At 36.6% G+C, this 128,429-nt stretch overlaps 3 protein-coding genes, 2 long non-coding RNA genes and 1 pseudogene across 6 annotated transcripts; 2 read left to right on the top strand and 4 right to left on the bottom strand.

The window, feature by feature from the left end:
- Positions 1 to 10,418: 10,418 nt before the first annotated feature.
- On the bottom strand, positions 10,419 to 17,430 carry LOC125272825 (annotated as a pseudogene).
- Positions 17,431 to 54,038: 36,608 nt separating this feature from the next.
- efnb2b (ephrin-B2b) lies at positions 54,039 to 68,787 on the bottom strand. Its single transcript, XM_048197968.1, has 5 exons — positions 68,067 to 68,787; positions 64,162 to 64,451; positions 59,623 to 59,715; positions 59,114 to 59,227; positions 54,039 to 57,355 (listed from the first exon to the last, which is right to left on the bottom strand). Exons 1-5 carry the CDS (start codon positions 68,177 to 68,179, stop codon positions 56,958 to 56,960), a joined length of 1,008 nt encoding a protein of 335 aa, XP_048053925.1. The 5' UTR covers positions 68,180 to 68,787; the 3' UTR covers positions 54,039 to 56,957.
- A 1,889-nt stretch (positions 68,788 to 70,676) lies between these two features.
- Positions 70,677 to 80,394, bottom strand: arglu1b (arginine and glutamate rich 1b). Its single transcript, XM_048197967.1, has 4 exons — positions 79,810 to 80,394; positions 77,680 to 77,905; positions 75,284 to 75,367; positions 70,677 to 71,596 (listed from the first exon to the last, which is right to left on the bottom strand). Exons 1-4 carry the CDS (start codon positions 80,142 to 80,144, stop codon positions 71,432 to 71,434), a joined length of 810 nt encoding a protein of 269 aa, XP_048053924.1. The 5' UTR covers positions 80,145 to 80,394; the 3' UTR covers positions 70,677 to 71,431.
- Positions 80,395 to 86,853: 6,459 nt separating this feature from the next.
- en1b (engrailed homeobox 1b) lies at positions 86,854 to 91,348 on the top strand. 2 transcript variants are annotated; one of them, XM_048197965.1, is made up of 2 exons: positions 86,854 to 88,096; positions 90,535 to 91,348. In XM_048197965.1, the coding sequence occupies exons 1-2, from the start codon at positions 87,592 to 87,594 to the stop codon at positions 90,864 to 90,866; spliced, it is 837 nt and encodes a 278-aa protein (XP_048053922.1). In that variant the 5' UTR covers positions 86,854 to 87,591; the 3' UTR covers positions 90,867 to 91,348. The 2 variants fall into 2 exon arrangements, with proteins under 2 accessions (XP_048053922.1, XP_048053923.1); XM_048197966.1 differs by having other exon boundaries at positions 86,859 to 88,096; positions 90,547 to 91,348.
- A 4,172-nt stretch (positions 91,349 to 95,520) lies between these two features.
- Positions 95,521 to 103,965, top strand: LOC125271479. The gene is made up of 3 exons (XR_007185639.1): positions 95,521 to 97,353; positions 102,368 to 102,573; positions 103,745 to 103,965. It is a non-coding gene; the product is annotated as an uncharacterized LOC125271479 (long non-coding RNA).
- On the bottom strand, positions 97,296 to 102,480 carry LOC125271477. The gene is made up of 3 exons (XR_007185638.1): positions 102,344 to 102,480; positions 99,935 to 100,059; positions 97,296 to 97,432 (listed from the first exon to the last, which is right to left on the bottom strand). It is a non-coding gene; the product is annotated as an uncharacterized LOC125271477 (long non-coding RNA).
- Positions 103,966 to 128,429: the final 24,464 nt, after the last annotated feature.

The following is a 128,429-nucleotide window of genomic DNA, read 5'->3' as shown; positions in this document are numbered from 1 at the left end:
TAGCAGTGTCCACACCACAGCTATAACGATAAGGGTATAGAGAAACAATATCGTTGGGATCACTTTCAGAATGTTTTTTTTTTTTCCAGCTGTTGAACGATAAATCACTGACAGCCAATCAGAATCTATTTAAGGGCTCACACATTTAAAATGGCAGACAACAATTGCGGAGAAGTTCATCGCTGAGGTCCAGAAAAAGCCAGCACTGTTTGACAAGTCAAACCGCATTTTCAAGGATACTTTAAAGAAAATGGATATATGGAAAATATATTTGGTCATACCCTCGGGATAAATGGTGAGACGTATTAATAATGAGATCATTATGTCAGACTAGCAAACAGTGTAACATAAAATTACCTCAGTATTCAGCACTAGTTTCGACAACATTGTCTTGCTTCCTTTGAAGTTGCAGTGAAAAAGACTAGGTGTAGTTTTTATTCCACTATATTGACTTCATCAGCTAAATTCACTATTAGATTAGATCGATTACACTAGCTATTCACTCCAAACATAGCATGCTGAGGACATCTACTGGTTAAAGCCGTGTAAATGCAAAAACATGTTGTACACACTTTGAAACCGCAGCGTGTCAGCATAGAATAAACAAACCGTTATCGTTTGTTGGTGTGAACGTAAATATAGTTATCTTTAGTTATCATTCTTGGTGTGAACTGGCCTTAACTCTAATAAAATTAAGGTTTAAATTGTAATACAAACAGTATTTCAATCTGCAGTATAGATTTGTATTACATCTGTTCATGTGATAATTAAATGTGTAAGTTTCATTCTCTTTAAAAAATATATCAAGTTTTTTTCTGTCCCAATTTACCATAACATGTTAGATAAAATGGGACAGTAGCATTCAGCTAATCCTATTAAATTGAAGATAATACATTGCTTAAATGGGAGAAATTGTTTTGTTTTACGGAAAATGTCACAAAGCTATTGGCAGAAAGGAAAAAAATGGAAAACATGTCAGCCACACAGAAGAGAGAGGTGCTGTATAATCAGTGGAGTGAAGAAAGAATGAAAGGGGCAATCAATGAGTGCAGGATAAGGCCAGGCAGGCCAGGAACCTAGACTTTGTTTTTTGGCCAGGTCATGGTGTGTTCCAAAATCCACCCTTGAAAAAAGAGTGAAAGGTGTTGTGAGTGGATGTAGTCGTGCCTCTGGGAGAACACCATTTTTGTCAGAGTCATCTGAGAAGGAACTGGCAAACATGTTAAAGCTTCTTGTGCAAAAAATAGCTTTTGAATATGCAAAAGCTAATATGCAAAAAAACTTATAGCGCTGTTGCGCTTCGGGTGACCTGAGTTTGAGTTCTGGCTTGTGGACCTTTCCTATTCCTGTCCCTCTCTCTCTCCCACTTTGCTTACTGTCCTATATCATAATAAAGGCAAAAACGCCAGAAAAAAAAAGCAAACAAAAAACAAAGCAGGCTATTACTGGTTCCAAAACTTTTTAAAAAAGGAACCCAGAGCTGAGCATGAAACATCATCATCATCAACACAATCCGCTATAGTGTGTCTGTTTTTATAAAGTTATTGTTTTACATTTTGAAAAATTTCTATATATGATATATGAAAATGTGCATCCCAATTTACAAAAATTGCTGTAGAATAAAAATGTATTCTTATCATTTTTGAATCTCTGTATTTTTAAAAAACACCCATATTCCTTCAAAAACCATAGTTGGAGATACAAGAGAGCATTTGTTTAAAACATTAATAGTGTAGAGAGAATAGATTTATTTGTATTTAATAGTTTAATAGTGTATTTAATATGTATTTAGTTTTTGCTGACTTACTCGTAGCAAAATATATTGCTGCTTATAGACACCAGACAGATAATGATGAAATTATGAAAAAATGCAAAAACACACAGCGAAAACAGCCTACAAACACTGAACATTATACAAACCTAGAATAATAAAATAACATGTTAAATACAAACAGTGTTACCAAATAGGCCTAAACTGCAGAATTAACAGGAGAAAATAATGAAAAAAAATTTCAGTGCATCTCGATGAATTACCGCAGAGTACACAAAAGAAACATGTCTCTAATAGACCACCATCTTCTCTTTAATTTTAGAAATATATATTATATATAGCCAGGTTACAGCCAAGTTTCTCCTTATAGAAACATACAGTCGCGTCGCCAAAGCTCATGGGCGCCATCTTGTGTACATATCACTGATCTATTTAAATGATGTCATTATAGATCGGTGGCACCTAGCCAATATAGAGCTGCTTTACTCAAGATGCCATCAAAGGAGCTACCCAAAGATTAACATAACCGTCATCTGCATATGATTAAAATATAAAGTAGTGATGGCCGCTTTCAAAATACGCTTCCTGAAGCTTCGAAACCTTTGCTAAACATGTATGGCATGCCAATCCTGGTGAAATAAGAAATAAATAAATAAATTCATAAATAAATATACAAAGAAATGTAAAAGTAAATAAATGGGTATTTATACTTTTATTTCCTTATGTATATTTGTATTTTTTCCCACATTTATTATAAATTTTTCATTTATTTATTTATACAGTCATTTATACAGTCACTATAAACTCAACAATTTGGACAATGAGTCACTGGGACCCAATATCTGAGACTGGACTATATAGGGCCTGTGATGGAATTTTTTAACTAATTATTAATGAACTAACATTTCTTTTCTTCTACAGGCCTAATAATAATCTAACTTTGAAATAGAGAAATAGTCACTAGGACTGAGTGAAAAATTCTGCTGTGCTGGCTAGACAGCATCCTTCTCAGGATAAAAAAATAGTCTTTGAGAAACTGTTTTAACCTATTGAGTAATGTGAACTGTTAACCCCGAGACATTTTTTGATGATCTTGTGATTCAGTTGTTCTAAATTTATGTGGGACAGAGGAACTGAGATGTTTTTCTTAAATCTAAACCAGTCGTATTGAGACTGATGATAATGAGTAATAGATCATGCCATACTGACTGTGAAGTGTACCTGAAATCCTATAAAACCGGTTGTATTCCTTTGTTCGGAGAGAGATTCTCTGGAATTGATGAGATCTCTCCCGGCCGTGATTAAAGCTTTGAAGGACAAAAACTGGAGTCTCTGGTTATTGCTGCGCAGCAAGTCAGGTTAGGGAACAAGGTTTAAGGGGGTCAAGACGTTAACCTGAAATATTATTGAGTGTTAATTAGGAGACGCTCTGAAAGATCATATGTTATTGAGTGTCGATTTGGAGATGCTCCCAGGTATTATTGAGTGTCGATTAGGAGACGCTCCGAAAGATCAGCACATTTATTGAGTGTCGATTAAGAGATGCTCAGGTGTTGATTAGGAGACGCCCCAGGAAGGTAACTTAAGTCAGGTTCGTCTTGGAAAATCTACCACAGTTTTGGGGAGCTTCCAGGAGCCCAAGGGATCCTCCCTCCGTCCATCGGTGGGGGCCAGATAGTTTTAAATTTGAGTAAGAGGAACTTGATTATTATTTTTCCTATTTCTGCATTCTGCCAACTTGCAATTCGCAGAAAAGAGACCCCGATCGACGGAGGGACCCATCCGAGATGGGCTGAAAGGACTTAAGGTTTGAGGTAGGACACAGACTCCAGTTCTTTTCCTTTGATTTGCTTATTATTGGGACAAACAAGATGCAATTTTGCAATTTCTAAAGTTTTGAACTTGAAATTCTGTCTGATGTTGGATGTTGTTTGTTTTGTTTATGTTCTTTGTTTGAATGTTGTGTTGTGTTGAGCTGTGAGTAAATAAGAGAAACACTGGCTAGGCCCTGTTTTAAAAGGTGTATCCCATTAGCCTATAGGGATGATGAAATTCGACTGAATTCGCTACAGCAGTATCCTTTCAATTTAACAAGATATACTTATGTAAGACATTGTGTAGGAGTGAGACTGAGTGGCCAAATTGAACAAATATTTGAGCAAGATTTTGCAGTTTTGGGGACTGGTTACACTAAAGCATGGTATTATGATTACAATCCAGACCCATATTTAATGATAGGTCAAACATACTTGTATTTGCTTACTAGACCTAATCTAAGACCATATATAGATAGAAGCACAGGAGAATTGGGATTGAATCTTGTTACTCCTATTCCAGGGTATCCCATGATTTGGGCCTGGAGATATAGCTCAGATATTTATCCAGTAAATTGAATTCATAAGATTGTTTTTTTCCTTTTTCTCTCCTAGCAACGAAGAATTTGCTTATTCTGTCTGCCTTATTTTTGCTATTGCTATTGCTCTCATTGAAATAAGAGAAGAAATATAAGAAATATATCTAGCTTTTGCTATTGTTTCTGCAAAGAAGTACTTGCTTGCTTAATTAACAATGGGGAATTGCTGCAGTAAAATAAAAACTGGAAAAAAACAGATCCAGGGTCCTTTCCGAGAATTGGTTAGAAAGTGGAATTTGCAAAAAGAGCAAATTGCTCAAATTCAGTTGTGGTCAAAGTTCACAAAAGGACAATTTGAGAAAAACTGTGGTACTTTGATTGTGTCAGTTTTAGGAGAATCAAGGAGTATCTTGGATAATCTATCCCCAAAGAAGCGGAGACGGATTGACTGGACGCTGTTCAACAAATGGGAGCGAGAAGCGAAGGCTCGATACGAGAGGCAGAGAAAGGGTGAGGAGGAAAAGGTTGCTCTTATTGCCTTACAGACCAAGAAGCAGAAGCAAGAGCTCGATGATATGCAGGCGGTGAGTGGATGCAGGGGGTCTCTGCCATACAATGCTGCAGGAGAAGAGGAAGTTGGACAAGTGCCAGTGGCTGGGAGCTCTGCAGAACCATGCTCCAGAAAAGGGGAAGTTAAGACAGAGGGTGAGAGCTCAGATGATGATGAGGATGAGAGGGATGCAGGAGTTTATCAGGAAGTTTGAAGACTCTTGTATGAGGCAATGACACCTGAGTTGCGTGAGCCCTCAGCCGTGTATTTAAGGGGGTGAAAAGAAAAGCTGGAAAACCACCTCTCACACACCCAGTGAAAACCCGGTCGGTCTCTGTGATTGGGAAAAAGACTGAGAAAACTTGTAATTTGCCTATGCTTCAGTTTTCAGGTGCGGAAGGGCCAGTGTGGGTGGAGAGACCTTGGGATTTGGAAGAACTTCGAAATATGACAGCTGCACTCCCAGATCCAGAAAAAGGGGTACAGCGGTTCATAAGTGCAATTACAAATGTTGATGTGACTTATAAACCCACAGGCTGAGACTGGTCAGCAATACTCAGTGCGAGACTGGGATTGAAGTGGACAGAAGTGCGTGGAGCAGGCGAAGGCGCTTTCAACCCCGCCCTGCAGCGTCTGGATGAAGGAGGGCCTGTAGCTCAGGAGTGGAGAGTCCAATGAACAGCAATGCTTGAGAGACTGAGACTGGCTTACCCACTATGGCCAGATTGGGCAGCAATTGCCAACATAAAGCAGTTGAAAGGTGAGACTGTCACTGCTTATCTTGCAAGACTAAAGACTGTTGTTGATGAATGTGCAGGTCTTCCAGAAGGAACCGACAACATGGGGGTTCTGAAACACCATTTGGTAAATGGCCTGCTTCCAAACATACAGAAAGCTGTCAAATTGACCTGCATTGGATGGGAAGCTCAGAATCTGGAAGTGGTGATGCAACATGCCAAGCATGCTGAACAGAATGACGAAAAGAGGAACACAGAGAAACAGCAGAAGTTGGAAAATGCTTAGTATATGTTTTACCAGTCCCAGTCCAGCAACCAAATGCCAAGAGATGACAACTATCAAGAGGCAAGAAGAGGAAGAGGAAGAGGCAGAGGTCATGGCAGGTGGAATGCTCAGAATGGCAGGGTTGGGGACAGAGACAGGTGTAGAATCTGCGGGCAGAGAGGTCATTGGGCTAGGGAGTGTCCGGACAATCCGAACAACTTCCCCCAACAGCAGCAGTACCAAAATAACTTCCGACAGCAGCCACAGCAGAGCAATCCGCCACAGAGGCAGAACTACAGAGAGCAACAACACACTTCTTCTTTTCCTCCCCCTCTGCCACCACCAAGCTCCACAGCATAGGATGAGGAGGGAGACACTTAAACCCGGACAACAACTCAGCTTATTCAACTGACTAAAGACCCGAGCTTGAATCCAATGATGACAATACTTGTACAAGGACTTCCAATCTCCATGTTATTAAACACTGGGGCCACAAGATCAACACTTACAGTAGAGACTGCATCTAAATTTGATAAATTGCCACTTTCTGACCAAACTTGTATTATTTATGGTATATCAGGGTTAGCACAAATTGATAAAGTGTCAATGCCATTAGCAGTAGTTAATGGGGAGAAAAAGTGTACACATTCATTTCTGATTTCTCAAACATGCCCTTTGAATTTGTTAGGCAGGATTTAATTTCTAAATTAGGATCAACAATTGATGTTTCCTTGAAAGGAGTTGAAGTGACAACTATGAGTGCTAATTTTGCTCAGATATTACCAAATTGGTATTATAATTGGGCTATAACTTCTTCATTTGACCCATATTCAGAATATAGTTTTATACCAGCTGATTATGAAAAACCATCTCATTTCCATTGCACTTCATGGTTTGTGGGTCATGAGAGAAACAGCGAGTATGAAGAAAGTTGGTTAAATTAATTTCTGGGTGAGACATTAAATCTTGAGTATCTATTAATATCGCAGCATTTCTCAGCATTCACTGTAAAACTAACACCATCTCAATCTACTCTTTTCCAACAGATGCAAGTCCAGCCTCATGTCTCTGTGGGGAAGAGAGGAAGCTCCTGGGCGGAAGTAGGAGTGTGGCTCACAGAGCAAGTAGAGAAGGGGGGCTGGACTTGACATGATGATGGGTATTATACAAATGAAGCAGGGGTAAGAGCATAACCAACAATGCAGACAGTGATGGTTCACAGGTTGTGCAGTGAAGAGAGAAATAATATTTCTAGTACTCCAATTGAAAATGATTTTGATTTATCAGGGATTCCAGAGACTCTTTGGGCAAAAGATAAATTTGATATTGGTCGGATAAAGAATGCAACGCCTCTTGTAATCATGCCTAAAACTCAGCACAGGACATATTGGCCTCAATATCCTCTCAGCAAAGAAGCTGTAGAGGGAATTTCTAAAGTTCATGCAGCGCTCGGAAAGGGGACTATTGTGCCTTGTCCAGATTCACCCATTAATTCACTGATACTCCCTGTGAGGAAGGCATCAGGTGAATGGCGTTTTGTGCAGGATTTGCGATTGGTGAATGCAGCTGTTCAGCCTCGTTCTCCAATCGTACCCAATCCTTCTATAATTCTATCTGAAATTCCAAATAATGCCACTTACTTCTCAGTGGTCGATTTGGCAAATGCATTTTTCTCAATCCCAGTCCACCCAGAGAGTAGATTCTGGTTCTCATTCCAATTCCAGAATAAGCGCTGGACTTGGACTGTAATGCCGCAGGGATATACAGAATCTCCCACTGTGTTTACCAAAGAACTTTCCAGGAATTTAGAAAGTTTCATCCCACCAAAAGGTAGTATATTAATTCAGTATGTGGATGATTTGTTGATTTGCTCTCCAGACAAAGCCTCCTGTGAAGCTGACACACATGCATTGTTGAATTTCTTAGCAGAAAATTGACATAAGGTGTCCAAAAATAAGTTGCAGGAAGTAAGGTATCTTGGCCATCTTATCTCAGCAAATGGCCGAGCTTTAGGCCTAGATCGAATTGAAGCGATCCGGAATTTCCAAAATTCTGAAACCAATTACAAAATCGCAGATGATGACATTTCTAGGGGTGACGGGATACTGTAGACCATGGATCCAAGATTATGCTGAGATCTCAAATCCCCTTCTCATGGCAGCTCATGAGGTGAAGAAATTGACAGATCTAATCACTTGGACAGACGAACGCCAAATTGCATTTGAGAAGTTGAAATTATCATTGACCACTGCACCCAGCTTAGGGCTACCACAGGCCTTAAAAAAGTTTATTAAGAATGAGAATCTAGAAGGATATTAAGATATCTTGAATACTTTTAGAGTTACAGGCATGCAAACTTTGGAAAAAGAATATTTATGGCACTCAGACAGGTATGTTATGCAATTGAGCTGAAAGAAAAAAACGAGAAACATTTCCAGTTTTAACATTATTTGTTCTTTAGATATTTCTCTTAATAAAGTATTAGCTGTATGCTTAGTGGCTCACATTTGGTTTTTGACCACTGAAAATGTGTACAATTTACCAATTTACTCATGGAGCAACAATACCATGTCCATATCTCTGGGATTGAATGATTGAGGGCCTTTAAAATGAAGATTCCCAAAGGAAAGTTTCTTAAGAACCAAAATCTAAAAGAATATTAAGATATCTTTAATACTTCTTGAGTTAGGCATGCAAACTTGAGGCAAAAACACAAAAAAGTGCTTTTTGAACCATTACATTTTTGAACCATTACTGTTGCATATAATGAAACAAAGATTTTACTAATAGATCTACCAATCTCTGTGTAAAAATAAAATAATAATGCTGCCATCTTTCTGAAGCCATTTTTACACCCCTGTAAATTGGCTCCAAATCTCAGGTGAACATTGTCTTTTTGACCCCCCTCTACAAAATAGTGGATTACTCAGTAAATATCTGTGACTTAATATTTTGGCTTTCATCAATTTTTACAGAAAAAAATATTATTGGTTGAGTTGACACGGAATGACCCATTTGCTTATAGCTTAGTTGTTCTCCAGAGAAGGAATGTAGAGGTCCAGTCATTTAGGATTTCAAGAAAGAAGACTAGTTTGTAATGTCACTAATAAATGAGACGGTTTGATTTTGTGAATCTGAAGAGCTTTTTTTCCCTGTTGTAATCAGAATTACCTTTAGTTCACCCAAAAATGAAACTTCAGAGTGTCTTCAAAGCCATGCCTCCTCCAAAACAAATGAAGGCACACACCATAAACTGTTAAAACACAGCTGCTCTAGGCCAAGCATCATAAGAGACCGTGTTAAACTATCTCATGTCTCAAAGCACATAACATTACAATAATAATGAACATAAACAACTTAGCTTGTACCTGACTGCTGCAGATTCATTTCGGTGTTGACATGGAAATGCATAATTCAGAGTCGGAGGACGTGAACAGCTTCGGTTATAACGTCACGGGTTGCTAACTCTTAAAGTCCTCCTGAAATCAAAATGTGTTTTTTTTTTAGCTTTTAGTTTGAATATGTTAGCCTTAAGGTTATGAATAAGCTGGCATGTTCCAAAACAATGACAAAATTCTCAATTACGAGATATAAGCATTCAAGATTTACAGTCTCTCGTTTCTGCTAAAATGGATCACGGATTTTCATGACATCACAGCGGACTTCAGCTTCTCATCAAATTTTCTGTCCAATCAAATGCTCTCTAGAATCTGAAGTCCCGCCCCCTCCTACATTATAAACAGACAATACTATCAACAGACACTGAAGCTGCGGCTGAAATCGGTCACTTGTTCACAAATTCACCAGTTTCTATATGGTGAATGGCACATAATGCACTATATAGAGGACAGGGAATGATTCAGTGCAAATAAGCTTTCCATTGATGTGAATGAAGTCTGTTTTTACGTTAGTGTCACGTGAACCGCTGCAGCGTGAGCGCCGTCTGCTCCAGACACAGAAGAGCGGATCATACGCGCAAGTCAGCTATCAGCTGCTCCACAAAACGTTCGGACACATTTGAATTCTACAAACAAAGCTATATTTCAAAGCAGAGAGATTATGAGGAAAATTGGGTTTTACGAGCTCAATGGCTTTGGCCGAGCTGTGATCTAGGTGAAACGCTATTTAAAAAAGGGGAGGAGCTTCTAGATATATCCCACCTTGTCTTCCTGTTTCATTGGAAATAAAGCACTTCAAGGTACTTCAGTGTGCCTTTAAATACAGACTGACATCTGCATAGCATGAAACACGAACAGGGTGCGCGAGGGTATGTATAAACATACGTTAGCTGTGTCCCAATTCAAGGGCTGCGTCCTCTAGAGGTTGCATTTGATGGCTGCATACATCATCGAGGCGGGCTCATTTAAGAAAAGTAACTGTTAGATTGCAAAGTAATAAAGAATTTACAGTATTTTACACCTCATGAAGAATAACAGTCGATTTCATTACGGTTACTTTTCTTAAATAAGACATCCTTGGTGACAATGTATGCAGTCTTCAAATGCGACGAATTGGGACACAGCAGGCAGGTAGGACATCGTATTATTTCATTCGGACCGAATATAATAATTGGATGAATATTTTATGGTCCTATGCCTTCCACAGATGATATATAACATAATCATATTGATAAAAAATACATTGCTGAATGCTATCAGGATATGAGGAGACTTTCAACCAGTATATAAAAAAAAAGGTTTCTGTAGCCTATTGTACTTTTAAGACTCATTATTACTAGAAGCTTTTTCAGCACATAAATCAATCGTTTATTTATTGAGCTTATTTAAACACAACTGAGGTAGACCAAATTGCTTTACAATGGATAAAAGAATCACAATCAATTAAAAGAAAACAAAATAGAGAAATAAAAGCAAAATAAAAAACAACACTATACTGTACTAGAGAGACCCAAAATAATGTAAATAAGGAATGTTAAATGCCAGGGAGAAAAAAAAAATGTCTTATATGATTTAAAAGCAGTGATAGATGGGGTATACCTAATGTAAAGATGAAGGCTATTCTAAAGTTTCGTTCCAGTGGTAGAGAAAGCACGATAACCATGTTTTTTAAGTTTAACTCTAGGCCAATATAACATTATGTTCCTCCTGAGCAAATACGGTGTCCAGAAATCAACAATTAATTTATCGACATAGAACTCGTTTAATGTGATAATTTCATTCTATAATACAATATATTGCAAGTCCTGAGATTCTTCATTTTAGTGAATAAACACATAGATCCGATATAATTGTTTGTGAGTTCTAATAGTCTGGCGGTAGAACTTTTGTTAAGCGTGTCGGAGGTTCTGGATTGTAATCCGCCCTTGTATATATGTGTCCCACCCGTAAATTATGCCTCTGGGTATATGGGAGCAATATATTAGTTAAGTATTGACGTGCCAGGTTATTGAGGGCTTTGTAGACAAAAAAATAAGAAGAGTTAAAATCAATCTGATACTTGACAGGGAGCCGTTGGGGCGAAGTTGATAAAAAACATGACCTGTTTGTCAAACCTTAAGCTACAGTCAAATAGGATGCCCAAAATTCCTGGAACACTGCATATTATATGAGGTGAGTGTGCATGATTTAATGATTAAATGTAATGTAAATGTAATATGTCAAGCAATAACCTCATTAGCATATGATTTTGTTGCATTAAAACTGTTGCAATCAACTATATGAAGTGAATTCTAATAGGTAACCAAGAGGCTGCGTGCTTTCATCAGACGTTTCTGACGACTCAGTAAGCTCTCCCGCTTTTGGCCAATGTCAAAGTCTTCTTTAAGTAGGAAGTCAACACCGTCTTTATCTTGCAGCAACTGCAACATGTTCCTTTGCAGCTCCAAAGCAGCTTCCTGGAGCAGCAGATAGCGGATCACCATTGGGATCTGGTCAGATAGACGTTTACTTGCAATCTGGTAAGGTAGATAAGACAGCATATAAGATTTACATCACAATTTGAGCTTCCTCTGATGGCACAGAAAGCTTTAGTTGCAAACTTACCGTGTAGTAGGACTCAAGATGCAACCTCATCTCACGCAAGGTGGCATTATTGTCTGTGCTAATGCCTACGGTCATGCAATTAACCCTTTTTTTAGTGTCTTTATCATCTTCATCCTCTTCCAGCTTATTCTTTGCATGTTGCAGGCTCTGGCTGTACGTGCCATCTTGACTGTAAACAATGAGCTCCATCTTGAATTGGGTCCTCAGCATGGACTCTGCCAAGGATTCTTTATCCTGCTTGATGGCTTCGATCTTAGTCTAAGAAAGTATAAAAATATATATATATATATATAATTTATATAAAAATATAAAAAAAAACAATTTGGCAAAATGTCAACTTAACAGCTCAAGAAAGCCATCTGAAAGTAGTTCGATACGAATATTTTGAATTTGTGTATTGCCAGAAACAATGGCATTCAAACAAAAGAAAAGTACCTTTGCTATTTTCAGAAGATTAGGGTATCCAGCAAAGCTGTACTGGGCCAGTTGGATAAACTTCCTTCTAACCACATCTATGTTAGCAGAAACACACTGTTAGTACAGCTTCTTTACCAAACGATCAGCTTGCAAGCTTGAATGTCCAGTGAATCCAGCTTGATCATACAGGTGTCAGAAAAAACTGCACTATACTAAGCCACCTTTATCAAAAAAGGTCCCCCTGTGGTGAAAATCAAGTTTGTATGTTGTTTATATGTCTATGTGGTGTTTTTAAGACAGTCCTTGTGCAAATTCAAGTCAACACCATTGCTAAGTATTTTCTTTGAGCCAAAGACAGTCTCAAAAATGCTGTTTGAAATCGCCCTTGTTCTCTATGTCACAAAAATGTAACCAATCCCGTCAACGTGTGGGCGGGGCTTTAGCATATCATTAATTATGCTGCAAAGCAGGGGAGTCTCAAGAGAAGCCAGGTTATCCTGGTATATTTTTCTGTTGTTATCAAAAATCAGGTACATTTAGCGAGTGAATTATGTATATGATGTATATTACGATGTTATGATGAACTATATGCTTTTTTTGTTGGATGCTGGTTCCTGATTTTCAGAAGACAGCTGTCTGACTCTGAGATGGTGAACAGGAACATGGTTTGTATAACATTAGCAACACATTATTATGTTGAGTTAATGGGTTGCCTTTCAATGTGATCTTTGATATTTATCAACTAGGAAGCAAAACTCATTGTCAACAAATGAAACAATCAACAAATTGACTGGATAAACTGGAAAGTTCAGAGATGGTTAAAATGGATTTAGATTTCCTGGTTTGTGATTTTCTTGACAATCCTAAGATTCCACCAGGTTGACACAGGGCCTGTGCACAAAGCGAAATTAAAATTAAAAACACAAAGCAGGATTTAAAATATACAACACAAACCAGAGATGGTCTTCAGTGTCTTTAAGGCAGGTTCCTCCAACATCTTGATCTGTTCCCTAACAAGCCCCTCAAAGGTCTTGTAATTGATGAATCCTGGAAGCTCTCTTCCCCGATACTTGGCTTCATAGTTATCAACTTCTTTCTCAATCTTCCTGTTGACTGCAAAGGATTTATGAATAATGTCAGAAGGCATTCTTACATTTACAAAGATTTTTTTTTTGATAAAACATAAATCAGTTTTTCATACATTAAAGAAATGAAAGTTGTCAAATAATCCAGACATGACTATTTTTGTCATTTAAGAATCAAAAATGTTACAGAGTTTGATAATTTACTGATTGAAACTATGATAAAGGGGGATACAGCAGACGTGAATATGGTTAAAGTAGCCTATTTTTAAACAACAACAAGAAAAAAGCAGCAGTACATATCGGAGGTACCAAGTAAATGCTTCACTTACATAAATATCCTGATTGATCCAAGAAGCCATTCCATTTTGCAAATTCGTTACGAAGTTCTGGAAAAATCAATAGATCTGATCCACATTTAACCTCTTCCCCAGTGGTCAGATTTAGGGTATCTTGTATGAAAGATGTAACTTTCTAAATTCAGTGATAAAATGTGAAAGAATTTAGTTACTCACTGATATTAATATGACTAAATATTCACACTTTGGTATAGAAGCTGTGTAGATTTTATGGCTGTACTCACATCAATGAAAAAGCTCAGTCTTTCTGCAGCGTCTGATGGGGGTCCGTTGCCATACGCCTCCAGTTCCTTCTGTGTTTCAGCGAGCTTCGCCTCGATTTGCTCTTCTAACCGAGGCAGTGATTTCTACATATAGCAAATATATAAATGAGCTATGTTTATTATGATTTTAAAAAATTCTGTAGACCCCTTTTTTATTTTGTTTGTTAGTTTATTTTGTAAAAAAATAAATATTATTTCACCTGAATGTGATGAACCAACTCAATTGTTAGTTTCTCAGCCAACTTAGGAATAGAAGCAAAACCTTCTTCATAGAGTTTGCTGGGAGAGGATTAAAAAAAAAAAAAAAAAATATTCACAAATGCATCAAATGACCTGTAACTGTACACAACAGCCCTGATTTATGGTACTAATCTACATGTACTTGAAAAGATCAGCTCAAATCTCAATAAATAACTAAATGTTGTTATCCACCTGAATTGAGGATGGTCTTTGAAGAAGGCGTTCTCTGTTTCTGTGGCCTCATTAAGAGTGACCTGATCTATAATCTCTTTTTGTCCCCTGCACCTTACAATCATGTAGCCTTTAGTAAGGTGAATGACCTCATTGTGCACAATGTCTACCACTGTCCCTTCAGTGCCCTTGTCCACCAGGTCCGGCTTTGTTAAGATGCCTGTAGTGGACAAACAACGGTTATACAGAGTCTGATTCAGTTTGATTTATAGCATTGAAATGCAATGAGTAAAGCACACCTAAAGTCCTTTCGCCCTCAGGGTCCTCCGCCTGAGCCATCTGCAATGCTTCTGTGGTTGCGATGTCAACGTTGCATGGCACCACAACCAGGTTAATGGTTTCTTGCTTTGTAACAAACTTCCTGATCAGTCTCTTAATCTAGAAGAAATGCATGTCCTGTGTCAGACCATGACAGCACAATGGTCTTTCCAACAAAATGTCATTTGAAAAATGGAGTAGATATAAAGTTTACCTGATCTCCAATATTCTCAGGTTGACCCTTGACTGCCACTCGAGCGATCCCGGGGAGGTCGATGAGAGTGAGGTCAGGAACATTGGCAGAGGTGATCTGTAGACTGATGAGTTCATCACTAATACCAACACCTGCTCCAGCCATCTCATCCTGGGCTACAAACATTTAGACAACCATTAGATGTTATTAAACTTGTCTTAGAGAGACCTCTGGATACATTATAAGAGTTTTCTACCTTCACGAATCTTTTTCTCCACTTCTGCTGGGTCATCAATGTCTTCCTCATGGTTTTGGTAACTGATTTTTGCATGCCATTTCTCTTCACCCTTGGTTCGTATCATCTTGAGCTCAAGAGGGCATCGTGTAACAATTCCTGCAAAAAAAGGGTGGAGGACATACCATGGATGTTCTTTGAAGAGCCTTACAGTACCATGTAAACTACATGGTATAGCCTATAAATATGATATGTTAATTCATTATATCAGTACCACCACTGTGCCATATTATTATAGCCTATATTTCAGTTTTATTTTTATGTACAGTATCTCACTTTTCATGTGACAACACTGAAGAAATGACACTTGTTACAAAATAACAACACAGCCATTAATGTCTAAACCGCTGGCCACAAAAGTGAGTACACCCCTAAGTGAAAATGTCCAAATTGGGCCCAAAGTGTCAATGTTTTGTGTGGCCACCATTATTTTCCAGCACTACCTTAACGCTCTTGGGCACTGGAGTCCTCTTCCACTCCTCCATGACGATATCACAGAGCTGGTGGATGTTAGAGACCTTGCGCTCCTTCACCTTCTGTTTGAGGATGCCCACAGATGCTCAATAGGGTTTAGGTCTGGATACATTCTGTAGCAAGGCAGTGGTCGTCTTGGAGGTGTGTTTGGGGTCATTATCATGTTGGAATACTGCCCTGCGACCCAGTCTCCGAGGGGAGGGGATCAAGCTCTGCTCATTCATGGTTCCCTCAATGAACTGTAGCTCCCCAGTGCCGGCAGCACTCATGCAGACCCAGAGAATGACACTCCCACCACCATGCTTGACTGTAGGCAAGACAAACTTGTCTTTGTACTCCTCACCTGGTTGCCACCACACACGCTTGACACCATCTGAACCAAATAAGTTTATCTTGGTCTCATCAGACCACAGGACATGGTTTCAGTAATCCATGTCTTTAGTCTGCTTGTCTTCAGCAAAGTGTTTGCAGGCTTTCTGGTGCATCATCTTTAGAAGAGGCTTCCTTCTGGGATGACAGCCATGCAGACCAATTTGATGCAGTGTGCGGCGTATGGTCTGACCCCCCATCCCTTCAACCTCTTCAGCAATGCTGGCAGCACTCATATGTCTACTTCCCAAACACAGCCTCTGGATATGATGCTAAGCACATGCACTCAACTTCTTTGGTCGAAGTTGTTCTGAGTGGAACCTGTCCTGTTAAACCGCTGTGTGATCTTGGCCACCGTGCTGCTGCTCAGTTTCAGGGTCTTGCCAATCTTCTCATAGCCTCTTTATGTAGAGCAACAATTCTTTTTTTCAGATCCTCAGAGGGTTCTTTGCCATGAGGTGCCATGTTGAACTTCCAGTGACCAGTATGAGAGAGTGAGAGCGATAACACCAAATGTAACACACCTGCTCCCCATTCACACCTGAGACCTTGTAACACTAATGAGTCACATGACACTGGGGAGAGAAAATGGCTAACTGGGCCCAATTTGGACATTTTCACTTAGGGGTGTACTCACTTTTGTGGCCAGCGGTTTAGACATTAATGGCTGTGTGTTGAGTTATTTTGAAGGGACAGCAAATTTACACTGTTATACAAGCTGAGTGTACAGCTTTACATTGTAGCAAAGTGTCATTTCTTCATTGTCACATGAAAAGATAAAATATTTACAAAAAAAATTTCTCATTACTCTCAAAGTGTTTGATTGCAGAATATATATATATATATATGTTTGTATTGAACATTGATGGAGAAACAGATTTTGTGTGAAAATAATTAATAAAAGTGGTCAATTTTGTTTAAAAATCGTATGAGGTGGGAGTGGGGTAAAATACACAGTATTCATACAAATACTTTAGCTACAATAATACATTTTAACATACATGTCTAGGTTAATACTAGTTCAAAAGAATCACTTTAGCACTATTTTCTGTTTATTTTTATAAATAAAAGAATTCATTTTTGTTCAAGAAATATACTGTCATTAAAATATGTTGATATAAAAATATATTTTATACAGAAACAAAATTATTTTAAAAAGTAAAGATAAAATCAATGGCGCCTTTTGCCCCAATAATTGTCCTTACCACTACCCCTGGGTAACGCTACTCCCGACAGCGCCTCCAGAACAGAACTCTTTCCTGAGCTTTGGTCTCCAATGACGGCGATGGCAGGCAACGCCAGGTCCTTTTCCACTCCCAAAGACCGTAAATTGTCGATAGTGTCGATGCAAGGGCGGATTTTTTCCTCATAGTGCTGACTGAACGTGTAACTCATTTTCTCCATCCTTAAACAACGTCGGAAATGTCAAAATAACAAACAGAAATACTTCACGTCGATTTGTCAAGCGCGGTCTGTTCGTGCACTCCTCGATAGAACTGTGTCAGAGTGATGCTGTTTCTAAACCGGTAAAGTGAATCCTAAAGCGTTTATGTACTATGCTAAGTTTCATTTCCTAGATATCATAATAGTTTCGTTTCGCCCATTTATTGCTCAATACATGACAAAATATTCATTCATTTATATTATTTATCATTAATATTAATTACTTCATTAATTGATGACTATTATTCTTGGGCTATGGTTCAAACTTTAGAGACGTCTATTAAATTTTCACTGACAGCCCAAATTTTGCCATGTTTTAGCCAAGACTTCTTTTAAGCGCAAAATTACTTGCTGGGACTCACTTGCAAGTTTAGCATGTTTGTTTACAGGCATAAGTGCAAAACGTTGAACTCGACCCAGCATTAACAATAAGAAACAGTGCTACAAACAAACTCATGTGACACCAGGTGCACATAATAAGTTTGCAGTGTGCATTATTTCCGTGCCCATGTAAACAGGTTAGACGAGCATTCACACTGCATACGGATGCGGTTCGGGAATTCATAACCTAATTAAACTCTAGCCTAGCCTACTGTTTCACAGCCAACATATGGATTTTTGTCTAAGGTAAAGCAAGGAAATGTACACCTACATCACATTTAAAAATGTATTAATCTTAGTTAATATGAATTTAATTAACTAGCCTAACAGTAAATTAATTTATTATTAAAATCCAATGTTGTAGGCCTATATGTTAATGCACTGTGAACTAATATAAACAAACAATAAACAGTTGGATTTTTATTACATTAACAAAGAATAAATACTGTAACAAATGTATTGCTCATTGTTAGTTCATGTAATGCTAGTTAACAAATGAGACTTTATTGTAAAGTGTTACCCGTTTTAATCTCTGAAATACCCTGTAGAGGGCGGTGTTTATCCATAATCCGAATACAGAGATGATGAGGTAAACAGAGCAGCACTGTCTGCTGATTAGCAGTTCTTCTGACCATGATAATAAAAGCCGGAACAAGTCATCTCTAAGTTTAAAACCTTACATGCTGTATCCTATTAGGTATGTATCATTCCTTATGAAAAAAAGAAAATGCATTCATTTAAAAGTTAAACTACCTGATTATTTCTACCATAGCAAGCCCTAGAACAGCTGAAATTAATCCATGAACAGCTCTTGGCAAGTGCATTTTGTACATTTTTAACACTGTAAACTGGTGTAAAAGGACAGGAATTCTTCTGTCAACATATTGTATTCTGCATAATTTCAAAATATGATGTTTTTGTAAATTGTTACTGAAAATGCACAGCAGTTGTTTATACTGTCTGTTTACCAAAACTGCTTCAAAGTATTGTTTTAATTCATTTTGTGCTTTCTTTTGGACCATTTTACTTCTCAAAACCAACAATGCACAAGTTCAAAGTAATGCTCAGCTCAATGCCTCAGAGGACTGTTAGTATCCCTGGCTGTTTGACCAGTGTTTATTGACCAGAACACATTTTCAGGGACATTGAAAGATGTTGTAAATATTGTTATAAATGAGCTTTTAAAATATTTATTCTGTGTCAGATATTTCCCATTACATCGTGAGTGTTGAAGAAGCATTATTGTGACCTCATTTGATCGTGTGACTTTATACATTAGCTGGTTCTCAAAGCCCACCCAAACCTCAATATTAGGCATTGCATGTGTTGCTATCAGCATGATTGTATGAAAGTCAGGCAGCTGAAACAAGACCTCCTGAAGTTTTTGGAAACTGAGCTCCAGTTTTTAAGTCAGCCAACTAGTTTGAAGGAAGTAGTAAAAGATCTGTAAAGAGATGTCACCCTCATGTCGATCCAAACCTGTAGACTTTCGTTAATCTGCAGAACACAAACAAAGAACTTTTTAATTAAATCTGAGAGATTTCTGTCCTTCCATTGACAGCTACGCAACTACCACTTTGACACTTTAAAAAGTTCATAAAGAAATCGTAACATTAATCCATATGAATTGAGCGATTTAGTCCACATTTTCTTAAGAGACTTGATCGCTTTATATGACGAACAGATTGAATTTAGGCTTCTAAATTAAGAAAATCTCTCCAATTTCATTAAAATGATCTCAACATTCTGGATAAAAAAAAAGTACTTTTTCCTTGTTTTTTTGTTTTTTGTTTTTTTCTGGATTAATGTTGTCCTCACACCTCTCTTGGCTGTCAGATTACTCTGGAAATTCATATTTTCTGCAACAAAGCTGTTAAGATGTTTTTATCCCAAAAAAAATTGTTTTTACAATTCATGTCAATCTTATTCAGTATTTTATACTCCCATTGAAACTCATAAAATTATGTAAACTGAAAAAGTGAATCTTTGGAGTCAGACCTCCATTAATCAGTTCTGTGCTTCTATTATAATATGGACCCTCACTTTCACAGCAATCGAAAAATCAATAAACATATCAGGAGTTTCTATGATTATTATGCCAGGATATTTTCTGGCAATAATAAACAATTAGGGATGTCATTAAAAAGTTAAAGGGATAGTTCACCCAATAATGAAAATTCTTTTATCATTGACTCACTTTCGTGTTTTTCCAAACCTGTATGACTTTCTGTCTACTCTGGAACACAAAAGATGACATTTTGAAGAATGATGGTAACCAAACAGTTTTGGTTCCCATTCACTCCCATTGTTTTGTTTTGTTTTTTTACAATGGAAATCAATGGAAACTTAAACTGTTTGGTTACCAACGTTCCAATTCTGGAATTGGATACTTGTTATGAAATTACAATTTGATTCCTCTTATCAATTCCTTTGTGTGCATTTTAATATGACTTTAAACCATTTAAGTGACTGTTTTCTGTGTTGCGCACACATCCAAAACGAGCACACAAGTCGCCTCTCATACTGTATACTGTGCGATACTGAACTGAGATCTCTTCCGCGTCTTTTTGCACTTGAATGGACAAATACACACAACAATGTCAAAATATCCTTGTAAACACAGTAGGTTTTAAGTGAACATAAATAGTTGACAAAGAAAACACATATATATGGGTCCGTGCAGCTCTTAAAGTGACAGCAGCCTAATATTCCTGTCTCTATAATAATGTTAATCAAACAACAAAAGACAAAGAGAAAATTCACTCGCTGCTCCTGACTAAACAGAGCCCCGCACATGACATTCAGGAAAAAAAAGTAAATCGTGCAGACAATTTACTACTTCATTCCCTTCGATTTGCTAAATTGTGCTCACGATTTACTATTTCGTTCCATCGATTTGCTAAATTGTGCTCACGATTTACTATTTTGTTCTCTCGATTTGCTAAATTGTGCTCACGATTTACTATTTCGTTCTCTCGATTTGCCAAATCGTGTGCACGATTTACTATTTTGTAACCTCGATTTGCCAAATCGTGTGCACGATTTACTATTTTGTTACCTCGATTTGCCAAATCGTGCGCACGATTTACTATTTTGTTACCTCGATTTGCCAAATCGTGTGCACGATTTACTATTTTGTTACCTCGATTTGCCAAATCATGTGCACGATTTACTATTTTGTTCCCTCAATTTGCTAAATTGCGCTCACGATTTACTATTTTGTTCCCTTGATTTGCTAAATTGTGCTCACGATTTTTACTATTTTGTTCCCTCGATTTGCTAAATTGTGTGCACGATTTACTATTTTGTTACCTCGATTTGCCAAATCATGTGCACGATTTACTATTTGTTCCCTCAATTTGCTAAATTGCGCTCACGATTTACTATTTTGTTCCCTTGATTTGCTAAATTGTGCTCACGATTTTTACTATTTTGTTCCCTCGATTTGCTAAATTGTGTGCACGATTTACTATTTTGTTACCTCGATTTGCCAAATCATGTGCACGATTTACTATTTTGTTCCCTCAATTTGCTAAATTGCGCTCACGATTTACTATTTTGTTACCTCGATTTGCCAAATCGTGCTCACGATTTACTATTTTGTTACCTCGATTTGCCAAATCATGTGCACGATTTACTATTTTGTTCCCTCAATTTGCTAAATTGCGCTCACGATTTACTATTTTGTTCCCTTGATTTGCTAAATTGTGCTCACGATTTACTATTTCGTTCCCTCGATTTGCTAAATTGTGTGCACGATTTACTATTTTGTTACCTCGATTTGCCAAATCGTGCTCACGATTTACTATTTCGTTCCCTCGATTTGCTAAATTGTGTGCACGATTTACTATTTTGTTCCCTCGATTCGCTAAATTGTGCTCAAGATTTACTATTTTGTTCCCTCGATTTGCTAAATTGCGCTCACAATTTACTATTTCGTTCCCTCGATTTGCTAAATTGTGTGCACGATTTACTATTTTGTTACCTCGATTTGCCAAATCGTGTGCACGATTTACTATTTTGTTCCCTCAATTTGCTAAATTGTGCTCACCATTTACTATTTTGTTCCCTCGATTTGCTAAATTGCGCTCACGATTTACTATTTTGTTCCCTCGATTTGCTAAATTGTGTGCACGATTTACTATTTTGTTACCTCGATTTGCCAAATCGTGTGCACGATTTACTATTTTGTTACCTCGATTTGCTAAATTGTGTGCACGATTTACTATTTCGTTCCCTTGATTTGCTAAATTGCGCGCACGATTTACTATTTCGTTCTCTCGATTTGCCAAATCATGTGCACAATTTACTACTTCGTTCCCTCGATTTGCTAAATTGCACTCACGATTTACTATTTCGTTCCCTCGATTTGCTAAATTGCGCGCACGATTTACTATTTCGTTCTCTCGATTTGCCAAATCGTGCTTACGATTTACTATTTCGTTCCCTCAATTTGCTAAATTGTGCTCACGATTTACTATTTCGTTCTCTAGATTTGCCAAATCGTGTGCACGATTTACTATTTTGTTCCCTTGATTTGCCAAATCGTGTGCACAATTTACTACTTCGTTCCCTCGATTTGCCAAATCGTGCTTACGATTTACTATTTCGTTCTCTAGATTTGCCAAATCGTGTGCACGATTTACTATTTCGTTCTCTCGATTTGCCAAATCGTGTGCACAATTTACTACTTCGTTCCCTCGATTTGCTAAATTGTGCTCACGATTTACTATTTCGTTCTCTAGATTTGCCAAATCGTGTGCACGATTTGCTATTTCGTTCTCTCGATTTGCCAAATCGTGTGCACAATTTACTACTTCGTTCCATCGATTTGCCAAATCGTGCTTACGATTTACTATTTCGTTCCCTCAATTTGCTAAATTGTGCTCACGATTTACTATTTCGTTCTCTAGATTTGCCAAATCGTGTGCACGATTTACTATTTCGTTCCCTCAATTTGCCAAATCGTGTGCACGATTTACTATTTTGTTCCCTTGATTTGCTAAATTGTGCTCACGATTTACTATTTTGTTCCCTCGATTTGCTAAATTGCACTCACGATTTACTATTTCGTTACCTTGATTTGCCAAATCGTGCTCACGATTTACTATTTCGTTCCCTCAATTTGCCAAATCGTGTGCACGATTTACTATTTTGTTCCCTTGATTTGCTAAATTGTGCTCACGATTTACTATTTCTTTCCCTTGATTTATAAATCGTGCGCATCATTTAGAAAATCGAGGGAACGAATTAGTAAATCATGCGCACGATTCAGCTTACTATTTTTTTCCTGCATGTCATGTGTGGGGCTCCGTCCTTATGTAACTACTGTATATTTGTAGTGTATATTTTATTTATAAAGTGCAGTGTTCTTTTATATTTCATTTATATTTTTATAAAACTGTCTTTGTTCAGTTGTACGTATTTGTGTGATTGCTAAATTGTTCATTTGTTCTTTTTTAATTAGCCTACTGAGTGTTTACTTGTCTTTAATAATGCTTGAAATGTATATTAGTTAGGCTAGTTGTTTTTACTATGGTATTTTTAAACCATAGGCAATAGTTTGTGTAAGGGTTCCTGAGCCTGTTGATTTTTGTTAATAGGTATTCAGCTACAATGATATGTTTTGCAATAGCCTACGACTTAGAAATAAATGTGAATGATATCTAAGGTTTTTTTTTACCTTATTGGAATCTAAATAAGGAATCGATAAGAATCGGAATCAATAAGCAGAATCAGTGTAAAAGTATAAAAGTTTGCAACACCAAACTTTTTGTGCACAGATGTTATTTTTTTAAGCAGACTGGACCATATGTGTTTGAGGATTCTGCAATGTCCAGTCTGTTATTACTTGAATCCTTTCCCATGCAAATGAAACACACACACACACACACACACACACACACACACACACACACACACACACACACACACACACACACACACACACACACACACACACACACACACACACACATCTTCCCCTCATTGAGACATGCTTCCTTCCTTTTCCCAGATGCTTTTGTATGGAGAGCCACCCAGTTATTTAAAAAGTCCATTAGGCACATGTTTAGAGAGCCTGAGATTAAAAATAACAAGAAACAGGCACACAGTTCAACATGCCAGCATCACATGTTGTGTTCTGATGTTTGGGCATTTGCACAGAATTTGAAATAAATAAATAACATGAATTAAAAACTATTCACAAAGACATTTCCAATGCCCAGTTCAAAGTTATTATCTAAAAAAAAAGGTCCAATCGACTTTGACAATGGAAAGAAGACTGGTCTAAGCATATGGCCCTCCTCAAGGGACATTTTTATCGTCAAGGATGTCAGTTTAATCAGAGCTGAATTTGACAAACACCAGGAGTGTTGTTTTTTTCTTCGCTGTTTAATTTTCTTTTACCAACAGCCCAAAAGAAATATATAATGACATTCTTTTTATAACCTTTGTCACCGACAACATTTAAGAAAATGCATCAGTTTTGTCTCTTCGTGCGTGTATGTACGAGTTCGGCTTTTAAAAACAACAGTCTGCGCATGTTTTTATTTTTCCATTTTTGTTGTTTTAGCTTAACTGTATTTGATGTTACTCTAAAAAAATCTTGGGTTATTTTTTCTACCCAAGTCCTGGGTTGAGCCTTTTGGGTAATTTTTTTGGGTTATTTTGGATAGTTTTTGTGTTACCCAGATCCTGGGTCAGACATGATGTCATAAACCAGGGGTTGAGTTATTTATCGCGGGATTTTTGAGAGAGGAGAGAGCAGTGCAGCTCCGTCAAATTGGTGCATGTCTTCGGTAAAATACAGGTTTGTGTACGTTTTATTTTATCTAAAAATTCGTTATTGTTCCGTATAGGCTATCGTTTAACTTTATGCAAAGCAACATACAGGGGCACGATGTAAGTCACCTAAACTAGTGTCGCGTCGGTCTTTTTGCGTGATGGAAACGGCATAAAATTGTATGATTTTATATGAAAAGATACAGAATATAAATACTTAGGATGTTAAAATATGTTCTCAGAATTGTACACTGATTATTTGTGGACAGGTTATGGAGTCAGTCACAGCATTTTTCAGCTACAAATGAAACAGATGACGGCGGACTAAAGTTAGCAGTTCACCCGCCGAAAGCGAGCCATCTCCGGCACGAGATCCAGCGCCATTACGGTGGAAAAAGGAAAACAGAAACTGGTCGATTACACTTGAATTACTTCTAAATGTTTAATTTTTACTTGTAATATTTGTTAAACGAGCTGAAATGTAGACAAACGATATAAAATATGCTTTACTATAAATATGATGAAAATAAAGGAATTACCATGCAAACCAGTGTTTGTTTGGAGTATTTAAATAAAATTAGAGGATTTAAGTTAATCCGTAAACATTCATGTATGAAGTAATAAAAAAAAAGCTAGTATTATAGTAAAAATGAATCATTGCATTAGACTAAATAAACAACCCAATTTGCTGGATAAAATTAACCCAACATGTGATCTGACCTATATAGTCTTTTGTTTTAACCCAGTGTTTTTAGAGTTTACAGCTTCCTAACCAATGTTAGTGATTTGTGCATGCATACTTTCCCACAATCACCCTAACAGTTCATTGTTGCACATCTCACACACTTTTTTTTACACTGTTGTCGCCCTCCACACTGAGTGAAGGTCCCTCAGTTCCCTGGGATCAGAGATGCTGGCAGGCTGAAAATGTGAGGCATGACATAGTCCAAGAAGCATGAAACAGTCTCACCCACGCGCTCCTGCCTGATGTAGCCCACGGAGACCATGTTCTCCTTCATATTGAGACTTGTAGCTATCCCTCTTAAGCGAATGTCTTCCTCTATTTGTGCATTCGTTTGGTCACTTTGTCAAAACCGTCTGAGTGAGATCAGCTTTTACTCCTGAACAGGCTGTATTTTTTAATGTCTTTTATGCTTTTGTTAACCACAAGCTGTTGGTTTTCTTTCTGTTAGAACATGAAACACCTAATTCAGTTGGCTTTCGTTATGTGCGCAGGACTATTTTGTTGTGATTTATGCGATGAATATGTAAAGCCATGCATTAAAAGAATTCTCTCCTGATTAATCACTGTTATACTGTCATAACTCATTTGCAATAACAACTGCCAGTTTGCTTACGTTGCTGTCTGTGCTGTAATATAGAACGGTCTCATATTGCATGGCAAAGAACAGATGTGTTCCCCTTTGCCGAAAACATTATACAACAACGTCTTTCAAATGAAAACGTCTGAAAGAGACACTGCAAATGCTGAAATTTTAAGAAAGGCACTCGCTTAGATATTTTTGGACATTTTTCAAATAATGGTACTTGAATGGCACTTCTATTATGGTACTTCTGTTACACTTTTCGAATATAAAGGTATACCTTTCATGCAGCGTGTATAACTGTTTAGTGTTGTCATGATACTGAAATTTCCAACTTCGATTCCTTACCTTGAAAAATATCGATATTCGATACCATTTTCGATATCACACTGAAAACTGACATATATACTGCCATACAGATTTGTAATTTTTTGATAATTCGGGTAATTTTGTAATAGCTTACACACAGAACAGGGACATTTAATTTGAATCAATGACCTACATTTACAAAAAAAGACAAGTAAACAGTCAGCAATAAAATGAGAACAAATAAACAAATTGCACATGACAGCCCAAATGAATACATTAGAATAAAGAGGCGAATGAAATCAACATGTCTGTAAGTTTTTCAGATAGGTCTAACAGTAGTATTCAGGTAAGAAATACTACAGAAATGAAAGTGATCAAATGTAAAATTACACTGGATAGTCTTCATTGTAAAAACAAAATACAGATTAATGCTAACAATTAAAGTTATTCAGTCAAGAGCAGAGAGTGATTTTCTGTTTTGTTCTTTGATTAACATGACAGACAGCAGCAGGTTTATTAGGCTGCTGTCACTTTAAGAGCTGATGCACGGATCCAATATACTGTTACACAACATGTGTTTTCAACTGTTTATGTTCCAAAACTGACTGTATTTACCTGAATACTCAGCAAGACAGGCATTTTAACATAATTTTGAACACTAGAGAAGACTGTATCGGTATATAGATACTGCAGAAAATGAGTATTGGAACCATTTCAGATATTTCAGTATCGAAATATATATTTTTATTGACAACACTAAATGTAAAATGTCTGCAAATTTTTAAAGATCAAAGTGCACGACAGACAAAAATTGTCTCCTGAAACGAGTCGGCAGCAATTCCAGTCTCACTACTTACACATCAATGTAATGTAACAAATTTGCATACTGGCAGCTGAAGGTCTTCACTGGCTGCCCATGAATAACGTCTGCTTTGCCCCGTTCCTCAAACACTGTAGTTGTATCTGAAACTGGAAGAGTTTGGTTCGTGTTGTCGACATGTCGAGAAGATGTTTTCAGCGCTGTGAATCTACTTTGCATGGAATTGGACTGGAATTGATACGGTAAAATCAATGCCATTGTTACATTGTTCATATCACTGTGTATCAAGCACTGAGGAAGCCTCCGGAAGCTGAAATTAAGATATGGTAATGGGCATTACGTTCCCAACACGTGCTGTAAGAGACAGACGGGGTCATCTGACCAATCAGAGCAGTGCAGGCTCTCAGAAAGGTGGGGTTTAGAAAGACTGAATCTGTGAACGAACCGTTTTCAGACTCTTTGAGAATATATGAGAAAATGTGTGTTATTTGACCTTGGATGCATGTTAAATATATTCTAAGAGACCTCCAAAACAAAATTAGGAACCTTTCAAATAGCACTTTAATGAAAATTGAATGCAAATGCAACTTTGTGTTGAATTTCATATTTGTCACCAGCTGATCTATGAATACTGTGTGCTAATTAACTGGCTTTACTGGAAAAAAAAGTCATTTTAGCACTTTTATAATCAAGTTTACCTAATGTGCTCTTCTAATGTAAACGTTACCAACTTGCCATCACAGGCACCAATTTTTGCACCATTTTTTGAATACTTTTATTCAGCAAGGTTGCATTAAATTGATCAAAAGTAACAGTAAAAACTAATCACTTTTACATTTTTATGATATATTTAAACTAAATGCTGTTCTTTTGAGCTTTCTATTCATCAGAGAATCCTGAAAAATTTATCACAGTTTCCATAAAAATATGAAGCAGCACAAAATTTTCAATGTTTTCAAAATTGATAAGAAAGCAGCAAATCAGCATATAAGAATGTTTTCTGAAGGATCATGTGACACTGAAGTAATGGCTAATGAAAACAGTTATTTTAAATTTTAATAATATTCTACAGTATTAGTGTTTTTAGTGTTTTTAATCAAATAAACTTAGTGAGCATTAAAGACTTCTTTAAAAACATTACTTTTGAATGGTAGTGTACATACTAATACTTAAAATTGAATACACAAATACACATGGAAAAAAATGTTCGTTTGCATGATGCATTTTTAATGTATCAGCATGACTGACAAAATAGAAAAATATATATATAGTTTTTAACCTTTTCCCAAATAAACAGAAAATGTTTGAGTTCTCTTTCAGTAAAGCAACTTTACATTAAACAGTAAGCAAAACAAACAATGTGCTGATTGCATGCAAACTCATTAGCCTAAATAATGAAGACAAGGCTTTTCCGCATTTAATGTGCACAATTGTCTACATGTTTACACCACATTCGTTTCCCCAATCAAAGTTTATAAATGGTACTAAATCATAAACGTCTGTCATGCCATGGGTATTTGGTGCATATGGCAATCACCTGTTTACAGAGTATTGTTCGAACCCATTACAGCAGTGTTTTTGTGTTTTTGAGACCTGTACAACACGATGAAGAAAAATGGCTTGTTTTTTTTCTCTCACATGAGAGACCCTCTAAAGGTTTGGCACGATGCCGGCAGCTTGATTTGTGTACCGTGTTGCAGCCCACAGCTAGATTGACAAATTCCCTCTCCCCGTCCTGGCTCTGTATTAAACACAATACATTACGGGGCAGGACTTCCCCTATTGTCTGAGCCCGGGTGTGGACCAGAGCTTTCTGTCGCCACATTGTGCCTCTTTTCCTCTCCTCCCACTCTGCCTTGAGCAGAAGCAGGAGTAAGTGACTACACCAGAAAAAGACTTCTGGTCCCTTCACTTCTTATCTATGGACAATATTTGTTGTTGAGTTAATTAAAGAACTCGGAAGTGATAAGGAGCTACAAACTGGTGGCTCTTTCCGGCCAAGAGATTTGCTTCTGTGGTTATTCCTCAAACATGCAAAACGTATAAAGTTATTTAAATCTCTCATTGAAAATATCACGGTCACATTACCATAAACCCTGACCCAATATGTTACAATACAATACACATTAGTTTCTGTGAAGAGGGAATATTTTTGGTGAATAATGATTTGATTTTCTGTGTTCCTCACCAAAAGCTATTGTATGATTTCTGAAGAAATGATCTGAAGTGTGTGTTGCTATGAGATTGTGTTGTGCATGTGTACCTTTGTCTTTCATCGATCTAAATATATACAGTTGAGCTCAAAAGTTTACATATTCCTTGCAGAATATGCAAAAATGTTAATCATTTTCATGAAAAATTCCTTCTGATGCTCCAGAAGGAAACACGATGCATTAAGAGTCGGAGGTGAAAACTTTTGAACAAGAAGATGATGTGCAAGTTTTTCTAATTTTGTTTAAAGATCATATTTTTCATTTAGTACTGCCCTTTGGAAGCTACAAAAGATAATTGCATGTTTCCCAGAAGACAAAAAAAGTACAATTTATCCTGTTAATCACAAAACTAACAACCAGCCGTAGATCATCCAGGTAACCACACACAGTATTAAGAATCAAGGTAAACTTTTGAGCAGGGTCATTTTTATAAATTCAGCTATTTTTTTTTTTTTGTCTTGTGGACTTTAAACATCTGTTATGTGAAATAACTTATTCAGTACAGTACTAAATAAAAAACAACATGCAATTTTTATGATCCTTCTTATTTTGCAGATTCTGCAAGGGGTATGTAAACTGTTGAGCTCTGTATATCTAAGGCAGAGAGTTTTAGAAAGAAAAAGGAGAGAAGGAGAGGGGAAAAGTAATAAAAAATAAAATTTAAAAGAAATAATAATAATATATAAGAATTTTCTATTTTGTCTGAATGCAAAGTTATTTTCTCTTCTAATCTTTAGATAGCTTGTTAATTTTTGTATTCTATATTAGAGTTCAACGCACATGACATGCAGGAAAAAATAGTAGGCAGTGCGCACGATTTACTAATTCATTCCCTCGATTTACTAAACGGTGTGGGATTTAGCAAATCAAGGGAACGAATTAGTATTAGTATAGTCTTTTATGCTCACCAGGCTGTATTTATCTGATTAAAAAACTGTTAAAGCAGTAATATTACAAAATATAGCTGCAAGCAGCAATTACGGGGCCAAGCACAAAAACGGCACAAGAAGCCAGCCAACATGGCTGGGAGCATCAGACTAACTGTAACAGTGAGTAATTAAAGACCTATTAAGATCATTTTAGGCAAAAGAGCTAAAAAATTATAAAAAATGAGGATTTACTGGTTCATCACTTTCGACCAATAGGTGGCGCTGTGACCAAATCAATGTGGTATAGTCAGAGTGAGGTGACAATGACACTTGCAAAGTTTGGTGTCAATATGTCAAAGCATTGCATAGATACAGCTTCAAGAGTGGGTTTTGCATCATGCCTCAAATTCATTGCTCCAGTATACGAAAACAATTTGACGTATCGACTTGAAATCCATAACATTTTGTCGGCATGGTCTGAAGATGATACGGGTCGATTTTTAAATAAAAACAATATGGCGGACAGGAAGTTCAGCGGACTATGGAAAACTTGATATCTATGCTCTCAGCATGACCCAAGGAATCTACTGAGACCAGTTTCATTACAATCGGTTAATATAGTCAAAAGTTATTAGCATTTTTGTAAATTTTGTTATAACTTTTGACCACAAGGTGGCGCTGGTCCGAAACCTCTCAGGCTCCTTCAGGGCATTGTCCTGATGACCCATACCGAGTTTCGTATCGATATGCTAATGCGTTTGTAAATTACAGCGTTTTAGCACAAAATTTCAAAATGGCTGACGGCCAAAATGGCTGACGGCCAAAATGGCCGATATGGGAAAATTGGATCATTATAGGGGATCACTCGACTCGACATGATGCCCAGAATCTAACGAGACCAAATTTATGATTTTTGGTCAAACCCATCAGAAGTTATAAGCAAAAATAGCCATTTTTCATATCTCCGCACCAGTAGGTGGCGCTGCGCCGAAGCACTGCATGATGCCTCAGGTCATGCTTGTGATGACAGGTACCAAGTTTGGTCTGAATACGATAAAGCGTTGCGGAGATACAGCCTTATGTCTATCTTTGCAAGCACTACGTCCAATTCGTTCGAGTGTTTTACGAAAACGGTTTGAGGAATTGACTTGAATTCCATAACTTTTTTTCGGCATGGTCTGAAGATGATCTGGTTCAATTTTCATGAAAATCGGAGTAACGGCCTAGGAGGAGTTCGAAAAAGTAAGTTTTTCAGAAAATTCAAAATGGCGGAAAAATTTTCATGACGGAAAATGACGTCATATGGTGCATTCGAATCGTCCTGACCAAAGGAATCAGAGGAAAAAGAATTTTGTTTCTAGCCCTTACGGTTCAAAAGTATTAGCATAAACATAAGTGCAAATTTGGACAGCTGGTGGCGCTAGAGGGATTGAGTTAGAGACTCCAAATTTGCTATGGACATAGATCAGACTGTCCTCTAACTGTGTGCCAAATTTCACAACTTTCCCGCAAGCGGTTCTATGGGCTGCCATAGACTTCAAGAGTGGAAGAAGAAGAAGAAGAAGAAGAAGAAGAAGAAGAAGAAAAAGAAATCTAACGATTACAATAGGTGCCTAAGCACCTTTGGTGCTTAGCCCCTAAATATATGTATTCCTGTAATTTATTCCCTTACAGTCTTCAGTGTCACATGATCTTCCAGAAATCATTCTAATATGCTGATTTCGTGCTCAAGAAACATTTATGATTATTATCAATCTTGATTATTATCAACAGTTGTGCTGCTTAATATTTTTTTGCAACCTGTGATACTTTTTCAGGATTCATTGATGAATAAAAAGTTAAAAGGAACAGCATTTATTCAAAATAGAAATCTTTTCTAACAATATAAATCTTTATTAGCACTTTTTTAATCAATTTAACACATCCTTGCTGAACAGAAATATTAATTTCTTTCAAAAAATGAAGAACAAAAATTGCCGAAACCGAACTTTTGAACAGTAGTGTACTACAAAAGATTTCTATTTAAAATAAATGCTGTTCTTTTTTAACTTTTTATCATCAATGAATCCTGAAAAAAGTGTCATAGGTTATAAAAAAACATCAATCAGCTCATCTGTTTCCAACATTGATAAAAAAAATCATCATATTAGAATGATTTCTGAAGGATCATGTGACACTGAAGACTGGAGTAATGATGCTGACAATTCAGCTTTGATCACAGAAATAAATTATATTTTATAGTACAGTATATTAGTTTTTTTTTTCTGCATTTTTGATCAAATAAATGCAGGCTTGATAAGAGACTTCTTTCAAAAACATTAAAAATAGTAATGTTCCCAAACTTTTGACCAAGTCCAGGTTTATTTCATCAACATCCTTACATCATATGTGAATCTGTGTTTCTGCCCCTGTATATGTACTCAGTATTTGTTTGCATGTGCACACTATTTATGTACAGTCACTGCACATCAACATTGTAATCTGTATTCAAATTTAGGGTCAAAGGGACGCTGATGCTTCAGGGCAACAGCTCTTTCAAACTGCTGAGTTATAGTCCTGCTCCATTAGCAGAATCTGGCTAATGCAGTCTTGAAATAATACAGCGAGTCTCCTCTGGGGCAAAATCATTTTTCCTGCTCCACACACACACACACACACACACACACACACACATCAATGCCACTCAGGCTTGTGCGACTTTCAGCGGGCAAACGGAAACTGTAGCGAGCGCAACTGTGCCACATACTCAGTCAGACCCTAAAGTGCTCACCTGACAAAAATGTACAGTATCTCCACAGATGTTCTGACACAGAATCACACGCAATCTGACGGGGGCTAAAAAGCCAAAACGGAGAGGATCTCACAGCCACATTGTCAAATCTGTCATGAAGGAACAGGGTTGAAATAAACCATCAGGACCCGAGGCAAACACACCGCACTGTAATTTATGGCCGCTGAGGCGAATGCTGACTGCCTAGTCAAAGTATAGCGGGAAGGCAAAACACAAGCTGTGAAAAGCATTTATTAACTTTCACTCCCTAGACGCTCGGAGCCTGCGCTTGTGACAGTGAAATGTTTTGTTAACCCCTTTTTGCAAACGAAACAGTCTGAAACGATTTTTGCGACTTATAATTATACATTTTAACAGATATACACCAGCAATTTTTCTCTGACATGTTGAGAATGTCCCCCATACAAAATATACATTCTGTGAGATTAAATTGGAACCTTCTGGACTATGAAACGGTCCCCTCACGGCAGGCCTGGAAATCCATTTACGTACACAGCTCACTATGTACAATTGCCACACAAGTGGAAAAAAGGTATTTAATTGCAACTGCAATGCACAGAGAGAGAGAGAAAGTGAAGAAAAATAAGACAAAAACGACAAACTAAAGACTGTTCGGAATGCAAAACTAGAGTGCTGCCCGGTGGAGGAACTGTATCCTATACTATTTATTTTTAAACACTATGTGAAGTAGTATAAAATATGTAACGTTAAAGGTTTCTACATTATTGCCACCTTACCTCATTACTGTTTCATTCAGTGAGTGGCATTTAGTGCAGTCAAATTTTTTTTTTTGCATTTTTAATCCAGGTTTATGTAAAATGTCTTGCCTGATTAAAAATGAATTTAAAAATTTTGAAGTCAAGCCCAATGCATCATGTATTCCATAAAGTGTGCGTTCCATAGGCTACAGTTTGCGCTCCATTATACAAATCCGATTCCAAAAAAGTTGGGACACTGTACAAATTGTGAATAAAAACAGAATGCAATGATGTGGAAGTTTCAAATTTCAATATTTTATTCAGAATACAACATAGATGACATATCAAATGTTTAAACTGAGAAAATGTATCATTTTAAGGGAAACATAAGTTGATTTTAAATTTCACCATCAACACATCTCAAAAAAGTTGGGACAAGGCCGTGTTTACCACCGTGTGGCATCCCCTCTTCTTTTTATAACAGTCTGCAAACGTCTGGGGACTGAGGAGACAAGTTGCTCAAGTTTAGGAATAGGAATGTTGTCCCATTCTTGTCTAATACAGGCTTCTAGTTGCTCAACTGTCTGAAGTCTTCTTTGTCGCATCTTCCTCTTTATGATGCACCAAATGTTTTCTATGGGTGAAAGATCTGGACTGCAGGCTGGCCATTTCAGTACCTGGATCCTTCTTCTGCGCAGCCATGATGTTGTAATTGATGCAGTATGTGGTCTGGCATTGTCATGTTGGAAAATGCAAGGTCTTCCCTGAAAGAGACAACGTCTGGATGGGAGCATAATGTTGTTCTAGAACTTGGATATACCTTTCAGCATTGATGGTGCCTTTCCAGATGTGTAAGCTGCCCATGCCACACGCACTCATGAAACCCCATACCATCAGAGATGCAGGCTTCTGAACTGAGCGCTGATAACAACTTGGGTTGTCCTTGTCCTCTTTAGTCCGGATGACATGGTGTACCAGTTTTCCAAAAAGAACTTCAAATTTTGATTCGTCTGACCACAGAACAGTTTTCCACTTATTCAACTGGCGCCGCGTTCGTTCCGTAACTTGAATAGGGAAGGCGTAGGACATTCAGCGTAAGCGTTATGAAGAATGCGGAAGCGGAAAGTACGTTCAAGGTGATGTGTTGTTTATAAAGCATAAACGGTTGTATTTTCTTCGAAAATGACCGATCGATTCACTAGATAAGACCCTTATTACTCATCTGGTATCGTTTAAAGCCCTTGAAGCTGCACTGAAACTGTAATTTTGACCTTCAACCTGTTGGTAGCCATTGAAATCCACTGTAAGGAGAATAATCATGGAATGTTTTCCTCAAAAACCTTCATTTCTTTTCGACTGACGAAAGAAAGACATGAACATCTTGTATGACATGGGGGTGAATAAATTTATCAGGAAAAGTGTATTTAAAAGTGGACTAATCCTTTAACGATCATTCTGGTAGCACGTGAAGACAGCATCAGTGAAAACACACAGACAATGGTGGCTTTAGCAACATTAGCCTTACAGAGTGCCAAGAAGCTCTTTCAGAAAGGCAATTTGGAAAACAAACGCATGATACTTACTTCTTCTGGAGGTGTAGCTGGCACTGCTCCATCCTTAGGGAGCAACTTTTATGCAAAACCTGACCCTTGTTCACAAAGAAGTCCGGTGTAAAACGCAGACATAAACGAATTTCGGTAGAGTTGAGGGAGCATTTTCTTCGAAAACTAAATTAATCCACCTCATCTTCAGCTGTTCCGATTTCGGGAGTAAATGGAGAGAGCTATGTGGATTAATCCATCCAGCTAGAGAACACCTTGGGAGACGTTCTCGTCAGTGCAGTAATGGTGGACTGTGTACAACTGGCTGTGAACTCACTCAGGGCGGTTCTATGTTAAAACGCCAGTGTCTGTCAACATTTGTGGGCGGGGCCTGTGGTTAATGTGATGTCACATTAGCACCATGGCTGAAAACAGGTCACTGCTTATTTAAAAAAAAGGAGTGGTTGGATTTTTATCACTATAGGGTGGTTGTGTACACACACTGCCAACACACATTTATGTCCAATTTTGCATAATACGTCGCCTTTACACAAGGATTTGTCTGTATTTTCAATGTATACAGCAGTGTTATTTTACATTTGATTGCTTTATTCAATTTCTGTTGTAGGCTATTATTTATCTGAATACCACTGTTAGTAAATCCTCCTGTAAACCCTAAAAAGAACATCATCTTGCAGCTCAACCTGGCAAAGACTGAGCTTCTCGTCTTCCCTGCCAATCCGACTCTAAAACATGATTTCAGCATCCAGCTAGGTACATCCTCAATTACCCCATCAAATTCAGCCAGAAATCTTGGAGTGATCCTTGATGACCAACTGACCTTCAAAGACCACATTGCAAAGACAGCTCTGTCATGCAGATTTGCACTACACAACATCAGGAAAATCAGGCCCTTTCTAACAGAACATGCAACACAACTTCTGGTCCAGGCCCTGGTCATTTCTAGGCTTGATTACTGCAATGCTCTTCTGGCTGGACTGCCATTATGCACAATCAAACCTCTACAAATGTTTCAGAACGCTGCAGCACGTCTCGTCTTCAATGAGCCCAAAAGAGCCCACGTCACACCTCTCTTCATCTCTCTGCACTGGCTCGCATCAAGTTCAAGGAGTTGACACTTGCTTACAGATCTACCACAGGCTCAGCACCCTCCTACTTCCACTCACTCTTACGAGTCTACACTCCTACCAGAAGCCTACGCTCATTAAAGGAGCAAAGGCTTGTGGTACCATCACAGAGAGCCACAAAATCACTCTCCAGGGCATTCTCGTTCACTGTTCCTTGCTGGTTGAACAATTTTCCTGCCTTCATCCGGAATGCAGAAAATAATCCCTGGCAACATTCAAAAGACAGCTGAAAACACATCTTTTTCATGGGCACTTAACCTCATCCTAAAAAACAAAAAACAAACAAAAAAACCCCTATCCTTTCATTGCCTATCCTTTCACTTCCTTTAATCCCTCTCTATTGTAGCTTATGATACTCTGAGCAATGTCTAAAACTTGTATTGTTTGCCTCGTCATGACGACTCACTTGTTGTATTCCTCACTTGTAAAACACTGTTTAATTTGTATTTTTGTTCCGTTTTATTTATTTGCCGGTTTTGCTTGTAATTAGTTTCTTTGTTCTTATTACTGACAGTTTACTTGTCTTCTGTTTTGGGGACATTTTACTTTAGTTAAACTAGTCTTAGCTTTTGCTGAAGTATCGATAATTGTGAAATTTCAGTAATATTTAAAATTACTCATTTCGTGAAACAAGACTTTGATCATATCGCCCACCAGTAATCGTGATTTCAATATTGACCAAAATAATCGTGATTATGATTTTTGCCATAATCAAGCAGCAGTAGTATTCATAAAAATTTAACAGACCAACTGACAATTGACACCGTTTTCATATTTTACTCGCGCTTGGCGAGTGTTAATTTTGGGCCTTGTATATGTACAGTACACAGCTACAGTGCCCTCCACAATTATTGGCACCCTTAGTAATTATGAGCAAAAGCAGCTGTGAAAATAAATCTGCATTGTTTATCCTTTTGATCTTTCATTCAAAAAATTCACACAATTATAACCTTTCATTTAAGGAAAATAATTGAAAGTGGGGGGAAACTCACATTATGAAATAAATGTTTTTCTCCAAAACACGTTGGCCACAATTATTGGCACCCTTTTATTCAAAACTTTTTTGCCAAGATAACAGCTCTGAGTCTTCACCTATAATGCCTGATGAGTTTGGAGAACACTTGACAAGAGATCAGAGGCCATTCCTTCATGCAGAATCTCTCCAGATCCTTCATATTCCCAGCTCCATGTTAGTGCTTCTTCTCTTCAGTTCACTCCACTCATTTTCTTTAGGTTCAGGTCAGGGGACTGGGAAGACCATGGCAGAAGCTTCATTTTGTGTTCAGTGATCCATTTTTGTGTTGATTTTGATGTTTGTTTTGGATCATTGTCCTGATGGAAGATCCAACCATGGCCCATTATTGGATTTCTAGGAGAAGCAGTCAGGTTTTGATTTTTTATCTGTTGGTATTTGATAGAATCCATGATACCATGTATCTGAACAAGATGTCCAGGACCTCCAGCAGAAAAATAGGCCCACAACATTAAAGATCCAGCAGTATATTTAACCGTGGACATGGGGTACTTTTTATCCATGTGTGCACCAAACCCATCTGGTGGCTTTGCTGCCAAAAAGCTCTTTTTTTTAGTTTCATCTGACCATAGAAGCCGGTCCAATTTGAAGTTCCAGTCGTGTCTGACAACTGACTATGCTGTAGATTGTTTCTGGATGAGCGAGGAGGATTTTTCATGAAACCCTCCTGAACAACTTGTGGGGATGCAGGTGCTGTTTGATAATTTTTTAGGCTTTCTGAGACTCAAGACTCAACTAATCTCTGCAATTCTCCAGCTGTGATCCTTGGAGAGTCTTTGGCCCCTCAAACATTCCTCCTCACCACACATTAGGATGATTTAGACACACGTCCTCTTCCAGGCAGATTTGTAACATCTTTAGTTGATTGGAACTTCTTAATCATTGCCCTGATAGTGGAAATGGGGATTTTCAATGCTTTGGCTATTTTCTTATAGCCACTTTCTATTTTGTGAAGCTCAACAATCTTTTGCTGCACATCAGAACTATATTCTTTGGTTTTACTCATTGTGATGAATGATTAAGGGAATTTGGCCTTTGTGTTTCCTCATGTTTATTCTCCTGTGGAACAGGAAGTCATGGCTGGACAATTTCATGTTCATGATCACCCTGGTGTGCTAAAAAATGTAAATATGAATGGGAATATACTTCAGAGATATTTTACTCATAAGAATTTCTAGGGGTGCCAATAATTGTGGCCAACATGTATTGGAGAAAAACATTTATTTCATAATGTGAGTTTCCCCCCACTTTCAACTGTTTTCCTTCAATGAAAGGTTAGAATTTTTTGAATGAAAGATCAAAAGGATAAACAATGCAGATTTATTTTCACAGCCGCCTTTGCTCATAATTACTAAGGGTGCCAATAATTGTGGAGGGCACTGTATATATACAAAGTTCAGTCATGAAACTCTAACCGAGCGCTGTTTGGTCCTTTCTATGCCATGGCATCAGCCAATCGGAAGTAATTCCATATCCACGCAACCATATATATCGTACCCTAGCCTGCGATCGACAAGCTGTGCATGTGAAGCGCTGTTATCCCTCCTCCTCCCCAGCGCCACCTGTAGAGATCTGCTACGGGGGTTCTACCATTCTTGCAGCAGCCTTTTCCTTGTTGTTTTATTTGACTAAGCTGAACAATTTGTATTTGCTCAGCAGCAACAGCAGCAGCAGCAGCGAAGCAGATCTCGTACGGCAAAATCAAGCCATGTATACTTCATACCCCATGCCAATAAATGCTGGTTGAATTTAATCCACTCCGAGAGTTGTCATGATTGAAATAATTCTACCTTCAATATAGTTTGTGCTAGCAGGTTGTTTATTTCTACTTTTTTTTTCAAAATGTAAAACTTTAAATTATGAGTATAAGCTACAGTTTCGAAGGGACTTCTCAACACTGATTGCATGCTGGTGAGTTATAGTGCCGTGGCATGATGTCAGCCTTGGTACGACGACTCCTCCCTTCCCCCGCCTTGGAAAAGCCAGTCACAGGAAATTATGTTTTTTTACACAGAATATTTTCCAGGCTGTTTCTCTTTGTTTCTTTTTCTCTGTCTGTCTTTTTCCCTTTCTCATTTTCTCTTTCTCTAATTTCACTCTCGCTGTCTCGCGTTCATTCACAAATTACTTTTTGCTGTCATTGCGTGTTTGTTGCAGGTATTCGCGGGGTGCATGTGTTTAGCCCATATATTTTTAGCTTTCTGCCGCTGGCTATAGCTTGGCCAGTTCTGTTGATTTAAAGCCTCTCCAGTACCAAAACTACTGCTGGGTCTCCAAATATTAACTGTGTGTTTTGCTGCCTCAGGCGATTCTAACAGGGGATCTTGGAGCAGCAGTGGGCCCAAAAATGCACCCATGCAATTCCACTGTTGCGTGGACACACCCTGCCAGCAATCGACCTTTGCCCCACTGCCTTCTGGGTAAGTCAAGAAGACAAAGGAAATTGGAGCACACACACATACTGAGAAAAAAAACAACAAATTTTGGGTGATCCAGTAGCACTTGTGGAAAGCCTCAGTTTGGAGAATCCTAAGATTTGGTGGATTAAGCAAGAAAAATGCCCAAAAGAAGCATGCAACATTACTGATGTTATACAGCAAGGTGGAAGAAAATATGCATTTGTGCTGTAGTAAACTTGTGTTTAATGTATATAGCCATGATAATTAGTAATTATAGATACATGAGTATCGCAGTAACTGGTGCAGGATGTGCATGTAAAGTGGGCTATATGTGGCATGGCTGTGGTTTTCTGTGATTCATGGGTTTCTTAGACACAACAGTAGTGGTCTCTTTTTCAAAACAAACACAGAAGTTAAACAAAGTAAAGATGGTGGTTGTGGCTAAGTTAGGAAAAATACTGTGGCTTTAAATGTTTTCCCAAGCTTGGGCAACAAGATGATGGATCGAAAGAGAAGAGGAATATTGACACGGCCAATAGCTATTTATTGCCTTTTTTAACATTTTTTAAAATAATGACTTTAATAATAATTGTGAGACAAAAAATAAAACTTAAAAAAGCTGTGGAGGGGGAAAAAAGCTTTTTAAAAGCCTTAACAGACAGTTTGATTTACTGCGGCCAACATATTTGATTTACTTTTTCTGCATTAAATCAAAATTGACTCTATTTACTTTCTTAGTACACATTACTGGTCTTACTGTGAATGATTCATCAGCACAAGTTATTCCAGAGAAAAAATGTTTGTCTTTGCAATCCTTCATCCTCCAACCATCTGTCATATAGGGTCAACTTTTCACCATTTAATCAATTCCCTAGAAGAAAAAAATCCTTTTTTTCTTGGTGAATTTGCTCTTTTACTTGGAAGTGTGTCATATTACCATAAAAATGGGCTGCTAATGTCATTTCATGGTGACTTTAATAATTATCTTGAAATTTTAATGTGGCCTAATGTACCAATATAGTACAAAATTTGTTCACTAAAATGTATCGGACTTGAAAAACTATGAAGACTGAGATGAACTGAAACAACCGAATGAATCAGACTTAGCAGTGCGACATAAGAAAGAGAGAGAGCTGACAGCATGGTTGTTTACTTCCGTTCACTGGAGAGTAAGGTAATAAAAATTTAACATTACAAACTTCTGTTGCACTACACCACTAACTGTTGAGTTTTTCTCAAAGCTACTGAAGTTATATTTGTGGTTGGAGTGTCACTGTCATGGTGGTACGAGTTGGATAGTAAAAAGAACCCCATATGCTGCTTCTTTTACGTTGGCTTAAAGTCAGCAATAGTCTTTTCTTCCTATGTGATATATATCCAAGTGAATCAGCTTCTTGAACGAAGAAAAAATGTAAGGCGGGACTTGATTTTGTCCAATGGGGAATTGATTGGTTGGTTGTGGTTTGCTGTTGGTCAAACTCATGTGAGTGACAGGGTTGCCCCGCCCTCATGTCAGTAAACACTTCATCAGAGAAAAGTTGATGCTGCAAGAGGGAGGGGAAGTTATTTTGACTAAAGATTATGAGGGCATGAATAAATCATTTATAATACCACAAAATTCCATAATAAACACAAGAAATGTCAATTTTGGCTTCATGGCGACTTTAATTTATTTGAGATCATCTGTAGAAACTGCAAAGAAACAGAAGATTTGTTGCTGTGAAAGAAAATGAATCACTCTGAAAGTGAGATCAAAACAAAAAATCTAATTATCTGCGTGTATCTGCAACAGCGTTGCATGCTGCATGTGTAAAAATAGTGGTTGCAACTGATGAATACATAACGTTATATGTATTTTCAGCAATGCACTTTACAAATTCTGTATACACAACAGTAAGATTATTTGGCAGTTTCGTTTTGTTTCCAGACCAATAGTAGGTTAGTGAGGAGTCTGTTGAAAATGAACACAAGACTCAGAACATGACACAGTATTGACTCAAGAGGTAATAATAATTTCTGTTTCACACAATTCATCTCATCCCTGGATGTGACACTCATTAAAAATGCTTTTCATTCTATTTAAATACGCATCTTTTTGTGGGAATTGAAGTAAAAAAAAAAAAAAATAGTGCTGTCAAATCGATTAATTGCATCTAACAAAAAAGTTTGTGTTTATATTAGTGATGTCAAAATTAGTGCGTTAAATTTTTTTACTTTAACACGTTAAAAATATTTAAAGGTGCCCTAGAATCTAAAATTGAATTTACCTTGGCCTAGTTGAATAACAAGAGTTCAGTACATGGAAAAGACATACATTGAGTTTCAATCTCCATTGCTTTCTCCTTATGTAAATCTCATTTGTTTAAAAGACCTCCGAAAAACAGGCGAATCTCAACATAACACCAACTGTTACGTAACAGTCGGGATCATTAATATGTACACCCCCAATATTTGCATATGCCAGCCCATTTTCAAGGCATTACACAAGGGCAGCCAGTATTAACGTCTGGATGTGCACAGCTGAATCATCAGACTAGGTAAGCAAACAAGAACAATAGCGAAAAATGGCAGATGGAGCAATAATAACAGGGAGCGAGAGATTTAAATGGGCCGCAGCCTGAATCAGTGCATAGTTAATGATGCCCCAAAATAGGCAGTTAAAAAAATTAATTAAAAAAAATCTATGGGGTATTTTGAGCTGAAACTTCACAGACACATTCAGGGGACACCTTAGACTTATATTACATTCATAAAAATATGCTATTAAACAAATATTTAAAATATACTATATTTAAGTTGTTTCTACATTAATTTGGAAAGTAGCTGTGAAATTATTGCAATATAAAAATATTAAAAACTCCAATGTTTTTAATTGTGATTAATTACAGAAAAATGTGCGACAGATTAATGTGTGTGTGTTTGTGTGGCATATTTTTTTAAATATTTGACTTCACTTTTGAATGAAAAGGTAATGATGGGTCAGGTCAACTTCATTCATGGTTCATATCAGTAACAAATATTTTACCTTGAAAAATGTGTTGGAAACTGCTTTTGATAATAACGACTGAAGTAGTGTACACACATGTATTCAAGTTGGAAAGATTGTCTTATACGGTTACATCACTTGACATTTTTCATTAAATCACCATGAATTTAAAGGTTACATAAAAACAGTAGAATGTCAAAAGATCCTCATTCCAGCTTTAACAACCTACAATAGATTTATTCTCCCTTTGAATGCCAAAGCTGCTTTTATTAATTTATTTTTATCATTTTATAAAGCTAAATATTAAAACTGTAATCCAGCCTAGCTAAATCCTGAAATCCGTCATATTCCGCTGAAACCTTGTAATCCCTCCGCGCAGTCCATCCTCACCGACTCGGGATGGATTTTGTCATTTGTTTAAATTATTCATCGTCGTGTCTTGCCGTTCTGAATCTCTGGAGATGGTAGGAGCTGGAATGATCACTCTGGTGTCAAGCAAATGTGGAACGGATGCTCTGATGTTTCCTGGAAGCCGCGTGTTTACCGTAGCGTTAACACGCTCTCCTCTCTTCTCCAGCCCGCTTCCCAGGGTGCATACATAGACTTCGTCAGACTGTAGCGTGTGGCAGATTGGGTGGACTAATTCAGGATTAATTGCATGCTTGTTACAACAGGGCGCCCATATGGCCTCAAGCTCACTGGAGTGGCACTTTTGTGTCAAATCACACATTTGCTTGAGGAAAGGGAGGATGGGGAGGTTGCTGGTGGACTGAGTTGCGTCTCACGATTCTGTCGAATCGGCAGAAACATCTAAAATCCTGCTGGCATGTTACACGGATCTTCCTGAATTGCCAGCAGCAGTTCCGCAAGATTGAAAAGGACGTGATTGAACATTATTCTCAGGCAAAGAATTGCTCACAATGGAGAGTGATAGGTTATATCATGCATTCAATCAGAAATCGAAGACGTTCAAGATGAGGGAATTCATGAGTATATGTGAAAGGCATTTAAGCCTGTTTAGAGTCAATGTCACACAGATGTTCGGGATGGGATCCGTTCCTCGGCAGTAGAAAGCTATTAGAATCAAAAGCTCTCTGGAAGCTTGTTAACTAGGCAGGCATAAGTCCATGATCCGGTTCAAATTTTAAGGAACAATGCCGTCATGATCTTTATTTCGCTCAAGAGGCCACTTTTGTATCAAAACGCTTCAGAGATGACAAAATGAGAAAATGTACCCTCGTGATTGCTATTCCATTGCAGTTCCTCAACCCGTATTCAGCATTTTGTAATTGCCTGCAAATTATCTGAGTTTCATTTTACTCATTGTTTTGACAACTCTATATTTATTTTTTGGTCATTGAATATTGGATGTGACATTTAACCTTGTTGGTTAAAGGCACTTGCAATGGAGGCCCTGTTTCCACCTGGTATTAAGATGCATTTTCATCACAAGTGGACGACGATAAATACAGGTGTAAACGGGATCTAAAACGTTTTGCGCTTGTCCATTTTCGACCACTTCCAGAGGTAGTCGAAAACAAATTTGACCGGATTGCTTTCTACAGAGCCCCGCACATGACATGCAGGAAAAAAATAGAACGCTAAATCATGCACACTATTTAGCAAATCAAGGAAATGAAATAGTAAATCGTGCGCACAATTTAGCAAATCTAGGGAACTAAGTAGTAAATAATGCCCACAGTTTAGCGAATCGAGGGAACAAAATAGTAAATCATGCCCACAGTTTAGCGAATCAAGGGAACGAAATAGTAAATCATGCCCAAAATTTAGCAAATCGAGGGAATGAAATAGTAAATCATGCCCACAGTTTAGCGAATCGAGGGAACAAAATAGTAAATCATGCCCAAAATTTAGCAAATCGAGGGAATGAAATAGTAAATCATGCCCAAAATTTAGCAAATCGAGGGAACGAAATAGTAAATCATGCCCACAGTTTAACAAATCGAGGGAATGAAATAGTAAATCATGCCCAAAATTTAGCAAATCGAGGGAATGAAATAGTAAATCATGCCCACAGTTTAGCGAATCGAGGGAACAAAATAGTAAATCATGCCCAAAATTTAGCAAATCGAGGGAATGAAATAGTAAATCATGCCCAAAATTTAGCAAATCGAGGGAACGAAATAGTAAATCATGCCCACAGTTTAACAAATCGAGGGAATGAAATAGTAAATCATGCCCAAAATTTAGCAAATCGAGGGAACGAAATAGTAAATCATGCCCAAAATTTAGCAAATCGAGGGAACGAAATAGTAAATCATGCCCAAAATTTAGCAAATCGAGGGAATGAAATAGTAAATCGTGCGCACGATTTAGCGTATCGAGGGAATGAAATAGTAAATCTTGATTTACTAAATCGTGTGCATGATTTACTTTTGCACAGGCTCCGTAGCTTTCATAGTGTAGACGTTCATGTGGTCGAATGTGTTCAAACAGCCACAAAAGATGCCTACTGACCTAATGCGTAAACAGTATGGAAAGCGCACTAGCCAGATGGGATTTAAACTTTGTCGGCTGAAGACCCAAGTCTGGTTTGAAGATGAAAAATGTACCAGGCACCATGCCTGATTTCTAACGCACACTCACAGCGTTCGGCGTGGTCTTACGGCTGTCAGAGCAGAAATGACAGGTGATGCTCTCCGTGTGTTTATTGTCATTTTTGGTATGTTCATATGTACATTGCGCAAGCTTATTTTGTCCATTAGATCGAAAGATCTGAAAAAAACACACATTTACCCACCCACAGACCCTGCCCTCGAATAAATCAGGATAGAAGTTGTCGAAAGTGGACGAAAGAGACAGATTAAAACACTAGGTGTAAACGGGAATGTGTCTCCCTCATCTACTTCGATCAAAACGCATCTTAATACTAGGTGTAAACAGGGCCAGAGACAATAAAGTCATTACTTTGCAATGACATATATAAGAGGAAAAACCTTTCCATTCTTTCCCCTTTTACCTGTCACAACAAAGAAACCTCAACTCAGAACGGAAACTGGTAAAATACTCACATGAGAAAAAAAACTGGTGATCATTTGCAACAGATGTTTGCATAGCAGATTCCATCTGCTAGCTTTTTCATCAAAACATACGGGACAACCTTAGCAGGCTCTCTAATTCAATTACAAAGTGGCAAACAAAAGGTTTGCAGTGTTGTAAGAACAAATGCTCGAAGGTGTCATCTTCTTTTGTGATCCACACACTACCAATTAGAGCTGCTTCTCTCTAGGTGTGAAATCTACTAGCAAGAGCGATTTACCGAGCAAGTGACAGCAGACAAACCAGTTGGCTGTGAGGACAGAAATGAAGGTGGCAGGCGGACTGTTTGTGGTGTGCCGTAAGGCTCTCACAGCGGGTTTGGCTCTCACCTGTTTCCCTGCAAACATTTCACACTTCTCTACAAAGCTAGTCCCTCTACTGAGGTTTGATCTAGGGGCTTTGTTCCTTCTGTCTTAGCTGATTATATTTGATCAAGGTTTTTTTTAATTTTCTGAAGAGTGTAAGTTCTCTGAAGTGTGAAAAGTTCTAAAAAAGAGGAAGAAGAGTTCTGAAGAGTGTAAATTCTAAAGAAAAATCGTTTGGGTCGCTTTTTCAACCCAGACTCTTTAGAAAAATAAAAAAGTTCAATGTCTGCAAAATGATATTATGTTGCTTCTTGTACATTTCACTTTCAAAGTGAAATGTCAAGTGAGTGGCGCTAAACGTTCAGTTTTATCCAAAACAGATTAACAATGTTTTATTACGTTGCTTATTGAACATTTCATGACAGTTCGGAAATGAAATATGGCTCTAAAAGATTAATACTCATGTTTTAAAATAACGTAAACCCTACCCTAAACCTAACCGATAGTCTTAACAAAACCAAACGCAAAGATTAAAATGCATTTGATGAAGCAAAATTGACGTTTTACCTTGCTTACCTGAGCCAGGTGAGCTACCAAGCAAATTTACTGTCAGAGAAGTCGTACATATGGAAATTATGAAAACTTTACAATGTATAAGTTTACAAATCATGCAGTATGGTAAAAAAAAAAAAAAAAAATTGAGATCATGGTGTTTTGCAAGGAACTGCACAGAAATAAGTCTATTAATCAATAATCTGCTCCTGTAAATCATAATTTGTGTGGAAATTAAGGAATAAAAGTTGCTGGTGCCAACTTTTATGCCACTAGTGTTCAATTCATCTGGAAACTGCAGTGAATTGTATGTGTGGGTACTAGGGTTATAACTTTCTGATTATTTTACAAATAAAAGTTTTTCTGTATCATAAACCAATGAAATTTTGCTTAAAAACAATGAAAAATGCCCTAATTCCTCCAAGTTCAAAAAATAAATTGGAACAACCATATAACAAACGTTACTGCTTATAAATAAGTAGAACTTCCTAAAACTTTCTAGAACTGTTTAGAACTTTCTGGAATTTTCTAGAACAATCCAAATCTTGGTATACATAGGAGAGTGGGAGCTTTGAGCAAAAATAACTTGATAGGTACTTTTTGATATTTGTTTCAGTAGCAATATATAATGTGGCACAAGATAAGTGACTCTACCTTACAGAAGAACAAGTCAATCTGGACCAAAATTTAGTGAGATTTCAGCAGTCACATAAAAGAAATGGAAGTGTGCATTTAGAAAAATCTTCACTAGAAGAAAAGTGCAGAATGCAAATTATTGAATGGTACCAGTTTCTTGGAGCAGAAATCAAAGGAAAAAAGGAGCGAAAGTGGAAATTTCCAAAGAAGACAAATTTGGAAATTTTGGACAAGTTTGGAAAATTCGATTTATTCTTCCATAATTTTGTGACTTATTTGGAAGTTTCCACTAGATTTGGATTGTTCTAGAAAAACAATTCTAGAAAATTTTAGGAAGTGCTACTTATAAGCAGAAACGTTTGTTATGGTTGTTCCAATTTTTATCTGCGGTGACCTTTTTTAACGGAGGAATTAGGGCCTTTTTCATTGTTTTTAAGCAAAAGTTCATCTATTTATGATACAGGAAATATTTTATTTAAAAAACAGTCAACAAGTTATAACCCTAGTGGGTATGTTTTACAGCAAACATGTAGGTAGACTCATGTTTTGTAATCAGCCTATGTTGAGTTTTTTTGTCTTATAAATTACAATTAAGAAGAGTACTCCAAAAAGGTGCAAAATTTGAGATTCATGTGAGGCACAAATAACCAAGTATCGGAATATACACAGCAAGTTTTGTGGAGAAAATATAAAGTAATATTGTTGCTCATCTTTGCAAGAACAGAAGAATGGAGGATAGATAGATAGATAGATAGATAGATAGATAGATAGATAGATAGATAGATAGATAGATAGATAGATAGATAGATAGATAGATAGATAGATAGAGGAACAAATGTTCGATTGTTGGCGATCTAATTAAATATTCATCCCCTCCTGCCTCTCATTCTCCATAATGATCTGTAACAAAATGCAATCAGATGGCTTTCTAATCCGCGTTTTGTGAAAGGCCCGTGCGGGTTACGAGGTCAAGGTTCAGCTACGAGGGGTTGAACTCCACTAATTGTTTCCCTAGAATGAGGGCTACATCTCTTTCAAACTGCTTTCATTGAGTCACGTTTTGAATTCGGTGCTTTGACAAAGACTAAATTACAGACACCGTGAATGAAAGCGGCAGATACTTAAAATGTAAAAAAGGCCTCCAGACAGGGATGTCACATCACAGATTTAACAGAAGGGGAACTCCACACCCTTGGGCCAAAGTCTTTCTAGTGCCAAATAAACGACAGACAGCACATCTGGCTGTCAATGTGCATTCCTTTCAGCTGAATGTGGGTTTTCTTTTACTGGGTGGTGGAACAAATGTAGAAGCATTTGCAATTTTAACACTGGTTGCAGTGCTATTGCATGCTGCATTATAACCTGCATACGCAAGTCTCCTTGAAAGAAGACCAATTTTTTGACCTTGAATCCACTGGCGTGACATGCCGGAAAAGCGACCAGATTTAATCGAGCTATTAACCCCGTGCCCTGCGCATTAAGTGTAGCTGAGGTAGAAAATGGACGTGTTTTTTAAATGTTTTCACACACTTTATTAAAACTCCATGCTGCGGGATGCACCGAGCCGTGGCAGCAATGACACTAGGCACTAAAAAGTGAGAAATGAGATGAAGGCACAATCAAAAAGGTGATGCTGGGGCTCTGTGGGACTGTTAGTCATCTGCTTGGGTGAGGATGGTGGGGGTGACAGACAGAGGAGGCGTTCTGCTTTTTTCTTCTCCATTACTTTAATTGTTTCCAAACCATTTGGCCTTGAACGTGCGCTAGTCTATACTCAGCACACATGCTTCAACCACACTTAACATTCCTCGGTGCGCAAGCCCTTAATCTTTCCTCCACTTTCCCTGTCACTTGAACGTAAGGAGGGTGATATATGGCGTTGAGAGACACACTGAAATTTCGGGTAGCTTTGAAGGCTTCATCCGCAGGCATTTTGTCTGCAGGTCTGTGTGATTGCTTTTTGTCTTTTGAGTTCGTCATTTATTCACGGCTTATTGCTTCCAATGTAATATCGGAATATTGCATCTTGCGTGGCACTTCATATATATATATATATAAAGAGTCTGGATATTTTTCAGCATACGTAATGCAAAAAGAAATACATGGCCATGAATTAAGAATTCGTTCCCGTGGCTACTTAATTCATGCCATGTGTTATTAATTCGTTCCCTCGTTTTAGGTCAATTTGTGGCCACTTTGTACAAATTTGTCCCCTTTGTTGGTCACCACTGAACTAAATAAAAATGAGGAAACTAAGCAGTACAACGTGGCCGTGATTTACCTAAAACAAATTAACAAATTGTGGGAAAAAATTCTTAATTCATCGCCATAATATCTTACTGTTTTTTTCTCCTTGCTTGTCCTGTGCAGGGCTCCGTATCGTCGCTATCAGTCAGCGTTTATCTCCAATAAGGCTACTAACACTATAGGAAACAGAAAAAAATCCATATTTATATGTGGTTAGACACTAACATGTGCAAAATTATTTATTAACATTTTAACAAAATTAACCTCAAATGGAGTTACGAGAAGAAAATCTCTTTTTTGACAGCCGCATCTGAGGCGGTTAGACCATCATGCGTTTTCATCAACTTGCATGTTATAAGGTTTACTGTGCGTTTTTCTACCATTTGGTCTAAAATGTTGTGTTACGCGTTCAAGGTATGTCGGAAAGAACGCACATGAATGCCACAACAATGTCATTAATATATAAGTGGGAAGCGCGGGATTTTAAGCCCCAAAGTTAGGGGCGTGTCAGTGAGAAACATGGCGGAATACAACAATACAAAGGTATTTAGCAGAGATATTATCAGGCTTTTCTTTTTACAACAAAGAAAGCTCATTGTCTGCATAAAATATGATAGCATTGTAATATAACAATATACTATGTAACGATAAAGTTTACAGTGGCTTCATAATTTAATTACAAACATAAAAAAGCAAAACTGGAGTACATTCTTTGTTCTTTATTGTACATTCTTTTATATGCTGTATTTTGTGTGTAGTTAATTAAAAAAAGGCACTCTGTCATCATACTCTGACGAAAATGACCTAAACTCACCTAATAGCCTACAAACTTCCCAGGAGGACTTGAATGCACCATTTAAGACAATATTGGCTATGAATCGACAACAAATGCTAGACTAAGACATGCTTGTCAGCTCCTCAAATACATAAAACATTAGTCTTTATGTATAGTGTTTCTTGAGTAAAACGCTGTACTTATTAAAACATTCAGTTCTTTATTTACCATTGCATTGCAAACAAGCAGCGAACGGTCCAAACTGCGTACGGGACTTCCTTCCCGATAGAGGCGGGGCGGAGTTATGAGGTCTGACTGACAGTTCGAGGAGCCAATGGAGTTTCGAGGTTTAGTCACAAGCTCTTTTTAATACTTTTCATTGTTTAAATATTTGTAAAACCCTCAGACAGACTTAAAGGATTAGTTCACTTTCAAATTAAAATTTCCTGATAATTTACTCACCCCCATGTCATCCAAGATGTTCATGTCTTTCTTTCTTCAGTAAAAAAGAAATTAAGGTTTTTGATGAAAACATTCCAGATTTGTTCTCCATATAGTGGACTTCAATAGAGCCCAAATGGTTGAAGGTCAAAATTAGATTAATTGAAGCTTCAAAACATTCTACATGATCCCAGACGAGGAATAAGAGTCTTATCTAGAGAAACCATCACTCATTTTCTAAAAAAAATAAAAATTAGATACGTTTTAACAATAAATGCTCATCTTGAACTAGCTCTCTTCTTCTTCTCTATTAGAATTCCAGCAGTGTAGACACTGCTAAGTGTATTACTGCCCTCCACAGGTTAAAGTTTGAACTAATTGTTATATACTTGCACTAGCATATTGTATATGCCAATTTAGTTCACACTTTGACCTGTGGAGGGCAGTAATAAACTTAGTAGTGCCTACTCTGCCAGAATTCTAATAGAGAATCAGAAGAGAGCTAGTTCAAGATGAGCATTTATGGTTAAAACGTATAAAATTTTTAATTTTCTTTTTTTAGAAAATGAGTGATGGTTTCTCTAGATAAGACCATTATTTCTCGTCTGGGATCGCTGTAAACTGTAATTTTAACCTTCAACCGTTTGGGCTCCATTGAAGTCCACTATGTGGAGAAAAATCCTGGAAAGTTTTCATCAGAAACCTTAATTTAATTTTGACTGAAGAAAGAAAGACATGAACATCTTGGATGACATGGGGGTGAGTAAATTATCAGGAAATTTTAATTTGAAAGTGAATTATCATTTTAATAGAATAAAGATACCACCCTTCATTTATGAATTAGTGATATCTTCTGATAATAAAAATACTATAAACATGTTTTCTTGCCCAATTATATAACAGAGGCCTGCTAGATGTTTTGTGGAGTCTAAGTGAGCACCTCGATTTAGTCTAATACAGGTTAAGCGACCTCATGTCGTTTAAGGAATTCAAACTTGTGTACAGTAGTGTTTTCACACAGAGCCTTTGTGACAGGTCTCAAATGATCTATGGCTCTCCTTCAGAGTAAAAACATACTTGAGGCCTTTTCCTCCCTTTTCTTTTCTCACCCTGCATGACAGATGTGTCTCCCTTCCCCCACTACCTCCCTCTCCAGCACCCCCATTTTTCCTCACTGGTCCTTTATTTCATCCTACGCGCTTTGGTGGGGAGGAAATGTGCCTGCCACATGATGATATCTTGATTTTCCCAAAAAGTTTCCAATTTCCTGTGAGTTCTGACTCACAGACATTAACAAAAAGGCGCACAATCAACCACGTCTCCAAAACTTATTCAATATGGCATAAGGCATTGTGGTCTCTGAGTAATTGTCCCTGATTTTTAACCAGCTGTAAATGTTTGGGGCAACTAGAAAAGGTCTTTTGTCATTTCTAGTCCAGATGTGTGCTTTCTTCCGGATATGCGACTTCAGCTGTTCTCTCTGATTTAGTGAAGCATTGTGTGTTGCGGATGATGTATTTCAGTCATTGTAAGTAGTTTTTAGGCAAAGAGAGTGGAATTAATACTCTCAAGTCAGCCATACTTTGCAGAATATTGGATCTTTTCAAACGACTAGGTTTAATTTTCTCACAGCAGATTCTTCAGAATAAAGTCAAGAAACATTGCTACAAATTTTTGCTTGATTGATATGGGTTATAAAAGTGAGAGTTCACCCAAAAGTGACAATTCTGTCATTATTTACTCACCCTTATGTTGTTCCAAAACTCATAAGACTTTCATTCAACTTCGGACCACAAATGAAGATCTTTTTAATGAAACCTGAGAGATTTCTGTCCCTCCATTGACAGCTACGCAACTACCACTTTGACGCTTCAAAAAGTTCATAAAGACATCGTAAAACTAATCCATATGAATTGAACGGTTTAGACCACATTTTTAGAAGAGACTCGATCGCTTTATATGATGAACAGATTTAATTTAGGCTTTTATTCACATATAAACATTGATCAGCGAACATAAACCGAACCTGCTTGACGCGCGAAAATGAACCTTATTGGTTCTTGCGGAAGCTCAAACGTGATGTGTAACATGAGAATGAACCTCATTGGTTCATGTATCGATCATGTATCTTCAGAAGATGCGCAAATTCATATGGATTTCTTTTATCAGCTCTTTCTGAAGTGCCAAAATTTTGGGCGAAGTTTTTCTTTCAGGTTTTTTTGAGATATCTTCATCTGTGTTTTGAAGATTAATAAATGTCTAATGGGCTTGGAATGACATGAAAGTAAGCAAATGATGAAAGAATTTTCATTTTGGGGTAAACTAAACCTTTAAATGGCAAATAATACAACTCAATGATGGAAAATATGTATACAGATTCTGGTTTACACAATATTTGAAATATGAACATTTTGAAAATGACTAACAAACCAAGCTGTATCAGATGATACTGATTTTCTCAAATTGAAAAATTGACCTCCAGACCTCATCAGCATTTCATATTCCTGAACATCAGAAATCAAGGTTCGGTGATTGTTTCAATGCTTGTGGAGATGAGAAAAGCATTTTTACTTTTGCAAAAAAACATCATAAATGAGTACATTCCAGGATGCAGGTTTTTATAAAATGACAGAAGTGTTTCTTTTGGCCGTCTGTGACAGGCAGCTGGCTTGACTTGTAGATTTACCACCCCATTGTTCTGTACGTCCATAACAAAAACACACTGTTTCCTGTTCTGTTCTACCCATGCTTAGTATTCAGGGTGGAATATTGTTTGTAACGTAAGAGGGGAGAGGAAGGGCCACAGATAATGTGCTGTGGAAGGTTAGAGGTCCTTATCTGAGTCTGTAAGAAAAAGCGCAAACGCAGTGTGAGAACATATGTGTGTAGTCGGGATTGTGTGAGGCAGTAAAGTGTGTCTGAGGTCATGAGGTGTGAGTGCTTCTTTTGAAATGCATCACACACTACACTCCCCACCGTGGGAGAGCTCTGAGTGTCCTGTGACCCAATGCGTCATCTGGAAATCAAGCCAAATGGTATGTGCTTCCTAAGTGGTCGCCAGGGACAACGTTCGGACAGTCTTGTTTCTGATTTGTTTTTGATTTTTGCCCTGAAGTTGGTTGAATATCAGTCAAACTTGGTACACTGTAAAAAAAATATTTTCATGACTTATCACAACCTTGTTTCTTTTGTCAAATCAACTTAGGTGATTAATGTGGTTCAGATAATATAATATTTTGAGTTTCTTCAAAGTCCCTTTAAGACAAGTCATTTCACTCGGCGGCCATCTTTGAAACGCCTCTCGGGCATCCTGGGCATCATGCCCTATCTCTTTGAATGGGGAAACATCAAATTGTCCAAAACTGTTCGCCAACCGTACGATTACATTTCATATTTGAAATCACCAATGAAATCTGACAACAGCTGTCTTATAAATGTTTTATCCAAACGCTCGAATCATGACAAAAAACTGTATTTTTTAGGCTGGATGTAAGTTACAACCATGTAACTTACTTTTTAAACATTTCTTTTTTACAGTGTAGGTAAGTTATTGATGCATACGACGGCACATCTCAATAAGTCATAAATTATACAAATCATGTTTCAAAATCAAAAGAAAAAACCCAACATGTTGCATAAAATAATGCGAATAATATCAGTGAAATTATCAAAAATAGATCTATCTCAGTTTTTCTCAATTCGTGGGTCACCATTGGACAATCTTGTTTCTGATTTTTGCTTGAATATCAGTAAAACTTGGTAGGTATTGATGCATATGAGGGCAGATCTCAGTAAGTCATAAATTATACAAATCACATTTTACCCCAAAATCAAAAGAAAAAAGATGTTGCATCATAAATGTGAATAATATAAGTGAAATTATTGAAAATATCTCTATCTCAGTGTTTCTCAACTGGTGGGTCAGTCAAAGAAACAACAACAAAACGTAATTCTATGTTTTTCTGATGCGAGACTTTTATTTTAAAAGACGTGCATGAAAGTTTTATTCTGGATTATAACCCAGAACCTTGCTGACATGCTTAAAAGATCTACCAGCAGACCATTAAGTCAGATGAGCATTTTATGTGATTCTATGTATTTATTCACTGACATGAAATTCACCCTTTGCCGGGAGTTTGATTGACAGATGATCTGACCAATCATGACGCCAAGATTGTCCGTCAAACAAACCATACAGGAGAGTTAATAAATTAACGTCAGTGGACATGAACTTAAAAAATGGTAGGAGATGATTGGTTCATGTGCCGCTTGAACTGAAACGCAGCGATCTGTCATGACACATTAATGAGCGACAAAAGGTACAACAAATTCCAAAATTTGAAAGCTGAGATTTAATTTGTTTCATACCAAAATTAACCTGTACTGTCTTTTCTGTTGATGTGTTGTCAGTCCTCTTTGCTCTGTGATGTTTTTCATTCTGTGAGAACATGATGTGTGGTGTGAGAGCGCCATGTGTGTTGCCAATTGCTTTCAGTTGGAAGTGGCTAAAACCGGTCTTTATATGACGCTAGATATTGTCATACTGGCGAGTCCACTTACCTATTTTAATATTAAAGTAGATCAGTGGGCGAGTCATGGAATCTAGATAAGGTTTGTCCAAGAAGTTGCTAAATTAGGCTTTTGAAAAAAATCTTAAAAGGGGCAGGGAAGTCGCTAAATCTAGCAACAAAATCGCTAAATTGGCACTGCTTGTCCAACAAAGCAACAGTAACTAAAAGGGGGCGGGTCTATGCAAAAGGTCAATTTCGTGACTAACAATATATTGTATTATAGTAGATGTAAGTTACGTTAAACATTAATTTATGTTGATAAATTAACCCCCCACTTCTGTCCCGCCCACTTTTTAAAACAAAGTTATGCAACGCCACTGGTTGTCCTGATACTCTATCTGCGGTCAGATGAGATGTGGCATTATTCTAACATTATTTTCGTAACTTGTTATGAAAAAAATTCTCAGAAAAAGCGAATTTTCCGGTCCTGTCAGCTGTAGAGCGCTCTCTCTTCAATGGCACGCGCAAATGTGGCGATGCACGCTGTTTATCACATCATTAAAAATAAAGCTCAAAAGAAATTACAAGCATGCAGCGTCTTAGTTACGTTGTCGATTGGTCATGAATTAACCCAAAAGTACCAATAAACTACGTAAATGGTGTTAGCTGGGAAGGATTTGCAGTTAATGATTATTTAGTAATGATTTTCTAACAGTTCAGATATTGAGTCGAGATTTGTTTTGAGTAAGAGGCCACTTTTTTTTATTTGAACAATAGAAAACATTTTGTGAACTTTTCATTCATTCATTCATTCAAGCAAAAAAGGAAAGAGAGCGAGAGAGAGCAGCACAAGCGACTATGGCGAATCATTTCGTTCAACCTTGTCAGCCATCTGGAATGTGAAATTTCCTCAACACACTATTGGCTAGAACCAACAAACAAGTTTAACAAATGCAAGATTTTAAAAAATAAGCAAATCCATTATATCCAACATGTCGCTTCTTTGCTGCAGTAAACCCCTGAAGTATTTTAACAAAATGGCTTGAACATTCAATGATGAAACGTAATGGACGAGCAATGTTCAGATTCATAGAAAACATAACTTGGAGCATAATTTCAATGCTCTGCTATTGTATTTACATCACCAAGTCAACAAAGAATCTTTCTGTATGTTGATCTTTAGTTTTGTTTGTTTGCTGTTTGAATAAATGTTTGAAAAGTTATAAGCAAATGGGGATAAAAGAACCACATGCGTTTTGGACCACACCGGCTCACACATCAACAGCATAAGGGCCACAAATGTCTGAACTGATATGTAATATGCATCCATCAGGCCAGCTTTGGGATGCAGACATCCTAAATCACATCGGATGGACTCGACAGACATCGAAAAACTGCAAAGTACAGGAATCAAGGCCTCTTCTCGTGCATTAAAAAGTTCGATTTTCAAGATCTGGGAGTTGAGAAACATAAAAACAATCAAAAAGCAATAAATAAAAAAAACAGTCTTGTATTTTCCTAAGTATTCTTCACATGAGATGTTTATTCAGCATGATTTTGCAGCTCATGATTTGTTCTGCGCTTTGAAAAGTCATCAGTTTCCCATGTCAAGGTATAAACAGAAGAGCGAATTCCCATGTGCACCAGCATCTAATCCAGAATCAGACCTCAAGACCAACAACAAATGAGTTCTTCTGAACTAGACGGCACTTCAGCCCTTCTAGCATCCAGCCAACAGGGCTAAATAATGGCAATGGCACCAAAACACTGACGTCCATCATCAAAAACAACGCCGGTCGGCTCTCCAGCGTCCGTAGCTTTTCCATGCTCTGTCAAACCTTGTAGTAAATGTTTGCAGGATTTTGTGGTGGCATTTCTTGGACGATGTAGACTGGGTGTCCGTAGTCACCACTAACCTTCTCGTAGTGCGGACAGTACATGCTTCCCGAGGTCCGGAGTGGAAAGATGATGTCACTGGGCTCGGAGCCATTATTGTTGCTACCGCCACTGGCGGCACTTCCGCGTTTGGGCAGCGTGTTTAACGGCAGCTGGGCGGAGCACTGCGCCGAGTGTTTCTGATGACGCCGATGCAGCAGTGCTACAAGAGCGATGATGATGATGATGAAGATGACTCCACCAGATGCAACACCAGCGAACAGGGCTACTTCAGATCCAGCGGATCCTACAGACTCGCCGCTCTTCCCACCGGCCTCACCATTCTGTGTGGAGTCTGGAGAACGAGAATGAGTTTATGATCAGATGTAGTTTATTCTTAAACAAAATGATAGCCAAAGTGAAGTATCCAGATCATTTAACATCATAAGTTAGGACGTGCAAGTCCACACTAAATTGGCAGTGCTTCATTTATTTTATTTTTACATAAATCAGCACCTGATACATACACAAAAAGTGTAATTATTTTACATCCAAAAGGTTTTACTTAGTCTTTTGTCATTTTTTGAATATCCGTAATCCATTGTCATACAAAAAAAGGGCTGAAAATGGTCAGACACCCTCCAAATTTACTCTTTGTTGTTTAAAATTGAAGAAACATTTGACATCTGAGATGTATTAACATTTGGCATACTGTGTATCTGGGTCAAACCAAAATCAAAAGAAAGATTTAATTTTAGGACTAATTTTTTTAAAGACTTTTTGCATTGTGTCATTAATCCTCATTATTTATATTACATTTATTTGTATTTTATTTAGTGCTGTCAATTGATTAAAACAATTTACTAATTAATCGCACATTTTTCTGTTAATAATTTCTAAACATTAAATATTTTAATACATTTTTATATTGTAATAATTTCACATTTAATCTCCAAATTAATGTAGAAACGACATAAAGACAGTAGCCTATATTTCACAAATGTTTAATGGCATATTTTTATGAAAGAAGCCATTGCCGATACCAATACTGCTACTGATGTCTCTATGAAATTTCAATTTTAACCATTAAATATAACCATTTAGCATTACATTTGTTTGAAAGCTATACATTTTAACATTTATTAGGTTTTAAAATATATAACAACTTTTAATTTAAGAGAACTTAAAACAATTTTCACATAAAAACATTATAATAAATCTCACATTTACCTATGCTCATATATCAGGGCTTGATTTTTTCTATTGGCCCAGTCAGACCAATTCTGATATTACTTGCCCTGTCAAAATGCACAAAAAAATGATTGTTTTCATTGTTTTTGATCCATATAACCTTATAAACAGCGCTTTAAGATTGTTAGGTAGGTCTAACAGGTAGAATAAAGGTTGAATAAAGTTTTAAACACTTCACAGTCTTCACTGCATAAATAATAAATTAAATATAGAATAATCCTTATTAAAGCTACAAAAGTTATTCAGTCAAGAGCAGTGAGTGATTTTCTCTTTGTCTTTTGTTCTTTTATCAACATTAACGACAGACAGCAGCAGTTTATTAGGCTGCTGTCACTTTAAGACCTGACACACATGACGCGGATCTGCTAAACATTTTCTCTTTACGTCAATTTAAGACATCATTTAACTGTGCTTGCGAGCATACTCAACAAAACGAGCATTTTGGCATAATTTTGTGTGTTTTTGTCCATTCAAGCGCTATCTGAAGCGGCTTTCTTTTGGCATGAGTCGTGTGTGTCTGTCACACAGACGGGAGATTCACAGACAGCGCTCCAGTACAGATTTTACTTTTTTGTGTTTTATCACACTTGAATGAATGACAACGTGATCATATAATGTAACGCTAGCCAAAGGATGACGGGAAAAACAGATGCTGCGGTAAATATTTTTAACGCGTTAAACTGAAAAAATTAATTGCATGAGTTAACACGTTCATTTTGACAGCCCTAATTTTACTATATATTAAGTATAACATTTAATTATTTTATTATGTATATTTTTTCTTTTGATTTTGGGGTGAAATATGAATTGCATAATTTATGATTTAGTGATATTTCCCCTCGTATACATCAATAACACCTACCAGTTTTGCTGACAACATCGTTCTCTTTGCTGAAGGTGCTTTGGTCCTTATTGTCAGGGTATTTCGGAGGATATCTTGTGGGATGATTTTTTGCTGAGAATGAATCTGTAGGACCTAAAAACAAAATAGAAAATTAAATATTTATAGCCAGCAACTAAAATCACTAGTGGAGCCAAAGCAGTACGAAATGTTCATCGAACTGAAAAACTGATCTGAACATAATATCGGACCACCCTTACATCTTTTTGGCTTCCAGGCATTATGCCCCAGGTTTTGAGAGAGAATTTAATGAATTGGCGTAAAGCTGCAAGCATCTCCCCACAAGCCCAAAGAAGGGACAGCTGGCATAGCCATAGGAAACAAGCTCACATGACATTTCAATTACACGCTGAGGCACACTAGCATGGACACCCACTACAAGACCGGTGACATGAAAGACTGTTCTGGAAGCAGTGATCTTCATCGTTGCAGGTGCAGGTATGGAGAGAAAGATTGCGGGTGGTACTCACTCTGTCCAACTCTCAGAACCAGCTTCATGGATTTGGTCTTACAAACACCGCCATCATGGTTGTCCAAACCTTCAAACGTGCTGTTGGATGTGGCTGAAAGAGAGGAGGAAAATATGAATTAGCCATTGTTATAATTTTATTCAAAACAAAACCCGTCAAGAACATGGATAATATTTGGATGAGACATTTTTGCATTAAGCACATTCAATTGTAATTATAATGCATCAATAATAATAATATATTCAGTATTAGAGCTGTATGATTAATCGTTAAAAGATCTCAATCTAGATTCAAACACCCACACAATCTTATTAAACTGAGCCAAAGAGAGCCGTTGTCATATATAGGTATATCTTATTATATCATTATCTCTGTATTACATTAATTAAAATTATCACAAAAGTATTGGGATAAAAGTTTAAATTTCAGATATAAACACTGATGTCTACGGTAGCGATCAAAATAGAGCAAATCACCTTTTGAAAGTAATGCGAAACTTCAAATAAAGATTGTATCATTACATCGATACACCAGTAGGTGGCGACAAGTGATTTTTAAAAAATTGACTTGTCATTGAATCATTCATTCAAAAGATCCGTTCAAAAATGCTGATTCATCCAGTAATGAAGCAAGTGAAGTCTTTAAGAGTGAGACATTGAATCGTTAAATTCAATTCACATTTATTTGTATAGCGCTTTTCACGATATATATCGTTTCAAAGCAGCTTTACAGAGAATGCATGTCAACATTACAATTTAAAGAATGCAGTTAGCAAATAATGTAATAATTTAGGCAATTAATTTACAATGACTGTTAGCATTCAAGAGATTCATTCTAAAACACTGATTCATCCACTAATGAAACAAGAGAGCGATTCAAAAGCATAAGGAGTCGTATACTCTCCAATCACTCTCGCGGTACTTTGATGTTATATGACGACCGCAGCGCAGTGCCGATGCATCTCGAATAAGCCTTTTATGAGTGAGTCATTGAATCATTCGTTCAAGAGATTTGTTAAAAAACGCTGATTCATCCAGTAATGAAGTCTTTATGAGTGAGTCATTGAATCATTCGTTCAAGAGATTTGTTAAAAAACGCTGATTCATCCAGTAATGAAGTCTTTATGAGTGAGTCATTGAATCATTCGTTCAAGAGATTTGTTAAAAAACGCTGATTCATCCAGTAATTAAGTCTTTATGAGTGAGTCATTGAATCATTCATTCAAACAGATAAAAAATAAATAAATAAATAAATAAAGTTAAACATTTTAAATAGACTGCTGCAATTAATATTTTGTCAGAACCTATAGTAAATTACATGTTATTTTGTCTATTCAGAATCGGATGAGAATCGTGATCTCTATTTGACAAAAAAAAAAAAAAAAAAAAACATGATTCTCAATCGTGCAGCTCTATTTGGTGTGTAATTATATTTGTATTTACACATTAGTTTCTGTGTTGATGTTGAGATACAGTAATAAAATGTTTTATTATTGCTGATTATAATATGGATCTACTAAGAATCAACATTAAGAATAATGAGAATAACAAAAAAGTGAGACATCTGCATGAATTACAGTGATGACAATATGGGTGTTAAAATAGTAACATTTTGTTTAAATTTTCTAATGGAATAGAAATTCTAGGATTCTTTTTTCCCCCTTTTTTGTGAAAGTCACCCATTCAACATTTATTAGCTTACATTTCTGATGCTGAATATTTAAAAGCCCATCATCCATCTTAAAAACTCTTCCACGCCACCAAATGATTCTTTCCCCTCGAGGCCCATTTCTCTTACAGTCTTCTGGATGAATTTGGCCATATAAGGTTTAGTGGCACTAAGTGAGCTAGTTTATGACCGGGTCAACTTTCCACATGTGTACTCTCGCAGGTGCTTTAAAACCTTTAAAGTGTTCCTTGCGGACATTTGAGTCACATGTTCATCAGTCAATGTGTACATGCATGCAGAAGGTGAAGGTTTAGCTTGCCGCACACAAAGAGAAAAATCACAGTTTTGCAGCACGGCAAAGCTTCTTAAAAGCTTGCATTTGTTTGCTGCTGGTAAATCCTTACGAAAAGCATTAAGAGGGGCGCGCACGCACTCACGTGCACGCTAATTTAGACAACCCTCATGCTGTGAGTAATAAACCCAATGTAATCAAACAGGTTTGAACTTTACAGAAACTAAGCATATTACCAAAGCCTTTTCACATCATTATCACAGAATATCAAGGATTTGCTTTGCCCGTCAATCCTCGGCTAGTGGAGTGGCTTGGTCGAACGATTTAAACGCTATTGTGCCTGGGCACCCATGCTGGGTCCTCTGATAGCAGAGCTAAAGAATTCCATTGGGCCGTAATCTCTCTTTCACTGCGAGGATTAAGACCAATCCCACATGAACAAATGGACTTCCCCTCCAAACTGCTTAGGGCACAGAAAGAACTGAGTGACCAGCAAGTGAAAGGGCAAGAGAGTGGGGAGGGTGGGCAGAGAAAGCAAACGAGAGGGAAAAAACAGAGGGGGAAGAGAGAGAGCGAGCGAGCGAGCTTTTACCCAACATGTCCCAGTTCCCTACAACCATTCCCACATTCATCTGCAGCGGCCGCTCTAGATGTGACCCGACTCTTCGGCTTGAATGAAGCCCGCTCATTTCCTAACCACAACAAGCACATTCAGAGCCTCGGGCCAGCGCAGCTCAAGCCAGCGACGGAGTAACAAAGTGGAGGTGGAAAACTGAAGTTGTGCGCACACAATAAAACAAGTGTGTCCAAGCAGATGTTATGAGGGTTTTTTTAGCTTTTAGCAAACATTAAGAAATCCAACTATCATAGAGATCATATTTTAACCACATATCCGCAGTGAACCATATGCTGTCTGACTGTATGTCTAGAGGAAATGCTAATTATTTGTTGTAAGTTGCACTGATTGCGCAAATATTCAGTGGTTGCGCCAAATTTCTTACATTTTTATTGGCTGATACATTGATATACAACATATAAATGCAATTTAACCTATTTTTAAGTCTCCAGTTAAATCTACACTGTAAATATGTATGACATAGAAATTCATAATGTAGACAGCTTGTTTCAGTCATATAAAATATTATTTAAGCCTTATGAGCACATGTCCTTGTTTACCAATTACTTCCACATGTAGTAAATTTACATTTCTTAACTTACTGTACCAAAAGTCAATTAATTAAATGAAATATTCATTATTATGAAACCTTAAAGTCTCTCCAGAAACTAAAATTGATAGGAAACTAATATCTAGTACCAAATATAAACTGCAGAACAATTATTTAATGTTTTCAAAGATCTTATGTTCACCAAAGCTGCAGTTATTTGAGCAAAAATACGGTAAAATAGTACTATTGTTAAATATTATTATAGCCTACAATTTTTCTATTTTCAAATATTTAAAATGTAATTTATTCCTGTGATGCTTCAGCATCATCAGTGTCACATGATCCTTAAGAAAGAATTCTAATACACTGATTTAAAAAACATTTCTTCTTATTATTATTGATGTTAATGTATAAATGTATAAATTTTTTCAGGATTCTTCGATGACTAGAAAGTTCAGAAGAACAGCATTTATTTAAAACACAAATCTTTTGTAACATTATAAATGTCTTTACTGTCATTTTTGATTAATTTAATGCATCCTTGCTGAATAAAACTATTATTTTCTTTAAAAAAGGTTAGTGCATGTCAAGACTTTCCAAAATGCCTTTAAAAAAGTTTTTAAAAAAATGTTCTCTTCGACTCTTTTTGTCAACTCTCACACACATCACAGTTACATGCACATGTTCTGACATTTGCGCACACGCACACACACACACACACACACACACACACTCAGACACAGAGGTAAGTCTCTTTAGAATCATTTAGGTCAGATATCCGTGTCCCTCGGGCTGCAGGCCAAGCTGCCTTAAAAAATCACATCAAACCGATCCGTCTCATACTGGCAAGGGCTTGAGGGATTTAGAGCGTGTAAATCTTAAAATCACATAAACGGCCATTAAGGAATGTGCCATCTGAAAAGGGGCTGAGATCAACACGCTAAACTGAACGATAACCCCTTTCCGAAGTGGTTGAATGATACTAATAACATCCATCAACAAGACTTGCTTCACAGAGAACATCTCAGACTTGAGACATTTTCCTCTCCACAGGGAAAAATAGGCCTGGGGAAAAACTAAAATAAGCAAGCTAAACAATATAATGATTAATGAACATAAATATCTTTATCTTTGTGGTGAATACACTTGCCAACGGATTTAACACATTTCCATTAACTCTAAACTTGATTTGTTCATTGTTTTTGGAGGGTTACACTAGTCAGTCGCCTTCCCAGACGAAAAGACGGAAAAGATATCTTGGGAGACAATGCCGGAGGCTGAAATTCCCACGGGTGGGATCAGTTCTACATTTGGCTCCTTCTACACAGTCTCCCAGCTGGCAACAGAGGTGAAAACCGATCATGAATCAGCACCTGAGGTGAATTCTTGAGTAAGCATTGGAAATAAACTTACAGATGATGTGATAGTCCTTCCCTTTGAAGAACTCCAGGCCCCACAGGTTGGGGCTGAACTCTTGAAATTTGAAGGTGAACTTCACGTCCTGGTCCGGCTTGTCACAGTTGAGCAGTAACATGTCGCCTTTAGTAACACTACAGGTCTCCAATTGTTCTTTGGGAACAAGATAGACCCGGAAGTATTCAATGTTCATCTGCTCAGTGGAGCCTGGCTTGATTCTTGGACACACAATGTCCATTTTGTCTCCGATCTGAGGGTATAGTACTACACCTCTTCCTGGAACAAACCTGTAGGGAACAAGGGGATGTTAATTATCTTATAGAGTTACAGAAATAGGGGGAAAAAGCTTAATGATTAGCATGCTTAGTAATGAATTATTAATCAATTAAGCATGAGAACTTTGAAGTTAATGTAAAATATATCATGTTTGGATGTCTAATAAATTTATCCTCAAAGCAAAAGCATCTGTATCTGGTGGTTTCTTTGGGTAATTCAATTAAAGGGTTAGTTCACCCAAAAATGAAAATTCTGTCATTAATTACTCACCCTCATGTTGTTCGTTCATCATTTTTTTCATCTCCGGAACACAAATTTAGATATTTTTAATTCAATCTGAGTGATTTCTGTCCCTCCATTGACAGCTACACAACTACCACTTTGATGCTTCAAAAAGTTCATAAAGAGATCATAAAACTAATCCATATGAATTGAGCGGTTTAGTCCAAATTTTCTAATATGAACAGACTGAATTTAGGCTTTTATTCACATATAAACAATGATCGGCAAACATAAACAGAAGCTCAACCGAACCTGCTTGATGCATGAGAACAAACCTAATTGGTTCTTGCGGAAGCTCAAACGCGATGCATAACATGAGAATGAACCTCATTGGTTCTCGTACGTCAAGCGAACATGCTTGAGCTTCCGTTTACCACAGCTGATGATGTTGATGAGTGTTTATATGTGAATAAAAGCCTAAATTACATCTGTTCATCATATAAAGTGATCGAATTTGGACTAAATCACTCAATTCATATGGATTAGTTTCACGATCTCTTTATGAACTTTTTGAAGCGTCAAAGTAGTAGTTGCGTAGCTGTCAATGGACGTACAGTGATCTCTCAGATTTAATTAAAAACATCTTCATTTGTGTTCTGAAGATGAACGAAGGTCTTACAGGTTTGGAACGACATGAGGGAGAGTAAATAATGACAGAATTTTCATTTTTGGGTGAACTAACTCTTTAACCAAAGGGTCACTGGCTTCAATAGTGTATTTTAAGTATCAATTCTACTAGATTGGGATAGTTCAAGTATTCCAAAACAACATTGGACCCCACTGACTTTCACTGTATGGCATACAAAAGAGACATTTTTCTAAATATCTTTGGTTAAATTACACAAATTTGTCTGCCTCCTCCATTTATTGTTAAACAAGCAACTGACTGAAATGGATTGAGACAAGCAATTTCCTTTGGCTAATTTTCAGACTTCTTTCTTGAAGCAGAATGCAAATGAATCTAAAGCATTTGGGACCTTGGCTTACTTACACTTTTTTTTTTTTTTTTGACTAATGTCTGCAACTTTGTAGTCTTCCTTATTTTTTCCCCTCCTTTACATACTTCTCTATTCTGTAATGCATTTGCACAATTAACAATCGCTCACTCCTGACCGCTCACTGGAAGTCCTTTCTCTGCCCTCAGTGTTTATTACAACCCTACTACAGCTCCTATTACAATGTTCACTTGTTGTAAAAGCGTTTCTTTCAATTATTTGCAGATTCTCAGATTAACTTGGTTTCTCATTAAACACGCAATTTCTATTGCAAACAGACTTGGGTGTATCCCTTTATATTTTAAATCTACCATAACAAAGTTAGACATGCTCTCACTCTCACTTCCCCTAAAAACACCATAAGGCAGAATAAAAGAGTCCCTTCCATCCTCATAAAGTCATTAAGAAAGGGACCCTCGAGGTTCTGCTGGGGGTCCTGAGAAGACAGGAAGCTTTAGTGCCCCTCCTCCGCCCCCTGCCGTACCAACTTCTGTGTGGAGAACAAACCAGGACGGGGGTGAACAGTGCCTTCATCCCAGCGCACCTTTTGTCTCCAAAGCTCTGTGACAAAGATGACCCACAGAGCTACTGGAACTCATGAAAACCGATTACAACCCGCGGCAAAGCTCTGCCGCACCACAGCTTAGCATCTTAAAAGAACGTTATCCTGCATCTAAACAAAACTGATCTATTTGAATACAGGTTCACCACTGTGAAGAAACAGCCACGAAGCTCCCAAGGCAACTAGATTCACTTGAGCGATCAGATGGTGGAATAAAAATGCATAAAAACTAATGTAAATTCTAAGTGCATGTTTGGTGAAATGTTTTCAGGTAAGTTGACCAATTGGCAAGACCTCCCAATGGCAGGAAGAGAGTATATAGACTACTTTGGCAGCTGAGAAAACACCTCAGAAAGTGGTAGCTACTCTAGTTAAATGCATTTCCATGTCTTTTAACAAACTGAGACTATTTGTCCTGACGCACAATGGCGTGCTGAGGAACAGATGCACAATTATCATAAGACTTTGGAGACATGCTTCACAGTGCTCAAGCAACAGATCTCTCCGTGGCAATCAGCGAGAGGCTGTAATCCACTCTTCATTTTAACATTTCTCAGCTTATAATCAGTCCTAAATTTAGACTGTGGCTCAGCACTCTTGCACGATATTAACCATGATGTAAGGTCTCCACAAGTTTGATTGCTCTCAGCTTTTCCTCAGCAAATACCAGGGTACAATCTCACCATATCATTTATGCAAAACATTGCATTTACCTACAATTTTTGATAGGGCGCGCATAGGCCAACTGCTTAAATGACACTTAAATTAACACTTACAAATAGTAACATCTACAAAGCTGTAAAGGATAGCCCAACAAGTTTATACAGTGATTTCCATTCAGCCTGATTCTGCAAATGAAAGTACTTGCATCTCAATGTTACTGCCAATAAAGCATCATTGTAACTAATACCCTGCAGTCTGGAAAGGTGGGTGGTCCTCCAACAAAATGCCATGGATTACGAATATGTTTAGTGGGCTGTCTTGTGTTTAAATGACTATGACATGGTAATAAAAATCAATGGAGAAATCAACAAATTACAACTGTGTAATCACAGATACACTTTTAAAATGAAAGGTTCTTCACTACACCTTCAAGTACCCTTTTTAGCTGAATATTTTGCATTAACTTTGGAGATTAATTATGTTACATTATAGGTTCTTTCCTACCAATCAGCATATTGATTATTTAAAGTTCCAGTACATATTTTAGTCTTTGAATTATATGGGGAAATGTGTTCAACTGGTAACTATTCATTGAGTACTAGAACTTATTTCTGTCATATTCTTGTTGTACTACTTGTTTATTAATAGACATAAGCATGTATTCCATTTTCTACTATTAACACTTTTAATCTTGCTATTATGGCGAATAACTAGCATGAAAACACTACTGCAACTAGAAAGATAACAATTGTAACTAGTCGGACTAGACACTATTGTCAGAAATGGTAGTTACTCTGAAACCCAGAACCCCATATAATTCGAAGTCAAATCAATTTGCAATTTGCAATTTGTTAGGCTACTAGTTATAATGGAATCGCGTTATGTGTCACTATTGATACAGTAAAGTACTAGTATCAAATGGAGAATTACAAGTGGTTGATTTAATAGATAGCAGTCACGTTGGCATTTATACCCACTATATAGAATTGTAAGCTATATTCACAATTAGGTTACGTACAAATATTAATAATAATAATCACGCGTAACAAAATAGATTTAGTTTGTGTAGAAGAATAAATGTTAAAGCTGCTTGCCATGCAGCCTTTATTTATAAGTGTACTTACTTGGTGTTCGAAGTATTCCAATATATTGATTCTAAAACTGTTGATCGAGCCAGTCTTACTCGACAAGCAACCACGAAAAGACCAAATATATAACTCCACATAGTTATATCCATTGCGATGTAAAAAGAGTTCACCAGTCCAAATCTGATTATAACAAGTGGGAGATCCACAGGCACTAATGCGAGAAGAATCCGATGTTGTTGGGCGCTCTCTTCTGATGAAAACGGGTTTTATTTGGAAACGACAATTTATTTGATAAGACCTCCAAAAATAACAGCTCCTTCGCAACTAGCACTCTATAGAACAAATTTAACAAAATAGCCGGACAGCGGTTGATAATCCATGCAATCGGGTTCTTTAGACATTAAAATGTCTTAATATGCATCCTTTGAGAAGCAGTGTCTACACTTCTTATGAATGTAGAGAAAACAGTAAAGTACTGCAGGTTCCGTGGAATATCAGCATAGCTCTAAAATTCGGATGTTACTGAGCTCAAATCTAAAGGCAGCATCAGTGCTTCTCCTGTTCTTCGTCTTTGCATTCAACTCTGCCAGTCTTGGAGTGGCCTCAAGACGTGCTTAGAGACTTCTTAGGACAACCCAATGTTGCCGTTAGACCCCGCCCACGTCACTCTCGATTGGATGACGCGAAATGAGTGACACCTAGTCGAATTGAAGGAGACTAAACAGAAGTCTGGAAACTGTAGCCTACTGCTATATTAATCATTAGGCTGAGGTGCAAAACGGCAACCAAATGATCGAAATACAACTGTTTTCAGCCGGGAGGCCGCGACCCACTAGAGGGCCTCAGTGAACTTCATTTAAAAAATATATAGGCTACGTTAAATTAAAAATAATTTAACAATTCGTCCTATCAATGACTGTTAGCAGACTGAGGCACATCTTTATCCTTAGAGATATTCGAGCATGTTATGTTGACTTTAAAGCCATAAGATAACTGAGCATTAAGGTAAGTTTTATGGGGAAAAATACGTATTTTCATGAATAGGATAGAGTGGGTGAAAACGCCCCCTTGGGGTAAAACGACCCCCTACTGTTACTGATACATTTTTGTTGCAAATATGGACTACATAGACAAGAGTGATGTAGAAGTATTTACAGTGAAGCTTACACTGGTGATATACCTGTAAGAAAACGGTTTCATTGTAAAATATCTAATTTTCAGCAGTAAGAAAAAAAGTGTTTTAAAGCTATAGTTTGGTAGAACACCATGAGATTATTAAAGCCTGTAGATAGGGAGTAAGTGTTATTTATGAAAAATCTAACTATATTTTCTGAATGACCTTTTTTTCCCAAACAGTCTGTGAGGTAAAACGCCCCCTTCCCACTAAAATAATTACTGTAGTTATTCTGGTCTGAACATCAAATCCTTTGTTTTTCAACCAAATGTAATCGAACTAGTTGGCTCAATAGAAATATTTGGACTTTATATTTAAAAATTACCTCAAGTTAGCACCAGGCAGCAAGTTAACTAGCCAGTTAGCATCAGCTAACAATATTTTTCAAATTTATTTTTTTGTTAAAAATCTAATAACATGAAAACCCTGGACATTTTTTGAACTTGGTTTATAATTAATGTAACTGTCACTAAAACTATGATAGCTATTCTGGCTTGTTTCACGGAAAGAAAGAAAAATGACAGTCCTTAAGGGGGGGGGGGGGGGCGTGTATCTGTGTATATTTTATATATATATATATATATATATATATATATATATATATATATATATATATACATATATATATATATATATACATATATATATATATATATATATATATATATATATATATATACATACACCCCTGCACACACAAACAAGATGCAGAAATACACTGAAAATAGGCTTAGTGTAAACGCGCGAATGTGGCGTTGTGTCCGAGATGAAATGATTCATCTTTTTTTTTTATGCTTAATCTTTTATTTTAATTTAAACTTGTACTAAAGGCATTTCCCACGAACCTAATCCTCTTAGTCACGTAGCTAAACCTCAGTCTTTAAAATCTGTATTACTCACAGGAGTGTCAGCTATTCATCATCCGTTTAATGTTAAAAAGAAAAAAAAAAGCTGCCTTGCTGAAATTGCGCACTGTACCTTAAATACTACCTGAGAGAAGTCAAGAGAGTTCGACGGCTCGGGCAACTTTTGTTTATTGTCCTTTGAGTGTTTGGACAATAACCAAAAGGAAAAAATAACAGGTAAGAGATAATTGGATGTCGAGTGGTGTTAAAGTGAGATTCGTTTGCACTTCCATCGTCTGGCCTGCGCTCGAGCGCGAATCAATTGTGTATTTGCGTTTGTGCCGAAATAACAGAGGTGTCAAACAAACTATTAATTAGGCTGTGGATTGAAAGCATTAGGTGATGCCGACATCCTGACGTAAAAAAAAAAAAAAAAAAAAGTTAACCCACTTGTATTGTTGATCCCGTGGCTTCCAGATTCTCCCAGCTTTTGTGTCAGGAAAAAATATCTCGAATGCACTTTTTTTTTATTTTTGCAATTTGATTTTAGATGCATTTTTTTTTTTAATGAAGACCTTTGGTATTGTTTAATCCTGATAAACTACACAATACAAATATGCAAATAAATATCAGAAACACGACACATTCATGGATTTATTGGAGATTCTTGACATATCCTTGATAACTGGGTCAAATATTTAACCAGACCACAAACACAAATTCTGGCCAATCAGCAACCTTTCACTCAATCACCTCTAAAAGCATCTCATCACTAACATATACACTGACATGCAACGACCAGGTACCCTTTATTACAGCATCACTTTACCTCTTGAATGTACAATTATTAAAGTATAAGTAAAAATGATAAAAGGAGGATACTCGTGTTTTACGATGCTTCTTGGTTCAAATCATAGTGGTCTGTGCCATTCAAAATAGAGGGATGGATTTCCAGTTCAAGCTATTTCCCTGCCAATCTTGCTTTCTAATTACTTTATACTATGAATAAACTATTAAAAAAATAAAAATACTTCAATCGAATCAGCCAGGAAAATCTGTTGAGGTCTTGAATTAGTGAAACCGGATGAGAAAGCAGGTCAGGCCGGCCCTTTTTGAACCCTACCTGTGCAATGCACCAAATGTGTTTGCAGATACTACACGGAGGACAAGTGGAGGTTATCTATACAAGAGTCAGCAATACAAAACAGACAGGGGGGAAAAAAACTGAAGGAAATTTGACAAACTGTTTGTTCCCGTTGTTCTGAGAATTTGAAACACACCACACGAGACCTATGAAGAAGAACTTGTGCTGCAGCACAAACGCCTCACACGGAGAGGTGGTCTGGAGAAAGTCTGGAGAAATCCTGGCCATATTGTTTTCATCACTCAGAGGCCTTGAAAGAGAAAGACAGTTTCGGCCTCGACTTTCCTTTCCCCAAAATGATCTTCTGTTCTTCTTTCTGCTGTTTCTGTCGCTCTTGCTCCAACTTCATTCGCTCCTCGTGTATTTTTCTCTGCTCTTCAACTATTCGTAGTTGTTCCTCTGCCTGTAGGACAGAAAAATAGGAGCTTATTAGGAGCTAAACATTAACATGTGAATAAGGGGTGTCGTGTGCTGGGTACTAACTGATTACATGTAATCTGGATTATGTAATCAGATTCCAAAAAGTAAGTTCGTGTAATTAGATTACATTATGTTTTAAAATACTCGGAATCAGACTGCAGTTACTTTTATATTGATAACATGTTATTCTCACAATGGCAGTAAATTATTCATCATTTATTGATTATCCCTACTAATACTTTTTAAATGTTCCTTTAGCCTTATTTCTTTATATTTATGATTCAATTAATAGCTTTTCATTAAACTCAGGTTCCTTCACAAACCCCAGTTTGGGAAACCCTGACATAATACAATATTTAATGCACTTTATGTTGTTGATATGGAATACATTTTCTTTCTCTTTGTATTTTTATAGCAGTATTATTAAGATAATAAATAATTATAATAAATAAAATAATTAATATAATCTGTGTGAAGTCATCATATCAATTCACAGAATGAAGTTATTTCAAAATGGTTGCCATTGAGTGTAATTGTTCCTTTTGTATGCAATGGTGTGATTCTTCTTCAATAAATAAATAAAAAGATGAATTTTGAAATGAAAAATCTGATGTCATGACAGCCCCAATGCGAAAATAACACTTGCTGATCCACCAACAGCATCGCTATATCTTGGAATGGTGACCATCTTGGGCTATGGTTCATGCAATATACTTTTTGCGCAATTCTATTTAATAAAATATAGCTGCGAGCAGCGATTATCGGGGTTCAAGCACTTTAAGGCCTTTAAGCATATGCGTAAAAGTAAGTTTTAATTAGCAAGCCTTAATCTCGCTCATAGATGGAAAAGTCCATTTACAGCCAACAGAGGCAATTTACCAAAGGAAATATATGGTTTATAAAGCTTTTTAACAGTTATCGAAGTCGAGCCAAAAACCTAGTACTAGTTCAAGAAAGTAGGTTTTTGAAAAAATCTCCAATATTTACAGAATGATTTGATTGACAGTGGCAGTCCTAAAAGCAAATTTGCTCAAAATTGAGGAGTTCTAGCATGTGGTATCAATGTCATGGGAGAGTGCGAAAAGATTGTGATATACAATCCATTATACACGTGAAAAATGCAAAGCACCCCCCGGTGGCTGTTTTCTTTTGAATTTCTCACAGGCCTCTATGGCCATGAGTCAAACGTACCCAGCAAGCTTCGTTCCGATCAGCATCCATTTACCTTGTCTGATAGCTGCTCAAACTTCATTGGCCGCCGCCGGCAAATTTTCAAGTCAATCAGACTTAGGGTTGTGTAGTTATAGCCATTTTTTAGACAATTTTTTCTCCATGTTATAGCGACACCAAGTGGCCAGTTGCCGCATCCTTTTTCACACGACCACAGAATGAGCTCTTACATATGTGTGCCAAGTTTGGTGAAATTATTTAGTAAAAGTGGTTCCGCTCATTTCAAACGTCTTGGCGGCCCTTAGAGACCGTGAATCAAAATGTCAACTTTTTTTGATAATTATTGAAATCAAACTCAAGAGAACCTTGCTGCACTGGTTTGGTTCCGACTGGGCCAAAAACCTAGGACTAGTTCGCAAAAGTAGGTTTTTTAAAAAAAAATCCAAAATACCCGAAATTTCCTAATGACCATATTGAGCCAAGGATTACAATGATATAAGACACGTGAGCCTACGCATAATGGTTTCGGAGTTATGAGCGATTTTGTACTTTTCATTGCTGTAGCGCCCCCGTCAGGCCGATGAAGGCAAGCCTTGGTGACATTGTAGACGGTGTGAGTACTACCAGCCCTCAAAGTTTCAAGTCTCTATGACTTACGGTTTATTCTGCCTGATCACTTTTTGGGGAGAACGCTGATCCTTGGAAATTTTAACAATTACAATAGGGCTTCAGCGATACGCGCTTGAACCCCTAAAAAAAATATAAATAAAATACAAAACATTCAAGACTATTAATGCATGAGTAAGCATGAATTGGCACAATTCATTAAGAAATACATGTATAATCCCTAGTCCCACGCTTTAATTAAAAGCTTCAAGCAATCAGCCTGTGCTCTGTGACATTCAATATAATGTCTGTTTAATCTCGAATCATCATTTGCAATATGTAGGACAGTCATTTATATGACAAACCAAATTTTGTGAAAACTGTTTAGAAGGGACAGTTGCAAGATCGCATCTGTCAGTTCACTTTTAAGTGTTGACAGGTGCATCTTGACCTTTATGGCCTGAAACTGAGAGGATCGCTCATACAAGCTCTGTTTAGTAACTACATTCATCAGGACCAGAAGTGTGGTTTCCTTTTTTCTTAAAGACTTCTCTATTGAGAAAGAGAACTCCACAATACAAAACATGTCAAGCAGTGCTTATGCAACATTAATGTTCCACATGGCTACACAGTGTAGGGGACATTCGCTCTATATGAGAAGACAGCCAGGCCAATAGAGTGCTGGTTAGATAAGGATTCTAGGTGCTTGACATTAAGAACAGAGTTTATTGCTTTATCTGAAAATTCTGAACATGACTAGGATTGGGAATCGAAAAGCGATTAAAAAGAAGAGTATGCGCACCCCAGATTTTGCATACTTTTACGCACAGGTCGCACATGCGCATTTAAAAAATTTTTTTTGCAGTAAATAGTTTATCCACAAAGTGGCAATCATAGTTGAGGAAAAACTGCATAAACAGAACAGACCGGAACACATGCAAGCTACAGCGACAATGGAAGCCTACACAGACGAGAGAAGAGCGAAGAGGTTAGAAAGTACCCTCATTTGTACAACTTTAGCATGAAAAAAAAGTATACCCAGGGCTAAGGTCAAGAATCTGATACTTGTTAAAATTAAAATTTCGATTCCTCTTATTGATTTCTTTGTGTGCATTTTAATTAGACTTTAAACCATTGAAGCATGTGTAGTTTTCTGTGCTGCGCACACATCCAAAACGAGTGCACAGAACGCCACCTCTCATACTGAATAGTGCACGATACTGAACTGAGTTCTCTTCCGCATATTTTTGCACTTGAACGGACAAATAGACACAAAAATGTGTCAAAATATCCTCATAAACACAGTCAGTTATGTGTTAAGTGAACAAACAGTTGACAAAGAAAAAGCATATATATGGATCCGTGCAGCCTAATATTCCTGCTGCCATCTCTATGATAGCATTAAATCAAACAACATTTCTTGATTGAATAACTTTTGTAACTACATTTGTAATGTAATTTTTTTTTTAATAAAGTGCAATGTTATTTTAAATCTGATTAGTTTCTATACCTGAAAATCTTAAAACACTATTTCAGTCATATCTTTGTTCAGTTGTATTTATTTGTGTGACTGCCAAGTTGTTTAATTTTGGTGTCAGTAAGATTTTCAAAAATGTTTTTGAAAGAAATGTCTTCTGCTCACCAGGGCTGCATTTATTTGATCAAAAATAGTGAAGACAGTAATATTGTGAAAAAATATTTTATATTTTCTATGTGAATTTGTTTTAAAATGTGATTTTCAGCATCATTACTCCAGTCTTCAGTGTCACATGATCCTTCAGAAACCATTCTAATATGCATTTTATTCGTTCTCAACTAATTGTTCCATCGTTTCAAATATGCAACTCAACTTCAAATTTTTAAATGAAATGAAACATGACGAAACAACACATACCAGTTTAGCTTGAGCATCGGCTATCTTGCGGTTGTTCTCCACCAGAATTTTCTCCAGTTCTTCACGCTTTGATTTCTCTTCCTCCTGCAAAGTCAAACCGCTTTAATGTGAGTCATAGTGACCAAAATCATAAAAATTAGTGGCACAACTTGAGCAAACACGTAAATGAGTAGATAATAAAGATACATTCAGCTCACCAGACATGGATAAACCTACAGTAAACTTGTCCTTCACTCACGAATAAAGTTCCTAGAGGAGTCAGGGTCATATTGGGAATACGTTCTTTGTTTTTAATAGTATAATGTACCACCAATCAGCAAGGGAGGTTCTTTCAAACCACTGACCTGTGTTCTCGGTACTTCTCTACTTACATCTCACTCTCAGAAAAAAGGCCACACAGTGAAGTGCCGTCTGAGGAGCAGTCAGCTCAAATGGTGTATAGGAGCAACAGAAGCGTGAACAACTTTCATCACTTCTATTCATAAACAACTGAGAGGGATAGTGAAGTTCAGGCGAATAGCAACAAAAGCTCATGGAACTTGTGCATGAGCCGTTTTGTTCAAGAAAACTGTGAAACATGAATGGTAGAACGATCATACTCAGTGCTACTGTGATGTGTGAGAGATAAGAGCTACAATTTGAAAACAATTCAATCTCACTTTTCATTTTTGAGAGGAATTAGGCCCTGACATACTTCAAGCGAAATCGAACTGAACGTCATTTTGAACAAAATCAGGCCAAAACGAAGCTTTAAAAAGCGAACTTTCACTCCAGCTGGTAAACACCTTCAACTACCATTGATCCGTGGTGATGTAATAGGAAGGTGTGGCTCTGAAGCTCCGCCTTCTCTGATGTGGAAAATTGAGGTCAGACGTTTGCAAGTAAAAACATGAACACACATAGAGAGCCTCTTTAGAGAAGAAACTGAAGTTGTACTTCAAATTGAAAGCGACACTGACACCGTTTTTCATGTTTGATACTGTAAAGCTGCTAACGGTATATTGCTCCAAACTTCTTTTTACTGCTAAACGAAGAATGAAAGGGAACTTCGCTGTGAGTATATCAGAGCCTTAAGGCCTGTTTTACGCCACACACTCATACAGTCCACAAGGAAAGCAACAGAAGGCTTGTGTTGTGCTTTCCAACAAATAAACTGCAGCTACAAACTGAAAATAATGTAATTTCTGGGTTACTATATTGAATATTTCCTTTATCCTACTGAACAGTATTCTGAATGCCTAAATATTAGGGGTGTGAAACTTTCTCAAGATTCAATTAAAAATTGATTCTTAAATTTCGATTCAATATTTGCATAGATTTGATTCTAGACTTGTTTTTGAATTTTAATTTATCGCTCTTTAAACCCCCCTTCTTATATATAAGAAAGCCTGCGCAAACAATTGATTGATATTAAATACGACTCATAATTAAACATAAATAAAGTTATTATTTTACAAGTTCCTGTTAATGTTTTACTTCATAAATCATTTTATAATATCTGGATATTTTATATTGAACTATTTTATTCATAATAAATTACATTTCCTGCCTTTTAATTTTTTTTTTGGATATTGGTAATACCATATTGTTTCCATTTGTTCCCTGGTACAGTTTTGCCATGTCTGTTTATTATATTGCGTTTCATTTTTGGGTCACACTTGGTACCTTTGCAGTCAAAAATTAGACAGAAGTTGTTGTTTGTTTTTTTTCAGGAAAAGCAATGTAATATTTTTGTTCAATAAGATTTTTTGATTATTATTTTATGATGCTATGCAATATTTATTAAAATTAATACAGATTTTTTTATTGAATTATTTTTCAATAAATGCAATATTTCAGATTAAAAGCATGCAACAAAAGTCACCAAGTGTCATCCCGTTCCAATGAAGCAAAAAAAAAAAAAAAAAGTCAGTTCTGACTGAAGAGGGCCAGAGGGTTATCACTCTTTTTGTAATATCTGGCAAAAAAAATATTATATTTTTTGAATATCTAGAAAAGTACAAAAAAATCCTGATGTGTGTCGGTAATTAAACATTATTTAAGGTTATTTTCTATTCAATAAAATATTGATATAGTGCCTGTTGTTGTCAAGTAAGCTTTATTTGTCCCCGTTGCAAGCATGTGCGCTCTCTAAACTGTCCAGGTGCTGCACTGTTTTTCATCATGTTTTTCATCATGTTATTAACAGATGTTTAGAACACTGATTTTTGAAATTTATGAATTGATTAGAATATGTGAATAGCTTTTTTTCCCCTCCACTCCTACTAAATATGTTGCTTTCATGTGTGTGTGGTGTGAAACAGGCCCAATTCCAACAAAACTACAGGAACCTAACCCAATTAATCAGCATTAATAAGCACATAGATTCTGTGCCGCCTGTTCACATTCACAGTTACCTCCCGAGCTTTCTGAGCAGCCAGCTCCGCATGTCTCTGTCTCTCCAGCTCCTCCAGCAACTGCTTCTCCATGATGCGCTTGGCCTCCTCCACCCGTCGCAACACTTCTCTTTCAATCTCGTCCTTTCGCTTTTCCAGTTCCTCTTCCACACGTTTGGCCACGAGTTCCTCTACGCGCCGCGCCGTCTCCTCCTCAATCAGCCGCTCCTCTATCTCCTGCTGTCGACTAAGGAAGAAGGGATTATAAACATATACCTAATTATTAAATGAAGCAGGACAGGTAAATAACAAGAAACACAGTGCATGTGCTATCTGTCATTGTGCATGGAAAAATCAACAACTTCCAAGTGTCAACTTATAAGTAGTGGTCTACTTGTATAGGCTTTTTTAAAGTCCAAAATTGACATTGCGATCAATGCTGAATGGTAATTTTTGGATTGAGGATACATTTCTTTATGTATACTAACTACACATCTCATTTATCTCTTAATTACTATGGTGACTGCTCATTGTTTTTATGATAGTGATAATAAAGATGTTATTATTATCATGGTCAATGACGTGACGGGTTGTTTTTTTGTGCAAAGGCCTTAATAATAATAAAAAACAAAGTTATGACATTCAAAGTATGTAAGGTAGTACAACTAGATCTCTTTTATTGAATCCAAAAGGCTTTAATTATATTTTGCTACATATAAAGGATTTTAAAGATTTTGAAGTGTCAAAAGGTCATTCGGTTTAACCGTCCAAAGTGCAATACAGCCATTTCATTTGTGATTAAAATATCTTAAAATGTAATAAATGTATATATTTTTTATTCTGGCATGATTTTATAACATCATATATCAACAGAGTGCAAAATGGCTTTAAAATTATGTGCAGAAGTCGTTGCTTTGTTATGAGAAATAATATCCGAAAAAATGAATTTAATTGATGTCATGCGGAGTAACCGATATAAAGGGACAATTTTGGATCAAGTCAGTATCATGTGACAGGATGTGACATCATTCAGACACCTGCAAAGGGTCACATGGTCATGAAGCAAAGTAACTAACTCTTTTAACTATTAGAAAAATTAATTTTTCTCACTTGCTCATATGCATGTCCCGAAACATCAGATCATTCGGTGCAACCGCTATAAAACATGGAAATGTTGTAATATTTAAAAATTTTTTATTAAATATAAAATGTTTGATTGTCCTTTTGCTAGCCAGATAGATATCAGCCTGTTAGCATTGATTGAAAATATCTTCATTTGGTAAAACCAAAATTGTCATTCGGTAAAACCGAAATTTTGTTTAAAACAAATGACTTTTTTTCTTGACAAATTTGGTCCATCTTGTAAAAAATGACAAAAGCAGTGTTAATTGATTATAAAAACCACATAATCTCATTGTTAACACTTAATAAAACTTCAAAATTAATTATATCTCCATTATGCTTTTTTACACTTTTAAAAACCTTGACCCATCAAAATTCAAATATTTATTTGGTTATTATTTGGCCTATTGTTGTCAAAAGTACCGACTTCGATACCAAGTCGGTACTTAAATTAAAAAATGTGACGCTTGAGCGCTGTTGAGCGGAAACACCTCTGATTGGCCATTGCGTAACATATACATCTGTGACTTTTGACAACACTAATATGGCCAAAATTTCTAGAATTCCAGATTCATTTAATTAACCCGCCTGGCAGATTTATTGGTGCATAATTACATACAGCAAAAAAAAATACTATTTTGTTAACCCACTCACTCCAAACCCCCAAAATACATTGTATTATGGTTATATTTTGGACAAGGTTCAATAGTAGAGTCATTGTTTTAGACATGCACCTCAGTTTCACTTTGCATAAGCTTGTAAACATCATTCAAATAATGTAATATATATGGCAGTATCTGATGGTACTTTGAATTGTGGACTGAAAACCCACATACTGATATTGCACGGTCCTCCAAAACACGATGACATATGTACGAAAAAAAAAAAACAACATGGTAGCTTTCTTCTCGTCATGGTACCGCGACAGTATTTCTGTATGGGTCCTCATGTGGCTCACAGTATTCAGGTGATGTCTAACTACTTGCAACATCCGTGACAGCTTTCGTTTTGGAAAGTGTGCGTACTCACATTCTCCTCTGTCTTTCCATTTCGGCTCTCTTCTCTTCTTCCTCTTTCTTCTGCTTCTCGTCCACAGCACTCCTCTTACTTATCGCCCTGCCGAAAATATCAATTCTCTCAGGCGGCGAGGCGGCTCTCTCCCTGTCCCGGCGAGACGTGGCCGTGTTCGACTTGGATCGAGAGCGCGACTCTCTCTTCCGACTCCTTTTGGACTCTCGGGATTTCGAGCGCCTCTTCCTCTCTTTGTCCCGGGACCTCGATCGCGAGCGGCTTCGCTTTTTACTGTGCTTACTGTTTTTGGAGTGCTTGGAGCGGGAAGAGCTGCGGCTCCGCGAACGACCCATTTCAAACGCCGTCAGAGTTCAGTAGCAGTATCCTGAACACCTCTAAAACATCGGAGTAAAAGCACCTGATCGCTTTCAAACAAGACCCAAATTACACACTTAAGGAATCAGTCGCGACTGCATGACAATAATCGTGAACACGAAAGTCTTATTTGGAAATAAAGTGTTTAATAACAACGTGATTGTTTTAACTGCACGGTACCATTTATGTTGTATGGTTAAAAAGCAAGATGGAGGATGGCTGTTCTCAGATCCCAGAATGCAATGTTGTGACGATCGACACTTGGTTACTTCGATTACTGCCACCAACCGGCGTGGAGCGAAAATGAGAGGCCAGTTTCATTGTAGGGAGTCGTTTGGACGGTTCGTTCACTGAACCGATTCACAACCGAGTCATCACTCCTTTCTATTTTTTATTTTTGTTGTAAAGTTGTTGCTTGTCAGTGTGTTTTCACTCTTATGTTACATACAGATTTTAAAATAAGTAAATAAATGAATATAACTATATATACATACCAGTAAAAAGTTTGGAAACATTACTATTTTTAATAGTCTCTTATGCTCATTAAGGCTGCATTTATTTAATAATAAATACAGAAAAAAAACAATAATATTATTACAACTTAAAATTATGATTTTCTATTTTAATATACTTTAAAATCTTATTTATTTCTGTGATGCAAAGCTGAATTTTCAGCATCATTACTCCAGTCTTCAGTGTCACATGATCCTTCAGAAATCATTCCAATATGCTGATTTGATACTCAGTTATTATCATTGTTCAAAACAGTTGTGCTGCTTAATATTTTTTTGGAACCTGTGATACTTTTTTCAGGATTCATTGATGAATAAAAAGTTAAAAAGAACAGCATTTATTCAAAATATAACTATTTTCTAACAATATAAATCTTTACTATCACGTTTATCAATTTAACACATCCTTGCTGAAAAAAAATATTAATTTCTTTCAAAAAAAAAAAAGAAAGAAAAAAAAATTACTCACCCCAAACTTTTGAACGGCACTGTATATTGTTATTAAAGATTTCTATTTGAAATAAATGTTGATTTTTTTTTTTTTTTTTTTTTTATTCATCACAGAATCCTGAAAAAGTATCACAGGTTATAAAATAATATTAAGCAGCACAACTGTTTCCAACATTGATAATTGATCATCATATTAGAATGATTTCTGAAGGATCATGTGACACTGAAGACTGGAGTAATGATGCTGACAATTCAGCTTTTCATCACAGAAATAAATTATATTTTCAAGTATATTAAAATAGAAACACATAATTTTAAATTGTAATAATATTTCACAATATTGTTTTTTTTTAATGTATTTATTATGAAATAAATGCAGCCTTAATGAGCATAAGGGACTTCGTTCAAAAACTTTAAAAATAGTAATGTTTCCACACTTTTGACTGGTAGTGTAACTATAATAACTAAAAAGTATGGATTTATACTGGCTGTGTTTAGGTGCATTACTGATGCTATAATTAACCATATCAGTTTTATTATAAGACATCATAATTAAATGATATGCATTCTAAAATATTTCACAAACTACACTTATAATAACATTAGGATAAGAGCTAGGCTTTGTTTTTACTGATAAGAAACCTAGCCTACAGCGCAATCTTGATGCAATCTGATATAGCTTTGTCTGCATTCGACATATCCATTAATTATGAATGAAAACAACAGAATATTTAATTAATCTACTCAAGTGCCAAAATTAAAAGGTTGAAGTAACATTTGCAGCATGCAGATGGAGAATTGTAAGATATCCTTTAATCATAAACATTAATATAATAACAGAAGACATTATTATTTTTGGGAAGTTTACACGCATAAGGTGCTAAAACTGCAACTAAATTCATGACAAAGGCATTTTTCAAATAGTATCATAACTCTTATAAGCCTATACATGCAGACTTTTTGAACTCAAATTAATAATAATAGTATAAAAAACTCATATTTGTTCTTAGACATTTCAAAAATGAATTAGTGAAGATAAATGTGTTAAAACTAAAATCATCATTTCATTATTTCTAGAGATGCACCGATATATCGGCCAATAATCTGTATCGGCCGACAGTGTAAAAACAGCCAATAGTCAGGGCCGATATATCCTGTCAATCAAAAGAGGAAAATGCACCGAATTTGTGCTTTGTGTAAAGAAAATGCTAAGAAACAGTTTGATGTTCAATATTAAAAGTAATGATATGAATAAATAACATAAATAAACAATGATTAATTATTAATTATAATGAAATTATCATTGATTTAAAAGAAGGTATAAAAGGCAGAACCCCCAAACTACTGTTATCGGTATTGGCATATATCATTCTGAATAATCGGTATCAGTGGAGAAATTTAGTATCGGTGCATCTCTAATTATTTCCCTTCTTACTTTTTTCCCTATCGCTGCCTATTCATCATATTATGCTGACAAAGCTTGATGTTTGTAGAAGATTTTCTTGGACTTGTTACATGAACTATCTTCATATTGCTTTTATGAAGATCAGTCAGTATAAACCGTTTTAATGAATTATTTTAACATAAAAGGATTTCATAAATCTTCCCTAACATAAGCTTGGTCTTTATCAAAAACATAAAACTTCCCTGACGCCTGCTGGTCAAATAAAGCTACTGCAAGATGCGTCTTGATGCTACTACGTCAGAGAGTTTCGGAGCCCAGCAATCAAGTATGAGATACATGGAGCAACAGCGAAACCCAAACGTTAAAATTAAGTGTAAATACTACTAGAAGGTAAGCTATGTTCATTTAAGAGAATATGTCTTAAGGAAACTGTTTAAAATAAATATTTATATAAAAATGTTTATATAACTTGTCAATATAAATTGTATTTAACGCAATGTTGAATAAAGTACACACAAATATATAGGCTATATATTATGCTTATATTTGCTTATTGGATTTCATATATTAGTAGGCTCTGATATTAATAGGCCTATTCATTTTCTTTAGTTGCTGTTTCTTGAATATTGGCATGAAGTGTGTTTACAAGAAACATATATTTACACCATTTTGTAACCTTATTTTTCGACGCGGAAGTAATGTGTTTGAATGTACAAGACTTCCGATTTATTAGCTGCTATGGGGAAATAACGAGAAGAATATCAAAGTGCACTAAACTGCAAAATTGTTTGGCTACAAACCAGCATGTTTATGGACAATACATTAGAATAATATGATAAGAAATAGTTAATATCAAGAGAGCTGTTTTGTAGCTGGAAGCAAATGACATCGGAAGCCAGACGTATTAAATGTACAAATGGCCGCGCCCGCTTTTACCTGAAAAAATAAAGTGGATAGGCTAATGTCAGCGAGGACTGGCGGGACTCTTCATGTGGACTTTACTCCTGTGACCACAAGATGGCAGCCAAAGCTCGCCAACTGGCATTGTTGAACGACGATGTATTACGGCTTCTCGGACTCGGACATAAAGGTTCGGAAATTGACTTATGTTTATTTTTCTTTTTGTGTCCCAGTCAACCTTCTTCTCCTACCCCGATACATTCGTCGCAGTGGACCGTTTATAGCTAAACGTCGGAGGCGTCGACTTAAAAAGGTCCAATCTTTAATTAATTATATTACATTTGGAAGGCTACATGTCATTAAAAATAGATAAATAAACTACAAAAATTAGCAGCGCAAAGAACTTGTTGCTGTTCTTTAGCCTACGTTTTATTCGTTCTACTTATAGACTAAAGTCTTCAACTGCCTTGTGCCTTGATCATGTCTTTTTTGTTTGACTTCTTCAACAGATCTCCCTGTTGTACAAAGAACATCCACTGGGAGGCGTTCACGTAATTGCAAAACATAAAACGACTTGATGGAAAAAAAAAAACGAAAAAAAAACGACACCTTTCGGCTCACATTCAGCTGGCCCTCATTTGTTCAGTGGATTACCTCTGTTTTTATACATAGTCATACATAGTAAGCTATAGGCCTAGATTCAAATGAATTTATTAGCATGCGAAATGGAAAATAATAATAATAATAATAATAAAATAAAATGAAATAAAAATATGGAATGCAATCATGTAGGCTGTAAAGACAATGCCGATCATTGAACTCTGGCTTTTAGACAATAGACTTCACTTTTATTCAGATCGCTGATTAAGCCAATATCAATCTAATAGCTATTTAAATTATTCTAGATTAATTAAAATAATAAAGGTATGTTCACCTACACCAGATTGCAACGTCATGTAGCCTAAACCCCGTAATCAACATTATAATAATAGCGGCAGATTTGCTGATGTGATCTCAAAAATCAAAATGCCGCTTAAATTTATTTCGTTTTACTAAACTGCACATCTTGAAACTTTGCCTTTTACTTTTATGACGAAGTAAACTTCAAACAACCTGTTTTGCAAAACTTAAGTTAAACAATGAAAATAACTGAATGTCCGATACAGTAAAATCATTGGCAATGCAAATGTTATGTTATGCAAAGATTAATGATGAAGCAGAACGAATAACAAAAGATGATGAAGCATCACGTCTTTCTTCAAGAAACTCTCACCTTGTAAGCTATTTCGTCGGTGAACGTCCTATCGTGTTCATCCTATCGTGATCAAACCTACATTCAATAGGAAGATTCAGAATTATTTAAGATATTTTATATAATCAACATCTTAAAAGACAACTTTAGACATTTGGCCCCCCAGCCTTTTGCTGTGAGGAAATTAATAGGACGTGGTCTTGTTATCTAGCCTTTATTTATTTATTTAGCCATTTTCTTTGATTTGACGACAGGTGTAAAAGTTGCTTGTTACCTTCTGGTTAAATGACTACTGGCTACAACAAAAAGTTGAATAAAGTGAAAATCCGAAAGCTTAATTCTGCTCACATTTTCTTTGCGGAAAACATGTCCCATTAAGTAAAACATCCCTCTTAGCGGTTTCTACGTGTTAATTTGAAATGCGACTGGCATTGTTTCACATTGATTTATTTTGCAAGACAAGGCGTAGTTATTCTTGTAGGCAGCGGTTGATTTTTCATACTTTAATCAAGGCAATTATGCTGTTAGCTAATTGGCTGAAACAGTTCTGAAAAGCACAACTAAAGCAAATATTAAAATGGGTTAAAATTCACTGGCGATTTGTGTACCTGAGCAAAATATTTAAATGCCTGATCAGAATTGGTAACCATTGGTGTCGCGCGTGTTCCCAGTTTTTTTTTTTTTTTTTAAACCCCGAATACCCTATTGTGTTGTCAAGTTCTCGCTATATGAGCGCCTATTTAATGTAGAGTAATTAAATATCCCGTGCAACAGAGCTATTCAAGACCGGACAATATTTCAACCTGTCCATAATGAAATTAAAATAGTTACAACTTCGATTTCTACATGATTTTCGAGACATTTAGAGAAGGGCGTGTGTATTACATTCAATAATACGAGGTGCGGCCCGTTGCCACATTCATCATCCCATTACTGTACCCAATCCAGGTCCGATACGTGAAGGGTAAAATGAATTACCGACGTTAAGTCGTCAATAAAGTCATTTCAGTAAATGGTGTCTCAGATGACTCCGGCATTATTCAACGGGCTTTATCAGCACTGGGGAAATTACGTCGCCTCTACACCTCATGTAATACGGCCCTGCTTACCTTGATAAAGCGCCCTGCCAGCGGCTAGTGACAGTGCTTTTGACCGGCTTTTATTCACTCGCTAGTGATGAACACCAAGCTGATCAGGCGGAATGGGCGCTAATTAAAACCTATAAATTATCTTTTGCAGCCCCTCTCAAGACGTCGCATGCAGCCGAGATAAGAGCTGGAGTGCTAATTTACCGCCTGAAAAGGAGCGTGCCTCACAATGGCTACTTGGCTCAAATAGCATATTGATAGTGTCCTAATTAGAAATTTATTAAGTACCCACTCGAGCTTTTCGAATAAAGATTTCAACCCAACCTGTTTTATATGAATAAATGCTGCATGTAGTAAAATTCCATGTTTGCACTAATTGTTATTCTAAATGTTTCTATGTGCGTTCCTGCTTCATTCTTTGACGTATAGCATCTAGGTTTATTATTTTGCATAATTGCAACGGAGTTTGAACATTTGCTTACATTTTTTAAACCATTTAGCCTTGTTGTGATTTATTCTTTTTCCTTTTTAACTATGCTGCCACATTTTCTTGATCCATTTGTGAATCATTTTTTTAGGGATAAATTTGTAATTTCATGCGAACGGCTTGTTAAAACAGTAAACTGTCTATTGTTTTATACACTGCAAAAATACAACCCAAATGTGTTTCATTCATCTAAATTAACACGCTTATATTCAAGCCAAAATGTTATTTAATATGGCTGGATCAACATGATAAGGTTACACCAGCAAAAGTGTGTTTAATTATGGGTAAGGCCAGGTAGAAATAATCCTTAAGGAAGGCTAACAATTGCAATTGAATTACCACTTTTGACAGTGTATACTCTGGTTAAAACGTTTCGAATGCAGAATATTAGTAGACTTACTAATACTGTTGCTTTATGATTATTAGGTAAATTATATAGGCTACCTTATATGACATTATATATAAAGTACACCTATAATATTTTGAATATTTAATATAGGCCCTATAGCCTACATTACGGCATTTAGGCTACTACAATAATTGCGAACTTTAATAGAAATTATTATTATTTATCTAATTATATGGTCATTTCTGTTTCTTACAACCTTAATTTCTTTCCTTTCTAACCTTGTCTCAAAGAATAATAATCTTGCTCCAAATTTTGAAGGCTCACCCCTGTTTTCTTGCACTAGCTCCGTCTATCGCCTAACGATCTCAGAAAATAGCTATTCGCGATGTTATTAGTGTCTAGTTTTGACAAAAAAAAAATACAACGAGCAACTAAAATAATGAATTATCTGGCTGCAGTGTCAGATCTTTTCTGTCAAAAGCCAATGCCGATCCAGAAACATCCAGTCCTCATTAGAGTGGATTTCCCGTTCGCCAGCTTATTTGGTCTTGGAAATCCATCCATTTGCATAAGATTGTAAAATTCTATTGGACATTCTCTTCTTGTGACACCAAGGATGTTGGTACCCCATTGGTCCACTGCACGTGTGTCTCGCTCACGTGCTTCCGGTTAAGGAAAAAAGTATGTGAGGGGCACAGTGATTTTAGAAAGAGTTTGTTAAGCGCGAGCTGTCACACGGGGCAGCGAGTCGGGGACTGCGGAGCATCGCGCGATGTATTGTCTGACATGAATAACGGGTGTGTTTTGACACTTGAAACGCCTCGATCGCGGAAAGCATTCCGATGCTATGACAGTCGCTTCTCTTAAGGTATTTCGTATACCTTTATTTTAACACTATAGACTGCATTCTTGTTTGTTCTTATCCGGATACCGCTCTTTGCAACAAGTGGAATTTTGGAGTGCAGACCGCGATCCAGCTGTCATGGAGGAGCAAAAGGATCAAAATAGTCGTGATTCGACTGAATCTGAGAGCGTCTCGCTCTCACCCAATATACCATCTCCTCCGATTTTACCTCACCAGGCTGCGCAGCAAGCCCACAGAACCACGAACTTTTTCATCGACAATATTCTAAGGCCAGATTTCGGCTGCAAGAAAGATCTTGGGAGTAGGGACCGGGCGCAAACCTCGGGTAGGGAGAATGTTAACCCTATGGTAATAAGGCCGTCGCATAATAGCAGCCTTTGCCAGGATTCAAACTGCAGTAGTGACAGCACTTCTTCGTCCTCGTCGTCTTCGCCATCCTCAAAGCAGACCTCGGCAAAGCTTGTTGAAGGAAATGGAACTACCACAGCAAGGTACGGGGAGAATACGACGCCGATAATGGTGGTGAACGCTAACGGGGGAACTCCGCCAGTTAAAGAATCGCAGCCTTTACTATGGCCTGCGTGGGTGTACTGCACCAGGTACTCGGACAGACCTTCATCTGGTAAGGCGCTAGTTTCTTAATTGCACTGTATAATTCACAAACAGCGACTGAGTTGCACGCGAAAAACTTTTTTTTTTTAGTTGAGTTCGATTTTTTTTTTTAGTGCCTTTCAATTTCACTCGTTTTACGCAGCGTGTGAAGCTGTCACTAATAGCATTCAGCAGTCTTGATTTGTTTTGAGGCATGAGCGAACAATTGTCACTTAGGCCGCAAACCAAACTATACATTTTGTTCACTCAAGTCCTTTCTGGAGAAAAAGAAAATATGCAAAGTGCGTTCATTATGTAGTTCAAAACATCACAATTATAATTCTCATCGCGCTTTAAATTTCTAGGAGTTTTCTATACAAAATAACTGTAGCCTGCTATAAAAACCATCTACAACCATTGACAATAAGGGGAATAGTAGGCTACGTTACTGTGGTAATGTTAAGTAGCCGATAGATAATGTGGAATAGATAATATGTATCGTTTAATATTAAGATAATAGTAATCTGTTTGAAATTATTCTGTCTTCCCAGCACGTTGATATTCATAATAACAACAATAACAAGCATATCCTTTCACAGTAACATTTAACGTAGGTGTTAATTTGAAAGTAGGCCTATGTCAGTACAAACAGCTCTATCTTAATGAAGGAAAGATAAGAGGAGGAAAGTGCCGAAATTTAATCAACCATTATTTGTGGCGTTCTTTAAATCCACGATGACTTTGTGCTGCTGGCTATATTTGTAATGAATTTATGATATCGATATTCAATAGATATTTGCATTTGCATTGAATTGCTATTTGTATTAGTTAAGGGTCAGTTGAATGGATGTTTTTTTTGTTTTGTTTTTTTTTCTGTTATGAATCGCCTTACGTTAATCACACCGTAAAATGTGTTCAGTTCTAGACCTGCCCTTAAACCTAGTGTAATCCCATTTCAGAGATTTTAAATCATTTGTTTTACTTCAATAAAGCCAGTTTGTTTAGATGATACCACACGAAGTACATTTTTATGTAACGAAATATTTTTACACTGCATACCTGACACAAAGTCAGCTGGGCTGTTGGAAAAGATGCTTTGATTGACTTCACTGATTGACTTACTGATTGAGCTATCAGGCACTGGACTTTCACAGACGGCAAGCAGAATTTCGATCATCTGAGTGCAGTTTCCTGAAGGAGAGGCTTTGGGTTCTGTTTAGTTGTTGATCGGTAATGCAGAAAATTGTTTTCTTGACGTGCGTGTAATACCACACATGCGTGGTGATATTTGCTTTGCATAATATGCTGTTAGTAGGTCTTTAGCTTTTCTTTTTTTATTATTATTATTTTTTAAATTGCACATACTGTGCATGAATGGGTTTGGATATGAGCTGCATTATTCATGTATATATAAAAGGTAAAAAAAAATTGTAGAACAATAACAAGACAGTTGATGCAACGGAGCAAAACGTACAAATGTAATATTAAAATATAATTTCGGCTCCTATTCAGGACAGTACAGTTATCTTTAGCAATTAACACAGCTCGTCTGCAGAGGTTACAGTGTAATAGTTTTTTATGTGCATGGTCTTAACTTGCATTTAAAAAAGGTTTCATTCGTTTGAAATTTAGTGTTTACATCAAAAATATAGTTTATAATATGCCTGTTTTATAGAGAGGCCACAGAACAACAAAAACTGATTAATCTATCGATTTTCTTTTTGTGTGACTGACAATAACGAGGTGATTTCAAACTTAACTCGATATGCTATTGTTGTGGAAAACAGGGCGAATATGCTGATGTGTCGACACGTCATTTTTTTTCTAATATGCTGGTAGTAATAATACTATACTATAATATAATATAGGCCTACATTTAATTTAAAAAAAAAAAAAAAAAAACTGAATAATGAATAATCGCTTTTGTTATAATTAGCTGACTCGCGCAAAGGCTCGTCCGGATTTCCCGCCATGTTCGCTGGGTGTAAATTCAAGTGACAATCGAGGACTGAGGCCTACATGAAAGCTTTCATTGCACGTTTACATATGAATTGGTTATAATTAAATATCTTATTAATTAAACTGTACATATAAAGGCTACAGCTATTATAGTTTGTGGTTTAGAAATATAACTGACTAAACTATTATTTCGGCAGCATTTTCTCGGCCTTTTGGCAATTACGCATGTCTACATGTCAGCTGAGGTCATTTGTTTTACCCAAACACTCATTGCAAACAGCTATTGTTTATTCAGCAATGGAAGAGAAAGGGCTGCGTGGTATGAATTCTTTATCGACGTTTCTAAATAGAGCGCAGCTGAAATAGCTTGTCCAATACGGAAGTGTCAGGTAGGCCCTCATGTTAACACCGCATCAATCGGTTCACTCACCTGCCAAGGCATTCTCTGTCAGGTGTGGGTATGTAGTGTTTATACTGCTTTATGATATTTATTTCTTCGTTTTATTGTTGTTTCTACACTAGGCCCAAGGACACGAAAATTGAAAAAGAAGAAAAGCGAGAAGGAAGACAAGCGACCAAGAACCGCTTTCACGGCTGAACAGCTGCAGAGACTTAAAGCCGAGTTTCAGGCGAATCGGTACATTACGGAGCAGCGGAGACAGTCGCTGGCCCAGGAACTCAACCTCAATGAGTCACAAATAAAAATCTGGTTCCAGAATAAGAGAGCCAAAATAAAAAAGGCCTCTGGCTATAAAAACGGCCTCGCTCTTCAGCTTATGGCTCAAGGACTCTACAACCATTCCACAACCACAGTTCAAGATGAAAAAGAAGATAGCGAATAAAATGGCCCGGCATCCCTCCTATAAAAGGCCATGGACGCTGACCCCAACAAAAGTGATTTTTCATATTTTTTATGAATCAAATGAAAAGGAAATGTCTTCGAGTTCTGCGAAGAAACGAAGATACGATATTTAAACAAATTTCTGTTTATCATACAGTATATGGACATGCATCTAAATACGAACACTATGAAAATTTATATATAGCCAAAACTGTAAGATGTGTATATTTAATTCCAGGTAAGGGGATGTCTATATTGCTCCTTACTTGCTGAATATTTCTAACGTTTCTTCTCCTTTCCCAATGTGGTTGCTCACCGTTTCAGTAGGCCTAAATGTCAGGCTTGTTAGAGTTTTTGTGATAGCCCTGTCTCTTAAATCCCTTATCTCACAGTTCTTCAAATGCGTGACTGAACCAACGCTTCAAGCCAAAGATTTTAATATGTTCAGATGATGTTGTCTGAAATAAAAAAAGGTAGAATGTGCCATTGCTTTTTTTTCTTTCTTTTTTTTTTTTTTCTAGTTTACAAACCCCTAACATAATTACACGATCTGTAGCTATTTAAACGCTACGATGACTTGTCGTTCTCCCAAACCCCTGAGAGATTTTTGTTTAATAAATGTATCACAAAACGATGCTTTTCTACGCTACTGTAATTTGTTTGAATGAGGCAGTGTGGATACACTAAAGTAAGGTGTTTTACGGATAATGTATTGCAATTTTTATGATGGCAGAAATTATAACATAGAAAGAATTTTCAGTCAAAAAGTCAGCTAGTTTGAGACAGAAATAACATCTACATTTTCTCATTACTACTTTTGATTATTCTATATAAATGTAATTTGTATGTGCCATTTTGATACATAACATGGAAACAAAATTTAAGAGCAGCTATACGATATATAACGATATACTATTTGATCCTGGCTGATTATGTAGATCCCCTACACAAATAAATAAAAATATAGGCTACTAAAAAAAAAACTATACTAGTTTTCCAAATGAAAGTATATCTTGGAACGCATTTTAATTTAGGCAAGATAATTGGACTGCATTCAATCTTTATGACGCCAACAATCCAACTATTGACTTAAAGAAAAATTCTGCGCATGTCAGTGGTAGACTATTGTACACATGTCAAAATAATTGTGCTCTGCGAATCTTCCAGAATTAATTAAATGTAAGAAGAGGCTATATCTGATTGATCTTCCATCCTATGGAACAGCATCAGACATGTAGCCTACAGATTTTTTCATGTAAAGGCCTACTATTGCATGCGTTAATCTCGGTATGCTGGATTCGATTTTAGGAGGCTATCAGAATTTGCATCAACGTTGGCCTATCTCATGTGTTTGACCGCAAGTTATTTTAACGAACTGTTTGAATGTCGATTACCAACCATAAAAATTGTTTTCTCATGTTGCCGTCACACATCTGACTCCTTGCGATGACAACAGCAGTGCAGAAAGCGCTCGGCGTTTGGCTGCGGATTGAAGTGTCTTTGCGAGGCAGTGTGCAGGAGTCTGTGTTCTAGGGATCAAAGAACAGATTCAGCAAACTCTCCCAACGAGGTTAAAAGGTCAAGCTGAGCAGTCAAAACAAAATCATGGATGTTTAAAAACACTACATTCTCTGAACAGTCCGTGTATTATCTTAAACCAAAGCGCATTGAGCATTGCGTTTCAAAGTAGGCCTATAATAAACGTTTTGAGGGCAATAAAGAATCTGTCGTGAAATTTTACTTTAATAAAGGTAGCTGGCGATATGTAAGCCGTAAATATTATTATAAAATTATTTGGGTGAATAATAAATTTGTTTTTACGTGAAACGTATAGCCTAGGCCCAATGATCAATTTTTTTACAATTTATAATAATTTTAACCAGTGCAAATAACATAAATTATATTTGTAAGACTCGCATATAACTTCTCTTATTTTTGTAGATATAATGCATTACGTTCAATGTACGTGCATATTTTCACACACAAGTTTGACAAGTGAATCATGACTAAAACAATACAAGAGGGGACAAGAAATCAGTCTTAGCTAATGTAAAATGCTCTGTCAGGTAATGTTTGGGACGAGACATCATATAGGCCTATTTAATTATGGTTCATTCCCACAGTTACTTCTGAAAGCTTACTCAATACTAAAATATATTATAAACAAGACTCGACATCAACAACGATAATAATCAACCGTCAATGTTTACAGACACTCCGGATTTATGGCAACAACAAAATATTTTTCTCTTTGTCAGCAGGCCTCGCCTTTCTAGAATGTTTCGACTTAGCGATGTCTACAAACAGAGCGAGTTCACATCAGAAGTTTATCATCATTTATTGGTTAAAATAAATTGTTTTGGAATATTCTATGTTGTCAGTAGTTTGTGAAAAAAAAGGAATTACAGCTATTTTGTCTCCATGTTAAGAGACTGTTGCCTATATAAGATTACGGGACTGGTGTTGTGCTGGTGCTGTTTGTTCTTATTTTTTGGACTATTGTTACAAAAGTACTGCCACAAATCGTTTCTTGTCGAATTCCCTATTTTCTTTATAATATTGCTTGACAATTGTTATTACACGACAATAAGATTACCAATTTTTATCCTTTCAGTTTATGAGGCATTTATTTTGGGACGTGATCTGAGATATGGAAGCTAAGAGCTTGGTTATTGTCATTAATGTGTTATGGCGACAACGGTGACAATATGAGAATGAAAATGATTTATTACAATATTTTAGAGTTCTAAAATTTTACGAAAAATTACAGAAAAACAGGGAGTTCAATTACTAAATGAAATCTACCTTTTACAGTCTGGACAAGAATAATTCCTGCTATTCTTTAACGTCAAAAAAATCGTTGAATTAATAAATATTTTGCCTTCCCCGTGGAGTGTTTTGCCATGACTGGAGCCCGCAGGCGGCTTTTATTTTTAATTATTCTGCTACTAATAGAACTGCTGCGCATAATATTCAGTGGATTTAATTAACACACTCACATATAGCACAGAGAACCATTTCAAAAACACCTGTACATTAAATATTAATTGCCATAAACCGACTGACATTACTTATTTAAACAAGTTAGAGCGATTATTAATTTGCTTTCGTATGGACGAACAAATCTCCTGTGTTTTTCTGTTAATTTGAAGGGGCGTATATTTTAAGTTGTACAATAAAGAGCAAATGAAGTCCATGTCTTTCAGCTTATAGTGACCTTGCAAATGAAATGATAACAACGAGATATTCATTGTGAAATCTGCATTTTATTCACCGACCATCCAAAAATAAATCTTCGCAAGGCCCGGTTACATAGACGGGAAGTATTAATAGGCAACAATATAGATTCCCTCATTAATTTGTTTAAATTATACCTACAGTCTGGTGTTTTTAACAAATCCTATTTTATATACAATCGTTTGGGGGAAAGCCTTAATGCGGAGTAAGCTGTTCACACATCATTAAAATAGTAAAATATCCTTCAGTCGTTCAAATAATAAGCTTGTATCTATAGTTTTTTTTGTGTCACCATTTTGAGGCTCAAAATCAAGAGTAAAGTGCATATCAACCTTAATATAATTAAGGATGGGGAACTAGCTAGCCTAAGTATAAGACTGCGACAAACTATTTTTCATTGTTAGGTTAATTATATATTTACGCATACGTTTGTCAAGTTCTATACTGTTTATAGCCAAAAATGTTCATTTATTCTTGCTCGTGTTTATTTTTATCAATAGCTGTATGCTGTGGGCCAAATAAATGTTCAATCCACATATCTACTGCGAGGACAATAATTACTGACATTACCTTGTTAAAATATATATCACTCATTTAAAAACGGTACAATACCGCCTTGCTTCTTCGTTCAGCAGGTGCTTCGCTAAAACAAAAGCTAACTGAGATCGGCGCGTGCTCGCTACCCTCTGCCCTACAGCTAACATACAATGTAGGCTATTTAATATATATGCAAATTAAAGCAATAAAAGACGAAACTATGGAGATTATTTAGCAGGGTAGCTGCAAACGAAACACTAGAAACTTAGAACTTCAGACAAAGGTAAGAGAACGTTAGCCTATTTTCAATGAAAAATAGGAGGGAGAGGCGGACATTATGTTTTGCAAAGTGGTGGACTTCAGAGAGAGCAAGAGAAAAGGCGAAGGCCATTGCACTGTGGGGTTGAGGACAGGAAAAACTTGCTGCATCGCCGGCACAAATTTCACAGCTTCTCTTTGGTTTGTGCCCTCGTTGACCAGAGGCGAACGTGCACCATTGATCAAAGAACAGCGGAAGAGCTAGGCCAGTGACCCTGAATAGGACTAAAGGATGCAAATATAGGAGCTAAGTGATTGGTAATCCTATTAGAAAACACCGTGGGTGGGGGCCAGCGGTTCAGGGGCTATTCGCGTCACAACACTACCAGCCCTCGATGCTCTTGTACACATACAGCTAACATGTGTTTCTGTTGTGCGCACGCGCGCACGCATGCACAGGCATCATCGCTTCGATCACAAACCAGCACAGCCCCACTGCTTAACTCAAATATAATCCCCCATGGAATTAGCCTAGCTACTGAGCAGAATGTGTGGTAAAAGGATCAAATCTGTGAGACTTGCATTGGAAAGAGGATGTCTTTCTGTCACAAACTTCTAAAATAAAGCACCATTGGTGATTAAGTTAATTCACACATTCACTGACAAATCTAAACATGCATTTTAATCACAAAACTATTTCACCTTTAGTTTAAAAGGTGCTCTGAGGTCAAACGTCTGTTCTCTCTTGTTTTCAGACGCCTTTGCACAAATGCACTGTCCTGTTCTAATCCTGTCCCACCTTCCTTCAAGGTCCACATCACTTCAGTTTTGCTGTTGAAATGTGTGACAAATGTATACAGAGGCAATACTGGTGGGGTGATTCAACAAAGGGTGGCATTGAATGTTAACCTCCCAATGCGCCAGTGTAGGCATTAGGACCACTGGGAGAGCAGCCACAAATGTGGGAGCAGATAAATGAACATTACATGGTGGATACAAGTACCTTCATTCCCCTCCACCCACCCCAAACTGGTCAGCTGCACAGGGCCAGACACAAACACACTGCTGCAAAGGCTTTGTAAAAGAAGAGTATGGTGAGATCTACACATATATCAAGTGGGGAAAAAAAAAAAAAAAAAACATCTGCACAACATTGTATATGTTGCTGGCTGACTTTAGCTCTATCTTTAGCTATATCCAAACACAATTTGTTATTTTATTTCACACATTATTTAGGCCTACATATAAGAGAAAATAATATCACAGTTGTATATATTTTAAACACAAATTATTTAAATATGTTAACTTATTATTGAAGCAGAGTCTGAAAATTTACTTTGTTTTCTGTTTATTTGTTGTCAGTAATTAGTACATTCATTATATAAATACAAAATATCTGACACATGCATAAATGTCATATGAATTATTTTAAAAAATTATAGTTATTTTTTCAAATGTAGCTATGTGCAAAAGTAGCCTATGTGTCTTATACCACAGTTTAGTCAACCGGTTTGGATTGGGCTGTATGGCTATATTTAGGATGTGTTTATGAACTACTCTGGGTTTTCAGTGATCCACAACAGCCTATCAACAACTCCATTCCCATTCCTGAAAGGCCCGGTTGTCCGGTAAAAACACAATTTTTTCGTTTCGTCGCAACTCTAAGTGATGTGGGTCAGTGACAAATATGAACGTCAGAGAAGACAAAAACGTTAAAGTTTTTTTTAATCTATTTTTAAAACAATTTTCCTGTATGGGGCTAATCCATCAAAATGTGATTACAAAAACCCGTAATATGACCTTGACGCAATCTTGAGGGTCTTATGGGGTCACATGACAACAAAATACCTTAGGCCTGTTTTTAATAATATTGAAAAAAAATTACAAAATAGAAAGATTTTTACGCAAAAAAATTCAGACACAAATCTCGATAGGCTACTCCAAAAACGTGCGTTTTGAGCCGTTTTTCGTATTGAATTGCATTTTAATGTTGTTAAATAACTTAATAGATTCGGACAAAAATAGTGTCACGTCATTGACCCATATATGAAAGGAAGAAGAGTTGACAAGAATTCTAATTACAAACAGAAGGGGTCCTATCATGGGACAGCGGTGGGTGTTCACCCCGTTCACAATGGCATCTGCTCTGCAGATTTTTCAGAGCCCATCCTGTCAGGGCGCTTTTTTATATAATGAAGGTACACGCACAAAGAGAACAAAGCGCGGGACACCTGGTATCATAATATGCGATGGGTGGTCAAGAGGCTCTTCACTCCGCGTGCCTCGCACATGTGGTATTACTTTACCGTCTCCAGACAGACAGTCTTCCACGATGCGCGCTAGCATTAGCGGCTATATGTTTTCACCGTCGGCCTTGCACTTCAAAAGGCGGGTAAATCGCGCAGTCTCCTCCTCGGTCTCTCATCGCTGGCTCTGCAGTCCCGAGGTGGCGAGAGGTGAGCCGGAGAACAGTTCGTCATATTCAATTAGCACACGGCTGTCACAGAGGCTCTTAGCGGGCCGTGATGTCATTCCCTGCGAGAGAATATGAACGATTGTCCCACCTTTGAGAAGACATGAGCTGAGAAACAAACACTTCCACAGAGCATCAGTAGCCTACATTAAAAACAGGATATTAGAACAATAATAAGCCTCTGAATGGGCGATTCTTCAATCAGGGGAGTTAGTCTGTCCCCTGGAATAATTTTTAACATAAAATACAACCATTCTTAACACTCTGTCAGTCAAAATGACCTTTTTTGTATTATTTCAATGAAATGATTGTATACTATGTTTTAGTTCAATAATGTTTTTTTATTATTATTTAATAATTTGTATTTTTAGGGTACTATTATAGGCTATTTATGCAGTAGGTATAGTTATAATCCATTTATTCACTTTTTGAGCATGGACCTGAAAATGAAATTGAATGCTTTGAAATGCATAAATCTTGAATGCTTTGGAGCACAGACTTAAGTGATTTAACATAACTTAAGAGATTTAACATCTCTTTTTAAAGATGGCAAATTATTGACGTGAAAAAAGGGTCCCACTTTATATTAAATGGCCTTAACTACTAAGTACTTACATCAACAAATAAGTACAATGTACTTATTGTTCATTTTGTATTTCAAAACACTTTTGCTGCTATTGAGGTGGATATGGATAAGGTTGGGGACAGTTTTGGTGGTATGGGTAGGTTTAAAGGTGTGTGTGTGATGGATGGGTCAACAGTGTAATTATAAGTGTAACTGCATAAATTAATTACAAATGTAATTACATGCAGGTATTTTTTTTTAATATAAGTACAATGTAAAACATGTATGTACACAATAAGTGCACTGTATCACTGAACACAATGATTAATTGTAATGATTAATTTAAATGTAAGTACTTAGTAGTTAAGGCCACCTAATATAAAGTGGGACCAAAAAAAGTTTTAAAAAGTTAACTTTAAAAATTTTACATTTATTGTTATAAAAAATGCACAAAAATACCATCTTCAATTTTCTTTATATTTTTTCCAAAAACATTTTACTATAAAATTGTAAGAAAATCAAAGCCATAAATCAAAACAAATGTGTTCTAAATTTGAGGTTGATATCTCAAAAAATGAGCTTTGTTTGTGTGCAGTACCAAACATTTCCAGTAGATGAAATTCGTCTCCCACTCATTTGCAATGGAACAATACAAGTATGACTATTTTTTTCAGGACCATTTAACCTTTTCGAATCATGTCCATGATTTTTTTTTTTTTTTTTTTTTCACACAGCAAGTGCCAAAACCTTTACCAAGTTTCGTACCATTTTGATGAAGCAAACAATTCTAAATAAATAAATAAAAAAAAATAAAAAATAAATAAATGTTTTTTTGTCAAATATGACCCAACAGCACCAGAGGGTTAAAGCACAGATTATTATAGCTTTGATTATGAAAAAATGTTTAATTAATTTTCAATTTAAGACTATTTTGGCCTTGTTCCCATAGACTAACCCAAACTTTAACTTCCCCTCTATGAAAAAGCGTTAGAGTATTGTTTTTTTCTCTCCAATAAGAGTCACGTGTCATCACTGAAAGCTGATCAAGCTCTTGATGACACAGATGAAACATAGATGTTAAAATCTGATTTGAAGTAGTTAAAAGTTAGTTTAACTGAAGAATCGCAAATACTTGTCAGATGACATGCACATGGTTTAAGCATGATACAAGCATATGCATTTCAATAACTAGCCACCTGCAACAATAAAAAATGCAACAATATACTGTCAAAAGTTAGCTATGTCTTTCTGGTCCAACCTTTAAATGGACTTTTATTGGTGCCCAGCTGTAATGTATTCATTCAGGTTGGTTCAATCATAATAAATTATTATACATTTTTGTTTTGAATAAAGCCAATTTATTTAGATGTTACCACAAAGCACATTTTTGTTACTTGACATTTTATTGTTTTGCAATGTGGTTTGCTATCTCAATTTATCTGAGCAACAAGAGCAAAACCACAAGATTTCCCCCCTTCTCTTCATATAGGGCTATGGAATTTTTAAGATTCCCAAAGGCCATCTAATTTCAACCAAGTCTAAATCTCTCTTATAGCTACAACTTAGCCACTTTTATATCCCAAGTGTATTTAATTCCTATTCAAATACAACAAGGGTCAAGGGTTAAATTTTCAACAAAGAGAAACACATTATAAAAATTGCTTGCGACTTCAAAGTGTATTTGTGTGTGTGTGTGTGTGGTTTTTATCCATTACTGCATTTTGTTAAATTCTCAAAACTGATTTAAAGTGGTCAGTCCTCTTATATATGTTGTGTAGGTGTCAGTGCTGAAACACGCCTGTCAACGCATCTACATAAGCCTGTATCATTACCCAAATAAGGTCCTGTTCAGGGACTACTTTAACCTCACCTAAAATCCATATTATAATCTGTTATGGCACCAGCCCGCTCCACAGCTCCATGATTTACGGTTTTGCGTCAGCCCCTAGCCCTTCTGCACAGCAAAGTTAAATGACCCGAAAATAACATTAATATGTACCAGAGTCTGATGGAGTGCTGTACAGGAGGGGTGGTCTGCGGCGTCGGCTTTCACCCGCAGGAATATAAACTCCAGGGTCGGTATGGGTCAAGGGGTGGCATCAACGATACAGCTGAAGTGCAAAGCTGACAGAAGAGAAGAGGAGAAGGAAAGTTATCTTCAGGCTAACGATCATTTCATTTGAAGTTAACAAAAGATTTATGTTGAATGAAATATCTGATGATCATAAAATAATGTCTTTTGGGCGCTTTTGCTTTATTAACAGAGAGGCTTCATTTCTTGGCAAAATTATTCATGTAAATATTTTATAAATTAAAGAACATGATAACAGGCATAAGCTTGTTTTCCTTTCTGAAAGTATTTCAATAGTTTTGGATGGGAGTCACAGATATAAACTAACAGTAGAGGCAATGAAGTGAAAGTGAGACAAAGATAAAAATAAAAGGCAAAATATAATTGAAAAATAATTGAGAAATAAATCAACTAAAACAATCCCCATTTTCTTTTTCTTTGTAGCCCACACTGTTTGTTAACGCACAAGTAACATTCAAAGTTTGGGTTTTGTAAGTTTTTTCTTTATTATTATTATTATTCAACAAGGATGCATTAAATAAGGATAAGTATATAAGTGTTTAGTATCTGCTTATATAAGAAGCAGTCATTTAGTAGATTTTTCTTGCTCATTTGTTCACCTTTAGTAACCTGGAATCTTGCTTAAAGGCATTTTCTCAAACCAGTTATGAACCCTAAGAGACCTGATCGCTTTATATGATTTAATTTAAGCTTTTATTCACAAACATTAATCAACGCACACATCAGTTATGGTAAACCGAAGCTAAAGCATTTTCTCTTGACGTGCGAAAACCAATAAGGTTCATTCTCGCGTTACGCATCACATTTGAGCTTCCACAAGAACCAATGAGGTTCATTCGAGTGTTACGCATCACATTTGAGCTTTCACAAGAACCAATGAGGTTCATTCTAGTGTTACGCATCACATTTGAGCTTTCACAAGAACCAATGAGGTTCATTCTAGTGTTATGCATCACATTTGAGCTTTCACAAGAACCAATGAGGTTCATTCTCATGTTACGCATCACGTTTGAGCTTCCGCAAGAACCAATGAGGTTCATTCTCATGTTACGCATCACGTTTGAGCTTTCACAAGAACCAATGAGGTTCATTCTAGTGTTATGCATCACATTTGAGCTTTCACAAGAACCAATGAGGTTCATTCTCATGTTACGCATCACGTTTGAGCTTCTGCAAGAACCAATGAGGTTCATTCTCGTGTTACGCATCACGTTTGAGCTTTCACAAGAACCAATGAGATTCATTCTCGTGTTACGCATCACGTTTGAGCTTTCACAAGAACCAATGAGATTCATTCTCGTGTTACGCATCACATTTAAGCTTTCACAAGAACCAATGAGGTTCATTCTTGTGTTACGCATCACGTTTGAGCTTCCGCAAGAACCAATGAGGTTCATTCTCGTGTTACGCATCACGTTTGAGCTTCCGCAAGAACCAGTGAGGTTCATTCTCGTGTTACGCATCACGTTTGAGCTTTCACAAGAACCAATGAGATTCATTCTCGTGTTACGCATCACGTTTGAGCTTTCACAAGAACCAATGAGATTCATTCTCGTGTTACGCATCACATTTGAGCTTCCGCAAGAACCAGTGAGGTTCATTCTCGTGTTACGCATCATGTTTGAGCTTTCACAAGAACCAATGAGGTTCATTCTCGTGTTACGCATCATGTTTGAGCTTTCACAAGAACCAATGAGGTTCATTCTAGTGTTACGCATCACATTTGAGCTTTCACAAGAACCAGTGAGGTTCATTCTAGTGTTACGCATCACATTTGAGCTTTCACAAGAACCAAAGAGGTTAATTCTCATGTTAGGCATCACGTTTGAGCTTCCGCAAGAACCAATGAGGTTCATTCTCGTGTTACGCATCACGTTTGAGCTTCCGCAAGAACCAATGAGTTTTATTCTCGCACGTCAAGAAGGTTCAGTTGAGCTTCTGTTTATGTTCCCTGATCAATATGTATATGTGAATAAAAGCCATCATATAAAGCAATCGAGTCTCTTCAGAAAATTTGGACTAAACTGTTCAATTCATATGGATTAGTTTGATGATCTCTTTATGAAATTTTTGAAGTGTCAAAGTGGTAGTTGCGTAGTTGTCAATGGAGGGACAGAAATCTCTCAGATTTCATTTAAAAAGATCTTCATTTTTGTTCCAAAGATGAACAAAAGTCTTATGGGTTTGGAACAACATGAAGCTGAGTAATTAATGTACTTAATTAATGTAATGTAAGTAAATAATGTATTTTCATTTTTGGGTGAACTATCCCTTAACCAATACACCACATCACCCCCACTTGACTCCTTCACTCACTCACTAACTCGCTCGCCCTTTGAGATGACAGAACCAGCTCAAGACTCTGAGTGATTTCTGGGGCAGCCGCACAGCACTAAGCATGAAGAAGTCCTTTTACACAGCCTGCGAGATGTGTGGTCCGAAGGGTGCTATCCCATTCCTCTCTCTTTGTCTTGTGTGTGTGAGCTCACTGTGTGTCTGTCCAGACAAGAAAAAACACACACGCATTACAGCAACAACTGTTCCATGTGAGTAAATCATTTTATGGATGTTCAGGAAGTTTGTGTTGGGATCACGGTGGGATGGCTGGGCTGTAGCGTAAAGACGGTAATACGCTGGAATGCATCAGGGTTTATCGGAATTGCAGGCTGATCTGTCCCATGACAACAGGTGCCGTGTCCAAGACACCTGTAGTTCTGACACAAATTTTTACTCTCAGAAAAAAAGGTACAAATGCTGTCACTGGGGTGGTACCTTTTTTTCTTTCTTTTTAAAAAAAAATGTAAATATGTACAATTTAGGTACTAATATGCACACTTTAGTGGTAAATAAGGTACAATGCAAAGGGTAATGCCCCAGTGACAGCTTTTGTACCTTTTTTTCTGAGCTGTTTCTGCAATTTTGGGTAGCACTTTATTTTACAGTCCTGTTCCCCATGTACTTACTATGTACTTGTAATAACTGGGTAATAACTAGGTACTATGCCTGAACCTACCCCTCAACCTAACCTTAACCCATGTACTTACCTTATACTTTCTTGGGTAAGTATACTGTAAGTACATGTAAGTGCATGTACTGTAAAATAAAGTGCAACCCAATTTTGTCTTTTGAAAGAGGCCAGATCACTAATACTGCTTACAAACAACTTTAGGTAGCACTTTATTTTACAGTCCTGTTCTCCATGTTCATACTATGTACTAATTAATTACAATAACTGGGTAATAACTAGGTACTAGCCCTGAACTTACCCCTAAACCTAACCTTAACCCATGTAGCCACCTTATAATAACCAGTACTTTCTTACTTGCAACCCAATTTTCAGGCATAAAGCGATTAAAAATAATAAAAGACTACCCAAATATTAATATTTTGTCCTGAAATACAGAATTTAGTGACGCACTTGTGGTGAGGAATCACACAAAATCTACTGCGGCGTGTTTAAGAAGCCGAGACGACTGGTTAAAAACACGTTTCCATCGAGCAGTCGCAGATGTCTATGAAAAAAAGAGATCCTGACACACACAGCTGCTGGCCAAATCTGCCTTGAATCAACGGACGAACTGTGTCACACACTTCGCACATTCCTTTCAAAGTCACTTTTATGCATGTAAACACTGTTTGATCTGAACAAAATTACCATTAAGTACATAACTGATTATAAGAAAATACATAAATATATTTTATTTATGTTTTATACAGCGTTGTAGGACACGAGCATGGAAATAGTTATGGAGGAGGCCCGGATGTCAGTTCCCCTTCATGCCCTCGACAGAATGGACCTCCAAGCAGCGTGACATTACTCCATCAATCTGTGTTTAAAGAGCAGTGTGTGTCCGCAGTGCAGCATGTTAACAGGCATCTCTCTCTTTCTCTTCACGTTCATGTTCAGGCACACTCAAAATCCCACATATGCTTGTATGCTCATCTATTTATGTTTCCATTGCCCTTATACATACAAACACACATTGGGTTTTCATGTTTTATGGGGACATTCCATAATTATTTTGATACTGTACAATATGTATATTAGATCCCCTAAACCTACCCATCACAGAAAACTGCATTTTTAGGTTTTCAAAAACAAAACATCACTTAGCATTAAGCTGATTTCTTCATGGGGACTAAAATATGTCCCCAAAAGGACAAGGATTTCAGATATTGCCAACTTAAGGTTTACCAGAACAACACACACTCATGTACATCTTTGTCAGGACATTCATTGATGCAATCAAGCCTAATGAAAACAAGAGCACTTGTCAGCCATCACCATATCAAACCAAACATGTGGCTGCTGTCCCTCTATTTATCTATCAGTTTCAATTATATCTACTTGTAGCTTTTGTATAACATCTCCATTCTACATCTGTTTTCAAGGTCACTGGGGTTGGAGCCATGACATAGTAATGCACATTTAATGGGATGCAACTCCAAATTCGGCCTGTGTCATTCCCTAATCCCTTTCCTGACTCTACTTTCCAATATATATATGCAAGACGAGCATTTGTGGTTAAAAAGTATATCATTTTTAATTTTTTTTTTTTAGAAAATGACAGATCGTTTCTCTAGATTCCTCGTCTGGGATCATGTAGAGCTCTTTGAAGCTGCACTGAAACTGACATTTGGACCTTCAACCCGTTGAACCCCAGTGAAGTCCACTATATGGAGAAAAATCCTGGAATATTTTCCTCAAAGACCTTAATTTCTTTTTGACTGAAGAAAGAAAGACATGAACATCTTGGATGACATGGGGGTGAGTAAATTATCAGGAAAGTTTAATTCTGAAGTGAACTAATCCTTTAATTAGCATCAATAGAGTTTGAGAATATAAATTACTCAATATTGTAGTAGATAACAAAATACCAAACCAAGTGCCTTTAATTTTGATAGCACATGTGCACTTTTTTGACCTAAAAAGAAGTTTTTATGGTATTCTGTTCAAAATTAAGAGATTTTTGGACACATTTTGTTTGTGATACTTTGAGAGACATGTCCGTAAGTAATATAAATGATACTTGTATGTATATAAATACAAGTGTAACATATACAAGACAAACATTTTTTTCATGCACTCTTTCATTCTTCACAAACTCAATATTTCTAAAAAGATCATTTAGCAGTTTATTCCCTATTCCTCGGGTAATGAGCTGATCATATTAGGCTACTCTTATTTATAAGCTCTAAATGCTTTAATGGTGTTGGCTGACCGACTGGTTTTCCATTAGTGTAAACATTAGGCAACAGGTCGATCCTCCACTCATTAGCCATTACCCTCAAGTCATTAACTCCAACAGTCGATCACAATGGAGCAGAGTTCAAGCAAACACAGACCATCTCGTACTGGAGAATCTTAATTAGTGAACACTTACAACACACTAACAAGACAGATATATTCTATATTATTTTGACTATATAATCTTATGAAAGTTACCACTACGGAGCACAAAACGTTATTAGTTCCTAAACACTGAAACATTATAGAAACTTTTTAATATACCTTTGACAAAGTCAGTGGGCGCACACTTAGGGAAATAATGATTAAATGCCTGTCTATCCAGTGTATTTTTCATGTAACAGTTGCTAACATGCGAAATGCCTGAACGCTTCAGCACATTTTACAATACAAAAAAACAAACAAACACATAAATAGATTAAATACAATCTTCCATACTCCAGGGATCGTCCTGAGAGATGCTGGAAAGCTGCAGACCTGCTTGAGAATATTTGCAAAGGTAAACCCAGAGGAATAAGAGAGCCAACATGGGAGACGCTAGAAAAAAAAAGCAACGTGAAGCAAAAAACAATGTGGGGTCTGGAAACACAGATGTTCAGAGACACTTATACAGACTCGGGGGGGTGAGCAGAAACTCCCTGCCAGATGTGGATGCACACCACGTAATTTCACAAAAACTAACTCTACCCAGTCAACGTGAACCGATGAGTAGCCGTTCACTCAAGTGCTTCAAACTACATAATATTCCCAAACAGTGAAAACAAATGTAGGGTTAATGTCAGCACTTACAGTACTGTCAGAAGTTGGTGACAGCGCTGAAGAAAAAAAAAGGCTCCTAGTTCTTGTCAAAACTGCTTTCGTTCATGCATGGTTTCTCTAAATTGTTTTGAAAACTTACAGCAAAGATTCTTTTACTAGCAAATGGTCTTACAAGTGTGTAATGGTGTATGCGTAACGCTTCAAATTCAATTCAGTGCCCATCAACTGATAAAGAGGTTGAAGAGTTCAACCAGAAGTGGAAATTCAGTTATCATCTACTCACTCATGTCGTTCTATATGACTTTCTTTTTTTTTTTTTTTTTGGAATGTTTTTGTCCATATAATGAAAGTCAATGGGGTCCAAAACAACACTGGACACAAGACATTTTTAAAAAAGTCATGCACGTCTGGAGGATGTGTAAATGGGTGAACTATCCCTTTAAAAGGGATATATGTAAGTATTTTCATGTATTACTTGCTTTTTTTTTATTGCCAATGGGTGAACAGCTTCCCACATGAAAAAAATACTATAGTTATAGTCAATTTTATAGTGTATAATAAAGTACTTGAATTAATTTGTTGTGGCAATTCTACAGTTTTTGTGGTAATATAACAACTATAGTAATATAAACACATTACTTTACCCAATACTGTACTAAGTTTTCTATAGCTATAGGGTACTACAATGAATACACTACAGTTTACTGTAGTACAAACTAAAGTATACTACAGTATTTATTACAGTTGATCAGTATGCTGTAACATTCATTAACAAAGTGTTGTAAATACTATAATATACAGTATACAACAATTTACTATAGTTTACTATAGTAAATACTATAGTATTTTTTCATGTGGGTTGCAATGAAATTTAAAGGATTAGTTCACTTTTAAATAAAATGTTCCTGATAATTTACTCACCTCCATGTCATCCAAGATGTCTATGTCCTTCTTTCTTCAGTCGAAAAGAAATTCCAGGATTTTTCTCCATATAGTGGACTTCAATGGACACCAAATGGTTGAAGGTCAAAATTACAGTTTCAGTGCAGCTTCAAAGCGTTCTACATGATCCCAGACGAGGAATAAGGGTCTTATCTAGAGAAATCATCGCTCATTTTCTAAAAAAATAAAATAAAAATGTATACATTTTAACCATAAATGCTCATCTTGAACTAGCTCTCTTCTTCTTCTCTATTTGAGTTAAGTGTTTTACTGCCCTCCACAGGTCAAAGTTTGAATTAATTGTTATTTACTACTTGCACTAGCATATTGTATATGACAATTTAGTTCACACTTTGACTGAGGAGGGCAGTAATACACTTAGCAGTGTCTACACTGCTGGAATTTAAATAGAGAAGAAGAAGAGAGCTAGTTCAAGATGAGCATTTATGGTTAAAATGTATACAATTTTATTTATTTTTTTTAGAAAATGAGCGATGGTAAGATAAGACCATTAGACCAAGCTAGATAAGACCATTATTTCTCGTCTGGGATCGTGTAGAACAATTTGAAGCTGCAATGAAACTAATTTTGACCTTCAGCTGTTTGGTGTCCAGTGAAGTCCACAATATGGAGAATAATCCTGGAATGTTTTCCTCAAAAACCTTCATTTCTTTTCGACTGAAGAAAGAAAGACATGAACATCTTGGATGACATGGGGGTGAGTAAATTATCAGGAAAAGTGTATTTAAAAGTCGACTAATCCTTTAAAAAACAAGACCTCCCCACTTCCTGGGTTGTCTACGAAAGCCTGTATACTGATTTGTTTTTTTTTTTTTTTTTTTTAAGGACTCGGGACGTTTTTGCCGGGAAAATCAAAAGGATATGACTGTCTTAAACAGTTGTGGCTAGAAGGGATACAGCTACGGCCAGAAGTGACACAAAATCTCGCCCTAAAATAACAATAAATTAATTTTATTAATGTCTACACCCCAACCCTACTCTTACAATAGTGCAAATACAGTAATGAACTGTTCATTTAAAATGTGTAACAAAAATGATGCAATATTCCCTTCTAGCCCTACTCCTGAGAGCCTCTCTTCTGTTCAATGACACGTGAAAACATTGCTTATAAATACAATGTTCATGATAAGATCTATTCTGTACTGTAATGTCAATGTGTCATGCAAAAAAGGAGAATTATTTCAAACTATATACTAATCTCACATAGCCAGATCTATTTAGTCTATATTCTAAAATAGGCCTACTTTATAATCAAATTATCATATAGTATAATTTTAATTACCTCCTCAGTCGACATGTTGCGAATTGTAAAGCTTGTGCAAACATATCAACATCACCATGATCAGATTCGTTCTTCTCACCGCTGTCATTTCTGTTGTGTTTATTTTTTTCACTTGGCGGCCATATTTGCAACGCAGCTATTTTGGGCATCCAAGACCAAGTCTTATCCTTTTGAATGGGGGAATCCTGAAATCTCAAAAACTGCTTGGCGAACTCACAATTAAATAATATATTTCAAATCAGCAACCAAATCTGACATGGACATGTTGTTTCTTATGCTTAAATAGTTCAAAATTCTTATTTTTCAGGCTAGATGAGCCAATGCGCATGTGCAGTCCTAAGCGAGGAACCGGATCTTCTAACTGCAGCTGCAGTGACGCAATGACTTTATCAATCAGCAATTGGCTCTTTTACTAGGAAGGCAGGACGTATAGAGTACCTCAGGGATGACGTTTTTGTAGGCCAACCCGGAAGTTAGCGGCACGCGGGTTCCCTCAATCGAAAGCCTATTCATTTTTCCCATTGACTTGGAAAATCGAAAAAATAAGCTCTGTTTTTAACAAAGGGTTATGACACACACGTTTTATCTATCAAGATCACCTTTACAAGTTAACACAACATTTATACATTTTGAAGCCTAAATAAAGTGGTCAGATATAAAGGTTAACAGTAGGCTATAAACGGACTACAGCACACCATAGTCGCGGATCAATGTCACCACCACCAAACTTCCTCAAACTTTATTTAAAAAACAACTTTATTTAAAAACATGCTCGCTGATTATGATCTGTGCTGTTATGCATACTTATCCACTTTTTCATGAGAGATGCTGTCCAAATGTCCCGTTTTTAATGATGACGTCTAAAGTCCCCGCCAAAGGAAGTAGTCCCTTTTAGCAACTTGTTAGCAACCGCCGTTTTTAGGACACAATAAAGGTTTAAAAAAATCACAAGCGGGTTATAACTGGTGTGTTTTATGTCATAGATCAAAACGTGAAAATATTTAGAGGCTTTGTTAACCACAGACCTTATTTCAGGCGATTTAGCAAAAACCCATTCAAAAAACCCATTGACTTCAGGGCGATGGAACCGGAAGTCCTAAAATGCTAACTCGCTTCCGGGTTTTGCCTACAAAAACACGTCATCCCTGAGGTACTCTATATCGCCATTTTGAGCGTTGCAGTTTCTAATAGGAGTGAATTTCTTTCTATACCTATAGTCTTTGGCTATATCTATATCGCTGAATGAAAAAGAACATCACCGTGAGTACTATAGGGACCTTAAATCATGTACGTTAAGTCACATGTGTGAGCACGAGCAAATTAGTTGCTGGCTGCAGTTCACTTAACGTCCACCGGTGTCGCTAATAACAAAGGTTTCAAGTGACAAACTAAATATCAATAATATTTTTAAATGGAAAATGGCTGTCCATAGGCCTGGGTCCTTTATTGATGACAATGTAAAATAAATATTTTCTTTGATCCTGATGAGATTATTGAGCGCCCCCCCCAAAAAAGCAAGAAGTGTAATTATTTATTTGATGTGAACACATTTGTTTGATGCCAAGCAATTGCGCACTGTTTTCATGTTTAAAGCCTGACTAAGTAAATAGATCACTTGATTGGATTGCAAAGGATTTGAATAGGACGGAAAATCAGTATTGATTTTTTCCCTAAAACAATCAGTGAAGAAGCTCAATGAAAATAGTCTAATTAAAACTAATAAATAAAACATTTGATCATTTAGGGAGGAAGTTTGTTGAATCTGACTGAAATAGAACGATGCTTCACATGTGATGTCTGGGACATGTCTGAAGTCTGGGAGAAAGTGTGTGAATATCAGTTTGCCGCACAATGAGTGTGTGTGTCTGTGTGGCATTAAGATACATCTGCATCAGTTTAACCCATTGGGAGCATTTCTCAGCAAGTAGCTGTGCTTTCAGCCCTGGGTCGGCATGCACAAATCATCTGGACAGCCCAGAGCGTGAAATCTCTCCAGGCCTCTTTTCCAACACTCTCTGCCCTCTGCAGGCCTAGATAAACGTCTCTCCTCTGGAGTCTGCTGCCTGATCTGCCCAGTATCCAGTCTTAGGTGGCCGCTCATTATTGATGTTGTTGTAATGGCCTCTCTCGCAAGCATATCTGATCAGAAAGCTGTTCCTGTCATCTGGCCTAAAAGCTCCAGAGGACTGAGGATTCAGCACCTGATGCAGATCTGAGTTTGTACTGATATTCATCAAGTTGATCATTCTGTAATGCATATACAATGTGGTTCGCCTTCATATGCTTAAATATGGAAACTTGTGTTGAAAAAAAACAAAAAAACATTAAAATGGGTTCCATAACCAAATAAATATAAATGTGTATCTACAAAAATCTGCTGATTAAGTATATATTTTTTAAAACATGTATTAGACTTTTATTTTAAATTAATAATGTTAATAAATAAATAAATGTGTATCTAAAAAATATAACTTTGCTGATTAATTATATATTTTTAAAACATGTATTAAACATTTATTTTAAATTAATAATTGTAATAAATAAATAAAACAAGTAATTTAAAATATAATAAACATATCGTTTTGCTTATTTTTATATTTTTATGAGTTAAACAAACAAGCAAAAACAAAAAATATAATCTAGATGATGAATATATTTTATTTATTAAAACTCTTTTATATTTAAACAAACAACATAAGTAGTTTAGTATATAATAGTTTATAATATAATATATCGTTTTATTAAAAACTTGTATTAATAAAATCATTTTAATGTTATGAATAAATAAAATATAAACAATACAAAATAAATAAATAAATATATCAGTTTCTAAGATAATATATGATTTTTATGTGAAATATATAATAAATAAACAAATCTAAAAGATAATATCTTATTTATATTTTTTATTTAAAATAAATAATTTTTAATGATTTAAACAAACAAAATATAAACAAGTTACAAGATAATAAATATATATTTTTTGAAAATATTTACATAAACAAGTAAACAAAATATAAACAATGCAGAAGATAAATACATTTTATTTAATAAAAACTCATTTAAAATAAATATTTTGAATACAAACAAACAAACAAAAATATAAACAATAAGTTTAGAAGATAATCAATATATTATTTTACTAAAAGCTGTAATTAAGAAAATAATTTAATGTTTTAAATAATAATAATTAAAAAAAAAATTAAAGTCATGTTTCTAGATTTATTAAATAAATAAATAAACCTAGAAGATAATCTACACTTGTGCCCTACTCCCAAAAGACCTCCATAGTCCTATCAAACTCTGACACCTTGAGCTACAAGGAGCGAAAGCAGTCAATTACATCCAAGCATTTAATCCTCTCATAATCCATGGTGTTAGTGTGGTATTAGTTCCCACAGTGGCGACTAGACATCCCTGCTCCCCAGAGTCTCTTTCCATTGACAGCATCTACTTCAACTTCCCTGAAAACCTCACCGGAGACCACTGCGAGACCCGTCTTTGGGTCAGTGGGTCAGAGGTTAAGCAGGAGGACATACGAAGGCAAACTGATTTTGACTGACAGCACTTGGAAACCATATCGCCTCAGTGCTGTGAAACTGCAGGAAAGGGTCTTTAAGGGCCATTCTACAGAATTGGTGCAAACTGCTGTCCCACAAAAAAAAAAAAAAAAAAAAAAAAAACACATTTAAAAAGCATTTAAGAATTCAAATTTTAGATATTTACTAAGATCCTTCTATTATCTATTGAATCCCACAATAATATTTAAAATATAAGTACTTAATATATATGAAATCATCTTTCATTCACTTTCAATTGGGAGGTGGCTGTCCCGAACCCTAAATTTCAACTTGTAAAAATTATATTGAAATAATTTTTGCAATTTTTTTCCATTGTTGTTTTTAAAAATATATTTTTGATTTTTTTTAAAAAAGTGAAGTTAAAAAAATATATTTATTTTACATTTTATTTTTAAATCATGAAACTTTATGTTAAAAAAATGTATCCCTCATTTCACTACCGAAAAAGTGTGTGTTTTAGTCCATTGGCTGAGACTGATTTTAACACACTTCTACATTTTTGATCAAGAAATACTCCTGTGTCCCTCTCTTTCACAGTAGATAGGTCCATCATTTTAAGTAAAATGTGTTCAAAAGTCTGAAAATCTGTGTGGAACTTTAAGGAATGTCACTACCGAACACCTTTTTTCTACAATTAAGCAAACTTTTTTGGGTGTTGTTCCATAAAATTTAGTTTTTATGTGTGTACAATTGTTCAGAACTGTGCTAGCTAACCATGTGCTGATTAGCATCTTTGAGATAGGGTCAAAAGTACCTAAAATTGTCACTACCGAAACTTCAACACATATTTTGGTTGTGACTGTTTCGGTAGTGACATCATTGTTTTTTGGGGGTTATTTGATAAAATTTAGTTTTTATGTGTGTACAACTGTTCAGAACTGTGCAAGCTAACCACGTGCTAAAAGTATCTAAAATTGTCACTACCAAAACTTCACCATATTTCAGTCGTGAATGTTTCGGTAGTGACATCATTGTTTTGGAATTAACAAAAGAGAACACATAATCCTTTATTTGGAGGAAATAAACAAAATTTTAGTACAGTTATGCAAATCATTAGCAGTTTAGTATGTTTTATTATGCAAATCATTAATGGAACACTCCACTTTTTTAAAAAATAGGCTCATTTTCCAACTCTTCTAGAGTTAAACAGTTGAGTTTTACCGTTTTTGAATCCATTCAGCCGATCTCCAGGTCTGGCGGTACCACTTTTAGCATAGCTTAGCATACTTCATTGAATCTGATTAGACTGTTAGCACCTCGCTCAAAAATTACCAAAGAGTTTCAATATTTTTCCTCTTGACTCTTTTGTGGTCAATACCAACACATTACTGTCATAACCAAAAATGTGCAGTCACGACCAAAACATGGGATGATTTGTCAAGAATAAAGTATATTGAATTATCAACTAAGATGTTATTATAGTGTTTGGTTCAAACTAATGAATCCTTAACTTTGAAAGATTTAAAGGGGCCGCGCGCTGAATCAGTGCATAGTTAATGATGCCCCAAAATAGGCAGTTAAAAAAATTAATTTAAAAAAGATCTACGTGGTATTTTGAGCTGAAACTTCACAGACACATTCAGCGGACACCTTAGACTTATATTACATCTTGTAAAAACTGGTTCTAGGGCACCTTTAAATTATTTATTATTGTGTTTCGGTAGTGACAAATTTGGGGAGAGGAAAAATATTCCAAAATTCTATGAAAATACAACATGAGAATTAACTGCACAATTACTAGAAATGTTTACCTTGGATATTATACAATTTGCATACATACCAAATTTGTAGAAAAAGACTTTTATCAAGACGTTTCCAACTCTGACTTTGAACCAATTCTGTAGAATGGCTCTTAAAGGGTGTTATTTCTGAGCATTTTCCCATTGAGCTCTACAGAATATGCACCAAAATAAAGCCACTGAGAAGAATCAAGTCAAGAGGCTGAAGGCCAAAATATGGTGACAATATGGTGCTGCTCCTGAAGCGGAGATATGTTTTTTTCTTCATGGACCGTCTGCAACATGACCCTCCCTTCAACCAGAACTTCATATGTTTACTCACAGGGAAGCTCTGCAGCTACCAGTGTTCCCACTGATTGAGATAGTGCTATCTTTGGCTATTGGGATGGATGGCTTGATGTCCTAATAGAACGCAGGTGTGTGTTTGTGTTAGTGTTCGGGCCCCACTGAGAAGAGAAGGGTGAAAAGTTGAACCACATGGGCCGAGCTGATAATGAGGAGACTGTATGGGTTTGGCTCGTAGAAGAACAGAAACGTACAATGTACAACTACTTTGTCATTTTGTCATTATAATTTGTGTAAGGAGACAGTAAAATGAAGAGCATGCCATTTTTATGTCATTTTAAATTTGTAATGAGCTCAGGAACGGTGATGTGCATGCTAAACTGATGTTACGTTCTCATTATAATTCAACTGTTAGCACATAAAATCAGCTGGATGTACAGTGTTTTATTGTTATTTTCTGGATTACATGCACAATGTTGGACGGATTATGCTTAATAACCTGACAACATGTAAACACTGTGTTCCATTGTCAGGGAAAGGTCATAAAGTTTAAGAAAAATCTGATCAGCATACTTCACCAGTTTGATTGCAAACAAGATTTATTCAGTGTTTGCATGTTTTTTTGCACAAGTTTGTTTACATGTTTAAGTTATGTAAATTGTATATAAACTTCTATTCTGTTGTCAAATGTTTTTAAAACTGTAATAAATAAATAAACAAGTAATCAAAAAGATAATATATTATTTTATTGATTAAATCCCTTTATTTAAAACAAATAATTTCAATAATTTAAATAAACAAATAAAAACAAGTAATCTAGAAGATAATCAATTTATTTTATTTAAAAACATTTATTTATTTAAATAAGTAAACAAATAAAAACAAGTAATCTAGAAGATAAATATTTTATTTAAAAACATTTATATCAAATAAAATGTTTTAATGATTTAAACAAACAAAAATACTACATAAACCAAGTAATGAAGAAGAAAATAAATATATTTTATTTATTAAAACTTTTTTTAAAAAAATATTACATTATCATTATTCTGTTGTCAGGTTTTTAAAATAAGCATCATTTTTCATAATTCAGTTTCATAGTTTATCATCAGCTATGAAACAAGTTCTCATAATTATTGTCGTGTAATGTCTTTCATATTTTAAAAGTGAAAAATAAAACAAACAAACAAATAAATAGGCATCAAGTTGAGACATTAACATATTTATTGCAAAATATGAATATAAATATAAAACATTTTGGTCAGTGATCTTGTTTAATGTTTTAGCACATTTTCACATTTGTCAGAAGATCATCTGTAAACAAACAGGCCCGAGCGTCACGCCCTGGCCAAATTCACAATCAACCCAGTGACATTCCTGGCTTGTTAACCAATCTGTCACAAATCGGTTAAAATAGCAGAACAGACATGACCATTTTACAGAGGCTTATACTATGAAATTTGGACAGGACGATGATGATGTCATAAGTTACCACATGCATGCACATGCACAAACGCGTAATGACATATACAGTAGATGCATACACACCAAATCATCAATGATCTTTAAAAAAATTATGTTTGCATTGGGTAATTGCAATTTACTGCATTGTTTTTCTCAGTTTGCGGGTTATTAAGTTTTTGTCTGCAGTGCTAGACACTTTATTTTGTTTTAGCTTAATGATTTGTAAATTATTATTATAAAATAAATTAATAAATAAAATCTCCGGTACTCAAAAGAGAGCGCACTGGTTGTTGTTCCCTCCACTGTTTGTCTCTCTCAGGCGGGAAGCCCTAAGACAGAGGAACTGTGAAGGGCATTACCACACTGCATTCATCAGGCCAACTTACCAGTCCACACACACACACTGCTAATGAACTGGTGAGCGATGTTTATGAGGAATCACTTACCAGCCAGGCAGATCAGTAACAGATGCCTGCTGGCATACGAGCCAGTGATGGAGCCACTGCTCTGATTCCTGTATATGAAAGACTGGAATGTCAAAGTGTTCCCTGATCTCTTAGCCAGACAATCTCTACGCTACACCTTACAAATGTACCTTAAAGGGACAGTTCACCTAAAATAAACACGTGGAAGTGTTGCCTTATTTCTGTAAATGCTTTCAATATTTTTGTGCATCTTGGTACAAGATAAAATTGTAACTAACGGTACATTTACACAACATCAGTGTACTAAAAATGGAAATGTTTTTCCTTTGTGTTTTTTTGCGTACAGACAACAACATTGCCAAAACAATCCCATTCACACCATAGACTGTAAAAAATATGAACAACGCATTTATATGTTTTATAGTATCAAATACCTAACTAAACCCAAACTTAATTAAAAAATGAACACTTGAACTTACATCAGCGTGATTAAAACTACATAAAATGACAGAAACCGTCTCTGAAAAAAAATTATTTGAAGTGTAATTTAATTGTTTAGTTTGTCTCACGTCCCATTACATTAAATGGAGAGGGCGGGGTTTATGACCTATACTGGGACCAACCACCTGGGGGTGATAAAAACGATTTGGCTTCACTTTTCAGGACTTGTGCTGCACGCTTTGTTCACACTGATCAACGAAAACGACTAAAAACGCTGTATTCTTCTGCCAGGCCAGTAGATGGCGATGTCAATTTGTAAAAAAAATTACACGCCTGTTGACTGAACATGTAATTTGCATGTGCATCATGACATTTTCACAAATTTGCATTTTTGTAGTTTACACAGAGATGATAACGGTATCGGTATAACGGTATTTCAAAAACTTGCACTTTAAAACCCGTTTTCCAAAGTTCACCTAAAATAAACACATGAAAGTGTTGCTTTATTTCTGTAATTGCTTTCTATATTTTTATGCATCTTGGTACAAGATAAAATTGTAACTAACGGTATGTTTACAAGACAATGATGCACTAAAAATGGAAGTTTTTCCTTAGTGTTTTTTTGCGTACAGACGACAACATTGTCAAAACGATCCCGTTCACACCATAGACTGTAAAAAAAAAATGGACGACGCACCTTCACTCTCTTCCATTGTAGAAAAGTGAAGGAGCAGATATCCCAGTATGGCACTCCTGAAAATCCTGAAAAAAGTATGTTGGTGTCTCAGTGACTACTTTGCTCAGAGAAGCTGTCAATCAAAGCTGTCAATCATGACCTCAGAACCTCATTTTTATAGCATCAAAAAAAAAAAAAAAAAAAAAAAAACTTAACACTTGAACTTAAATCAGTGTAATAAAAATTACATGAAATGACAGAAACCATCTTTGGAAAAAAAATATTTGAAGTGTAATTTAATTGTTTAGATTATCTCAAGTCCCATTAAATTACATGGAGAGGGCAGTGTTTATGACCTATACTGGGACCAACCACCTGGGGGCGATCCAGGCGCTTTGGCTTCACTTTTCAGGACTTGTGCAATGCCTAAAACGACTAAAAACACTGTATTCTGCTGCCAGGCCAGTAGATGGCGATATCACATTGTAAAGAATCTACGCGCCTGTAGACTGAACACGTAATTCACATACGCATGATGTTTTTTTACAAATTCACGTGTTTGTAACTTACACAGAGACAATAACGGTATCAGTAATACCGATACCGATAATGGCATTTCAAAAACTTGCACTTTAAAACACGCTTTCAAAAGTGGGCCACCAAAACGCAGCTGTCGTGTAAATGAATGGCCAAAACGCATAAAAAGTTTTCAGTTTTTAGTTGAAAACAGTGAGGTGTAACCAGCCCCTATATTGTAACTTAATTGTAACAATTTAACTTTAATAAAAAATACATTTTTGGGGTAGGATTATCTGTTTTGTGGTCATTATTTATTTACTTACTTATCATGGCAGATAGGGAAATGTATTATTTATTAACAATTAAATACAATTATTTATTATAAATGAATGGCAGATAAGGGAAAGTGCTCAGGAAACCTGTTTGGAAACAGTGATAAATTTTGCACTTTTGTGATCCAGAATTGAAAGAAAATAATTTTGACAAAGTGTTGACTTTAAAAAAAGGCTGTTGTTTTAAAGTCAGCAATTCCGTATACAAATATAATGATCATGTTTGTTTGCATGTGGCCTCCTTATGCCTGTGTTTAGAATAACTTCAGGGATCGAAGATGAGCATGAAAGGAAATTATGATGAGCTCAATACCCCAAACGTCAGAATCTGCTTCAAATTACACTGGGAGCAATAGCAGTCCACGCATTGCCTCTCCCTGGGCTGGGTTCACGACTTCCTTCCAAAACACGGCCAAGAGCGGGCAGAAATCATTAAATGCTCTTTTCTGACGTATGGGACATGGCAGTTTTATGCTAATTCACAGTCCTCTGGCAGCCTCTTTTGCCTCTTCGAGGAATGTTTGGTTTACGGCTTGATGGGAATCTAATGGGTGATTGTGGGACAAAATTAAGTTGTTCAATAGGAAGTTGTTATTTGGGTTTGATTTTTGGACAGTAAGCTAGAGAATTAAAATCTAAACACTGTTCAAAAGTTTGAGGTCAGTAGGTTTTTGAAACAAGTCTTTTATGTTCACCAAGGCTGCATTTATTTGATCAAAACTACAGTAAAATTCTGAAATATTATTGTGATTTAAAATAAGTGTTTTCTATTTTCATACATGTTAAAATGTAATTTATTCCTGTGATCAAATCTGAATTTTCAGCATCATTACTCCAGTCTTCAGCGTCACACTATGAACGCCTCAGGACAAAATGAATTTCTCTGGTTTTGATAATAATATCAGTAAGTAAGAGAAACATATACTTGAGGATTATTAGGTGCAATGAAAGTTGCTTCACCCTTTAGAACCCATGGAAAATTAATGTTGCCTCATAAAATAAGACAGGAAGCATCTTTGCAACACATGCAGAAAACGTGTGAATAGACAGATTCAGATCACTGTCTAATCCTAATTCATTTGTCAGGACTCGACTGATGTAAATATTATTGAATCCCTCCACTCCATCTCTCTGTCTCTTGTGCACTCGGCCTCAATTTCTACATCCCATATTCACATATACTATCCACATGCTCCATATTTAGGATTGGCAGGCTCAATTGCATGCACATGCTTAAGAGTCAACTTTGCTTAATTTGAGGACTCCTGAGTGTCAAGCTTTGGTACAGGATCATGATCCCAAATCAGAGTTGGTAAATGTCTTCATCCTCTTCCTCAAGACAAACAAATTGTCTATGTAGAAACCAAAAAGCACTTCAGAGGCACATCTGCTCAGAGAGCCACTCGATTGCGGAGTGCAACTTTTAATAAAAAAAAAATATAAAAAAGCCCTGCAAAAGACAATAATAAGTGTGGTGGAATTTGTGTCAGGCCGGCTCAGGAAAATAAGATATCATGTCTTTCTGTCGGCCTTCTGTCAGCCCTGCAGATTCAAACCCAAATGCCTCATCTTCACGAAACCTCCTCAAGGAGTCTGCCAGAGTCAGAGTTCAGCCAGAGTTCAGATGTCTACAAGCACTAAACTGCTCTCGCTTTCTCACTTTCCTCATCTATCTATCTATCTATGTATCTATCTATGTATCTATCTATGTATCTATCTATCTATCTATCTATCTATCTACTTTCTCACTTCCCCATCCATCCATCCATCCATCCATCCATCAATCTCTCTCACTTCCCCTATTCATCCATCCATCCTTCCATCGCTTTCTTACTTTCCCTATCCATCCATCTATCCATCGCTTTCTTACTTTCTCTATCCATCCATCTATCAATCTCTCTCACTTCCCCTATCCATCCATCCATCCATCCATCCATCGCTTTCTCACTTCCCCTATACATCCATCCATCCATCCATCTATCGCTTTCTCACTTTCTCCATCCATCCATCCATCCATCCATCCATCGCTTTCTCACTTCCCCTATCCATCCATCCATCCATCGCTTTCTCACTTCCCCTTTCCATCAATGCATCCATCCATCTATCACTTTCTCTTTCCCATCCATCCATCCATCCATCCATCCATCCATCCATTCATCACTTTCTCACTTTCCCCATCCCTCCATCTATCCATCCATCACTTTCTTACTTTCCCCATCCATCCATCCATCCATCCATCCATCGCTTTCTCACTTCCCCTATACATCCATCCATCCATCCATCTATCGCTTTCTCACTTTCTCCATCCATCCATCCATCCATCCATCGCTTTCTCACTTCCCCTATCCATCCATCCATCCATCCATCCATCGCTTTCTCACTTCCCCTTTCCATCAATGCATCCATCCATCTATCACTTTCTCTTTCCCATCCATCCATCCATCCATCCATCCATCCATCCATCCATCCATCACTTTCTTACTTTCCCCATCCATCCATCCATCCATCCATCCATCGCTTTCTCACTTCCCCTATACATCCATACATCCATCGCTTTCTCACTTTCTCCATCCATCCATCCATCCATCCATCCATCGCTTTCTCACTTCCCCTATCCATCCATCCATCCATCCATCACTTTCTTACTTTCCCTTTCCATCAATGCATCCATCTATCACTTTCTCTTTCCCATCCATCCATCCATCCATCCATCCATCCATCCATTCATCACTTTCCCCATCCCTCCATCTATCCATCCATCACTTTCTTACTTTCCCCATCCATCCATCCATCGCTTTCTCACTTCCCCTATCCATCCATCCATCCATCACTTTCTTACTTTCCCTATCCATCAATGCATCCATCCCTCCATCCATCGCTTTTATTTTATCTCTCCTTCTAGCATCTATCTCTTTCTCACTTCCCCATCCATCCATCGCTTTCTTACTTTCCCTTTCCATCAATGCATCCATCCATCCATCACTTTCTCACTTTCCCCATCCATCCATCCATCCATCCATCCATCCATCCATCCATCTCTGTCTGACAATTTGATCTAAAACAATTCTACAGTGATCAAAACAGATTCTAAATATCAACACCATAAAATTTGCACCACATTTTTACTTTTATGAATGTTTTGATCATATATCAATGCTTGGCTGCATTTTGAAGCCCTTGGGGTATATTGAAGCATTCTGGGAAAATAATTTTAATTTTTTAAATTTTTTAATTGAAATATTATATAAACGCAAATAAACATATACACACAAACACATCACAAATATAGACATTACATGCATTTATATCTAATCAAATTATGCATTTCTCAAAACCATTAAACAGTGCCTATAATAAGCATCTATCCTCAGACAACTATATAGAGCTGCTACATCTTAAAATGAACAGGAAAGCAAAACAGTATGAGATCCTGGACACTCTTTACCATGGTAACAGGAAGGGATTGCTCATATAGTGACGCTTGTGTTAGATTCAATCTCAAGTCATTGTTTTACAGTGCAAACCCACTACTGAGAGAGCTGCATGCCTGGATTCCTGTTGCTCAATCCCTCGAACATGCTTTCAATTTTCTTAAATCAAATACGTCATTAAAAGCAACATATCAATGTCCATATTGATACTATTAAAGAGCAGAGACAAGAATGACTTTAATATATGCAGCTGAGGTCTGTCTAAGGATAGATCAGGTCACTTTCTCCTCTCTGCTATACATTACTAAGATAGATACGCTATGTTCGATGTCAGATCAAATAGGCCATGGTAATACCTTACAATGCAGTATCCCAACATCTGCACAGTCCATAGTCAGAAATGTTTGTTCAAAGCTAGTTTGTTCAAAGTTGAAGCTGAATTCCACAGCAGAGCTGGTTTTTATAGAAAGCGTGTTCATTTCTCTCAGGGCAAGTAGCAGTGTGTATTTAAGGGACTAAAACAGTCAAATACAATCAATGTGCTTCTCATGACTTCCTATCATCCAATTCATATGCAATCTGATTGTGCAGATCATTTGTCAATTATCAAACAAAACTTGGTGATTGAAGTGAATTTTGAGTTTCTATGGCTCTTTTTTTTGGTGCAGTCTGTATTGTGCTGCTGATGGCACGGTTAGCCACAGCAGGAACAATCTAAATGGGACAGTTCACTCCAAAGATTAAAAAAATCTGTCATTTACTCACCCTCGAGGTGTTATAAAGCTTACAGACTTTCTGCATTTTTATCAGAGTTTTGATGGAGGGAAGACTTCCAGTAAATGACTGAATGCCATTTGTTTCCCACAATTATTATATATGGCTACAGAAAATTTGAAATATATAGCACACAAGTCAAAGGGAAACTTTTACGATTCTTTTAATATGTTTTTGGTCAATTCACACATTTTAATGTTCATTCTGCATATAATACCTACATATAACAAGACATTTTGGAGAGAAAAAAAAAATCAAATGAACTCTTTCATCTGCATTAATCCTGCCCCAAAATTAATGTTGCAGTGTTAAAGGGATATTTCACCCAAAAATGAATCAAAATGATCATTTACTCACCCTCAAGTTGTTCCAAACCAGTGTGAGTTTCTTTCTTCTGCTGAACACAAAAGAAGATATTTTGGGGGGGAAAATACTAGGACATCAATGGGGTCCATTAACGGGATAGTTCACCCAAAAATGAAAATTATCCCATGATTTACTCACCCTCAAGCCATAGGTGTATATGATGTTCTTCTTTCAGACAAACACAATTGGAGTTATATTTAAAAATATCCTGGCTCTTTTAAGCTTTATAATGGTAGTAATTGGTGCTCATGATTTTGAAGCCCAAAAAAGTGCATCCATCCATCATAAAAGTAACCCATACGAATCCAGTGGGTTAATATATGTCTTCTAAAATGAAGTCATGGGATTTTGTAAGAAAAATATCCATATTTAAAACTTTATAAACTATAATATCTGGCTTCTGGCAACGTAGGTGTATAGCGTAAGCTTATGTGAGAGTAGACGCCTCTCGCGATTCAAACAAATTCAAGCTTCTCATATTGAAATCCTCCGACATTTCTCTTTTAAAATTCTCATTTTAGACTTCGAATTTGTGACCAGTGTTTTGTTTTGTTTTGCTCTATCCTCTGCACTTCTATGTTCATCAATACATCATTTGTCGTGTCAGAGGTCACTCTTCCGCCGGAACTCAACCCATTGCTTCACTTCAGAAGGCCTTTATTAACCCCTGGAGCCGTATGGATTACTTTTATGATGGATGGATGGATGCACTTTTTTATAAAGCTTGGAAGAGCCAGGAAATCTGACTGTGTTCGTCTAAAAATCATATACACCTAGGATGGCTTGAGAGCGAGTAAATCATGGGATCATTTTCATTTCTGGGTGATCTATCCCTTTAACCATTTGATTACCAACATTCTTCAAAATATCTTCTTTTGTGTTCATCAGAAGAAAGAAATTCAGACAGGTTTGGAACAACTTGAGGGTGAGTAAAGGACATAATTTTCATTTTTGGGGTAAACTATCCCTTTAAGCTGAGCCAAACAAATGTTTTAAAGTCTTGAGAGCCTGACCAGACAGACTGACCAACTATGATCTCATGGAAAATATTGCTAATTTACAAGGTTTTATTCTAGACAACTACATGTCAACTAACTGTCGCCAGGTTATGGTTCGGGTTAACAGAATAAGTTGCAGGAGTTGTCTGTTGAGGAGCATCAGAATAAATTGTTAACAGATATTCTACTAATACTCTAATGACTGCAGGTTGACATGTAGTTGCAAAGTTACTTGTAGTTAGTAGAATTCCCATTCATCATGCTGTATTGAGTGTTATAGACTGTATGGATGAAGGTTTTTCCCCACACGTACCTCTTGTATTTTTATCTGTCTGCTTGGCTTTGTTTTCTTAGGGACTGCAAGTCAGGAAAAAGAAGTCTACTCTTTCAATCCCAAAGCTTATATCTTCTGACTCATACAGCACAATGAGGAAGATCTGGCTTCTATAAAGACATTGTATAAGATTACGGCTAAATCAGTCTTGTGGCTTTTCCTGGGAAAAACTTATGAAGTCCTAAAACTCTCTCAGTTATGAGTGGGCACAGCAGGTTCGGGGGCAGAGAAACACAGAGTGAAACATAATACAAGTATCAACCATCCTCCAAATAATAATGTACTGTCAGCAAAGAATGATAACATGATAACTCAAGGAGGCTTCACTACAGCTTCCTGAGGAGCATGACCCGAGCGGTGCCCAGAAATCATTCGGACAAATACGCAAGACTTTAATTCGCCGGCTGCACGTCATTTAATAATGAAACTTTGGGTACACAGTTGCACATCTGGTTTAGAATCGGTCAGACTCTGCTGTTCGGAGCATTCTTTTGTATTATACGGAAGATGGAAAGAATTATTGAACGTTTCATGTAATGAAGAACTTTGCTGCCACTGTTGGTTTAAGTGAAATCAATTTTGCAGCTAGCGGGGTTCCAATTGGATGTAAGTTCCATCAATCACATGCTGCCACCAGATTTTCATTAAATCGAGTTTCACAACAAAGAACTGGTGCGAATTCAGTGCATGAACTTAAACGAGGGAGATGCATATATTTAGTCTAGCACTCGAGGCCTTTCAAAAACAGGATCAAAAGCCAGACAAAGGAGCCAAAATCAACAATTAAGTATCTTCTTGATCAGTTTGTCATTTCTGTGAATTGAGTTTGGGTGTCAGCCTTGGGTCAGAGCGAATCTGGCATGGCACTGAACGCGTAGATTTGTTGAAAAGGTATCGAGGGTGGCCTGCGCGCAATATGCGGCCGTCTTCTGAAGTGTGGAAAGTTGAGGAAGAAAAGATATACAAGCAATCGCCGCTCCTGTGATTTGTTTGGCTTCAAATTTACACCATGGTTCGATCGGACCACTTGACCAGTAGCAGTGTTTTCTCTTTGGATTAACTTCCCTAAACCAAAACTCAGAAATACTGAGCATTCCAGTGGTTATTTGACAATAAATAAAAATTCAATATATGAGTGCAATTAATGTAATAGGTAAATCCTTGTTGTTTATATTCTGCAGTTAATCCAGCACGTATCTCGTTATGGTTATGCTTCGGCTCTGCGTGACTGTACAGGTGAATATGGTTCTTTCTCATAACTAAAAAAAAGAGAGAGACATTTTCCTACTGCTCATAAAATATTCACTAGGCTTAAAGGGGTAGTTCACCCAAAAATTTTGTCATCATTTACTCACCCTCAAATTGTTCCAAACCTGTATTAATTTCTTTGTTCTGCTGAACACAAAAGAAGATATTTGGGAGAATGTTTGTAATCAAGCAGATCTCGTCCCCAATTTACTTTTTCCCTACTATGGTAGTCAATGGGGGTTGAGATCTTCCAAATATCTTCCTTTGTGTACAACAGAACAAAGAAATTCATACAGGTTTGGAACAAAACTTTTTTAGGTGAACTATCCCTTTAAGAGATAACCAGTTCGAATGGAAAGGATCTCAAGCTGACTAACTGAAGACGTTACTGTAGCTTTACCCATTAATAGACACTGTATTTCCTTGAAAATACATTCCAGCACAGTGCTACAACTATAATGAAAGGCAATTTATCTGTTGATTAAAATACTTTACTCACTCATGACCTGTTAAGTAATAAAATGCCATCTCCACGTCGCTTTTACATTTCAAATACCTCAGTTCTCGCCATCTCCAAAAACCTGAGACAATGTTGATTCTTGTTTTGTTACGAGTTCTGTATTTTTGTCTTTTTGCCAGCAGACTCTCCTCTGTTTGGGGTTTGTTTAAAACGATTGATTCCCCAGAGGTTGGAGATTTAGCAGCTCAATATCAACCTTTCTCGCTTGTTGTGACAACTAACCTCTGCCACTCCCACACCATATGCGCTTCAAAGTAAGTAGCCGAGAATTGCTTGATTTCACAACCTATAGCTTCAGTTATATACTAGTATAAGAACCATGTAATCTAAAAGACATTAATGGTCATTATAACGCATTTTAAACGATATATATCATAACGTGATTTTGCAGGAATTATAATCAGACGCTAAAAATACTACCCATTAAAAGGCGTTGAACCAATGGAATCACTCGGGGTCCTAAAGGAGATTCGATTCCTGGGGGGACTCCAGTTCTCACCACACCGGAGCAACTTTTCGCTGTTTACGGATATGATGAGACACGCATGGGCGAGTGACGCATGTACGCATTTTAGGCGAAAACCAGTCTAAAATATAAACGCTTATAATAGGCTTATCATAGTGAATCAGGGTAACGCTGCATTCACACGGGGCGTCGGCATCAATGCTTGACAGAGGGCGTGTCTGAAGCTTGTGTTGATGCGACCGTTATAGTGATAACAGCCAATCACATTACTTTCCGGTATTGCACAAACGCAATTGGCTAGCAACTGCTCTAGGGTATTTGCATAGGGCGATCTGATTGGATGACGCCTGAGTTGGCGCTTGAAAAGTTGAGAAATCTTCAACTTCTGGCACTTGCAACGTGAGTGAAGTGACGCGACGGAACCCACAATTCAGTTCGGCAATGCATGACGTCATCCATTCAAAGTAAATGAGAAGCGTTAACGCCGGCGCCCCGTGTAAATGCAGCGTAAGACAAGTTTTGGAAGAAGGATTGATGATGTATTGACTCATAATTATTTGTTATGGCTGGCTGGCTAAATAAATCAATCAAATGCAATGATTTAAAGGTAATATTTTGCAAACTATAAACCCCTTTTGGATTGCAATACCCTTCATAATACCCTTTATTTTTGCAAAAATAGTGTGAATGTATAACTGCATGACTTGTATTATCTTAAAACTGTATATTTCTGCACATATGGACATTACTTGGACAGTCAACAAATTACTCTAAATTGTATAAGTAGAAACATGCATTTTCTGCTTTGAAACGATATGCATTGTGAAAAGCACTACAAATAAATGTAAATTGAATTCTCATACACATACACCAAAAACCTGAAAACACTCAAGCACCTCTGAATTATTTATTCATTTAGTTAAGCCAAAAGCTAAGCTCATCTAAAACTTTACACAATTCTTTTGCTGTCCTGGAAAGCGCTGGTATTTCCATCAGGAAATGCAAATTCAGATACGCATTTCTCATTGCTTGGGTTTCACAGGCAAGACTGCAGCAACCATGATACGTACGTACAGAGGCTCTTCTCTGAAGTCATAAGTCAAAATGATCTCAGCGAGGAGGCAAGCGAGGCTTAGTTTTACCTGCTCCCAGAGACGTTCATTAGACGTAGACGTGGGGGTTCCCTTTGCTTTGAGTGTCATTAATCACAGCTACCCACAGACATGCTGGAGATCCGATCCTCACTGTGGACACTGCACTGCAGCTGGGAATAATCATCTTCCTGGATCACTTTTAGCTATCTAAGAGACATAGAGAACCACGTTTCTGAGAGATTGGGCGACACTAGATATCTTCTCTCTTCCTTGCTCAGAAACAGAGGTGTACATGTAGACAGCTATTAAAGATTTATTCTGTCTGTCTGTAGAGGTGTCCTATAATAATTTATATATTAAAGCCCTAGAAAGTATGTGGAACCTTAAAGGAGTGGTTGATTAAGATTTCACTGTTTTAACTTTAGTTAGTGTGTAATGAGCATAAACAACATCCACAAAGATATGACGCTCAAAGTTCAATGCAAAGGGAGATACTTTCTTTTACAGACAACGGCTGGTAGGGATTACAATGAGCTTCTTCTTCTTCATTACTGACAATCCTCATTTTGGCTGCGTGAGATTCTCCATCTTTGTTGTTGTTGAGCAACCGAAGCACGATCTGTTAAAGCTCCGCCCTCTTCTGAAAAGAGCAGAAAAAGCAGAAGCTAATTTGCACTTAAAGGGACAAAAACAGCGTGTTTTTGCTCACACCCAAATAGGGGCAAATTTCACAAGCTGTGATAAATGATCTGTGGGGTATTTTGCAGTGAAACTTCACAGACACATTTTGGGGACACCAGAGACTGATATTACATCTGGTGAAAGGGGCATTATAGGTCCCCTTTAAAACTTCCATTGCTTGAAGACATGATTTGGAGTTAGTGAAAATTATGTGATTCTGAATTGAGGTAACGATAGATAGATAGATAGATAGATAGATAGATAGATAGATAGATAGATAGATAGATAGATAGATAGATAGATAGATAGATAGATAGATAGATAGATAGATAGATAGATAGATAGATAGATAGATAGATAGATAGATAGATAGATAGATAGATAGATAGATAGATAGATAGATAGATAGATAGATAGATAGATAGATAGATAGATAGATAGATAGATAGATAGATAGATAGATAGATAGGGTTGGAGCGACTTAATTTTTTTAAGTAATCAACTTAAAAATTTGTGTTTATGCTATGAATTATTAAGTTCCTCTAACTCAAAGTAGCTTGTAAGTTGTCAAAACGACAGCTGCAGCTCTGAGATTAACAAGGAACTGAATAAGATTCCTCTACCCCTGCATTCTACTTCAGTGTGTATATCTTCTGTTTCTTCATTGTGCATGTAAAATATTTCCCAATCAGCACCAGCAAATCAGTTACATCCTGCTGAAACCATCTGAATTTTATGGAGCCTATGTGCCTCTTTCAAATCTCCCACATTTTCTG

The sequence above is a fragment of the Megalobrama amblycephala genome, linkage group LG7 (assembly GCF_018812025.1).
Source record: "Megalobrama amblycephala isolate DHTTF-2021 linkage group LG7, ASM1881202v1, whole genome shotgun sequence".
Taxonomy (NCBI): domain Eukaryota; kingdom Metazoa; phylum Chordata; class Actinopteri; order Cypriniformes; family Xenocyprididae; genus Megalobrama; species Megalobrama amblycephala.
This window is presented reverse-complemented; position numbering and strand designations above follow the sequence as displayed.

Bases quoted from the DNA above. Each gene is read 5' to 3' on its own strand.
- efnb2b (XM_048197968.1), bottom strand. From the start codon at position 68,179: ATGGATATAACTATGTGGAGTTATATATTTGGTCTTTTCGTGGTTGCT. The intron at 64,452-68,066 runs GTAAGTACACTT...TGTTCCCTACAG, and splicing joins TGGAATACTTCGAACACCAA to GTTTGTTCCAGGAAGAGGTG. The intron at 59,716-64,161 runs GTAAGTTTATTT...CCTCTCTTTCAG, and splicing joins GAAGGACTATCACATCATCT to CCACATCCAACAGCACGTTT.
- arglu1b (XM_048197967.1), bottom strand. From the start codon at position 80,144: ATGGGTCGTTCGCGGAGCCGCAGCTCTTCCCGCTCCAAGCACTCCAAA. The intron at 75,368-77,679 runs GTAACTGTGAAT...TTGACTTTGCAG, and splicing joins CTGCTCAGAAAGCTCGGGAG to GAGGAAGAGAAATCAAAGCG. The intron at 71,597-75,283 runs GTATGTGTTGTT...TCTGTCCTACAG, and splicing joins CCGATGCTCAAGCTAAACTG to GCAGAGGAACAACTACGAAT.
- en1b (XM_048197965.1), top strand. From the start codon at position 87,592: ATGGAGGAGCAAAAGGATCAAAATAGTCGTGATTCGACTGAATCTGAG. The intron at 88,097-90,534 runs GTAAGGCGCTAG...GTTTTATTGTTG, and splicing joins CTCGGACAGACCTTCATCTG to TTTCTACACTAGGCCCAAGG.